Source organism: Antedon mediterranea, chromosome 9, assembly GCF_964355755.1.
Source record: "Antedon mediterranea chromosome 9, ecAntMedi1.1, whole genome shotgun sequence".
NCBI lineage: Eukaryota > Metazoa > Echinodermata > Crinoidea > Comatulida > Antedonidae > Antedon > Antedon mediterranea.
In genome coordinates, this window is record NC_092678.1 from 426,835 (window position 1) to 548,730 (window position 121,896).

A 121,896-nucleotide genomic window follows, 5' to 3' on the forward strand; every position below is an offset into this window, starting at 1 on the left:
AACTATTATGATACTTCAAAATGACCCCCTTTTTTTCAAAATTTAAAAAAAAAATTTTTTTTGAAATTAGTCAAAGGGACAATACATCTTTAATAAATAATATTTCTATAGAAAATTTACTTTTAAAATTAATTTTCCATATGATTTTACAGATTAAATAATTTCTGACGAAAAAGTCTAAATATATAAATTAAATATAAGAAACATTTTTGTACAGCAATTTAATTTTAAAAATATTATCTTTATATGTACTTAAACTTTTCAAAAATGAATATGATTAAAACTATTAAACAACACTTTTATTTCAAATTAAAATAAATCAATATTTGCAATATAGTTAATGTTTAAAAAAATGACATGTAATGACATGACATGTAATGGTAACCTCTCCTAACTTATCTACTACTTACATACCATAACTAATAAAGACAAAACTGATCTACTACTAATAAAGGCGACAAAAAAAAAATCTATTGACAAGCAACGTAAACGCAATACAAAAAATTGAAATCTGTAGGATTTGGATGGCATAAAATAGGAAAATGGCGCCCCCTACATCCAATTCTTTATATAGTCAAAGATCTTATATATATACAAGAACTTTGATATAGTGTACGACCAAAATGCATGCACGTCGCGTGCAATATTCATTGCAATCTCTAGTGGTTTATTAATGCGTGCACGTCGCGTGTCAATATTCATTGCAATCTCTAGTGGTTTATTAATGCGTGCACGTCGCGTGTCAATATTCATTGCAATCTCTAGTGGTTTATTAATGCGTGCACGCCGCGTGCCAATATTCATTGCAATCTCTAGTGGTTTATTAATGCATGCACGCCGCGTGCCAATATTCATTGCAATCTCTAGTGGTTTATTAACGCATGCACGTCGCGTGCCATTATAATCTCTAGTGGTTTATTAATGCGTGCACGTCGCGTGCCAATATTCATTGCAATCTTTAGTGGTTTATTAATGCGTGCACGTCGCGTGCCAATATTCATTGCAATCTCTAGTGGTTTATTAATGCGTGCACATATTCATTGCAATCTCTAGTGGTTTATTAATGCGTGCACGTCGCGTGCCAATATTCATTGCAATCTCTAGTGGTTTATTAATGCATGGACGCCGCGTGCCAATATTCATTGCAATCTCTAGTGGTTTATTAATGCGTGCACGCCGCGTGCCAATATTCATTGCAATCTCTAGTGGTTTATTACAAAATTCGAGGCACCACTGCTGATATACAAAACGATTATGAAGAAAGGTTACAATGTTATTGTAGCGTGTTACAGACATATGAAGTGCAGTGCAAAGTAAAATGTTAGTTTGTGCATAAAAATAAGATATATCATTTCTACTTCTAACCAACCACCTATGGCCTACTTACATACCTTAACTACTAAAGGACATCTAATAAGGAACCAGGGATGCCAAATAAAGAGAGGTAGATACCATTACATGCCAACAAAAAAAGACAAAATGTACAAAGTTGAAAAAATGTATTTATTATTATTTATAAAAAAAAAATGAAATTTAAAAAAAATTAATTGCACTCTCATTTAAATTTTTTGTATTCAATATAAATGTCATAGTTGCATAATGAGCTGACTGACGTCTGGTACGTGAACTCATCTAACCCTGAAGTCGCTTTTGCACTGGTAGCTGTTTGGTCACCTTGCAGGCCTACTGGTCACTTTGCAGGCCTACTGGTGGACATGTCCATGAGTGGTCATATGTTATGGTCACACTCATTCTAGTGGCCATCTCAGACTGTAGACTGTATACTATTTCTCATGCATTGGGTAGACTAAGCATTGCTTGATGGTAGTAATTCTGCATAAGAATATACACAACTGGTAACTGAAAGAATAAAGTACAACATAGAATTATTTTTAATGACGTTTGTTTAAACTGGCCGGCATCATTTAGTTGTTAAAAGTTCAAACTTTCTATCTAAAATGGACCAAAAGCACTACATACACCACTAAATCCAGTGACCATATTCAAACTGCGTCTCATACTTTTTACTTACAAATAGGATCGTGCCATACACGTCTCGGTTTACCATTAGTTCTTCTTTAACTTCTTTATTTATTCTGCTAGCTCATCTCTTGGTTTCGTCATGCGCATTCATACTTCTGAAAAAAACAAAATACAGGCTTAATTATTACACGATTTGTTCACCAACCTGGGTGGGTGCAATCTAAATATTTCTTATTTTGTACCAATTTGTAATTAAACAGCAGCTTCTAATACAACTAATACCTTTTGTATTTTATGTTCCAAGGTATATCGTTCCAAGGTATATCATCCTCAAGGAGCAGTTCATTCACATTAAATCATCAGTGGGAGTCAACATCATTGGTCAACGTAGAGATGTAGTTCATATTAAATGGGTATCAGTGGGAGTCAACATCATTGGTCAACGTATAGATGTAGTTTACATTAAATCGGCATCAGTGAAGTCAACATCATTGGTCAACGTAGAGATGTAGTTCTCGTAGCTCATGGACTCATTGGTTTAGTGTGGTAGCCAATATCAATCATCAAAGCTGACAGGGTAACCTAAATGTGGTGAGTGTGTAGCTCCTTATTTGGTCATCTCGATATAACTAGCTGGCAGAAGTTTTGGTAGCTTAAATGCGTTGAATCCTCTGTAAGTGTGTAGCTCCTTATTTGGTCATCTTGATGTAACTGGCTGGCGGCAGTTCTGGTAGCCTAAATGCGTTGAATCCTCTGTGAGTGTGTAGCTCCTTATTTGGTCATCTTAATGTAACTGGCTGGCGGCAGTTCTGGTAGCCTAAATGTGGTGAATCCTCTGCGAGTGTGTAGCTCCTTATTTGGTCATCTCGATGTAACTGGCTGGCAGCAATTCTGGTAGCCTAACTGCGGTGAATCCTCTGCGAGTGTGTAGCTCCTTATTTGGTCATCTAGATTTAGCTGGCTGCAGTTCTGGTAGCTTGATTGTTCCAACATCTCGAACAGCATCTCGGAAGAAAGTAAAATGTTTTTAAACAAACTTTCTTTTGAAGTTCCTATTCACATTAATACAACAATAACACAAAAAGAAATTTATAAGAACAGCTTAAAACTTACACGCATAATGGTGTGATTTCAGTGTGGTATTATTCATCATCAACGCTCATCTGTCTACAAAAGTAAAAATATATTTTTAATGAGAGCAGGGTACTCTATAACGTTAACAGGCCAACTTTGAAGACAGTGAACTACTAAAGTTATGGCTAATACCTTAAGTGTGCATATCCTTCAGGAGTGGTCCTCGGTGCTGACATCGTCCTCCAGTAGTGGTCCTCGGTGCCGACATCTTCCAGGAGTGGTCCTCAGCGGTGGTCCTCCAGTAGTGGTCCTGAGTAGAAGATAAATTTATCAATAATAGTTTACAAGAATCTTCAACTATAGTATGGTTAACTTTGCGTTTCAATACTCGTGCCTTCAGTCAATGTGTCCATTGTCTTCTTCTAAGAAGTGGTCCAGCGCTGACATCCTCCAGTAGTGGTCCTCAGCGGTGACATCGTCTTCCAGTAGTGGTCCTCAGCGGTGACATCGTTCTCCAGTAGTGGTCCTGAGTAGAAGATAAATTTATCAATAATAATTTACAAGAATCTTCAACTACAAAGGTTAATAACTTTGCGTTTCAATACTCGTACCTTCAATGTGTCCATTGTCTCCTTCCAGTAGTGGTCCAGCGGTGACATCGTCTTCCAGTATTGGTCCTGAGCGGTGACATCGTCCTCTAGGAGTGGTCCAGCGGTGACATCCTCCAGTATTGGTCCTCAGCGGTGACATCATCCTCCAGTAGTGGTCCTCAGCGGTGACATCGTCTTCCAGTAGTGGTCCTCAGCGGTGACATCGTCTTCCAGTAGTGGTCCTCAGCGGTGACATCGCCCTCCAGTAGTGGTCCTAAATAGAAGATAAATTTATCAATAATAATTTACAAGAATCTTCAACTAGTAAGGTTAATAACTTTGCATTTCAATACTCGTACCTTCAATGTGTCCATTGTCTCCTTCCAGTTGTGGTCCCCAGCGGTGACATCGTCTTTCAGTATTGGTCCTGAGCGGTGACATCATCCTCCAGTAGTGGTCCACAGCGGTGACATCGTCCTCTAGGAGTGGTCCTCTAGGAGTGGTCCTCAGCGGTGACATCATCCTCCAGTAGTGGTCCACAGCGGTGACATCCTTCAGTAGTGGTCCAGCGGTGACATCGTCCTCCAGTAGTGATCCTCAGCGGTGACATCGTCCTCCGGTAGTGGTCCTGAGTAGAAGATAAATTTATCAATAATAATTTACAAGAATCTTCAACTACAAAGGTTAAAAACTTTGTGTTTCAATACTCGTACCTTCAATGTGTCCATTGTCTCCTTCCAGTAGTGGTCCCCAGCGGTGACATCCTCCAGTAGTGGTCCAGCGGTGACATCGTCTTCCAGTAGTGGTCCACAGCGGTGACATCGTCCTCTAGGAGTGGTCCAGCGGTGACATCCTTAAGTAGTGGTCCAGCGGTGAAATCCTCCTCCAGTAGTGGTTCAGCGGTGACATCGTCCTCCAGTAGTGGTCCTGAGTAGAAGATAAATTTATCAATAATAATTTACAAGAATCTTCAACTAGTAAGGTTAATAACTTTGCGTTTCAATACTCGTACCTTCAATGTGTCCATTGTCTCCTTCCAGTAGTGGTCCAGCGGTGACATCCTCCAGTAGTTGTCCAGCGGTGACATCCTCCAGTAGTGGTCCTCAGCGGTGACCTCGTCTTCCAGTAGTGGTCCTCAGCGGTGAAATCGTCTTCCAGTAGTGGTCCAGCGGTGACATCATCCTCCAGTAGTGGTCCTCAGCGGTGACATCATCTTCCTGTAGTCGTCCTCCGTGGCAGCTACTGTTGGTCTCCATCTTGAAGCCAGTCTCTTGGATGTAAAATAAAAGAAACCAGTATCACAAGATACTCATTACCCATTTGTTGTTACTGTTAGTACTGTGGATTTAATGGATTCCAGAAAATGGAAGGTATTCTTTGTAGAAAAGCGGCCCGTAATAAAAACACAAAAGACATACCCTGTGTTCCTTGACGCTACATACACTGTCTCGCCCTCAATGATCCAGTACCCAACAGCACCTAAATTAGTTTAAAAATAAATTTATCATATCATTGAATGTCCACTGTTTTGGTTTTATAAGAAAATAGCCTACTGCTGTAAGTCCTTAGTGTAGTGTTATCGAGCAGGCAGATATTCTAACTTACCAGCCTTCGTTATCATCTCAGTTGGAGAAGGAATTACTTAGTCTGTGTGGCAACCAACTTCCACTGGTTCATCTACAGATTACGCCTAGAGATATAATCACATTTAATTTTTGTTCATTATCATATTGTTTTTTACATGTTTCTTACCTTACTTAAATATGTTGCCTGGACCCCACATTTTAAAACTTAGGCTTCCAGTGGGGTACACCTTTTCTCATTTATTATCTATTATTTTAGAAAATATTATCTGTACTTTGATTTTATTTGAGAAATAACTTTATTATTGATTGAATACTGGAGTGAGATTAAACCTATTATAATACCATGGTTGTAGAGTTAGGAGTAATGCAATGTCAGTGAAATATTTTAAACATTAACATTAAGTAAAAATTATCCGTACCTTGCAGTTACCATATGTCAGTGGTATACACAGTTCATAGGTCACAGGTCAACATTCTATCAAAATTTAATATAGAAATGTATATAGAAATTGTGTACGTCTGGTCAAATTTATTCTCAAAACGGTCATTTATTTAATTGATGGTTTCTGTATCCCTTTGAGTTAAAATAAAAGAATGAATAAAAAAAAAAATGAATGAAAAATGGATGAGTGAATGCACGTTGCTACCGGTAGTCTTCCAATTGAATCTGAAACAAAAATTAATGAAATGAAAAAGATGAAATGAACTTGATGACAAATATGATATTTTTTAGAATTAAATGTTAATGAAAAGTTAAGTGAAACTCAAAGGGAACAGAAACAATAAAAAAAAACAAATAAAAAAGTGTGTTAATATTACCAGTACCGTACCGCAATACTGTGTTGAATATTACCAGTACCGTACCGCAATACTGTTATGCATATTTAAAATTCACAAACAAAATGTACATACACAACATATTTAAGTTATCTCACGTTTAAAAAAAAAATCACAACAAATAATTGTATTTATTTTATGGGAGGAGGGTGTATTAAACTAAATTATAGACCGTTTTGAGCAAGGGATGGGGTGGGGAACATTAGCTAAGACAAGTTTTTACATAACAGCATACATAATGCAGTTACATTAATTATACTCCACTACTTTACATCTGGGTAGCTGCAAACAGATCTGGTAGCTGGTACCACCACCAGTACCATTCCAATAACCTGTGAACCAATGTGCTGAGGAAAACAAACAACTTAAGTACAGCTCCAACAAACAACTTAAGTACAGCTTCAACAAACATCTTAAGTACATCTTATCTACTGTTCTTAATTACAAACTTAATTAAGTATGGAGCTGTACAAATCATCCTGTTATTAGTACGTTTTGAACCAGAAAATTAATATATTGATATTATTTTTTTGGTTCCATGTTAGTTCTTACTATGTTTGATGACCACCAGATTATAAATCCAAGGCAAAAATCTTGATATCAAAACAATTTGAAGAAATTATCCAAATGTAAATATTGATCAGCAAGGGTTTGCAGTAGGATGTCAAATTTTGATATTTTTTATATAGATATTTTTAATTTGATATCATTATTTTAAGAATTTATCTCACCAACCCACCAAGACACCTGCAAAAAAAAGTTAATATATTCATTGGTCGTGTCACGTGGGAATGTCTGACCACCACATCAAGTTTCGCCCGTACGTTAATGAAGAGTTTGCAGTTATGACGATGGAGGGACAAATGAGCTAGTTCTCAATGTCCGAAGTTCAAGGTAAGGTAAATTCAAGGTAATAGAACTGGTATAGTATCGCAGGAAAACTACTCATATAGTGGAATGCAAAATGTAAACAGAGTTTTTAAAATGTATTTTGGATGGGACTGAAAACTTAGCAGAAATGCGGTGCCGTTATAACATTAACAACATATTTTAATCTTTTAAACAAACTGGACAAATGCACTCTGTAAACTGCGTATGCAAAGAGGTCACAGTGCATATCGGCCGCCAGTCATTTCGGCCGCCGGTTATGGAACGCCTAAAATCATGAAACGCCAAAAAGGACAAAATATGTATTGTTCATTTCGGCCGCCAATCGTCAATATTGTTAACGTATGGCACGCCTCAATTATAAAAAATGGTGTATACATGTGACTATCGCCTGAATAGACGTGCGTATTCAAACAGCAAGCAGCAATCAACAAAAACGATCATACTTTTTGATTTGTATAGAGTTGCGCTATTTTACTGTCATTCGCCGGCTTCTTCCTGACTGAGCCCTACAACCTCTCAGCCCCTCCCCCCACCCACAACAACCACTGTGAAATAAAGTAAGTCGTAAACTAATGATTTACACGGGTTTTTGATGATATCGGTCGCGTTTGAAATCGGTCGCCCTATTTTGTATGGAGCGGGATGCATGCTAGCGGGATATACATTTTCTTCATTTATATACTAGATTTAATTGATATTTTTTAGGGGCTAGATTATTTATGTGGATATTTTTTATTTGGTTATCAATCATTATTAATTTTAAATGTATTTCACAGGTATCGGAGAAGGACTATGTCTTTCCAAAATAGTCATTTCTAAACACGTTTAAATATTAAATTAGGTAAATATTATATCAGGCATATAATAATTTAGAATATACGTCTGTCCTTTATTATGCAAACAATTACGTAAAAGAGAACAATTTATTTAAAAACAATAATTGTTACAATGTATAGCCCGTAAAGCCAGCGTATCCATTGTTATACTTATGCATACTGTGGCAGATTATATCATGTCGTTAACAACATACTATTCGATCACATAATTTTTATTTTTTTATTTTATTTACATACTTTATGTAGGATAATATTATTAAGTGTATAATAATTATTGTTGAGACAAATCATGTGTATACTTTTATTTCTAATGTTTAAAATAGTTGTTAGTAAAAATGATCATTATATGCGGATGGTTAAAAGGCGAGTTACTGAAATAAACCCCCGAATAAGCCATATTGGGGGAGATGCGCCTTCTATGATCGTGCAGCTGTTTCCTCTAACAATGCGTTATTTTGCTGACGGGGTTTCCCCTTTTTAAAAAGCACGCACTTGTTAGTGTGTCAAATCATGGACAAAACACGTACGATCGTTGTCCATGGCCAGGTAAAGATGACGTCTATTACTAATAACCATACTTTTAAAACGTCTATAGGCCTCCTGCACATGTTTTTGTGAAACGATGTATATAATTTACGTATACTGTACGTCGATACTATAGATTTTAATTTGAAAAATATCTTTTATTTCTTTATTTACAATAATCATTTAATGTAAATAATTAAGTAAGTAGTCTCACATAACATCCATACGACGTTCGTAAATCTAAATGTTTAAATATCAGTACCTCTTTGAGAATCGTGTCCACCTTTATTATCCATACATTATTCTCACATCTATCATTGTACATCATAGACATACTGTAGGGCTGGTAGATTGATTTATAACGGAATATTATCTATATATTTTATTATTATCCTAAACCATGCTCACGTCAGAGTGGCGGATATCGAATGCAAAAATCATCATCATGCATCAAATTCCTTTATTGCATAAACCTCATTGAGCTGGTATCCACTTGCAGGTATAGAACGAGTTTCGTAATTAACTGTGATTAAAAAATACGCAATAGGCGCGTCTACTAACTTGTTTAACTATTAAATTATTATTTATTTTCAAAACCTTAAACAACGGCATGCTAAAAGAACACATTACAATTCATTAAAACCTGTAAGATAAAATGGAAACACAAATTATTTATAAATAATGAGATAAATATTTATATTTACTGTACTTAAGAAATAACGATCGAGGTTTAAAAAAATGTAACAGTATTATTAGAAATTCCAATATTCAAAATTAACTAAAAACATAATGAACGTTTTCATTAAAAATGTAGGCCTATCTAATGCGCCATATACAAATTAGCGCGACCAAAATAAAACGCGACCGATATCAAACGTAACTAATAGGATAAAAAGCGTATCTAGCGGCGCTCCATACAAAATACCGGAATGTTTATTTTATCGCGACCGATTTCAAACGACACCATTTACACATGTCTATTCAGGCGATAGGCACATGTATACACCCTTTTTGACAAGTAAGTAACAATACGTTATTAACAATATTGACGATTCTGGCGGCCGAAATGAACAATACATATTTTGTCTTTTTTGGCGTTTCATGATTTTGGGCGTTCCATAACCGGCGGCCGAAATGACTGGCGGCCGAAATGATCAGACACCTGCAAAGACATGCTTCTCCTACTACTTACTACCCGTTCGTCTTTCGACTCTTTTTACTTGTAGGCTTGTAGACCAACGGTGATAGGGCCTGTCATTCGTTTACTTAGAAAGTCTAGGCCTACTACTCTAAAACATACTGTAGGCCTTCGCTAAATTTAAAAACTTCTACTTACCTCACTGCGAAACCCATCCAGCTCCTCTTCTCCGGCCTTCTCGGTGATGCAGTCTTCCCTCATCGCGACGTTTAAACAGGAATGCCGAACTTACCGCGTCAAATTGCCAACTGCTCGCTGCATGCTGGAAACGAAAATTGTGTCACGCTTGATTGAATTCAAGACCAATACGCAATTTGATTGGACCATTGTTTAATATATTCAAATGATTAACATACATCTGTATGCTCACATTTTTGTTGATATTGTTTTAGCGGAAAACATTTATTCTTGCAAATACACAAAATGTCTCATAGAAAAACTCCCAACCGTCCACAATATTGTAGCCTTAATTTTTTTCCAAGAAATTCATATTCATATTTAGGTGACATGGTTACGTGAATGTCACGCAATTGTCTTACCATAAATTGTACGATGATCGGAAATGACCAGACCCTGATGCAAGGTGTCTTTTACAAATACATAAACAAATTGGTTTAAAATCGGAAATAATTTTCCAATTAATTAAAACTTATTTTATTTGAGAAAAAAAAATCTGAAATTTAAGACAAAAAAAGACTATTAAAACATATGTAAGAAAAATTGAATGAATATATTTCATAATTATGTTTACATGAATCATGATATTTTGTACATTACTTAATATTTTAAATAACTACACAAGACAAGATAGTGTGTATCATTCTGTACTAACAAAAATTTGAATGTAAAATGTAATTTTTATAACAAATATAATAAAGAAAAACATGTGTACATGTCTGGAGAGGGGCATCAGGAAGTGCATTTCTTTTGATAGCCAAAGATAAATTATAAACTTATCTTTGAAAAACTATTAACATCACGACGAGTAACTACATATTGGAATAGTTTGCCAACCAAAGTCGTAATTTCTGAAACCACCAACACATTTAAAAACCGATTGGATTCGTTGTACAAACTCTCTAAACTAAACAATATGTTCATTACATTAAAGAGATTGCAGTGTGTTTACCCTCAAGCCGCTGGATGTAACTTTCGTCTTTTAAAATACAGCTGTATAATCCACCAACACAAAGGTGTAATACCACCAACACAAAGGTGTAATACCATCAATACAAATAAATATAACATGTAAGCATCTGTAGCATTACATTCAACATAATTCATAATCAAGTCCAAAGTTTGACATCTCATGCAATATATTCAACACAGTGCGGTGATTCTATGAGCTCAAAAGTTTTTGTTTATAAGACATTTCATTCAACGCAACAAGTTTATAAGGTCAAAAGTGTTTGTCTGTGAGACATCTCATGCGCTATATTCAATGCATCGGTATGAAGCCTTAAGTTAAACAGTTTTTATATGCGAGACATCTCATGCATTATATTCAACACACCGCGACGGGTCCGTTGGATATTGTCTCTGGCAAAGAGTCATCAACCTTTTCAATCCCTGAAAATAAAAATTTCACTGTAGTGTCATGATGTTTTTGTCTGCATATTATGCCAAAGATTGACAATTATTACCTCATAGACAGTGGTGTAACCGTAACCCCAAATCATTTTTTTAGAAACCCCAAGAGGCCTCGGGGATTGTTAGCCTTTTTTAACATATTTTAAAGCCTGTATTTACTGCTCAGGGGCCCCTGCTTTAGCCAGTGAGCACTCATAGCCGTTACACCACTGCTCATAGACTGACTTTCTTACAAATCATTTTACAAAATCAAAGTACCTGGATGTATTTTCTTTGTGTTTCATCATTTAGCACATCTTAAAAAAAAAAGTTAAGGAATATTTTTTTTTACAGATTGGAAAACTATTTCACGCCTCTAAAGTCTCATTTGAGTAGTAGTATAATATATAAATTTTTTTTTCGCAAATTCAATGCATATAAAAATAACATGGAGTATCAAAATAACATGGAGTATCAAAAATAGTAAAAGATTAATGCAAAATTAACAAACATTGAAGCACTGCAGAATTTACTCAAATTAATTTATTATTATTATAAAAGCATCATTAAAAGGATACGAGCAACGTGTTGTGCGTAGATCTTTTCTCTTCCAGTACGAGCATGAATACCCACCATAGTGACTCCTATTGGCCAAGGGGCATTGCCTATTGCCATTTGGAGATAAGCATCATTTGCCTACAAAGAAAAATTACAAAAATGTTTAAATAATACATCACTTTGTGTCTATATTTAATTAGGTATCATACACATTAATGTTAATCCATACCTTAATTAGGTATAATACACATTAATGTTAATCCATACCTTAATTAGGTATCATACACATTAATGTTAATCCATACCTTCACATAGTTTCTGTCCAATAAAAATCCAACAATCAACTTTAAATGTTCCAAGATATCTGTTGCAACATTCTGTAATATTAAACAAAGTGTATTACTAAGTATGTACTGCATACCTCTTCCATATTTCATCCTTCTAAGTTCCATCCATCCTTCATCCATATTCCATCCATATTTCATCCATCCTTTCATCCATGTTTCATCCTTCCATCCATATTTTATCCTTCCATCCTTCCATCCATCCTTTCATCCATATTCCATCCATCCTTCCATCCATATTTCATCCTTCCATCCATATTTCATCCTTTCATCCATATTTTATCCTTTCATCCATATTTCATCCTTCCATCCATCCTTTCATCCATATTTCATCCTTTTTTAAACATAATGTTAAGACTACTATTGGTATGTACTGTGCAGATATCAAATAATGTGATACTTTACCCTTTTCTTAAGTTTCCTTAAGAGTGGCTTAAGATAAGTTTTGGTTTGCGAATGAGTGGCGCTCAGTAACTTTCCTTTTGTACTTCTTTTTTCTTGTGACGGCCGCTCATTCAAAACTTCTGCCCAAACCTTCAATAAGAACTAGAAAAAGAGTTGGATAAAAAAGTAAAGCTCTGTCTACATTATGAAAATAGTTTGACCAAATATGGTAGTGATATGAAGTTGTCGTGTCCATATATGGGCACAACACATGTTTTTTCAACATAAAAGTAGATAGTGTAGACAGAGCTTAAAGCATGTATCATTTGTGTGAATCAATAAAACTTCTGCCCAAACCTTCAATAAGAACTAAAAAAAGATTGATAAATGAGTCAACAAAAAGTAAAGCTCTGTTTACACTGTCAAACTACATTTACCAAATATGGTAGTGATATGATGTCATCATGTCACATGTTTTTGTCACATAAAGTTTGATAGTGCAGACAGAGCTTAAATCAATTTATGTACTTATGACTTTCTTCATAACTTAGCCAACACATTAAGTACCTTTACGTATTTGAGAATGACTTCATGATCGAGATCTTTATCATCCTTTCCCATGCCTTCTGCTAATTTCATAATATCGTCTAACGTCGTACCATCATCCTCAACCTAAATAATAATAATAACATTCATCAATTATGTTCAGGATTTTATATAAGTAGATTATCTTATTGCTGCATGTGTACAATGCTGCGTATAATAGGCTCCAATCTGCTTTTACACGAAACTTGTCACTTCTTCTGATTTTTCTTTTACAGCGTCATGCGCAATGATCGTTAGAATGGCACTATAAAAATAGAAATTATTGTACAGCCAACTCTCCCAATACCAGACACCTTTAGGCTGGCCTAGAATGTCTGGTTTTCTCGAAAATTCCATTTTTATAGCGCCATCCCAACGATCATTGCGCATGACGCTGTAAAGAAAAATCAGAACAAGTGAGTTTTATTTATACATCATACCTTAATGTCTCCTGCTTTATTTTGTACATTATCACCCTGAGCTTGTACTATTTCATCTAAATACTGTTGATCAAGTTGATCCATGGCTTCTTTGAAATCATTACGGAACCCCTATATAATAATGAACACATAGTTAATGAACACAGAGTTAATGAACACAGAGTTAATGAACACATATAATGAACACAGAGTAAATGAACACAGAGTAAATGAACACAGAGTACATGAACACAGAGTAAATGAACACATAGTTAATGAACACAGAGTAAATGAACACAGAGTAAATGAACACAGAGTAAATGAACACAAATTAATTCAGATTAGATCAATAGATTAATTGCAAATGCACAAGATAATTTGATTGGTGGATCTAAAAGAATCTGTTAAATACTTAGTAGCTACTTAGAAAATTAAACTATACTTTATTTATTTCTGGTTGTAAAATTTCAATTCTCCGTAATCTATGATATGAGTCTGCATCGGTTTCTCCAAACAAACGTATCGGTTCATCTCGCTCTCGAAGCCTACGAACAACCTAAAGAATTGACAAATATTACGACAATAATATCAATTAAAAGGCATGACAATTAAATGTAAATTGGAATTTTTGATGATAAATACTTTACTTTATTGCCAAGAAAAAACAACATAAACATATCATCGACAAAGGGTGATAAGATTTAGTTAAACGAAACAAATCAAAGCTCAACACCAACTTGCATCAGAAAGAGTTTGATTATCACTTATTACTTGTAGATCTTCAATAAGCCTTTTGTTTATTATATTCTTTGTAGTATCATTAAAAGTTAATGTAAGCCCTCTGCCATATTTAAATTATTTTATTAATTATGTACAGCAGGGCTAGCGAGTATTGATAACATTTAATTCCAACCTCATTTCTTGACAGATTGATAACATTTGGGTCTTCATCCTCTGCTTTGCTGGTTGATGGCTTATCTTCAACTTCTGTTACATTTTCTTGCTTCTGAATTACAAATGAAAGAAAATACATATTATTCTTAAGAGATTGCTATGTTTATTATGCTGTTGAACCAAATAATATTTAGTAGCGCACTATGTTGAATTGGTAATACCATTTTCTTTTATTTCATCATACTACTGTACTTCCATGGACCCTCGAAAGTCAATCAATTTTTCGAGCTTAACCCAATTTAAAAACATTCACATTCAGCAATTTCAATTTAGGTGCAAAAGTACAGCAGGGCCATTGCTTTATTTCAGGCCTACATTACGGTACAGTACTTTCCTTTACATAAATTTAAATAAATTTATTATTACGCTTAAAAAATGAACACTGTTGTAAAAGTGGAGTGAGTGGAGTCCCACAAGGATCAGTCCTTGGCCCAATCCTATTCATCCTCTTCATAAACGATCTTCCAGATAAAATTATCAGCGCAGACTTTAACATGTTTGCAGATGATGCAAAGATTATAAAGACCATCAAAGAAAAATCGGATTCAAGAAAACTTCAAATTGATCTTGATAGGGCTCAGGAATGGTCAGAGGACTGGCTGCTAAAATTCAATACCAAGAAATGCGAAGTGCTCCATGTTGGTAGAAAGACAGAGAAATCAGAATATTGTCTAAATGGAGAAACGTTATTGGCAGTAAAGGAAGAAAAAGACCTTGGTGTTATCTTCACTAGCGACTGCAAGCCAAGCCGACAGTGTGCTGCAGCAGCAGCTAGAGCGACGAATAGTATGAGAACTGTCAAAAGAACATTCAAAAATATTGACAAAGAAAGTTTTCAGGTCATGTACAAGGCATACATCCGTCCACATATGGAATACTGTATACAGTCCTGGTCTCCTTACTATAACAAAGACAAAGAAATCTTGGAGAAGGTGCAGAGAAGAGCTACAAAGATGGTCAAGTCAATAAGTGATCTACCATATGAAAAAAGGTTAGAATATCTTGATCTTCAACAATTAGAGACAAGAAGACTACGAGGAGATTTGATTGAAGCTTTCAAAATTTTGAAAGGCTTTGAGGATATTGACCCAAAAGATTTATTTAAATTGTCTCACAACATCAGAACCAGGGGACACAGCTTAAAACTATATCGTCCAAAACTTAGAGGAAATCTTATGTGCAGGGTCAACTTTTTTACCATCAGAGTCATACATCACTGGAATTCTCTGCCTGAATATGTAATACAAGCCTCTTCAGTGAACATCTTTAAGTCTAGACTTGACAACTATTTTCGGCTAGAAATGGAATCTAATAGGCACTAGCCTAAACTATTTCCATCAAACATTAAGTGTAAGTGTAAAAGTATAAATTCGAATTATTTAAACTCACAAACCTTATTCTTTTTCCAATATTCTTCTTCTTGTTTTGCCATCAGATCTCCTCGTTTGAAAAACTTCTTTTCTTTATCCTTTATATTGACAAAAAAGACTGTACATTATTTACCTACTCTATGCTAGGCCTATCTTTTATAAGCAATCCGTGTTCAGTCACCACCAAGTCCACGTGCAAGAAGCGTGGCTCAAGTCGTACGACGATTTATAGCGAGAGCTTAGTCTAGGCCTACATTCTAGTGACAATTCAGAGACCAAAATGATACTATTTTACTACTAAGCTATCAAAAATATACAGCACAATTATACTAGATTACTTACAAGTACATTTGTATTTTCTAATTGCTTTCTCTTCCTTGCAATTTCAGCTTTTATCAGATCCATTTTTTATACGAGGATCGACGATTCGCGACTCGACTTATTATTGTTTTTTTAAGCTCTGCGTTTCATTGATGGAATCCCGTCATAATGTGTGAATACGATCAGTAAACTCGTTCACAAGAGGGGAAGACGCGTTACATAGTTTAACGCACAAATTTAATCGAAACTTCCTTGGACTTTTTTGTATAAAAAAAATCAATTTAATCAATAATTGGTTATTTGTCCATTTATTATATTTAACATTGAGTAATACTGTACAATTAACAAAATTCTATAGAAAGATGAAAATGATTCCTACGATTATATTCAAAATTCTATTCATATTTATGCGATATATTCATGCACATACATATATAAATCTAATTTTTTTTTCTTTTTTGATAAATATAATTTAGCAAATCAGTTTCAACAAAACCCAATTAGACTAAACAGTTCACTAGCTGTATAGAATAAATATAATTATATATATATACATATATTATAATTATATGTGACACAGATTGGAAGTATAAAAATAATAAATAATTTATATATACACTATAACAAAATCCAAATTAAGTGTGCTTGGAGTTCTATTAATGCAGCATTTACTTTATCTACTATGAATGGTTATAACAACCATTAACTATTTAGAACAATTTTGTCCCACTTAGCACCTCATACAAATTCATGCCATGGCAAGTCATTACTGCAGTAATTCTTAAAGTTTGCAGTAATATTCAGGGTTACTATTAATACTGCTTTGGGACAAGGCAAGATTGTTACATTATTATACATTACACAAATTTTGGACAACATAATGGTAATTATAAAAACAGAAAGTTACTTGGTAACCTGGAATGGCATTTTTGAAAGCTCTTATAATTGTAGCGTACTCGACGGACATCAAAAATCTTGTAGGAAAATCCCAGTCACCAGGGGTGACAACAATGATCTTGTGAACCCAAAGCTAGTCACGACAATTTCATTAAATCATAATATATTATGTCCAGGATCTTGGACCGACTAGAACCTTGGTCAGGAAATAATTACTATAAAGTCCAAGATATTGACCTATAACCTTTTCACATCTGCAAAATGTAACAACTTGTAACCAGGTTTGCATAGTGTAAATACAATAACAAGATTTCACAGGTCACCTCTGGAAAATCTTAGGAGAATAAACACACTGTTGAGAGGCCTGTTTTTGTTTCGAAATGTTCCGAGTTCTTACTGTGTGCGTGTATTGCCCTGGTATTAAACTGACCAATCATAGTAATCAAATAGCGTGCAACTACACTTTCTTCCAAGGTTTCTTAGGGTTCGCATATGCATGTATGAAAATCCTGGTTACAAGTTGTTAACATTTATGCAGATGTGAAAAGGGTATTAGTCACATGACCTCAAAGTGTCTGCAGGGAACTAACATTACTAATCTCTGCAGCGGTACTTAAGGAAGAGTCTTTGTACTCCTTCTCTGTACCATTAACTGGCGTCTCACTCTGTGTACGACTAAGCAACAACTCTAGCGAGTTTCCGGAGTCTGCAATCAGCGGCACAACCATACAGCAATCGAAGTCACGGGTTCGAGTCCCATTTATCTATAAAACAAAACGATTTATCAAATAAACATTGTTAAAATACAAAGAGTTGTAGAAAATACTGATTGTTTAAAACCATGTAAAAATCAATTCAACTTTTATTTCAGACAAACTTTATAAGCTTTATTATAAAAAAGCATAGATTGTTTACCTGTAGAATTCTATCAAAGGTTTTGATGTTTCCATTACGTGACGCTGGTCCTCCAGGCCGAATCATGTTTACAAAGACTCCATTCTCATAAACTCCGTCAGAAACACTGAAGCCAAAATCCTCTACGTCTGTGTCTTTATACAAGATTACTTTATGGAGTTCAGCTGATATTGTTTTGTGCATGAGTGGTTCTTGTAAGCTAAATGATGTGCTGCGACTTGAATTTGGCAGCGTGCTGCTACGAGACGTACCAAAGCTGCTCTCTTTTCCATTTCTGTAATGTCCGCTAAAGTCTAAATTACTACTGACCATATTCAAAGACGCTGTGATTTCATTTACAAGATCTGATGTTTGTTTTGAATGCTGGAAGTTGTTTTTGGGAATGCACCGGTCAAAAGAGCTATCGTCTCGATCGGAATGCAACCTTTCGTCACCGTATCTACGATGGACTCTTGAAACATCCCAGTCATCATCACTTATTGGCGATCGGTAATTTTCGTGATATTGATTTGAACGGTTTCTTGATGCTGATCGTGTTCGGCGTTGACCTTTACGGTTTCTCGATGAACCTTTGCCATGGCGGGAACGCCTTGTAGCTGGGGACATCATCCCCTGGTAGTTGCGGGCTTTTCTGTTGCTATGGTAACCTGTATCGATGGATGATACGTTCCAAGTTTCTAAAGCGCTTACACCTTTCGTGACATCCTGGTTAGACTGGTCGCCATTGGTTACGTAAGTAAATTTATCGTCATCAATCTATTAATAAAAATAACCTCATCAAATAAAAAAAAAAGGAAAAACAACAATATAACATAACATCTAATAGGTATAAAATATTACGAGATACTGTTTACAATCAATATCATCATACTCAATGATATACGAATTACGATCCTCGGAGAGGTAGTCATGTGATGCAGTTTCACCAATCACGTTCATGTATTTGCATAGGGATAGGCTATGTAATATTACAGTACAGTGCATGCTAAGATTGCACCAAATCTCTAGTTTTTGATGTTTAATTTTACATTGTTGTATATTTTTACAAATGCCACAATTTGATTTTTGTTTATATCTAGAGTGATTCCAGCTTGATTCCAGTATGACACGCCATGTGTGCAAAAGCTACTTAACTTTGTACAAATATTAAGCTGGATCACCAATTATAAACTAAATCAATTGCATGCCAAAAAAAACATGGGACTTTCGCCGATGAGCTATGCTCGACACGATTATGAGATCATGTCCCAAATATGAGCACTGTTTCTATAATTTGACATTATATTATATATACCAGAGATCCATCGTTGTTATTTTTGTTTTGTTTGCTGATTTTTAAATGTACTCTGTCGCCAGCAGTTTTTAACAAGTGAATGGCGTTGTTGAGTGTTTGTCCGCGTAATGAGATGCCATTGATTGCAAGAATACGATCACCAACATGAATTGCACCGGTCCTATCAAAGAAAAAAAACACTATAAAACCAATGACTTTATGCTAATTATGCTAATAGTTTTTATTGATTGCTGTATAAAGTTTTGTCCACACTATCAAACTTTATATGACACAAAAATGTGATGGACCAATATATATTGATATAATGATGTCGTATCACTAACATATTTGGGCAGATCAATACCATATTTGGGCAGATCACACTTTTTTGATAGTGTAGACAGAGCTTAATTAATTAGGGTAGAGGTGAGTAATGTCACTTCCCTCCAATATTGATACAGTGAATAATAAAGTTTGTCAAAGGGTTACCTTCCGGCTAGGCCACCTTCTGTTAGGCCTGATATGATGATTGGGTCAAAGGGCTCCTCAGTGCCAGAGATGGTAACACCCAGTGGGCCACCATGACGAACCAACTCAACTGAATAATTTACAGCTCCATCAGCTTCATCTGAAAAACAAATTATATTTTATTGTGAAATTTAAAGCTCTGTCTACACTATCAAACTATTTCTGGAGAAAAAAAAATGTGATGTGCCAATATATGGACATGATAATGTCATATATAGACATGATAATGTTCTATCACTACCATATTTGAGTATATCACTACCATATTTGGGCGCATAACACTTTTTTGTCAAACTAGTTTGATAGTGTAGACAGAGCTTAAGTTTAGTGTTTTCTTTTGAGGCATATCAATGAGTGGTATATAAAGACTTTATTCAAACATTTTTAGTAAAGTATTTAAAGCAAAAACAATCAAAGTATTTTGTTCTTCATGAATAACAAAAACGTGTTGCCATAGTACCTGAGAAAGCTTCATCCTTTTTAAGCCTCAGTCTCACAATCTCATCAGCTTCTTTTAAGATCTGTGCAGCGTCCTCTACGGAGCACTGATCTAGCAGAATTCCGTCAATGGCTAGAAGCTTGTCACCTGCTTCAATTCCACCGATCCTGACAACAAATAGAATCGGAAATAGTTTGATGAATATTAAGTAATAAAGCCAATGATTTGATACTTTTTAAAAAACAATTATTCTTTATTTGCAAACTTCATTTAAGCTCTGTTTACACTATCAAAGTTTATGTGACAAAATATGTGATGTGAAAATATATATGAACATGATGATGTCATATCACTACCATATCTGAGCACATCACACTTTTTTTGTCAAACTAGTTTGATAGTGTAGACAGAGCTTTAAAGAAGAAAACAATAAAAAAGGAATGAAATAGAAAGAGGAATGTGTGTTTTAATATTACAACATACCTATGGGCCACACTGCCTTTCTTGATGTGTGATATTAATAATGGATGTGTGTTTTAATATTACAACATACCTATGGGCCACACTGCCTTTCTTGATGTGTGATATTAATAATGGATGTGTGTTTTAATATTACAACATACCTATGGGCCACACTGCCTTTCTTGATGTGTGATATTAATAATGGATGTGTGTTTTAATATTACAACATACCTATGGGCCACACTGCCTTTCTTGATGTGTGATATTAATAATGAATGTGTGTTTTAATATTACAACATACCTATGGGCCACACTGCCTTTCTTGATGTGCGATATTAATAATGGATGTGTGTTTTAATATTACAACATACCTATGGGCCACACTGCCTTTCTTGATGTGTGATATTAATAATGGATGTGTGTTTTAATATTACAACATACCTATGGGCCACACTGCCTTTCTTGATGTGTGATATTAATAATGGATGTGTGTTTTAATATTACAACATACCTATGGGCCACACTGCCTTTCTTGATGTGTGATATTAATAATGGATGTGTGTTTTAATATTACAACATACCTATGGGCCACACTGCCTTTCTTGATGTGTGATATTAATAATGGATGTGTGTTTTAATATTACAACATACCTATGGGCCACACTGCCTTTCTTGATGTGTGATATTAATAATGGATGTGTGTTTTAATATTACAACATACCTATGGGCCACACTGCCTTTCTTGATGTGTGATATCAATAATGGATGTGTGTTTTAATATTACAACATACCTATGGGCCACACTGCCTTTCTTGATGTGTGATATTAATAATGGATGTGTGTTTTAATATTACAACATACCTATGGGCCACACTGCCTTTCTTGATGTGTGATATTAATAATGGATGTGTGTTTTAATATTACAACATACCTATGGGCCACACTGCCTTTCTTGATGTGCGATATTAATAATGGATGTGTGTTTTAATATTACAACATACCTATGGGCCACACTGCCTTTCTTGATGTGCGATATTAATAATGGATGTGTGTTTTAATATTACAACATACCTATGGGCCACACTGCCTTTCTTGATGTGTGATATTAATAATGGATGTGTGTTTTAATATTACAACATACCTATGGGCCACACTGCCTTTCTTGATGTGTGATATCAATAATGGATGTGTGTTTTAATATTACAACATACCTATGGGCCACACTGCCTTTCTTGATGTGTGATATTAATAATGGATGTGTGTTTTAATATTACAACATACCTATGGGCCACACTGCCTTTCTTGATGTGTGATATTAATAATGGATGTGTGTTTTAATATTACAACATACCTATGGGCCACACTGCCTTTCTTGATGTGTGATATTAATAATGGATCACCTCTCTTTCTGTTCTTTGGTGCTAAAAAGAAATAAAATTACATTATGATATTGTTCAACAAGGGTGAATATTATTGGCGTAACGACTATGAGCGTTCACCGGCTTAACCCAATGGCCCAGAGCTTATGGGCCCCAGAGAAGTGTCCTGAGGAAAATACAGGTATTAAAATATGTCGAAAAGGGATAGAAACGCACAAGACCACCAGCGTTGGAGGGCCACTTGCTAAATCAGGGGCCTCGGGCCTCTTCGTTACACCACTGGTGAATATGTGGTAGTTAAAATCAAGTCAACTACAGCAAATATGAATCCTTACCACTGACAGTAATCCCAAGTCCACTGCTTGTCATTGGTAGTTTGATATGAAAGGTACCACTGCTGGGCACAACTGACTCTGACAAAGAAAAATAGAAACAACAAACACTCAATTTAAGTGCTTTAATATGAACAAAATATCTAGGTGAACCATTATAAACTAAAGTCTTAGTTAAATACCAATTAATTAACAACTCGCTGCTCTGACTTAAGTCTCTGCAACATATGAATGTATATAGTTAAGACATTTAATAAATAATCTTATCTTTACCTGCGATATCAAACTCAACTTGTAACATGCATCGTGGGCCGGATTCTCTCAACATCAGGTGTGCGTCGTCAAGGGTGACGTCTTCTGTGTAGACACCATTGATTGCTAGGATCCTGTCACCAATGTTGAGTACACCAGACCTAAAGCACAATATATTTTCAAAAACATTTTTAATAATATTTGTTCTCACAAAACTTCTTTACATTTCAACTAGAAGGGCACTTAGAGAGCGCAAACATCTGCTAACTAACAACTATAGAAAAAAACACACACGATCGACCACTAACCTCTCACCAATCTGGCAGAGGTCATTTTCAATTCATTAAATCAAAACAGATACAAAAGCTAACATGAATTGAATAATTTTGATTCTTACCGTTCAGCTACACCACCAGGTTCTAGAAAGGCAACGATCGCTGGCGTGCCTAAAACATCACTAGCAAAAACACCGCCCTCTAGCATCAAACCATAGTCTCCGTTTGGTGAATTTAATGTCATGTCAAGCGTTTCAGTATGACATACCTGTGTCCCAGATACAAGTCCATTGACCGACGAAGACAAGGATACTAAAAAAAAAATTTTTATTTTATTTTACACTAACCAGCCAATTACAAAGAAAAACCTTACATCTACCGTGTGAAGAATGAATAGTAGAATGGCACAAAAATTGAATGTCATTGAGCAAACTCATCAATTAATTGACATTCAGGAATCTAAAGCTCTGTCTATACTATCAAACTTTGTGAAAAAAAAATGTGATGTGCCCATATATGGAAATGATGATGTCATATCACTTCCATATTTGGCCATATCACTACCATATTTGGGCACATCACACTTTTTTTGTTAAACTAGTTTACAGAGAATGGTTGATTTGTAAAAGATTGATGACAGTGACTTACAGTTTGAGGGGTGTTTCTTGTTTCCACGTCTCGATCCAGGTAGGGTGCTTGCTCTCTGCGCCGCTAAGCTAGCATGAGATGGCAAGGTGTTGTAGTTTGATATTGTGCTATAGCTTACTGGAGTTGATGGCCGGCTTGATGATCTGGCTATTGTCTGAGATACTAAAGAAAAACAGTATACATTTTAAAGAAATTCCTGTCCAAAAAAAGCTATAGTACTAAGATCTGTGATTAACTAACATTAGCATTACTTTAAAAAATTATTAATGTAGAAACAATACTTTATTTTATTATTTACTAAAGGAAGAACATACAAAGACAGGTAAATAGTGGTTGCTAGGAAGATACAAAGACAGGTAAATAGTGGTTCCTAGGAAGATACAAAGACAGGTAAATAGTGGTTCCTAGGAAGATACAAAGACAGGTAAATAGTGGTTCCTAGGAAGATACAAAGACAGGTAAATAGTGGTTCCTAGGAAGATACAAAGACAGGTAAATAGTGGTTCCTAGGAAGATACAAAGACAGGTAAATAGTGGTTCCTAGGAAGATACAAAGACAGGTAAATAGTGGTTCCTAGGAAGATACAAAGACAGGTAAATAGTGGTTGCTAGGAAGATACAAAGACAGGTAAATAGTGGTTGCTAGGAAGATACAAAGACAGGTAAATAGTGGTTCCTAGGAAGATACAAAGACAGGTAAATAGTGGTTCCTAGGAAGATACAAAGACAGGTAAATAGTGGTTGCTAGGAAGATACAAAGACAGGTAAATAGTGGTTCCTAGGAAGATACAAAGACAGGTAAATAGTGGTTCCTAGGAAGATACAAAGACAGGTAAATAGTGGTTCCTAGGAAGATACAAAGACAGGTAAATAGTGGTTCCTAGGAAGATACAAAGACAGGTAAATAGTGGTTGCTAGGAAGATACAAAGACAGGTAAATAGTGGTTGCTAGGAAGATACAAAGACAGGTAAATAGTGGTTCCTAGGAAGATACAAAGACAGGTAAATAGTGGTTCCTAGGAAGATACAAAGACAGGTAAATAGTGGTTCCTAGGAAGATACAAAGACAAGTAAATAGTGGTTCCTAGGAAGATACAAAGACAGGTAAATAGTGGTTGCTAGGAAGATACAAAGACAGGTAAATAGTGGTTCCTAGGAAGATACAAAGACAGGTAAATAGTGGTTCCTAGGAAGATACAAAGACCGGTAAATAGTGGTTCCTAGGAAGATACAAAGACAGGTAAATAGTGGTTGCTAGGAAGATACAAAGACAGGTAAATAGTGGTTGCTAGGAAGATACAAAGACAGGTAAATAGTGGTTGCTAGTGTAGCTCTTCACAAAATAATGACAATAATAACTTAAACCCAGGTTCTCAATTTCAGCTACAAAATCGATAAAACACAGAATTCCAATACAAAATGCTTTTATTAATTATAACACAACTGCTTACTTTTAAAACTCAATACCAACTACCCAGATCTGACTCATCTATCCAATTTCACAGTATTTCTAGATAACACAGGCTATAAAACTTTCTTATTCCCCACCACAAAACCCACAAAATGGACCAGTTGTTATGGAAACCTAGATAAAGGAGGTACAGTCTTAATTAATTCAGAGATTGGAATGTGTAAAATCAAACTAAGGCATGATCATTGAGGATATACAAGCTACTAAGTAAATATGAACTTAAATACAATAAAATGATAATACTGCTTTTGGAGTATCGCTACATCCACCCCTCCTTTCTTACGTCGTCCACGACGTTCGCCTGCTTCAAAACCGAGGGAGACTTGCCGAATAATCTGGTCTTAATTAGGAATTAGACTAAAACTACAAACTCTACAAACTATTAAAAAGGCATAAAATGAGGAAACATCAAAATAAACAAAACTTATCTATGATAATACTGTATAAAACAAACTTATTAGTAGTGCGGTTCATTACCACCTGAAACAGTCACATATTACCAACAATTGCAAACTGTCTATTATTAACTGTCTATTATTAACTGTATCATAACATCATGAATACTATAAAATATAAGATACATTCCATTCTAAAATGAAATTGTACAGCGCAGTACTTGCTGTTCAGACTCAAATTGACCTAGTAAATACTTACTCGGTATGAAACGATGAATAAACATAAGGAATGATTTAAATTACTACCGGTACTACAATACCATCACTATGGGTAACCACTTAACTACAGTATACGGTAATACTACCTTCATTATGCTTTGTTTATACATTTTGTTAAGTTAATTTAATTTAATACGTAAAGTATATCAATTAAGTTCAATAGGCGATTGGAAGGGATGATATCTCACTCACCCCTCCCATCTGAAACGTCGCCCCCGACGTTATCAAGTAGTTCATGAAAATACATAAAAATATACAATATAAGTTCAAACAATTACATGTCATCAAATAGTCATATGAAAGTGTCCAAAAAGTCAGTGAAAAAAAAATTTAAAAAGTGTTCCAGTGTTCACTTTAATCCAAGTCATATTCAAACATAATAGTCGGTGTTTGAGAAGATTGAGGTATGAGTCTATTATCCAATGTATCTATATTATTTACAAATCGTTTATTTGGCGGCGACAACGATACAAACGGAGATACGTATGGGTTTAGCGAAAGACACTGAGATGGTACTATGTTGCTGGTGCTGGCATTTGGTGAGGGTGGAGCGCTTTGGTCTGGGGTCGGAGGTGATAAATCCAATGGCAAAAACATACATGGAGTCAGTAGATTTCTATGTAATGTCCGCTGACGACCATCCGCGTTTTCAACTTTGTACACTGGAATATTTGGATGTTTCAACAACACGACATATGGGGTTTCCTCCCATCTGTCTACGAGTTTTTGCTTCCCGATAATATGTTTCTTTTGCACAAGGACGCGGTCGCCCAATTCCAAAGGAGCTTGAGTTGTCTTTTTGTCATACTCGCGTTTCTGTTTGTCTTTGGCTTTCATGGAAGATTTGGCTGCTTGGTCATAGACCAGCTTTAATCGCTCGCGAAATTGTAAGACCAACTCATCATAATCATCGTCATCACTATTATGATTATCGCTATCAAGTCCAAACATTACATCAATTGGCAGATTGGCATGTCGGCCGAACATTAAGTAAAATGGTGCATAACCCGTGGAATCGTGTTTAGTACAATTATATGCATGTGCCATATCGCTAACATATTCCTTCCAGTCCTGTTTACGATCTAGTGAGAGTGTACCCAGCATGTCGATTAGTGTTCTATTAAATCTCTCCGTAGTTCCGTTACCCATTGGGTGGTAGGGTGTAGTGCGCGACTTTGCTATTCCGGCGACCTTGCACACAGATTTAATTATTGCGCTTTCAAAATTACGCCCTTGATCGGAGTGTATACGTTTTGGGAAACCATAATGTCTAAATACGTTCTGAAATAGTACCTTGGCAACAGTTTCAGCCGTCTGGTTTTTTGTTGGGTACGCTAAGGCATATCGGGTGAAATGATCGGTGATAACTAAAACATTTTCATAACCTCCTTTCGACCGTTCCAGACCAAGGAAGTTGATGCATAGTAGTTCCATTGGTTCGTAAGTGTGAATATTCACGAGGGGCGCACGTTTCACATTTGGTGAAGTTTTTCGAAGACAGCACCGTTGACATGTGTCACACCAGGTCTTAATGTCGGATGCCATCTTAGGCCAATAAAATCTTCGCCGAATCATATCGATGGTACGCTCATAACCCAAATGCCCAATGTTGTCATGCAGGTGTTCAAAAGCAAGTTTGTGTTTAGACGTTGGTAATACAAGCTGATCGCATGCTTCTCCAGTGTTGATATTGGTGGTCCTATATAATATGTTGTTTTTGAACTTTAGGCGATTCCATTGTCTGAGTAAACAGATGACATTCGAATGTTCAAGTCGACGCTCTGCTGCTGATGGCTTTTGATTGCGTCGGAGGAAGAATGTCACACGGTCAAGCACATCGTCCTCCCTCTGGAGACGGGATATGTCCGCTTGCGAAAGATTTGGGACAGGCGCAAAACCATGATTTGTGTTAACATCAGGGGCTTGCACTGGATCCCCAGCGGCATCAGTGTTGTCGATACGAGATTTGCTTCTGGTGTGGGCCTGACACTGTACAATTTGTGGTTGGACATACAGACACGGATTCACAGGGGCAGATCCTGAGAGAACCGCAGTGACCAGTTCACACGGTACGTCTTTCCTGCGAGATAACGCGTCAGCTGCTGCGTTGCTTTTTCCCGGGCGGTACTTTATATCAAAATCGAACTGGCTTAGGGCAGCCACCCAGCGTTGCCCAGTCGCATCTAATTTCGCTGTGGATAGAACGTACAACAACGGATTATTATCAGTCAGTACTGTAAAGTGATTTCCAATGAGGTACTCTCGAAATTTGTTAGTGACTGCCCATTTTAGAGCCAGGAACTCCAATTTGTGCGCCGGATAGCGAGATTCAGATGGGCGAAGGCTACGACTTGCATAAGCAATGACTCTTGGCGTGCCATTTTGTACTTGTGAAATAACGGCTCCCAGACCGATACCAGAAGCATCCGTTTCCAAAAGAAACGGCAAATTGTAGTCAGGGTACGCTAGGATTGGAGTATTTGTCAACAGGTGTTTAAGAAGTGAAAATGCTTTGTCGCATTCTGAAGTCCATACAAATGGTGGTGGTTTGGCATTCATTGCCTTTCTGCCATTCTTTTTCTTTCGTCGTGGGTCGCCGCACGTTAGTGCATATAACGGCGCAGCTATCTCCGAATACTGGCTGATAAACCGTCTGTAATAGCCGGTAAATCCCAAAAATTGAAGAACTTGTTTGCGGTCAACCGGCGTGGGCCAGCTGTCGACTTGCGCTGTTTTAGCAGGGTCGGCATGAATCCCCTCGGCTGATACAATGTGGCCCAAATAATTAACCTCAGATCGAAGGAGGGAGCATTTTGAAGGCTTTAACTTCAACCCATTTTCTCTTAGACGTTTGAAAACAGTTTCCAGTCTTTCTAAATGTTCTTGAAAGTTATTAGAAAAAATAATGATATCGTCCAAGTATATTAACAAAGTAGAAAAGTTTTGGTCACCAAAGCACGACATCATCAAACGTTGAAACGTCGCCGGTGCGTTTTGGAGTCCAAATGGCATTCGGTTACACTCAAATAAACCCATTGGTGTTGTAAATGCTGTTTTTGGTTTATCTTCTTCTGCTACCTCTACCTGCCAATAGCCGCTAGTCAAATCTAATGTAGAGAAGATTTTGGCCTTACCCAGAGCATCCATAGCTTCATCTATCCTGGGTATTGGAAATGCATCTCTTACTGTTTTAGAATTAAGTTTTCTAAAATCGATACATATGCGCATTGACCCATCCTTCTTGCGAACAATCACCATCGGTGAAGCATATGGGCTTTTGCTTGGTCGAATGGCGCCAGCCTCTAACATACCATTGATATGCGAGCGCACTTCTTGATATTGCGACGGTGGGATGCGGCGAAAGGGTAGTCTAAATGGTTGGTTGTCAATAAGTGGTATATGGTGATATATGGCCTTAGTATGGCCAAAATCGTTTGCGTCCTTTGAGAAAACATCCGAGTATTTGTCTAACAGTGATTTTAGTGCTATGTGTTCAGAGTCAGTTTTGATGTCTGATTCTGAAAGATCTGGCAGAACAGTTTGTGATGTGATATTAGGTTGGCTAATACCACCTGTAACATCGTAAGTGTCCAAACTTGCAATTTGAGATAGAGTCGCTACCGTGGTGTTGTGGTGCAAAAAGATTGGTTTGTCAGATACATTGCAGATTCGCACTGTAACTATATTGTTTCGCCGGATGTGGGATATTGAACGACCAACGAGAAAGTTTGTAGTACTTCCAAATGGCTCAACAAGCACAGTTGATATTTTATCTTTAGACCACACTGCAGTACATTGTATATCAATTTGTTGATTTGCGTTTATGCGAGCAGGGTGTCTATTAAAGTATACAGCTCTGCCAACATTTTCTGGTTGTATACTTTTCTCCATTTGCGCAAATGCTGCTTCAAAGGCTGCATCTTTGCATTTTATGTTGCGTTTGTCGTTTCTCTGTGCACGTAGAACATTGGTCCCAATCAGTACGGGGATAGTTTTGCGGTATTTACTGTTCGGGACTACAAACACGGGAACAGCGGAGTATGTTTTATTGAGTATATTGATGTCGCTATAAATAATTCCATAGTACGGGACACTCTGGCCATTTGCCGCTATAACTTCTATGGTTGAGCGTTCCATAACTTGTGATTTTAATTCCGGAATTTTGTTATACAATTCAATAGTTATAGTTGATATCTGTGAGCCTGAATCAATAAGGGCGTTACATTTTACTCCATGAATTGATATTTCTGCTTGATTAGTTGGCCCGACAATATATGTCTGTCCTTTGGGTGTGTGCTTTTCACCACCAACCCACCCTACTGTTGTGGTGACCTGCCGTTTCCCGTCGGCGCATTTGGGCAAAATCGTCGAATGTGTCCAATTTGGCCGCAGCCGTAGCATTCCAGTGCCCTAGGTTGTGACGTGTTGGGCCGTTGATGCGCCGCTTCCTTTGCCTCAAGTTTAGCGGTAAGAAAGCTTATTTTCCTCTCCATCTCCGTAACTAATCTGTGCATCGACGCGTCCTCACCGGAACCTTTGACATTTGTCGGCGTTATGGGAGGGGCTACTAGGTGTGGTGCGCACGGTTGCTGCTTTCGTTCTCGTTCTAGTAGTCTTATCTCTGATAGAACAGAATGAAATGTCATAGACCTCGGTCTCATGGGCGCTATTCGTCCAACTACTTCTTGGTCGTACATTCCCCGCATTAATTGTTGTGTCAACATTCGATCCCTTTCATACATGGGACCTCGCCCAAGTTTCTCCTCCACATCTCGTAATACTGCTTCTAGTTCAATGGCATAAAAACTAGCAGACTTACCCTGTCTTTGTGTTCTCTGGTAGAAATCAGATAAGGGGTCACCAGAGGACACATTTCCGAATTGTTCTTTTAGTTCTTTGAATGCTCTTTCTGGTGTCTGGCATTCTCTCGGTAAGTTCAACACCAGCTTCCGTGCAGTTCCTCCCAGATTTCTAACTATTGTTGAAAACTGTAGGTGACTAGGCATGTTGCTACAGCTTAAGATATGTTGAACATCTCTGGTCCAATCCTCAATCAGGTTGGGCGATTGTCCCGTAAATATTGGTACTCCTTTTAGTTGGTGTGCCGGGGTGTAAATTTGTACTGATTTAGGCACTGGTAATAATGGTTTTACCGCTGTATTATACCCCTGAACTGGTCTTGGTAATCGAGGGTGGCCTGGAGTTTCTAGGCTTTGAGACACATCCGGTCTCATCGGGGTAGTATAGTAACTATTTCTCTCCCATAATGGCGAGTTTTCTGGTTGAACAGTTTCACATCGGGTATCTTCATATCCTGTCATATCCAATACAGTATATTCCATTGTAGATTAAAATTTGTTTAACAAAAAATCCTGGTCACGGCACCAATTGTAGCTCTTCACAAAATAATGACAATAATAACTTAAACCCAGGTTCTCAATTTCAGCTACAAAATCGATAAAACACAGAATTCCAATACAAAATGCTTTTATTAATTATAACACAACTGCTTACTTTTAAAACTCAATACTAACTACCCAGATCTGACTCATCTATCCAATTTCACAGTATTTCTAGATAACACAGGCTATAAAACTTTCTTATTCCCCACCACAAAACCCACAAAATGGACCAGTTGTTATGGAAACCTAGATAAAGGAGGTACAGTCTTAATTAATTCAGAGATTGGAATGTGTAAAAGCAAACTAAGGCATGATCATTGAGGATATACAAGCTACTAAGTAAATATGAACTTAAATACAATAAAATGATAATACTGCTTTTGGAGTATCGCTACACTAGGAAGATACAAAGACAGGTAAATAGTGGTTGCTAGGAAGATACAAAGACAGGTAAATAGTGGTTCCTAGGAAGATACAAAGACAGGTAAATAGTGGTTCCTAGGAAGATACAAAGACAGGTAAATAGTGGTTCCTAGGAAGATACAAAGACAGGTAAATAGTGGTTGCTAGGAAGATACAAAGACAGGTAAATAGTGGTTGCTAGGAAGATACAAAGACAGGTAAATAGTGGTTGCTAGGAAGATACAAAGACAGGTAAATAGTGGTTGCTAGGAAGATACAAAGACAGGTAAATAGTGGTTGCTAGGAAGATACAAAGACAGGTAAATAGTGGTTGCTAGGAAGATACAAAGACAGGTAAATAGTGGTTGCTAGGAAGATACAAAGACAGGTAAATAGTGGTTCCTAGGAAGATACAAAGACAGGTAAATAGTGGTTCCTAGGAAGATACAAAGACAGGTAAATAGTGGTTCCTAGGAAGATACAAAGACAGGTAAATAGTGGTTCCTAGGAAGATACAAAGACAGGTAAATAGTGGTTCCTAGGAAGATACAAAGACAGGTAAATAGTGGTTCCTAGGAAGATACAAAGACAGGTAAATAGTGGTTCCTAGGAAGATACAAAGACAGGTAAATAGTGGTTCCTAGGAAGATACAAAGACAGGTAAATAGTGGTTCCTAGGAAGATACAAAGACAGGTAAATAGTGGTTCCTAGGAAGATACAAAGACAGGTAAATAGTGGTTGCTAGGAAGATACAAAGACAGGTAAATAGTGGTTGCTAGGAAGATACAAAGACAGGTAAATAGTGGTTGCTAGGAAGATACAAAGACAGGTAAATAGTGGTTGCTAGGAAGATACAAAGACAGGTAAATAGTGGTTCCTAGGAAGATACAAAGACAGGTAAATAGTGGTTCCTAGGAAGATACAAAGACAGGTAAATAGTGGTTCCTAGGAAGATACAAAGACAGGTAAATAGTGGTTGCTAGGAAGATACAAAGACAGGTAAATAGTGGTTGCTAGGAAGATACAAAGACAGGTAAATAGTGGTTGCTAGGAAGATACAAAGACAGGTAAATAGTGGTTGCTAGGAAGATACAAAGACAGGTAAATAGTGGTTGCTAGGAAGATACAAAGACAGGTAAATAGTGGTTGCTAGGAAGATACAAAGACAGGTAAATAGTGGTTGCTAGGAAGATACAAAGACAGGTAAATAGTGGTTCCTAGGAAGATACAAAGACAGGTAAATAGTGGTTCCTAGGAAGATACAAAGACAGGTAAATAGTGGTTCCTAGGAAGATACAAAGACAGGTAAATAGTGGTTCCTAGGAAGATACAAAGACAGGTAAATAGTGGTTCCTAGGAAGATACAAAGACAGGTAAATAGTGGTTCCTAGGAAGATACAAAGACAGGTAAATAGTGGTTCCTAGGAAGATACAAAGACAGGTAAATAGTGGTTCCTAGGAAGATACAAAGACAGGTAAATAGTGGTTCCTAGGAAGATACAAAGACAGGTAAATAGTGGTTCCTAGGAAGATACAAAGACAGGTAAATAGTGGTTGCTAGGAAGATACAAAGACAGGTAAATAGTGGTTGCTAGGAAGATACAAAGACAGGTAAATAGTGGTTGCTAGGAAGATACAAAGACAGGTAAATAGTGGTTGCTAGGAAGATACAAAGACAGGTAAATAGTGGTTGCTAGGAAGATACAAAGACAGGTAAATAGTGGTTCCTAGGAAGATACAAAGACAGGTAAATAGTGGTTCCTAGGAAGATACAAAGACAGGTAAATAGTGGTTCCTAGGAAGATACAAAGACAGGTAAATAGTGGTTCCTAGGAAGATACAAAGACAGGTAAATAGTGGTTCCTAGGAAGATACAAAGACAGGTAAATAGTGGTTCCTAGGAAGATACAAAGACAGGTAAATAGTGGTTCCTAGGAAGATACAAAGACAGGTAAATAGTGGTTCCTAGGAAGATACAAAGACAGGTAAATAGTGGTTGCTAGGAAGATACAAAGACAGGTAAATAGTGGTTGCTAGGAAGATACAAAGACAGGTAAATAGTGGTTCCTAGGAAGATACAAAGACAGGTAAATAGTGGTTCCTAGGAAGATACAAAGACAGGTAAATAGTGGTTCCTAGGAAGATACAAAGACAGGTAAATAGTGGTTCCTAGGAAGATACAAAGACAGGTAAATAGTGGTTCCTAGGAAGATACAAAGACAGGTAAATAGTGGTTGCTAGGAAGATACAAAGACAGGTAAATAGTGGTTCCTAGGAAGATACAAAGACAGGTAAATAGTGGTTCCTAGGAAGATACAAAGACAGGTAAATAGTGGTTGCTAGGAAGATACAAAGACAGGTAAATAGTGGTTCCTAGGAAGATACAAAGACAGGTAAATAGTGGTTCCTAGGAAGATACAAAGACAGGTAAATAGTGGTTGCTAGGAAGATACAAAGACAGGTAAATAGTGGTTCCTAGGAAGATACAAAGACAGGTAAATAGTGGTTGCTAGGAAGATACAAAGACAGGTAAATAGTGGTTCCTAGGAAGATACAAAGACAGGTAAATAGTGGTTCCTAGGAAGATACAAAGACAGGTAAATAGTGGTTGCTAGGAAGATACAAAGACAGGTAAATAGTGGTTCCTAGGAAGATACAAAGACAGGTAAATAGTGGTTGCTAGGAAGATACAAAGACAGGTAAATAGTGGTTCCTAGGAAGATACAAAGACAGGTAAATAGTGGTTGCTAGGAAGATACAAAGACAGGTAAATAGTGGTTCCTAGGAAGATACAAAGACAGGTAAATAGTGGTTGCTAGGAAGATACAAAGACAGGTAAATAGTGGTTCCTAGGAAGATACAAAGACAGGTAAATAGTGGTTCCTAGGAAGATACAAAGACAGGTAAATAGTGGTTGCTAGGAAGATACAAAGACAGGTAAATAGTGGTTCCTAGGAAGATACAAAGACAGGTAAATAGTGGTTGCTAGGAAGATACAAAGACAGGTAAATAGTGGTTCCTAGGAAGATACAAAGACAGGTAAATAGTGGTTGCTAGGAAGATACAAAGACAGGTAAATAGTGGTTCCTAGGAAGATACAAAGACAGGTAAATAGTGGTTGCTAGGAAGATACAAAGACAGGTAAATAGTGGTTCCTAGGAAGATACAAAGACAGGTAAATAGTGGTTCCTAGGAAGATACAAAGACAGGTAAATAGTGGTTCCTAGGAAGATACAAAGACAGGTAAATAGTGGTTCCTAGGAAGATACAAAGACAGGTAAATAGTGGTTCCTAGGAAGATACAAAGACAGGTAAATAGTGGTTGCTAGGAAGATACAAAGACAGGTAAATAGTGGTTCCTAGGAAGATACAAAGACAGGTAAATAGTGGTTCCTAGGAAGATACAAAGACAGGTAAATAGTGGTTCCTAGGAAGATACAAAGACAGGTAAATAGTGGTTCCTAGGAAGATACAAAGACAGGTAAATAGTGGTTCCTAGGAAGATACAAAGACAGGTAAATAGTGGTTGCTAGGAAGATACAAGAGCATCAACAATCACATAAATCTACACATGCAATTTTCTAACACAAACTGTATATTTAAATAACACAACACATACCGTAAATCTCCTAATAGTAACTCACACTCCAATAGTAACTCACACTCCAATAGTAACTCACACTCCAATAGTAACTCACACTCCAATAGTAACCCCCTTTCTAATAGTAACCCACCTTATAAATCAATCTATAATAATGACCCACTACTCTAATAGTAACCCACCTTATAAGTCAATCTATAATAATGACCAACTACTCTAATTAATTGTAACCCATGATGATGATGATGCAGCCATATTTTGAAAATAAGGAGATGTTGATCTTGGGAGTGAGGGAGGATTGAGTGTTTTTGAGTTTATAAAATAAAGTTAGAGTTCAAACAAATTTGTTTATTCGTACTGTTTTATTATTTTGCTATGAGTTGCTGACCGAAAAAGTTGGGGGTGGGTTACTATTTTCAGGTGTCTAATTAAAGATTAGTAATAGTAACCCACTACTCTAATAGTAACCCACTACTCTAATAGTAACCCACCCTAAAAAACAATCAAAGAATAATAACTCAGGGTTACAATTAGAAGATTTACGGTAGATCATTTTAAGTTCAGGCTAATACTAATTAATACTTTCTGATATTTTTGGCAGCGCCATGAGCAATGACTGTTGGAATGGCACTATATAAATCAAACGATTGATTGATTGATTAAATACTAGAAAACTATATATATATTGCTTACCACTTTGAACTTTAGTATGTGGGTTGGTGAGTCTGGGTATAAACTGACTGACTGGTAATATATATATTGCTTACCACTTTGAACTTTAGTATGTGGGTAGGTGAGTCTGGGTGTAAACTGACTGACTGGCAGGATTTCCAGTTTTATCTGCTCCAAAGCGGATTGAAGTAGTTGCATCGCCTCGGCAACAGTCATACTATCTGTTGTGCTGCCATCTATAGCTCTTATTTCATCACCAATATGCAGGGCTCCACATCTAAATGAAAGCATGGTTATTAGTACATTTCTTTTAATAGGATAGAAAGTTTGTTGTTTTTAACTGATTGACTTAGGATGTGTCTAGGGCCCTGTTTAGTTATTTACCAAGGTATGATGGTGACCTACACACCAAGATATTGATAATTGCCTCATGAAACGTATTCAATCAAAACTCCCAAGTACCGTACTCTCTGAAAACCGGAAACTTTCCCAAAATCATACCTTTCTTGAGGTCCAACAAGTTCCCAAATACATTTTTACCATTAGAATCACATTGCAAATACCAGAGTTTTCATAAAACCAGACATATTTGGCGAGCCCAAAGGTGTCTGATATTAGGAGAGTCGACTGTAATATTGTGAACAAAAGCTAAGCAAAATAACTGAAAAGTAATAATATTGTAAGTACCCGTACCTATCAGCAATACTGGCAGGTTTGATACTGTCAATCACGACGCAAGGCTTGCCCGCCCTCATCGTTGAATTTAAACTGACACCTAGATGAGCACCTGGTGTTTTAGCGACTTCTATAAGTAACGGGCCGTTGGCATTGGTTACGGCATCTGATAAAATAAGAAAGGATAATTAAAGACAGATATAATAAGGCTTGGTATCAGATGAGAATAAAATAATTTAATACAAAACTTTTACAAAAATACTTTTTCTCACTAATATTTTATAGAAGCAACACTTTCACGTTTCATGCAAATATTTAGGGAATTTACCTTAAGTTTCCATCTATGTATGCATTGGAAAATTGTAAAAATATTCTTAAAAAATGATCTATATTAAAAAGTTGGTTGTGAAATCAACTATTGTGATAAATATATCACAAAGATGATTTACAATGATTATGATGTAGCCACAAGAAATGAAGTTGTTCTTGCAAGAGGGAACAATCTCTGTTTAAGCCACCGTGTTGTCAAAGGCCTCTGTAAAAAAGTGGTCAGGTTGACCCCTTACCAACCATACTGGTGGTTACGGCTCTGATGATATGATAGTGATGTTGGTTAATGATATGTATGACAACCTTACCCATAACTGACACGTCATATTCAAGGACAAAGACAGCCTCTTGTGCAGCCTGGCTAATCACTGTCAATGCTTCCTGATGACCATGTTTGTTGAGTGTTATTCCACCCACACTTACAATATGATCACCTATCTTCATTGTACCTTCCCTAAAAAAACGAAAAAGCAGTTTAAATTTTATCTTGAAAATGGGTATTAAAAATAAGCTTTGAGTTGCCTGTATTTATTCATTCTGTACATACACTTTCAGTACTTGTGTACTGTTTTTAAAAGTTGAATAGTTACATAAAAAAAACAATTTAACAGTACAAAACAATGTAAAAATTGCATGATAAAATTATGAATTAAGAGCCTTTTCAATAACAACTGATTTGAGTTGACTGATTGGGAAAGTCAAATACACACAAAATGCATTCATTTTCTTACCTGTCAGCTGGTCCACCAGTACGTATTTGAGTGACAGTTATTGGGCGTGTCTTAGAGGCATCGCTGTGAACACCTCCTCTGATTGTAAACCCGTAACCCATACCTTCTTTTGGTAGACAAACCTCAATCAGTTTGGTTAGCACCTGTATTCCATTCTCTTCAGCTGAGAAAATCAAGGTAAACAAGTTTAATTTTTGCTGGCAGTGGCGTAACGCAGAGGCCCCTCAAAGGGAACCCTAAGACTCAAGAGGCCCCCGCTTTTAGCCTGTTTTTTTCTCTGGACACTGCTCAGGGGCCCCATAAGCTCCGGGGCCCCTGGGTTTAGCCAGTGAGCACTCATTAGCCATTACGTTACTGGTCGCTGCAATCAGAAATGAGGATGTATTCGTATTTGATTTCTGAGAATACTGACTTTCAAACTTACGCATCATTGGCACCTCATACTCAATCAGCAGGTTTACAACATCACCTGCATTTTTCAAAAGGTTAATGACCTCATCATGACGTAATCCTGTTGTCTTGATGGCATTGACGGCTTTGATTAAGTCGCCTACTTGTAATAGATCACTTCGTTGGGCGATACCACCAGCACGCATCTTAGACACACGTGGGGATCCATCTTTATCTACACCACCTATTTTAAAATAAATTCAATACTGGTTGTTAACATCAGAATTTTCTGTTTGCTGTTGTAGTCTAGCAACTAAAAAGTATGGCTATATCAATAAATATTTATTTGCAAAAATTCACGGGTGTTGTGTTCTTGTACCTGATATAGTTAGTCCAAAAACGAGGAGATCTTATGAAAGTATGGCCATTCAATAAATATTTATTTTTTAAAATCATGTGAATTTGTAGTACCTGATATAGTGAGTCCAAATCCGATACCAGATCTCTTTTCCAATCTCACCTGGGTTGATACCTTTCTTTCTTCTGAAAAATAAAAAAGAAACACAATTACAATTGTAAATCTTGTTAACTTATCATTTAACAACTGATACAAATAATTTTAATTCTTGTTATAAGTAATAACTGACCTGCAATACTACTCCTTCTACTCTTTCCTCCTTCACTTGAATCACTCTCAACATTCCTCTTGTTTCCATCGTTCCTTTCATCTTTTTCTGAAAAAAAAAACAACAAATTGATGAGTTTGTTTAAGTCCAAGTTAAGTCTGAAAACAATAGACCAATTTTCAAGTGAATCAAACACTTGAGATCAAATAACCGTTATTCCGCGTTGCAGCTAAAAGTTGCCCAGCAATAACCGGTTAAGTGGCATTCTAACACAGAATCGATTGGGTGTTTTTAACCGTTATTTTCCGGCTGCCATTTTCTGATCCCAAGAAATTGGGGTTAAATTATTCACATGGTAACTAACTGGTTATTTCTTTGCAACAGAAACAGGACATTTGTAACTTAAAATTTGGCAAACATACTGCGACATGGGTGAAGGTTTTTTTGTCAGTTTTCACTTTCATTACAACCTAATGATATCCACATGTGGTCACAATCAAAATCTGATTTTATTAATGTTTTATCTTTTTTAATTGACATGCTGTACTGTTTTGATATCAATAACAGGAAATGAGAGGCCCATTATGCAGCACACATAGTGAAGCAATAAGCAAGTGCTTAAACTATAGCTTGAGATAAGAAGTAAACTTGGATTTCAACATCCATCATCGAGTGTCAATGGAACGCAAAAGTTTGATAACAATGCATATTTAAATCATAATACAAATAGATCTATACTGTAAACGATCTCATACAAATAATAAAATGGGTAAAAATAACTATATTATTACATTGCATTACATCCCAATAACAACACTGACAATACACTTGTATTTACTGAGGTACTCGCACGTTGCTAATGCACAAATTCTCATGAGCTCCACATGGGTGGGGGGGACATCGGCGCTATACAAGTTTTCATTTATTATTATTATTTATTACTTGCCGCAGCTATACAGTAACATGGATAGTCATTTATTAGCTACAGTATACTAATGCAACACATTACTTGCAGCTATACAGTAACATGGATAGTCATTTATTAGCTACAGTATACCAGAGAAAAATTTCATTTTAAAATTTTGTTTAGCAATATTGCGAATCAAACTGATTTTTTAGTCGAGAATCATAGTTTTCTATCGTATTTTTGTAGAAATGTGTAGCAAGAAGAAGGTTGTTTTGTATAGCTTTTTGCTATGCTACACTGGCGAAATTATTCCCTGGTATACTAATGCAACACATTACTTGCAGGAGCTCTATACAGTACATGGATAGTCATTTATTAGCTACAGTATACTAATGCAACACATTAGCATTATAATAAATAGAACTTATTTTTACAAACCTATATATATATAAATATACTGTATTTTACATCATAAAATGGGTAAAAATACTAACAATACTGACAGTACACTATTAGATTTCCCGAGATAGTTAATCATTAGCTATAATAATACAACAAATTTTAAAGGTAAAGGTCATAGGGTAATGAGCTGTTACATAGGAGCTCATTATAACACAGTAACTGTCATACAAGTTATTTTACCAACCTAGCTGTAGGATTTTAACCCTGTTCATCTTTCCTAACAACAAACCTCTCTGACGGCTATGGTTTTGTTAAGCAGAATTTTTCTCTAGGGAACATCACTGTTAATACTCCATTTATTCATGCGTAAACATTTTATTTGTCAGGCTAACAAAATAGAGTATCTAGAGTTTTGTTTAGTAAACACTAAAAAACAGCTAATTCTATGATTGTGGTCATCTGCCCTACAGTGGGATCAATCCTAATTGACTAAGTAACAAACTTAAGTTAGTACTTAAACTGTACAGTATTAAGTAAGTAAATCAATTAATTACTGTGACTTTTGGTAATGAATTGAAGAAATTCATTCAAATTTAAATAGTTGATACCAAAAGTAAGTCTTACTCAACATGGTATTTGAACTTATGTTAGTACTTAAACTGTACAGCAAGTATTAAAGTACAAATTACTACTGAACATTATATATAGCTAAAAGATTACCAAAGATAAAAGCCCAGTACCCACGAATACCATGGCTCATCGTTTTCCTTCTGTAATCCTTTACACTCTAGAACTCTCCAGCACTAATGTACACTACTATGATATTAACGTTTAGTATTATATCAGCAGCCTATCAAGCACCTGCTTATGCAAAATTAATGAGAGACGAATTCTTTATAAAAGAGATTTATTGCATTGTTGTACACTGAATCATACTTGAAAGAGTACAGATTTGGGATCAGATTTTGTGTGGAAGTACTGTACACTATCATTACACAGTGAGAACTTGGTGAAGCATGTGTATATTGTACTGACATGTAATATCCTAAAATATGTTATAAAACATAAAGAAAAATAAGGACATAGAACCAATCCTGAACTAATTAGTAATATAAAAATACAGAATTCAGTTAATAACGCCTGTACAAAGTATTTATCCTTTTGTCAAAATTAGTCATAAATTATAACATAAAGAAGAAAGGAGAATTCATAACCAATCCTGTACCTCTCTCTCAGATACAGAGTTCAGTTCAAACTTCTGTATACAGTTACCCTTTTGTCAAAACTAGTTTCACAGTCAAATTTATTGAATAAAAAGAGAATACAAAAGAAAGATCTGAAGCATCACAAAGTGACAGAATCAAACTATGACTGAATTGTTCATCACTCTGTCTTTATCTATTCACAAGAGCTTTAAGTGAATTTCTATTCACGCTGCTTTCAATTCATTTAATCAACTACTAAATTTACTGCAGTAACCTTCATTACTAAATACTCTAGGCCTATGTATGAACAAGTGATTGATGCAGTAATTAAAGTAAAAATGACAAAGTTGTTAATCAACAGAGAAATTAGAGACAGTATTCACTTACCCCAGTATTCATTTTTACCAAATCTAACTTTCTTCTTTTTACTTTTCCAAAATTTAAACATTCTCTCAAAAATTGATAATATGCGATGCGATAATATAAAAATAAAATCACCAAATTCACATAAAGGAAATATTCACAATGAGCTGGCAAAACTAGAACAAAAAGATGAACTAAAGCTTGGGAAAATCTGGGTACTACCGCATCTACCGGTAATAAAAAACATGTTCTATGTAAAGAATATAAGCAGACAGAGTTTAATAACCGTGCCAATAGATCCTGATGTAGAGATATGTAGATTACAGGAAACTATTAACAGGCAAAATATAATGAGTTATTGAACCACTGGCAGCAACACTCACTGATAACAATCTAATTGTCAAAACCTATATAAATCCTAAACACTTGAGTGGGTACGTTATCCAGCCACGATGAATGAAGGGAAACACAAAAATACTGAACAATGTGGATCAACAAACAAAATAAAGTTAGCAATATTAGACTATACGTATGATAAAGTAGTTAAGTTAGTGAAACAATCACTAATTAACTATACAATAACAGGGGCCTAAATACAGTATATAGGGTGAGGGGGATATGCAGACTACCAAGGCCGGTAACGGGACGATTCGGCCCTGAGACGATTCGGCCCGGGACGATTCGGCCCTAGGACTATTCGGCCCTGAGACGATTCGGCCCGGGACGATTCGGCCCTAGGACTATTCGGCCCTGAGACGATTCGGCCCGGGACGATTCGGCCCTAGGACTATTCGGCCCGGGACTATTCGGCCTGGGACGATTCGGCCCTGAGACGATTCGGCCCTAGGACTATTCGGCCCGGGACGATTCGGCCCTGAGACGAATCGGCACACTTAAATTTATCGGCTTTGATATGAATTTTATAAGCATAAAATAAGCTTTTTTCCCTAAACTTTATTTTCAGAGAGACGATAGGGTACAGTAGTAATAAAGATGCAACAAAGCAAACCTTTTGAAACTATCATTTTTTAAGGTCGAATAGTCCCGGGCTGAATAGTCCTAGGGTCGAATAGTCCCGGGCTGAATAGTCCTAGGGTCGAATAGTCCCGGGCTGAATAGTCCTAGGGTCGAATAGTCCCGGGCTGAATAGTCCTAGGGTCGAATAGTCCCGGGCTGAATAGTCCTAGGGTCGAATAGTCCCGGGCTGAATAGTCCTAGGGTCGAATAGTCCCGGGCTGAATAGTCCTAGGGTCGAATAGTCCCGGGCTGAATAGTCCTAGGGTCGAATAGTCCCGGGCTGAATAGTCCTAGGGTCGAATAGTCCCGGGCTGAATAGTCCTAGGGCTGAATAGTCCTAGGGTCGAATAGTCCCGGGCTGAATAGTCCTAGGGTCGAATAGTCCCGGGCTGAATAGTCCTAGGGTCGAATAGTCCCGGGCTGAATAGTCCTAGGGTCGAATAGTCCCGGGCTGAATAGTCCTAGGGTCGAATAGTCCCGGGCTGAATAGTCCTAGCGTCGAATAGTCCCGGCCTGAATCGTCCTAGGGTCGAATTGTCCTGGAACCACCCATGCCCACCTAAAAAATGTCGAAAAAAATTGCAGTGCAGAAGGATAGGAAATTAGATTAAGTTCACACTTAAAAATGTTTAGGCCCCTATTTTAAAATCTCGGATCTGCACTGAATTCTGTTGATTATTTGCAATAAACTTCAGACAGTACTGCAGTAGTATGGGTTGATGCAGCAGAATAATTTTCGTACTGTAAGGTTTCAAAACCTGTCATTAAGTTATCATTACTTTACCAATTTGTCTATTAGTTTGTCTTGCTCAAAACATTTAAACACTAATGCATTTTCAATTAATAGAGTAGATTGACAGACAGTGTCACTAAAGTTATCTTATCGTTATTTACAAACTTGTGCCTGCTAATGTCATCCAGAATTAACTCTTTCAAGAATGGGGTCAAAGTGGGATCAAAATAAACACAGTTACTACTCAGTCGTCTTGCACTATTTTTGAACAAGTTTTTAATTAAAAAAATTACAGTTTAAAATAAACCATACACAGTGTGGCATGAATCAAAAGACATTCATTTTATCTGATAAAAAAAACAACGGCTTAAATTGAATTTATGTAATGTAAATATAAACTTAAAAACAAATAGCATATGAAAAACAATTCAAATTTATCAATTTATTCCTAAAAAATGTATGGAATTTAGACAATGTTGGATACATTTTTATGATCTCTAATGAAGTATCCTTCTAAACATGTAGAATTTTAGTAACATATCATTTTACATAATTAGGTAGCTTTGCACAAGAACTCCAAATACTAATAAGAAATTAGCACTCACAAGAGGCTGGCTAATTGGCCATCAAAGAAACGTTTGTTGTACTTAAGGTTCAAAGAATGTACTTAATTTAAAGATATCCACTTGCTTAAATTAATGTATTGTACAGTATAACACTGTACACATGGTACTTTTAAACAGTAACTATATTTATTTGAGAAAATGAGATATATATTTTACTTAACTGTTGAATTTAACTGAATGATATAATACTTATAATTACACCTTTTGTATCTGTCGTCTACAATGGGTCTAGCGATAAATGCACTTTTCATTACCAAACTATTTTTTCAAGTTAGCCTGTCTCTTAATTAAATTATTATTTAATTAACACATTCACAAACAACAATCATTATTATACATCATCATCATAAATTAAATGATTCAATTTGTTTACTTTTATTTTATACTTTTTAGATCATCATGAAATGTAGTCTGGCAGGTGTACATATAGTAAGGCCTAGGCCCACAAGAGTAGTCAGCGCCACATTGATAATAGGTCTGCCTGCTGGGCGGGCTGGCATGGACCACAAGGTAATTTGTAATTTAGTAATGGTTAGCCTAGGCCTAACAAAACAAGTAAGAATGATGGCTTACCTGGTGAAGGTTTTAGACATGAAGGCAGCCAAACCGGCATTATAAACTGTAAAGACACTGGAAATACTACACATCCAGTTAACGCCCCTTACAAATGATCATAATACACCGATTTCTTTTAACAATTAAAAGTCGTAATTCCTTTTTGTAGGCCTACCGCATATGATCAATGACAAACCGACCTTGTAAAAACAAACTTCATGGCGTGTGACTTTGGAATAACCTTTGACCTGTAAATACCTGCAACTGATTGGTCGAATGTTGGCCTTTAATTATTGAAAGTTATAAAACATAAAAACAACTTTTAAGTGTTGGTTTATGTATATTATTTCATTGTTTTGCCTGTGCTTGTTGAAATACATATTTTAAAGTATAATATACACAGTAATTGAAGGAATATTTACTTCACTGAGCGCATTGACACAACATTGATTGTGGAACATGCTTCGGCTTATTAACATTACAGTAGTCCCAGTTTGTTAGTTTTTGTCCAAAAGTCGGACGCAATACAAAAAATACACAACGTATGATTTCTGTTACTTTCATTTTTATTTTCGAATCATGAAAAAGTACCGATCTTGCATAAAGAACAAGACAGAATTTGCATAGCTAGATGATAATTCAATCTTAAATTCTCCCAATGAACAACTATCAGGGCACATGTATATTATCTGCAAAGCCCCCTGTAAACAACTCCTGAACACCCACCCACCAACCAATGCACATGCTGACCTAACAATGACCTCATAAACAAACAAACAAATCAGCATCAGTATCTTATTTTCATTTGCACTAAAAGTTCTTTTTTATATTTACAATATTTACAAATTATTCATTTTCAATATTTTATGCAAAACAATACAGGCATTCTATACAATGCAAATGTTCAGTCAACTCTCGCAAAACCAGACTTTTGAAATACCAACATTTTTGGAAAACCAGACATAGTCAGCCTAAGAGTGTCCCGTATTGGAAGAGTTGACTTTTATTATTTTAAAAAAAAAGGAGGGAAGAAATTTGGTCTTGTTTGTTTACTCAAATAAATACACTAATCTTCATTCAAATCCACACCAAGTCAAGCTTAATGGTTTAATTATATGTAGTCATTCATTTTGGCATATATGGCATGTCATTTTTACTTACATAATTACTTGAGACAAATGTAGTAAATATGGCACAACTGTTGCCTTTAGGGGTGGATATAGAAGAATCAACGCATGTTATCATGGACGCAATGTTAGCCTCAAAAGCAAGAGTATAAATAATTAATACATAGTGTTTCCATAAATATTCTAATTCTACTACCTTGTCTACACTATCAAACTTTATGTGACAAAAAAATGGGATGTGCTCATATATGGTAATGATAATGTCATATCACTACCATATTAGGGCACATCACGCTTTTTTGACAAACTAGTTTAATAGTGTAGACAGAACTTAAGGCACGTTTAAGTTAATCTGGTGTACATTATGTATTTCTACAAGTTTGTTGAGGAAAGACAAACTTCATCTTATAACGACATGTTATAGCACCCTCTATAGTTGGCTTTCTGGACCAATTATCGCTAACTTTGGTGGGCTTTGGTCGCTAACTCACCCGGGTAAATGACTAAGCCCCATGCGCGCTATGGCAGAATGGCAAGCAGTTTATTCAATAGGTGTTTTTTAACCTCTTATTTTCCTCTCTCAGTCTCTCAATTTCACTCAACAATCCTTCATTTACTGAATAGTGTTCAAGCATCTCCTTCATTTCCATCTGAAAGACAAAATAACAAAATGATGTTAATTCAAATAAAAATACATTTTACTTGGCCTTGTTTGTTAATATATATTTCAACTGGGCGACCTCTTTAGTCAGAGACTTGTCTCCCAGAGGGCCAAGTATGATCAGTGGCTGTGTACACCATCTTTGAAGATGTACTAGGTTCTTTAAAGTGCACATGAGCCAGATGTATACACTAGACATACGGTTTATAGTCCTTATCCAAGAAGACTCGTTCTACCACCAGAACCATGGAGAGTGGGCCTGGAATCCTTGCCAATGTTATGGCTACATAATTACGGTTTCACTGTCTTAACAGCTCGCCAACTCTCTCACTTTACAAGTTCATAAAATGAATGTTAATAGTAACAGTGAGAAAACAATATTTATAATTAGATGCTACAAATAAACTATTTGTTACTATAGAATTAGCAATGAAAAAATAATATAAATATACCTTGTGAATCTGAAACTGTCGGAGCATTTCCAATTGCAGGTTACGGACGTCTCGATGAATTGAATCCCTACAAAGAAAATGCCATATAAACTAAGAACAAAAAAAAATGAAATTATATAACAACACATTAGATAAATTGTTTCTGGTAAGATGATTTCTCACTATTGATCTTCACATATGTATATTCTTATCATAATCTTCTATATTGCAAGATTCTACTCATCCCATGCATAATGTATTTGAGGTGTTATGTAGCAGTAGACAAATAGGTTTCTTTCAGCAATTATCCATCTGCCATTCGGGCACTGAATGCTTGTCAGTATACCGTACAAGAGTCATGTGACACTTCACATTTTTTTTTTATATACTGTAATTATATCTGTTTTTGTTTATCTCGGAGCAAACATAATTTCTATGTATATTTTATGCAAGTGACAATAAATGGCAGTAATTTTCCACTGATGAATGAATGAATAATAATAATAAATTATATTCAAGTCAATATTTGAAAAAACCTATAAAATTCACCTAAATTCTTCTAATGAATCATCAATCATGTTTTTAATGAAGTCCACTTGAAATGTGTTCAAGCCAGCTGGAGGTTGGTTTGTAGAAAGTGCTGCTATAGAGCGTTCAGGTGCTACATCACCAGTGGGTCCACTAGAATGAGCAGAGGAAGAGGTGTAAGTTGAACTTATGGCGGGCGGAACTTGTGGATCGGCAGGTAACCTTGTTGAAATACCATCTGCAAGAAAACGTTATCAATTTTAAATTGAGGAGAAAAGTGTGTTAAAAATTACAGATTTAAATTACAGATGTGAAATACCAAGTGTGACTACACTATCAACATTATGTAAAAAAAAAATATATGGACATGATGTCATATCACTACAATATTTGGGTACATCACTACCATATTTGGGCACATCACTACCATATTTGGGTACATCACTACCATATTTGGGTACATCACATTTGTTTGATAGTATAGAAAGAGCTTAAGAATGTGACTAAAGAATGTGATTACTTGGTAAAACAAACTGGTCCTCAAACTTACTTTTTGAATCAATGTTATTAACTTTATTTGTAATTCCAGGAGGCCTACGACTTGAATCTTCCAGTCTTCCAGTGTTTTCCATCTTATTAGAGCCACTTATAACACCAGGCCTGGTAGAAGACTCTTCCGGCTTAGAGATCTCCACCCTACTTGAAGCAGCTGTCGTGCTAGGCCTATCAGATGTCTTCTCCATATGCGAGTTCTCAGCAGTACTGGGAGGATTCACCCTGAACTGTGTGGTGTCTAGATCTAATGAGCCTACAGAAGACCGGCCTGGACTTTTCCTGGCACTCCTTGGTGATAACCCTGTATTCCTACTTCTAGGACTTAACCCTGTAGGCTTTAAAGGAAAAGATTTCAATTGTTATTGACTCTTATTAGATTTAAATCATCATCTAACGAGGGCGTGTGGCACAGTGTGTTGGACGATGGACTACCGTGAGATTGTGCGTTCGAATCCAACTCTCGTCGCATTGCTTGTATCCTTAGGCAAGATACTTTACTTACGTTTGCCTCTCTCCACCCAGGTGTATAAATGGGTACCTGGTTAGATCAAGACACAACTTTGCGCTGATTACCAGCTGCATTATGGGAGTATGTTTCCATGTGACTGAGGTAATAATGTGCATTGTGCAATAAATGCTATAAAAATAATATTATTAACTTCAACATTGATTAATAGGTAACTTACAGTAGAAGGTCCAGATGCACCTCCACTTAATATAACATCATTTATGATTGGTTGTTTTGCCAGATATGAGGTGGGACTAAGGCTGACAGAACCAACCGGATTGCCTCTTGTATATGGGACAGTGTCACCAAGTGGGGAAAACACACCTAGAAAAATAAAAAGTTGAATTTCATTTATTTTTTTCAGTATTAATAAAAAATACTTCTGCCCGCAACTCAAGTTATCAATTATAGGTAGACACTTAATGTGAACAAATTAAATAATAATAATGGTAGTGTTATATAGCGCCTAATACAATGTTTCTAATCGCTTTACACACAAAAATGATCCATAAAATATCTTAAGATACTAAAAAAAGAAGAAAAGCATTCCCACCGCTTGTCTATTGAACAAAACTAATTGGTTATATTCATTCAGTGGGATAGTTGTTGTACACTTACCTCCTAAGCTATCTGTTCTAGGTGCAGAAGCCTTTCCCAGCACTTCTGGCCTGGTGGAGAACCCATTGGATAGTGTATCCTTGCTTGGCATTGCTGTAGCTAAAGAAACAAATATGTAATAATAATAATAATGTACTACTACTTATCAATCACCTTATAATAATATTTGTCTATTGCATAAAATAATCAATTGTCAGTATTCAACAAAATTACAGTTGGTTTGTCTGTCTGTCCTTACCTTCTCGAACTGGTGAGAATAAAACATCTGTACTTTGGTCCTTATTAGTGGTGTCTGGTGGCGCTTGTCGTGTTGCTGATCCATTAAGCAAGGCTTCTTTGTTTATTTGTTTACCAGGTTTCATGCCGTTTTTTAACACACTTGTCACTTGAGGCTCACCGGCTATCAGCTTGCTTCTTGTTGAAGCAGTTGAGGGTGCTTTCACATCAGAACTATCGCTCTTTGTATGAAAAAGAAATTTTACAAAATTAGATTAGGTTAGATCGGAGAGAAAACAAGGATTTCAAATGAGTATAAATTCATCGTTTGGATCATACGCTAAATTAGTTCACATCGTGGAAAAACAAGAATGAGCCTATCAACTCATCTATAGAAACCCCAGACACAAATAAAGAAGAATATTAACTCATCCTTTAGATCATTTGCTAAAGTAGAACACAACTGTGGGAAGATGGGTGTGTTAAAGTGGTCAAGTAGTGGTATAGAAATCCCAAACACAAATAAACAGAATGCCACTATATAAATGTAAAACAAATTCTAAACATAAGTGCTGGAGTACCTTATTGTTTGTAGCTTTTGAAAATGCTACGGTTTGTACGGAGGTCTTGTGCGCACTGAGAACCTTAATTGGTAGCGCCCCCATGCGTAGGTCATACACAAGTACTTTCCCACGTGTCGTGCCTGCTGCTAGAGTCGCTCCATCTGTGGCAAACGCCATGGACGTGAGCGGTGCATCTGCTGTAAACGTCTTGATGGTACTACAGAAATTAAACAATAAAATAGTGCTACCACCTGTGTTGTCATGCAAATAACCAAGTGTGCAAAAGTAATCTGACTATTTATATGGCAATCTTAAGCTCTGTCTACACTATCAACCTTTATGTAATGTGCCCATATATGGACATGATGATGTCATATCACTACCATATTTGGGCACACCACATTTTGTTGTCAAACTAGTTTGATAGTGTAAACAGAGCTTAAGAATCCTGCTCACCTTTTAGCCTGTACACTGTAACATACGATTCTCTTATCAAGGCCTGCGCTTGCAAGCAGCATGTCATTCACAGGTGAAAAACTGAGGGCAGTAGCAGGTGCTCTGTGGGAATCGGTAAAAGTAGCCACACACTTGCTGGCATTGGTATCCCACATGTTCAATGCACCATCATCCGATACCGATGCCAATAACGATTTCTTGAAGTACGAATAGCCAACTTGTTGTATAGACTAAAGAAAAGAACATTAAACTATGAAACAATAAAATAAAATGTTGTGAGAAAATTCATTCATTAGTAAATAGTACAGAGCAACACAAACACCAAAAAAACCCTGCTGTAAAGAAAATATAATATGTGTGTTAAGCTCTGTCTACATTATCAAACTAGTTTGACAACAAAAGTACCCAAATATGGTAGTGATATGCCCAAAAATGATATGATATGACATCATCATGTCCATATATGGCACATCACATTTTTTGATAGTGTAGACAGAGCTATAGGCAGCTTTGGGTTAATTAATTCGGATTTCTTCAAAGAAAACAGTAAAACATACCTGTGTACCTGGTGAAACGAGAGGTTTAATGGCCACACCTGACACAACACTATGCAGGTATATCTCACCATTGGCTGATCCAGAGGCTAGGTAAGTGTCGTTCCAGTTGAAACGAACGCAGTTGACAGTGTCTTGATGACCCTTGAAAGAAAACAACATTAAAATGTCATCAACAAAATATATTAACTGATTGTTAAAAAATAATAAATGTTTTGTCCACCTGCTGGAGCTCTTCAAAAGAATTAATGCTTTATTTTTGATCCATTAAATTACTTTAGCAAAAGATTTAGTTTTTTTGAGATTCTTGTGTACTTTATTCAATCATTCAGAGTAATTTTGTTTAGTCATAATAATGACAACCATAATAACGTTTAGTACAGTGATTTTTACAAAAATAAAAATTAAATAAAACATATATACAGTTATTATTTACAATAATGATAATATAATAGTGGTTAAATTATTTTAATAAGTAACGTAGCTCTTATTCTCAATATTATAAAATCAAAAAATTAAAATAAAGGTGCATAGCATGGTATAAATGAAGATCTTGAGTACACCATGTATAAGTATCCGCCAATGACAGCCATGTGACTTCAGAAGATGACGGCTACAAGAACAGTAGCAGTGATTATTTGAATACATCAACCTTACCCTGTATGTTTTAATACATGAATCTTACCCTGTATGTTTTCTTCAATTTGCATGACTTTGTGTCCCATACTTGAACAAGTTGGTTCTTGCCAGCACTGGCTAGGTATCGTGAGTTACTGTTTAATGTTACACACGTTGGTTTGGACTGAAAACAAACAAACAATGGATAGATAGATACCAAATAAGACACATTTACACTTTGAGGGCCTCATGCATGTCATCCTTGGCTGTTATTAGTCACCCTCCCCTTGGCTGTTATTAGTCACATCCTTGGCTGTTATTAGTCACCCTCCTTAAACAAAGTTTAATAAAAACGAGTTTAAACACACTATCCTACTATTATCCTACTCTAGACTAGGTTTCAGGCTGGTTTCCAGTACTGTGTTATTTTTAGAGCGGTTAACAGATAAAACCACCTTCAGACGCAAAATATAAATACATCCTATATAGCTACACTGAGCCCGGATTCCAGTCCGGTGGCCGGAGAAAAAAATCGTAGAAAACAGGTTTAATGTTAAAGAATAGAAGCGTTCACACCGGATTTTGTACGGATTTGATCAGGTGCACAGATTTCTGTGCAATGGATCTGAGAATCCGGTTTGAGTGTGAACATAGCTTAAAAAAGCATGAATAAAAAACTTACATTTTCTGCTACTTGGATGACAGGACTCGCTTTGGTTTTAACAAAACTTAAAACCACTTTATCAGTACATGTTGAAGCACTGGCAATGAGCTGATGTAAGATAGAGTTAAGGATACAAACAATTACACATGTGCAAGTAAAATATCAATTAATATCTAGGACACAACCTTACAACACATGCAAGAAACTAACATTATTTCCAAAAAAAAAATGAACTAAATCCTTTTCTTTTGTTAAGGCCAACTCAGACAGCAACATAAGACCAGGCTCGACGAGTCGTCTCATCAGGAGAAAATAAACATGTTTGACGTTCTCCCGAGATTCAGCAGCCATAATGCCCGCAATGCCTAAATATGTTAGTTGATGGTAATAATAATAATAACAGGATTTTTATAGGATAAAGAATCATATCTGAAAGCTAAATTTATATAATAACTTAGGATATTATTATGACTCCAGCAGATGTCGGAGATACCACTGCTGTGAGGGTTGTACTGGTCAGTAACTGAGAAACTCTTCAAGTCCCATATCTTGATGTCATCTCCAGCAGTAGCTAGCTTGAAATCTTCAGCCATGTGAACTTTAAGATTTGTTTGGCAGATGCATCAATATAAATTATTCTAATGAATAAAGAAGAGTTATATAATTAAATGAAACATTGAAAGACACTGTTATTAGCCTTTAGGAAAAAAAAAAAGGAAACAAAATTGTCATCGCAATGATGATAATAACTTAAACAATTGCACGAAGTTGCATGAATTGTTATTAATATTATTAATAATGAAACTAGGCCTTGCCCTTTAGTTAGTTAGCCTGGCCTAGTTAGTTAGCCTGGCCTATAGTTAGGCCTAGGTCAGAATCAATTTAAAAAAAATGTCTTATTATTTTCAAAAATTAAACTTCTTCTGCACTGTACTATTTATGGCTGAGGCCTAGCATAAACAGAAAGCAAACTAGTATCCCTCTTGTCCCAGCCTTTGACGTACGATATGTGTGAGAATTCTAGGCCTACTTACTACTAGGCCTAGTACGGCACTGGCCCGCGTACACTAGCCTACCTCCTGTCAAGAATTTTAAGAAATCTAGAAGGTAGCTAGGCCTAAAGGGCCTAAGACTATAATCGGCTGCTAAAAACTACAAAATGTGTAAATATCTCGGCCTAAAATACATGGTCAACACTAATAGTACAATACCTGTCAATTAATGAACTACAATTCGCTGATAAATGATTATTTTCTATCAATTTCTGATAATGTTTTGGTCACTTGTTGTTCAAACCGCCATTTTCATTTCACAAATTGAAGGCAAACCGCCAAACAAATTCATGAACGTCGTTTTGAAAACAGCGCACAATGTGTGGCGTTTTTTTTCCAATCAATTTTCAATACAAAAATAATGAAACATATAATTTTCAGACGAAGCTCACTTTATTTTATTAAAAAACAGAAACAAAGTACATTTTTTACAATATGAGTTAAAAACCAAAATACAGTTGTGTGTATTTGCATAGAGATATTATAATATCTCTATGGTATTATGCAATTAATACTGTTGCATAGAATATTTCCTGTTGTGAAAAATTAAATACAATTGGTGATTGTTGGAGTATCATGGTATCAGAATTTAACGCAATTCAGCACTGATCCAAAACCACAGACTCGAAGCTCAATGTATTCAAATGCCAAACTTCTGATATTAAGGTACGCCAAACAAATTTAGTATTGTGAAGGGGTATGTAAAATAATAACGTCATTATGCAGAACACAGATAATTTCTTAAGATAATAATAAACCAATTTAGTGTCAAGACACAAGAATACATGTATGTTAGTATGTTTATACATTTTAAATACTTACTAAAAATAATTGGGTCATAAAATATATAGTATTGTATTTACATTTTAAACATAATAATAAATATGGTTATAATTGAAAGATAATTAAATAAACACAGCATGCATCTAAACTGTGAATTACTAAATTGTCTGAAAAATAAACATCTAAATTGAAACAAATGTTTACTCTTCTTATTCAGGTGTACAGTAAGCACTGCAGCACATCAGAATATAGTCAGCCACATTGTATGTTCATTCAGGGACTTCTACTTCATTTTAATCTCTAGAAAGTTCAGTTGTACCAGTACATTTAACATAAATTAACTACAAATTAATGTGACTCAAATAACATAAATAGTTACATTAACTTAACATTAATGTAATACAGTAATACACAATTTTAAGATTACTAAATATATTGTGCCAATATCGACAAACTACTTAATATCATATCAAATAAATAACAGATTTGTAGCATAAAAATAAACCTCACCATTATGTTTTTAAAAATACTTTTTCTTATACACTTTAGAATAATATACAAAATTGATAACACAGTATGTGATCGATTAAAAAGTGAAGAAAATATCTCTTAGTAATAGTATTGATAAATATATACTTAAGCTTGGTTCCCACTACAGTAGGTAAATATATATTAATTGTCCTAAAGATAACTTTTATAATTCTTTATTCCCTCTACCTTTTTAAAACAATACTGTAACTATTTACTTAACACACTATATTGTACATGGTGTGATGTCATCAATAGGTCAGGAGAGGTCAGGAGATGGCAGGTAAGTTAAAACATATTGCGCAATATAAGCAGCACACTGTACACACACAAATAAACTCATGTTTAAAATTAATATTAAGAAATGACATTAATCCAAATAAGAATATAAACATTCTGAAACCGACACTGTTGATTGGCTGAAAAAAGACAGCTGTCTTAATAATTGAATTCAATAGTACCATATGTAATAGTACCATATGCAATAGTACCACACAACCTACAAACATGCTATTGTATTAAAAATGTTTATAAAATTGTTGGCGAATTACTCTCACCAGTAATAATGTGTTATTATTCTTGTATTTTTACACAAAATACAACACTTCTGTAAAATGATGTCAAAGTATACACTACATACACCAGGAATGATTTTACTGTACAAACTTAAGCACTATAATCCCTCAGACGTTAGTAGATACTTAAAATAGCCAAGAGTTGAAGTCGAATGGAAATTCTGTCTTCAGCAGTATTCTCTATTCTATCCATTTGTACATGAAACGTAGGAATGGCAATGTTAGTAGGCCTACTCTACACCATACCATCATCTTAGCTCATCCAGGCTTCAGCCTACTGTACGTTACTTAAGACTGTCTGCTACTTAAGCACATTCTGTCAGTGGTTTTTAAGTACAGTCTGAAGGTCCTCTGGTAGTGAATGTATAATGTTGTCAATTTGTCTTTTTAATTGGTTCAGTAATTCTGGCTTTACATGAATGTCATGATGCAATACATTGTCCTACAAAATAAAAAAATCATATTTCAGTGGAGAAAACGAAAGAAAGTTACTGGTTATCAAAAAGGTGCGTCAAAGCGTCGCCTCAAAGATGAAAACAGAAGTCTATGCCAGCACCCCAACTGTCGTATGGGGATACATTCACGTTCAATAACTAACAAAAGTGCTTACATTTGATTCTGAGAGCACAGCACATTCTGTATAAAGCTCTGTCTACACTATCAAACTAGTTTGAAAAATAAAGTGTGCCCAAATATGGTAGTGACATGCCTAAATATGGTAGTAATATGACATCACCAGCACATTTTGTATCAAACTTACCACTCGTTCTCTTAACTTAAGTATAAGATCAACAATCTCAACTTCTCGTTTGTCTTTTATCCAATCAACAAGGTTCGCTGAGCACACCGCTTCAAGATGGATCAGCGACAACTTCTGGTTCACTTCTTTCTGACGATGATGTAACCAACCTTCAAAATTACCCGATATGAAGAATTTCCTAAAAAAGATTGAAGAAAATAAAGCGTTTAAATCATTACACCAAATCAACTTTTCTTTAGAATCCAGAAAAGAATCAAACTTACTTGTACAATCCTTCCCAGTCACCTTTTAATCCAGACGTCAGTTGCGGCCCAGAATGTTCTAGGGTTTTTAAAAACGCTTCAATCTCAAATTCTTTTAAACGAGGAGGACCCTAAAAAACACACATCATTATTAATATTTAAAAATTAAATTGAAGCGATACAGAATTTACACCGCCCTCTGTAATATTTTAGGCGCATGGATGGTAAATCTTCTGAGAATAACACATATACTCCTATTTGAAACTACATATAAAACAAAATGGTATTTTCTTTTTTTAATTTGTTATTTATTTATACTGGTTAACCTCTTCAGCCCAGTTATGATCAGTGGCTGTGTGTAACAGTGACTGTGTGTGTATACTACTAGTGTAACCCCCTACTCATCTTGAAAGATAATAATAATAATAATAAACAATATTTATATAGCACCTATTGGATCACTGACCCCTCTAGGTGCTTTACATTAGACCCTAACTAATGGTAATAAACTATCCCCCGCCGGACACCATTGCGGTATTTCTTAGTCGAGGTTTCGGGGATGTACAGGTTCTTTAAAGTGCACATGAGCTAGATGTGTTGATGACTTGTTTTACCACCAGAACCATGGAGCGAGTGAGCCTCAAACCCTTGCCGATGTTCTGGCTACGTAATTACAGTTACTAGAGATACTGCTTTGTACCTGGCAGACAACATATAAAACAAAATGCTAAGTTACAGATACAGCTTACCTTCCATGGTGATACATTTCGCTGTAGGGGCATCAGACTTGCTAAGTACCGCTCAAGTGGTATCATGAAGCTCTGCGTAAGTTCTAGTAGGTGGCGTCTTAGAATCGCATCTTGTACTTCAGACGGCCTCTTGGTTTGGATACCCTGAAAAAGAAACAAATGCTATAGATTTAAGCTCTGTCTTCACTATCAAATTAGCTTGACAAAAAAGGTTTCATGTGCCCAAATATGGTATGGATATGACATCCTCATATCCATGCTGACTCTTGTAGTTACAGTAATCAGTCCCTGACCAATTCATGTCTTTTACATTATGGTTTGTTCGTCAAATAAATTAATTGAAATATAAGGCAAATGGGACTAGACAATGTAATACTTAGTATTTTATTTATGTTAGTTAATATAACTTGCGATTGTCTGATGAGAAATTCAATTCAATTTATTCTGGCTTTTAAAATACAAACAATAACACATACATCACACATGATAGACCCAATTAAATTACAAATAACAAATAACCTACCTTAGCTAACTTCTTAGTAATAGTTTTGTCCTTTTGGAGGTATGGCTTGTACTGTGTGTACACACCTGAGAAAAAGACAAAATAAGGTATGGTTTACACTGCGTGTACACACCTGAGAAAAAGACAAAATAAGGTATGGTTTACACTGTGTGTACACACCTGAGAAAAAGACAAAATAAGGTATGGTTTACACTGTGTGTACACACCTGAGAAAAAGACAAAATAAGCTATGGTTTACACTGTGTGTACACACCTGAGAAAAAGACAAAATAAGGTATGGTTTACACTGTGTATACACACCTGAGAAAAAGACAAAATAAGGTATGGTTTACACTGTGTGTACACACCTGAGAAAAAGACAAAATAAGGTATGGTTTACACTGTGTGTACACACCTGAGAAAAAGACAAAATAAGCTATGGTTTACACTGTGTGTACACACCTGAGAAAAAGACAAAATAAGGTATGGTTTACACTGTGTATACACACCTGAGAAAAAGACAAAATAAGGTATACTAAAAACAAATTCAATTTTGAGGTATATGTTACTGAACCATATTAGTACTGTATTATGACAGCAATGGTTGTGTGAGGTATATGTTATTGAACCATATTAATACTGTATTATGAGGTCTATGTTATTGAACCATATTAGTACTGTATTATGAGGTATATGTTATTGAACCATATTAGTACTGTATTATGACAGCAATGGTTGTGCCAGACTGTGATAAATTTACCAAATAAGGCCACCTGTTACTGTATGTTAAATAAGGCCACCTGGTCCTGTATGTTAAATAAGGCCACCTGTGAAATAGTACTGAAATGGAATACAAATAATATTGACATACCTGGTTTAGACTCTAATGTCTTCATACTACTGGTCTTCTTAGGTTTTAATACTTTAGGATTACTTTTGTCTAAAATGAAGTAAATGTTTATTTCATTCACACATACTAACAATAGTTGCAAGCAGAATACCGTAAAATACCGCTCTAACTAAAATCAGGAAAAAGATTAAGTCAGATTCTTACTTTAAGTTCTGTCTAAACTAGTTTGACTAAAAAGTGTGATATACCCAAATATGGTAGGGATATGCTTAAATATGGTAGTGATATGACATCATCATGTCCATATGTATGGGCACATCACATTTTGTTTGTCACATAAAGTTTGATAGTGTAGACAAGACTTAACTCTCTACAACAACAATACAATCTTACTTAATGTTAGTACAGAGTTGACCCCTGTGTGAATACACTTTAAGCAAGATACTCATTCCTCAACTTTTAAAACTGTACTGTTTCCATAGGCATAGTGAATTTATTATTATATTAAGTATTAGTTTTTCCCATCAATATACTATAGTTGAATGACATTACATTATTAAAGCAAGCGTATATGAGATATTAGAGTGCAAATAGGATATACAGGTTAATCACCCATGAAATTAAATTTCCTGAACGGAGATGAAGATATTTTTATTCACTAAGTATTACATTGTTATTAAGTGTCATGATGATACTAACATAAAAATGGCTTTATTTATAAAGCGAGATATCTTGATCAAAATTGGGAATTAATAAAAGCTAACAAATTAGACAAAATATTTTAATTTAACTTCATATTAACTATCTGTAAAAGGTACATGAACCATTGTGTATGTTACCTGAGCCTGCAGTGTCTCCTATCCTGATCACATGCGGCCAATGCTGAAGGGTTTTGGCGAAGAATGGGTTAGTCACACCAAGCACAACACATGGTCTGATGATGAAATACAAAAATAACACATTTTACAGCAGTTCTTGTAAGATATGACACAGTAGAATGCCACCTTTTTGGACACCCACTATTCAGGAGACACTACTATAAAGGGAACACGTTCCAATGAAACAAACAAGGGAAAATATGCATTCACACTACGGGCAACAAACCCAATTCAGGGGGCACTATTATTATACTATTTGTTGCATCCCAATGGTGTCCTCTTATTTCTTAATAGGGTTTGTACTATATTTGTACTATGTTTGTACTATATTTGTACTATGTTTGTACTATATTTGTACTATATTTGTACTATGTTTGTACTATATTTGTACTATATTTGTACTATATTTGTACTATATTTGTACTATATTTGTACTATGTTTGTACTATATTTGTACTATATTTGTACTATATTTGTACTATATTTGTACTATATTTGTACTATGTTTGTACTATATTTGTACTATATTTGAAAGAAAGGTCAAATGTAAACTTACGGAGCTTGTGTTCTTGTGGTATACTCTTTAAACTCGCTGTCATGTATGGTGAAGTACGGTCGATAGTCTTGCATAAATCGCAAAGGGTGAATCATACTGACTAACGCTTGCACCGTGTTTGAGCATTCCGTTGGTGAGGGTGCCATCACAACAAGAGGCTGTGGAAAATATCACACAAAATATTATCAAGGAGGTAAAATAATACCAAAATTCAACATTCTAAACAATGTACTCTTCTAATTTGTAGTGTTTTTTCTTCTCGCATCAAATCAATACAAATGACATTATTAGCAAATTAGTTGAAGTAGGATTAGTAGGATTAAGATGGATTAACTATGATTTACCTCTCCTAGTAGTATAAGCTCCCATAATAATTGTATATGCGGCAGGACAGGCTGAAGATAACGAAACAAATCCACCTCATTGATTGATGGTAAGATGGTCAAAGGTGAACCAGAAAACTATGAGAAAAAACAACAATCAATTAATAACTTTGAAAAATGTTTTCTTTTAGACTAGGTTCTAGGCCGAAATTAGTAGAAAGATAAATATTTTTGTACATATGGCATTTCATACATATAATACATGAGCTCGTATTTTCAGACAAAAATCGCCGACTGGTATACAGTGATACAGACTTGGGGCAAGTCTAGTTTTCTTTATGAACAACAATAATGTAACAGTTTAATCAATTTTATTACATATAAACAGAATATAATATATATAAACAACAGGCAAAGAACATTAATTCTAAACCGTGATATACTGAAAATGTATTAATTAATTTGAAATGATAAGATAAGGAAATCTGTGAGAATGAGAAAAAGTGGGCCCAACCTAGATTCGAACCCAGAACATGCAGAAGTCCTAAACATTACACAACTGGGGCAGAATATATATCATATATTAAGCAATAAAAACAACCAACTGTATAATAGTTTGAAAGAATAATAGGAATAGAGTCCGGCTCAATCCACTAGTATGAACCTATATTGATCAATTTTATTTTCAAAAAAATAATAGTACAATTAATCTTTATACATAATACACTGACACTAATAAAATATTTCCAAGACAAAATTAAACGACATAGTACAATAACAAATTATTTCTATATTTCGTGATATCATCAATGTCTGAGTGGGTTGCCTGACATTTGGCAATGTAATTACGCTGCTGCCGATCGCTGTGAGTGATTAACGAAGGCTGACTATAGCCATGTATCTCTCATGACAATACCAGATTAGCCATTCTGCATATGAGTTAATTGATGCATGCAGCAGGCATATAATAAACATATTTTAAACTTTTTTGAAAAAGATATTATGATACATTGTGTGGATTTGAAATATTTTTTAATAGCAGGCTTATTTAATCTTGATTTTAGGCAAACCAGATTTTAGGATTTCCTATTTTCTGAAAAAAGTTTAGAGTCAAATATTTTGAAAAAAAGTATTGCGTATTGACAATGACAAAGAGATCAGATAAAATGTTAAGTTAATTTATTTTGACAAGTGTATCCTCACTAGCGACATTTGATATCAAGACGCGTCACATTATTATGCAGCTATTGAGTCTAACAGTCATTCTGCACATGTGTTAATGTGTTTCTGAGTGTGTGTAGAATAACTTTTTGACTCAACAGCTGCATTGCCTAGTGACGAATTGACAAAAAGACCAATGTTATTACATACCTCAGTTGGTTTCTTTAAACTTGATGCTGTCAGTTTATCTTGTACAGAAGGCATTCGTATATGTAAGACATTGCCTATGATTGGAAGGTGAAGAGTTTCTCCTGGTATAGGGGTTGGCCACTGGTCTATATCGTGACATGCTGGTGGTAAAAACATAAAAGACAGTATATTAACATATGGCCATTGGTCTATATCGTGACATGCTGGTGGTAAAAACATAAAAGAGTATATTAACATATGGCCATTGGTCTATATCGTGACATGCTGGTGGTAAAAACATAAAAGACAGTATATTAACATATTTTCAATAATAAATAGTTAGCTGTACTAAACTGGAAGTCTATCCTAGTGTATGGTACTCATAAAAGACGTGTGCATCTTTTTTATTTATTTAATTAAACCTCATCATTTAAAGAGGGTAACCCTAAACAAACAAAAATGAAACATAAAAGAACTATATATGAAGAAAGAGAAGGGTTAGCTCAGTGTTCTAGTCTGTTGTTATTCACTGCATCGGGCTAACGACCAATGGGACGAAAGAGTTTTACATACAGTAACATTCCAAATGGATCAAATAAATATTTAAGAACATACCTGCTTCTAATGAAGGCTCTCCATGTTCAAAATATTCTGGTGAGATTGTGTTGACCAAGTGTGAAAACAACATCACATACGGAAGCTTACTTAAAACTACTACCGACTAAAAAAACAGAAACAAAAATTAAATAATGGTTATAAATTTATTCCTTGTTTAACTGGGTTAAAAACTCAGTTGAAAATTGTTTATCCTTTTGTGGCCAGGATGGTCACATAATCACATGGTCACATGGTCACATGGTCACATGGTCCCATGGTCACAGGGTCATATAAACATTTACGTTACATTTGATTTAGTTTTTAATTTTAAGAAATTTATTAAATAAATTCTTACTAACTTTTTGAAAATAGCCTCTCCTTGATGTGTTGTCTTTAACTTGTCTAAAATAAACATAGCCATACAGATGGGCAGAATCACTCTAGGAAAATAAAAAAACAAAATTATTATGAAGTATAATGATGTAAAAGGCAATGATGAAGACAATGTTAAAATTTCTGTGCGTGCGAGTGACTGAGCAGTTAAGACAGTGGAACCGTATTTAGGTAATTATAAGGGTTCAAGGCTCACTCGCTCCATGGTTCTGGTGGTAGAACAAGTCTTCTCGGATAAGGACTATAATAAACCATAGGTCCAATATAAACATATAACTCATGTGCACTTTAAAGAACATATTACATCTTTCGAGATGAATAGGGGGTTACCTCGGTGTACTAGTACACACACAGCCACTGATCATAGGTTACCCATAAATAACAAATTCAAAACCCATTACATTACCTGTAAATGGAAAGGTCCTTTGGTATCGTACTTAGCTCTACTATGGGTAGACAACGGCCGACTCATACATCTTCTAATTCTAAAAAGAAACCTTGTATCTCCCATACAACCTATGCACATATTGAAATGTTTGATAAATGTATATAATAAAAAAACAACAAAAAAGAGTAAAGAAATTAAGTAACTAACTCATTTAAGTTCCCCTCCTCTAAGCGGTGAACCTTAATTTCACTGTTGGTTGGAAAATAAAAATAAAGCAAAAAAATAAAACCGAAATTAATTTCTGAGAATACATTTGCTTTCACTGTAATAATTGTGCACAATTAGTTTAGATATAATTTGTAGCACTTTAGTATACCTAGTACGGCATACATTATCAAATCTTCTATAATAGAACCATTTGTTAAAGGTTAAAGGTTAAAGGTTATACTGTCATACACTTAAAATTACAAACATAATAATAGACACATTAAACAGCATGGACAACAACATTAATAGGTCATAGGTCATTGCAAACTAATGTACTCAACTATTAAGTAACATTTCCATTACATTCTAATAATAGCAGACATCAAAGTAGATGTTAGTAACTTGATATGTTTGTATATAAACTTTGAAGAATAGATATACAATAAATATTAACAACTTAGCCTATAATAATGGTATGTTTTTGACTAATTTGATAATAAATATTTTTATTTATTAAGCTCATTTTACCGTCCACATTTTTTTTTTTTTTTTTACCTGAATTTGAATCTGGAAACGACAGATAACAAATGTTCATTCGCTGAAAATAAGAAAGTTAAAATAAAATTCAAGTACATATGAATTAAGGCAAATCTAAAAAATGTTTCATTTTAAGAAATCAAAACGCTGTGTTGATTATGATTGTTGTGCGATTGCCTATGAGAAATACTATTATATTTATCTATATGCCTACTAGTGTTATTAGTTCACAAAACTAAGTTCTTACTTCTTTCTCTGTTAGCTTGACATGACTGGGATAAACAAACTAAAAAATACAAAACAAACAAAAGAAAAAAATATGTTTATTTATTATAAATTATATTATTATAGTAATAACATTACTAATAATTAATTAAATATTTTTTGTATGCTTTTTTTCATTAACACTGGATGGAGACAGATAAATCAACAAAAACAAAGTTCACAAAAACGGTATTTTAAAACGATTGTCTGCCTAGGCCTAGTCCAATTCTAAGCATGCCATCAAATTTCAACAGCGGGGGAAACTGACTTTGCCATGTGGAATGATTACAATCGACAGCCTACCTCAAGAGCCTGGCCGAGCTCCAAATCGAATGTGACAACACATACACAATAAAGCCAATTTGAAAAATTATCCCATGGTAAAACAGCAGACGATTTAAATGTTATTTCACTTGAATTCGTCGAGATCACACGATCTCTGTCCATTGTAGCCATAGTTGAAGTTAAATATGTTTTTACATCATCAAAAAATGGGTTTTGACAACAGAAATCACAATCTCTTCTCTTTCCGCAGGTGACCGTTTTGGAGCTTTAAAATGTTCTACTTTTTTTAGCTATGGAACGCGGAAAGACGTTTCAAGTAGAAACATGTCAGATATGCGCTTTTTAACTGGTACCAATATGTTATTTGTGTTTACAAAAAAATAGCGGTTTTTTTTTAATAATAGTAAAATATCGCAAAGGCAACCTACTTATTTAATAATAAGCTTAGGATAGATCACAAAATGCGAAATTTTACTAATGCCAATTATACAACTTATGTACCAATCGAACACGATGTATTTATAAATTTATAAATTTCAAAATTATTCCAATCGAATACGTAATGACAGGTTGACCCAGGTTGACCTCTATAAAGTCACACATACATCAGTGTGTCTTTGCTGGAGCTAGGCCTAGGAATTGTCATCTAAATTCATTTATAATGGCGTTGATATGTCGTGTACGAAACAAAGCGATTTCTATATACCGGGGGAGTACAAATCTAGCTGTAAACTGTTTAAATATCAATGAGGGATGTACAATAGCCCAACAGCAGCAGCGTTGTATGAGCAGCCAACAAGTAAGTCTACTAGACTACCTAATGCTAGGATTTGTTTATTTCATTTTTTGACAAGCACTAAACACCTCCGGACACCCCAGGCGCGCCTGTATCATTACCCAGGCTATTCCAAGTTTCTCTATACAAACCTACTTTTTGTGACGTATACCAACAGATCTGGATATCGTGAACTGTTCAAGACAACTTCAAGTAGATAAAACATTTTTTTTAAATTCTTTCCAGGTACTAAAAAAAACAGCACTGCACGACTTTCATGTGGAACACGGTGCCAAAATGGTTGACTTTGCGGGTTGGTCGATGCCAGTACAGTACAAAGATGGCCTGATAGCGGAACATCATCAATGCCGTAACCACGCAACGCTGTTTGATGTATCACACATGCTGCAAAGCAGAGTTGTAGGAAAAGACGGAATAAAGTTTATAGAGAGTTTAATAGTTGGTAACGTATTGACACAGAACATTTGGTTGAGGATATTTATGATGACTCATATAGAATGATGAGGTTACTAAACTACCATTTTTTGTTGTTTCAGGTGACGTAGCTGGTCTGGCCGACGACAGCGGTACACTTAGTTTGTTAATGAATGATAATGGAGGTATTATAGATGATTTGATCGTGAGCAAACTGGGAGATGGAACATTGTATGTTGTACTTAACGCCGGGTGTGCGGATAAAGACAAAGCTCACATTGAGGTTTGTTTCAGCTGTCATCCATCACACAGCTTCACAGTTAACAACATTCATAAGAACATATGCAAAATAAGTTTTCGAATTAACAGCATAGTCTATTCGTAGGTGGCTAATGGCGTCCTAGTTATAAATTAAATAAATTAACCATGAATTTAAATTTCTTGCAGGAAAAATTAAATAATTTCAAATCAACTGGAGGTGATGTAGAATTTCAAACTATTCCAAATAGATCATTATTGGCATTACAAGGTAAATACAGGAATCAAAATTTCGATGCCAAGTAAATGTTATGTGTATTTTTAAAAAAAAACATTTGCATAAATTAAAAAGAAATTTACATGTTCTGTTTTATGAAGGACCCAGTATGGCAAAGGTTTTACAGGCTGGTGTACAGTTTGACCTTTCAACTTTGACATTCATGAAGACTGCGGTAATGGATGTTTTTGGTATCCCAGAATGCCGAGTCACTAGGTGTGGTTATACAGGTGAAGATGGAGTTGAAGCAAGTGAACAATTTTATTTTTAAAACAATTTTTAATCATATTTCTATAATTTTTTATGTACTTTTATCAAACTTTTATTTATATAATTTAGATATCCGTTCCAGATGACAAAGCTGTACATCTGGCTGAGTGCCTCTTGTCGACTACAGAGGGCGACGTTAAGTTAGCAGGCTTGGGAGCGAGGGATAGCCTAAGGTTGGAGGCAGGTCTTTGTCTCTATGGCAACGATATTGATATGACAACAACGCCGATAGAAGCCACATTAGCTTGGACAATAGGTAATGATTCTTTATCTACGATAAAGTTTTGTTTGGATGCTTTCAATATTTCAAGCTCTAATAACTATTTGCTTTTTTATTATGCAGCAAAAAGACGAAGGCAAGAAGCAAACTTTCCAGGTGCTGAGATCGTGCTTAAGCAGTTAAAGGAAAAACCAAGTCGTAAGAGAGTTGGTGTGATGTCTAATGGAGCGCCAGCTAGAGGTAATGAGAAAAAAGAAAGATGGATGAAAAACTATAAAATGAAATGAAAAAGAACAAAAAAAACTAAACTGATAAAGATTAAACTATCATATTGTAACTAATAATACTATAAATTGTTTTCATTTACTTTTTCAGCTGGAACGCCAATTTTGAATGAGGGCGGTGTGCAAATTGGTCAGTTAACGAGTGGGTGTCCATCGCCAACCCTCAAGTGCAATGTTGCCATGGGTTACATAGATACAAAATATGCAAAAATTGGAACCGAAGTAAAGTTACAAGTTCGTAAGAAACAACAAAATGCTAAGATTAGCAAAATGCCGTTTGTAGCTGCTAAGTACTATACTAAGTACTAAGTACTATACTAAGTACTATACTGGAAAATAACAAAGTATTCGGTGTGAAATTATCAAGTGATTCTATAATAAACTATACAATACACACACGGCTTTGTCAATCAATTGCCTGTTATATTGTATGTATAATTAATATGTTAACATTATTGTGTGATCCCACATTTACTTAGCTTTGTTTGAAATTAAAAGCAAATATATTCTTACTTCCATTTGAATTCCAATCAAGTTATATTTATACTGAAATACAAATTTGTTATACATTTATATTTATAAGTTTATTAGGCTGTCTGACAGTGGCTACTAAATTCAAGAAAACAAACCAAAGTTTAGATGATAAATAATAAATTCTGTAATTTCCAAGTAAAGTAACAACATAACAATACAGAATATAATGTCACTGGTTTGTATATGTTCTATGGTTTATAAATATTTATATGAATTGAAATAAATGAAACATAATGTATCTTTTTAGTGTTTTCTGTGATTTTTATAAATCTGAACAGGAAGACCCAAACAACTATAGCAAACTGTTTCAGGCCTAACAGGTACGACAGACCACAAACTGCTATGAAAGGTCTCTGAACAGCTGACAGTCCTTCAACAACTGTGAGCCCAAACAGACCCTAAACAGAATTGCAGAGCCCGAACGACTACGGCAAACAAACTACGGCAGAGCACGAAGAGCTACAGCAGAGCCCGAACAACTATGGCAGAGCCCGAGCAAATATGGCAGAGCCCGAGCACCACACCATTTAAACAAGACTTGATCCTTCTTTCCTAATTCATGGCTTCTCATATAAAAGTTTGTTCCCGTATCATTGGTCGATAGCGCTTGCTTTCCAAATGTGTGAGTTGGCCTAAAAATGAAAGTAAATCACATTTTAAATAATCACTCCTTTTATTCATATTTAGCTGTCACTTCAAATAAACTCTTAAAAAATGTAAAATGCAGTGATTCTGGATATAAAAGAGCAAACAGTTCATAGCAATAAAACAGTAATAGTAGTAATACTATTAGTTATTAGGATGAAGTCTCTTACAACAAACTATCAGTTTCTGCTGCAGTTACTGGTCAAAGATTCTTAAGCTAAAAACCAAGTTCAAGCTTAATTATACCATGGAGGTTAATCAACAACTCCTGATTATACCAACAGTTATACTGAATATCGTTTTATTAAAGAATAAGAAAAATACATGAAATGAAGAAAGATGGAAGATATATTCTCAATGACAATTTTTTTCAAACACTTTTTTCTAATATCACACATTGACCCCAGTGAGGTCATGTTAGGAAGGCTGGTGAAGTTGGATTCTAAATTCAATATTTTTGTATAAAAATGAATAATGGTGTTTCTTTGGTGTTGCTTCAGCCAAGAAATTGAAACTGTACACAAAAGAAAAAAAAGAACCTTTAAAATGGCTGCAGTTCATTTAAAAACAAATAGTAGTTATGATAAATTTCTACCATTTGAATACGGTCTTTGTTTTTGTCAAATTAACTGGGAGCCAAAAACTGCACATAATTTCTAGAAATAATAAATCAACAAATATTATATTTACAAATAGCTATTTAAAACAAAAAATAAAATCATATATTTAACATTTAATTTTAAGCAAAATCATTATTGTACTTTTCAAAAGAAATAAACACATCAAGCCAAAATAAATAGCTATATATAAAAGAATAATTCAATATATTACACTCTTTAAATTACAATATATACAATCTATATAAGCATGGCATTAAATCAAACAAGCCCACCCTGGGACAGTAAATGAGCTTGCCTAACCGTGGAGCTTTAAGGTACGTTTGTTTTTGTTTTTGTTTTCTACAAATTACTTTCTGAATGCAATGAATAATAAATATAATGTTGAATACAATGTTAATTTCTTAATGTAATTAATAAATAATTAAGTATACAATATTAATGTTAATTTCCTTATCTTAATGTAATAAATGTAAAAAACTCAAGATGAAATGTACAATAATTGGAATGAAGTATTGGTCCATTATACGAGGAAAAGAAATATACAACATTATGATATTTAAATTATCTAACTAAACATGATTGGACAATTACGATTTTAAAATGTTAAATGTGAATTTTCTTATTACTACAGTCAATCGCTTGACTATTTTTAAATAGTATTGTAAACTATTATATTTAATAGCATTATAGAATTATAACTGGAATGGATATACTGTACAGTTTTGGAAATTTTTTAATACAAATAATATTTTAAAATTCTTGTCTCCATGTAAGGTCAGAGGTTACAAAATCGGTCAACGGTGGTCAATAGCGCTACAAACATTTTTAACTCATAAAAGCAAGCACCTACAGATTAAAAACAACTTTAAGGCCAATTAATTGGAACTTATGGTGGATACTAATAAATAGATATTGCATAGCAGAGGCTACTTTGATGAACAAATATTGTGACCTAATATCTCCTCTAAAGGTGTCCAAATATGTTTAAATGAATCTGTCATGTATGAATGTGCACATTGTAATTGTTAAGTACATTAAATGATTACATTATACACTGCATGTATAAATAAATGAATGCGTTGCAACTGACTTGTAAGTTGGTTATTATCTTTTAAGTATTTCTAATTCAATTTATAATTGCTTCATAAAATAGTAATAAACATTTTCATGAAATAATGCACTTCTTCTTACGAGAAGCTTTACGACTCGGCAACGACCTCGATTGAAGAGACTTTGACCTGTGTCTAGACGATGATTCCACGTACGTGATGCGTGGCTGACGACTACGATTAGCAAAGTAATCCTCTTCGTCCTCGGAGGACGATGAACTCATGTAGTCTCCCTTGATGTAATCTTTGAGTTGTTTTTCAAACGTGTTATCTGAATACGTCTTTTTAAGTTTACGAGATGTACGTTCAGAACGGTATTGTGGCTGCTCTCTCTCGAACGGCGCACGATGTCGTGGGGGCGGTGTTTTTCCTTTCCACGAACCTCGATACTTTCCGTTTTCTGATTGTCTTCCTTTTCTTGCACTTCCATTACTCCTTTCAATTGGCCAGTTCTCTTCTAACCGCAAATCTTCTGGTCTGGAATCTTCTACCCATGTGTCTTTCCGTCTGCCATCCATTCTTTCTGGTCTGGAATCTTCTACCCATGTGTCTTTCCGTCTGCCATCCATTCTATGATCTTGTCTTTGAGGCGCCGTCTGTCTGTCCTCTGATCTTCTCTTATCGTACAACCTCTCATCTGGTCTTCTACCATTCCTCATATACACATCCTCTTGTCTCCTTCTGTCCATCTTTCGATCACCATCAGTCGATGATGGTGGCATCGGCATATCTCCAGGATGGCCTGATGGATGCCAACCACCGTTCTGATCATGTGGTGAGGTGATCCTCTGTTCTTGTGAGCTAGGATATCCCGGTGGTCTATCATCTCTTTTCCATTCCTTTAGCGGTGGTCTGGCACCACCTACAGTATTCGTTGCGGTCCTCATTTCATTATTGTTCCTTCTTAGTTCGTAATTCTTTGGTTGACTAAATCTTGCGGACCATGGGTCAGGTTTTGTGGAAGGTTTGCCTCCAAGACTTTGCGACGAACCACTGCGTCTTCGATCGGATGCCGACAAATGTCTGTTATCATCCTCTCTCCTTCTGTCTGCAGGACCAAAACTACTTCTCCGTCGCTCGTCTTCTTTGGAAGATTTTCTGAGATCTGGTAAAGACGTTCTGGAAAGTCTACTAGAGTTTTGAATAGTTCTTTTTGTCATTTCGTCATCAGTTGCCGGAATTATCTGATCTAAAATCACGTCATTAACATTAATGGGTTTGCGACTACGACTAGTTTGTAAATCTTGTGTCTTACTCTCGTGATCTGACTGAGTCCCGCTCTTTTTTAAAATCTCTCCACGACTACAAGAACTGCTACAATAAATTAGTCCATGTTTTGGCAGAAAAGGACGTCCAAGTAAAGTCACACCACACGTGTAACATTTAAAACATTTCTCCGTCGCATGCCAATGTTGACCTTCGTGTGACATTTGACCCTGGTCAACACCGACAGGTTCTCCACACGTGTCGCAATATTCAGAGAACATTGATTCAAAACAATCGCAGCAATACGGCCGTCCTTCACGCATGATGTATCGTTCTCCGCCAAGTTTCTTGTCGCATTCAAAGCAACAGAAGTGCTTCATATGCCAACTTCTCCCCTCTGCTTCAGTACATTCCTCAGCAAAAATTATCTATTGATAAAAAATAAAGACATTTTTTTTCAAATATTTGCATATTATTGTTCTGCTTAGACAATGCAATATACTACTGTATATGGCAGAGTATAACCCCAGTATAGTCTATTGATAAAAATAAAGATATTAAATGGTTACATGTATTCTTGGCAGGCAATGTAATCTTTATTATAAGAGAGAGAGAGGGGAAGAGGTTTTTACGTTTGTTTGTTATACAAATTTTCCTACTGCGCACATCCTTACACATAGTTGGGGGTAATAAGGAATAAAATTACCAAAATTGTACTGGAGATCCTTGCTGTTATACAGTACAATATTATTGTTTTACCAGTTGTTCAGATAAACTAAATAAACAATTAAGCTGCAAGGAAGTTCATAAATAAACTTTACACCTCTAGATGACCCCATCCAGTCAAGATGACCCCATCCAGTCTAGATGATTCCATCCATCTTACCCCAGTTGTAATATAAATATACAAGTGTATACTTACTTCATCACAAGCACAGCACCTTGGTTTGAGTGATTCTGAGTGATGCCTACCACAGTACAGCTTACCATCCCGGTAGAAATAGATCAGATCCACTAGCAGTTCAGTACACACACAGCATATGAAACATGCCGGATGCCAACATGCGTTGTGCCCGGCACGGGACGCAAACACCGCGATCTCACCACCATGAATACCGCCACCACACTGTGAAAACAAAAAGATTGGCATTCAAGAAGTTGTCTGGTTGTGTTTTCGCTTTTATTTATGATTGGATTATGATGAAATGAGAAAACCATTTAATATTGTTTTGCATAGAATTAAATAAAATTAATGTTGACATTTTATTGAAAGTTATTAATAAAATGGCATATTATTTTTATTATATCTATTTTATTTTATTTTATTCAATCAAAACCAACAGCGATAAATACCGCCACTATTTAATTAATTAATTAATATATTTTTTTTCATTTATTGAAAGTTAATAGGAAAATGGCATACATTATTATTGGTAAAATCATTGTAAGAATCAAAATTATAATCAACATCATCATAATCATGACATCATCATCATCATTATACAGTAGTATTATTCTAGTTCATGATTGATCATATCATCATATGATATCTAATACTGTTATTTTCACTACATTACTTATAGCTCACTATAAACGAATATGAAATTTGAATTTGATACTGAAATTATAGAGCATGGTTGTAAGATGATATCGTTCAAGTAAGTATCTTAAGAATAAGAGCCGAGCGGTTCTGTTAAAATTAGCATACAGGTGTCAAAACTAATTCATGAGATTGTATTTTATTTATATCGGTCAATTTAGTGCTGGAAAAAAAGATTAACAATATTGTGACTGTACGGTATAAAAAATAAGTTTATTAAGCAATGATTGAATGAATTCTAGAATTTATAACAGTTTTATAATGGTAAAATTACTTTATTTGGACACAAATTAGTTACTAATGTATTTTAAGCATGCATTGAAAGATTATCAAAGATAAGTGGGATTTAGTTGAGGGCGATATAAAACCTATAATGAGATAGATAGATTACCGATATAAATAACATGAGGTAACTGAGGGAAACAGACAAATAAATAAAAATACAAATATGAAAACAAATTTTTTAAGTAGTTTATATGAGCCTCTGGTTTTACGGATTACGGATCAGAGGCTGATATATAAACTACTTAAACAATTGTAAAACATTCGTTGTATTTCCAAAATGTATAAAAACAAATATTAAAAAGAATGAAAAGATTACTAATTTTGTTCTTTTTTGGAGCAATAAAATGATATTACAAATCATGAATATTCATGAGAAAGATAATGAGGTCGTTGAGGTCAAAGCAACTTTGGGGATTTCATCATAGAGGCCTATAGAGAGTAATAACGTTTCTGAATCCATTATGCAATCTAGTTTGTGGCTCACAGGCGTAGATTCTATGAATAAAATTATTATGACTTTTATATAATATTATTCACATTTAATGCATCCTCGGAAAATATACATAATTATACTGCTCACATTTAGCAATATTTTTAACATTTTGAACGGAAAGAAATAATTGTAAAAGTATTGAGAATGTAAACTTTTCTGTTCATAAAGTTGCTGTTTATATTCAAAAATTGTTAGGTTGTCATCAAGTGTGTCTTGTTTTTAATAGTGAAACAATTACTTTATTAATTTATTAATATTAATACATGTTGTACACAACAAATATTTTTAAATAGTCAAATATAATTTACCTGGTAGCAGACACAACCTGCTAAAGTAAGTGGTAGAGGGCGTGCTGTTCCCCTACCGAGAGCCTCTCGTTTTCGTTGCGCACTAAACAGACGCAACTCCTTCTTTTCCTCTTCACTTAAGCCGTTGCAATAACGCATCTCATTATCGTGAGGGGGTAGTTGCTGTAGAAGCGAGCGGATGCGGTATTTCTCACCGGGACTGTTGACGTACGGCCGCTTCTCTTCGGGTAGCGAACACATGTACTGATGAACCTTCGAAGACGAAGAGAAGATGAAGAAAAGATAAAAATAAGGTCAGAGGTCATTGACAGCCTAAGAAATCACATTATGATCAAAGAGCTTTTGCTGTGAAAGCTCCAATATTGTGGAACTCTACTCATTTTTAGCTTTTAAGACATCTTTTGCATCAAGTTTTTTCATTTATTTAACCATTTTTCCATTCATCATCTTCCTTTACTGTGTACTTAGTTGTCAAATAAGAATTCAAAAAAAAAAGTGTTATTGTTATGTAGGTTGGGCACATTAAGAATGTGCTTAAATATTTGTTATTATTATTATTTTACTGTACAGTTAAGACATTACATTATTATTACAATGATATTGGTAAATGTTTTTTCAAAAATTAACATACAAATATAACATGGCACTGCCCATTATATTAGCCTAAATATTTTGATGGATACACTCAATATTTATGGAATGTACTCTATAAACTTGAACCATAAAAGACCCTGTTGAATCAGATAAGCCGGTGTTAATTAGACTTAAGTACATATAGCCAAAGGGCCACAAAATTCCAATATCATTTTGATTTGAAAAATTAGTATAATTATATAGTGGAGTGAGTCATTCCTCCATGGCATTTGGTATTATGATTATTAAACCAAAAATAACCAACATTAAAAATCAAAATATTCAACATTAAGCAAACTCTTAAAAATCGTTGTTAAGTAATAAGTAACAATATTAGTGTTAGTTATGTGGCATTTAGATCTAAGTGATGACTTGAAATCCTTGTAGGCTGTGAGTCATGGTGATTAGTCCATGCTTTCTTCCATGAGCAATGATAAATAATTGGCGAGATGAACTTAAATGGACGATGGTATTTGATAGCACAAAGCAATGAAATATAAATTGATGAAAATCAGTTGGATGGTCTTGAGTTCACAAAGGCAATGTGCACAAAACAAAGTGTACTGTACATAAGTAAAGTCATTTTAAATCAGTGTACATTTAAGTAACAGTGCATCAGGGTTTTAAGTCACTTATATTGTATTGTATATTTTTATTTATTTATTTTTTTCACCTAATATTTATAGAGGGTGACCCTAAACATGGTACTGTATGCTGACAATCAAGAAGCCCTCATGATGAGTTATGATAAGTGTCTGTGTGTGACACTGACAGTGGCTATACTAGTACACCGAGATAACACCCTCCACCCCCACCCCCTACTCGTCTTAAAAGATGTACTAGGTTCTTTAAAGTGCACATGAGCCAGATGTATACACTGGACCTACGGTTTATAGATTTGTTCTACCACCATGGAGCGATTAAGGCTTGAACCCTTGCCGATGTTAATATGGCAAGGTATTACATTTCCACTGTCTGAACAACTCACTTAGTGTTTATAGTAAGTCACTTACTGTGTACCACCAGTACGGTACTGTACATCATTTGTTTTTAAAGTCAGTAGGCCTAACAGGTAAACCAGTGTTTTAAGTTAGTACGCTTGACTGGTCATGTGCAGCCAAGCGTTCAAAAGAAGTTCAAAACAAATTAGGACAGGAGTATGTTTGCATTCGAGACAGAATGCTTAATTTGCATAATTTTCATTAAAGAAGTGATTCACTTTAAACATTAAAGTAACATAAAATGAGAAACAGACTTAATTCTGACCCACAATTCAACAAACTGAACTACTTAAGATTGTAACTTCACCACTTTTTGTTAAAGGACAACTTGAGCGAGGACCATATTGTAACAACGTACAGTATTAGGAATGTTGTGAAATCATCCCTAAGTAATACGTTGTTAAAATATGGTCCTTGCTCAAGTTGTCCTTTAAATTGTTATAGTTAAAAGTGAGCGTCTCTTTCCAAAATAAAAGCACTGCCCATTACTAGTCTGCAACTTAGTAAATGAAGAATGTACAGATAGAATTATTGATTCGCTCTAGTGTACTGTATTACTGTATAATGTTATCATAATAGATGTATTCCGTACTTTCTTTCAAACTTTGAGCTTTACAGATCAAAATGATTTGAAATTAAGTTTAACCAAAGCCACGGCTGATAACATATCATTTGATAACCCTAAACATGGCTGGTATAAAGCACCACACAAACTATCTTGCTTGGAAAATAAATCAATATTTGGGTTGGAAATCGTGACAGATATAGATCCCCAATTTGTTCGTTTGAAGTACCGGTACTCTGTTATTGAAAACAAATATTTAACGATCTGGATGGAATAAAAGGTAATTCTGTTAGCGTTACTCTAGTTGTTTGCACTAGTTTGTTTAAATTCTTTAGTTGTGGTTGTTTTTATCTCAAATTAATAAAATGTTAGCTGTGTCTGAATTTCAGACAGTACTGTAATGATAATACATTTATAATCTCAAAACACTATATTATACTATAGATAGTAGTCATTAAAAAGAACATGAAAATATTTGACCATTCCTTGTGGGCCTGATGTAGTACCAGGGATTATATTCAGCTGGACTATTGGTCAGATTTTACATAGCGGTCATAGCCTGCAGACCTGTACTAATTGAACATTATATTATTTATTTGTATTTATTTTGGAGACAAGTCTCCCGGAGAGGCTAGTAGCAACATAGCTGTTAAGGCTAGTAGGTAATTTTGCGGCCTCTCCCTTAACTAATCGTAATTTACAACAAAAAAGTTGGAAAAAAAAGGTTGCTTTTAAATGATGCAAATGTTTGTGAATCAACAACAGATTGAGGCAACTGTTACTGTCCCTTTAAGATGTTCACCTTATGGGTATACATCCTTTGTACACTCTATGAAAACAATGTTCTTAATTACATCCCATACTGTGAGGAGACTCCAACTAAATTAGTTAAAGTGTGACTCCTGGCTCTATCAAAAACAATATCCATTGGTTGTTCACCCTTCTGTGTCATGTGACTCCTGGCTCTATCAAAAACAATATCCATTGGTTGTTCACCCTTCTGTGTCTTGTAAATTATTATAAGTAGAACAATTTATACTCAATATTATTGCAAGCAGTGGCGGATCAAGGATTTTGAAATGAGGGAGCGAGGGTCTAAAACTGGTGAAATAAAGAGCTGAACTTAATCTAATGTCCTATTTTTTGCATCTTTTCAATTTAGTGGGTGCCCAGGCTGCAAGGATATACTGTAATTATTCTGGGTAGACTCCACCAACTCTACAGCTTATTTATATTTCCGCATTCTGTACTGGCAGCACCCACATATAGAAAGGTACTGTACAGTACATGACGTTTTATTTTGTTCCCATCCATTCTTAATTTGATTATAACGTCATGAGGAAATTTCCCAAATGATCGAAATCAAAAACGGTACTGGGGACTCAACCAACTATATTTAAGGTATTGTATATTTCCACATACAGTACCTGTATAGTACTGTACTGGCAGTGGCACCCACCTAAAGGAAGGTACAGTACCTGAAGTACTGTTTCATTTTTGTCCCATCCATCCCACATCAAGACTATTTTAGCGACATTACTGAGCATGAAACCATGTCAAAGTAAATCAATTATTCATTTTATTCACGTTTTAAGAACAAAATGCCAATCTCATCTATCACAATATTGGCTTTAAAAACCTGATTAAAGATGATATGTAATAACGAGTTAAGGAACAGTTTGAATCCTATAATAATTACTTTATTAGAAAGTGAGACAGTTTGGCGGGAGGAAGTGTAAACATGCTAGTATTCTAATAGGATTGTATATGATTGAATAATCTATGAATAAACACTGATGAAAAACCTCTAAACTATATAAGGTACTGTAGTAGTCACTGACTTGACAGAATGGAACATAAATGGGAAGGGGGTTGTAATGAAGGAAGGCTTATGATCTGGTATTGCATTGCGAGTGGCCAAGTGGTTAAGACAGTGGAACCGTCCAGTGTACACACTGCTCGTGTGCACTTTCAGTATGTCTGCTTGTTGAAGACAATGAGAATTCAAACAGAATATTAGCCCCATGTTCTATCGTCCTCCTCCCTCCCTAAAATCCTTAGTGATGTTCTTATACAATACAATATACATGAAATGGAAATTGAAAAATTGATTGATTGGTTCCAGGGGTAATAAATAATAAATATACATTAAAATATACAAAATTGACCATTCATACTTTGATCACACATTACTGGTCATTGAGTGACCATTCATACTTTGATCACACATTACTGGTCATTGAGTGACCATTCATACTTTGATCACACATTACTGGTGGTCATTGAGTGCCACCATTCATACTTTGATCACACATTACTGGTCATTGAGTGCCCATTCATACTTTGATCACACATTACTGGTCATTGAGTGACCATTCATACTTTGATCACACATTACTGGTCATTGAGTGACCATTCATACTTTGATCACACATTACTGGTCATTGAGTGCCCATTCATACTTTGATCACACATTACTGGTCATTGAGTGCCCATTCATACTTTGATCACACATTACTGGTCATTGAGTGACCATTCATACTTTGATCACACATTACTGGTCATTGAGTGCCACCATTCATACTTTGATCACACATTACTGGTCATTGAGTGCCCATTCATACTTTGATCACACATTACTGGTCATTGAGTGCCACCATTCATACTTTGATCACACATTACTGGTCATTGAGTGCCCATTCATACTTTGATCACACATTACTGGTCATTGAGTGCCCATTCATACTTTGATCACACATTACTGGTCATTGAGTGACCATTCATACTTTGATCACACATTACTGGTCATTGAGTGCCCATTCATACTTTGATCACACATTACTGGTCATTGAGTGCCCATTCATACTTTGATCACACATTACTGGTCATTGAGTGACCATTCATACTTTGATCACACATTACTGGTCATTGAGTGACCATTCATACTTTGATCACACATTACTGGTCATTGAGTGCCCATTCATACTTTGATCACACATTACTGGTCATTGAGTGCCACCATTCATACTTTGATCACACATTACTGGTCATTAAGTGCCACCATTCATACTTTGATCACACATTACTGGTCATTGAGTGACCATTCATACTTTGATCACACATTACTGGTCATTGAGTGACCATTCATACTTTGATCACACATTACTGGTCATTGAGTGACCATTCATACTTTGATCACACATTACTGGTCATTGAGTGCCCATTCATACTTTGATCAAACATTACTGGTCATTGAGTGCCACCATTCATATTTTGATCACACATTACTGGTCATTGAGTGCCACCATTCATACTTTGATCACACATTACTGGTCATTAAGTGCCACCATTCATACTTTGATCACACATTACTGGTCATTGAGTGCCACCATTCATACTTTGATCACACATTACTGGTCATTGAGTGCCACCATTCATACTTTGATCACACATTACTGGTCATTGAGTGCCACCATTCATACTTTGATCACACATTACTGGTCATTGAGTGCCACCATTCATACTTTGATCACACATTACTGGTCATTGAGTGCCCATTCATACTTTGATCACACATTACTGGTCATTGAGTGACCATTCATACTTTGATCACACATTACTGGTCATTGAGTGCCCTAATGGCTGACACATTACTGGTGGTCATTGAGTGCCACCATTCATACTTTGATCACACATTACTGGTCATTGAGTGCCCATTCATACTTTGATCACACATTACTGGTCATTGAGTGCCACCATTCATACTTTGATCACACATTACTGGTCATTGAGTGCCACCATTCATATTTTGATCACACATTACTGGTCATTGAGTGCCACCATTCATACTTTGATCACACATTACTGGTCATTGAGTGCCCATTCATACTTTGATCACACATTACTGGTCATTAAGTGCCCATTCATACTTTGATCACACATTACTGGTCATTGAGTGCCACCATTCATATTTTGATCACACATTACTGGTCATTGAGTGCCACCATTCATACTTTGATCACACATTACTGGTCATTAAGTGCCACCATTCATACTTTGATCACACATTACTGGTCATTGAGTGCCACCATTCATACTTTGATCACACATTACTGGTCATTGAGTGCCACCATTCATACTTTGATCACACATTACTGGTCATTGAGTGCCACCATTCATACTTTGATCACACATTACTGGTCATTGAGTGCCACCATTCATACTTTGATCACACATTACTGGTCATTGAGTGCCCATTCATACTTTGATCACACATTACTGGTCATTGAGTGCCACCATTCATACTTTGATCACACATTACTGGTCATTGAGTGCCCATTCATACTTTGATCACACATTACTGGTCATTGAGTGCCACCATTCATACTTTGATCACACATTACTGGTCATTAAGTGCCACCATTCATACTTTGATCACACATTACTGGTCATTGAGTGCCACCATTCATACTTTGATCACACATTACTGGTCATTGAGTGCCACCATTCATACTTTGATCACACATTACTGGTCATTGAGTGCCACCATTCATACTTTGATCACACATTACTGGTCATTGAGTGCCACCATTCATACTTTGATCACACATTACTGGTCATTGAGTGCCACCATTCATACTTTGATCACACATTACTGGTCATTGAGTGCCCTAATGGCTGACACATTACTGGTCATTGAGTGCCCTAATGGCTGACACATTACTGGTCATTGAGTGCCCTAATGGCTGACAGGGAAAAACTGTCTAATGACCTATTTTTTTTGGTAGATATAGATTTATAGTGTTTATTTTATTACTTGTTAATATACCAGATTTACCAATAACTGTAACTTAAGGATGAACTTACCTGCTCAGCTTTGAGTCCAGGTGGCAGCCAGGTGTACTCCTCCAGGACACAGCCACTGTCATCATCAGATGCTGACCCTCGTTGAAAGTCCTGAATCATCCGACTGACCGTTCTCTCTTGGTCATTAGCCATCACACGGTGATCTTCTCGTGGACATTTACAATGAAGGCATATTTTCCTGGAAAGACACAAACAAAATACACTGTATGAAACCAATTGTTTGGTGTATAGTACATATATTTACTGTGTACACTAAAGTACAATAGTTAACACTAAGTGCTTCACAAAATATTTTCCTCACTGTATGGTAGGTTAATTCCAGTGATTCACAAGTAAAAACTGGAGCTAAATTTACAGTATATTTTAAAAAGCATAAAGAATAAAATGCATTCCCTTGTATACTAACAATTAAAATAATGCTGAAATCTATAAATAAGCTACCATGTCACCAAGAAGTAAAGTCAACCATGTCACCAAGAGGTAAAGTCAACCATGTCACCAAGAGGTAAAGTCAACCATGTCACCAAGAGGTAAAGTCAACCATGTCACCAAGAGGTAAAGTCAACCATGTCACCAAGAGGTAAAGTCAACCATGTCACCAAGAGGTAAAGTCAACCATGTCACCAAGAGGTAAAGTCAACCATGTCACCAAGAGGTAAAGTCAACCATGTCACCAAGAGGTAAAGTCAACCATGTCACCAAGAGGTAAAGTCAACCATGTCACCAAGAGGTAAAGTCAACCATGTCACCAAGAGGTAAAGTCAACCATGTCACCAAGAGGTAAAGTCAACCATGTCACCAAGAGGTAAAGTCAACCATGTCACCAAGAGGTAAAGTCAACCATGTCACCAAGAGGTAAAGTCAACCATGTCACCAAGAGGTAAAGTCAACCATGTCACCAAGAGGTAAAGTCAACCATGTCACCAAGAGGTAAAGTCAACCATGTCACCAAGAGGTAAAGTCAACCATGTCACCAAGAGGTAAAGTCAACCATGTCACCAAGAGGTAAAGTCAACCATGTCACCAAGAGGTAAAGTCAACCATGTCACCAAGAGGTAAAGTCAACCATGTCACCAAGAGGTAAAGTCAACCATGTCACCAAGAGGTAAAGTCAACCATGTCACCAAGAGGTAAAGTCAACCATGTCACCAAGAGGTGAAAACTAAGCAACATACTTAAACTACCAGTAGCTGTGTTAAGCGCAATACAAACTTACTGTTAATGTCTAATGTGATTCAATCTAATAATACATTTCCATGATAAACTAGAATTACTGCATGTAAATACTTTAGTATTTTTATAGCATTTCGCGCACTTTGGTCTTAAGTAGCGGCTTCTCTTCAGACTGCTAAGTTATGTTTATCCTATTATTACATCAGAACACAGCACTTAAACTACACTTGATTGCAGCTTAACACCAATCTCTTTGTTCTTAACTTCAACCAATACTTGAGTTGAGTACAGTATATCAAGCAAAATAAGAAAATACACAAAACCAAATAAAACAATGGAATGAGGTTTGTTTACACCCGCAAAGAAAAAAGACGATTTCTACCGTGAGAATTAAAAGAAATCAACTTTGTCTGAGCTCAATTTGAACTAATGAATTGGGAACAATAAATTTTAAGCCGAGTAGAGATATACAATATGATACAATTATAAAGTAAAGTACTAAGTTGCTGTTATTATATATACTTGACTTGTTTTTATAAAAGGTAAGCAAATGACACAAACCAATAGTGGTGTTATTGTAGTAGTCTATTAGTGCCGCTTACGTGGCTAAACCGACAATAGCCCGTCAGAGGGAGGGCTTACTAGATACGAAAAGTTCCTAGAAAACTCATGAACCATAATGGACTAGTCCGCAACTATGGCCTCGTGTGGGAATGTTCTAACTTTCTTTTCGTAACGTTACGACGTGAAAAGAATAGTAAACAAATAATGCGAAACAATGTTCGCATTACAGTATTTATTATTTGTGTACACTTTTACTGACAGTTTGGACACCTAGTCTATGAACACCAGCAGAAGACAAGGGAAACGATGGAGAGACGACAGTTTGGACACTTAGTCTATGAACACCAGCAGAAGACAAGGGAAACGATGGAGAGACGACAGTTTGGACACCTAGTCTATGAACACCAGCAGAAGACAAGGGAAATGATGGAGAGACGACAGTTTGGACACCTAGTCTATGAACACCAGCAGAAGACAAGGGAAATGATGGAGAGACGACAGTTTGGACACTTAGTCTATGAACACCAGCAGAAGACAAGGGAAACGATGGAGAGACGACAGTTTGGACACCTAGTCTATGAACACCAGCAGAAGACAAGGGAAACGATGGAGAGACGACAGTTTGGACACCTAGTCTATGAACACCAGCAGAAGACAAGGGAAACGATGGAGAGACGACAGTTTGGACACCTAGTCTATGAACACCAGCAGAAGACAAGGGAAACGATGGAGAGACGACAGTTTGGACACTTAGTCTATGAACACCAGCAGAAGACAAGGGAAACGATGGAGAGACGACAGTTTGGACACCTAGTCTATGAACACCAGCAGAAGACAAGGGAAACGATGGAGAGACGACAGTTTGGACACCTAGTCTATGAACACCAGCAGAAGACAAGGGAAACGATGGAGAGACGACAGTTTGGACACTTAGTCTATGAACACCAGCAGAAGACAAGGGAAACGATGGAGAGACAACAGTTTGGACACCTAGTCTATGAACACCAGCAGAAGACAAGGGAAACGATGGAGAGACGACAGTTTGGACACCTAGTCTATGAACACCAGCAGAAGACAAGGGAAACGATGGAGAGACGACAGTTTGGACACTTAGTCTATGAACACCAGCAGAAGACAAGGGAAACGATGGAGAGACGACAGTTTGGACACCTAGTCTATGAACACCAGCAGAAGACAAGGGAAACGATGGAGAGACGACAGTTTGGACACCTACAGTAGTCTATGAAAACCAGCAGAAGACAAGGGAAACGATGGAGAGACGACAGTTTGGACCCCTAGTCTATGAACACCAGCAGAAGACAAGGGAAACGATGGAGAGACGACAGTTTGGACACCTAGTGTATGAAAACCAGCAGAAGACAAGGGAAACGATGGAGAGACGACAGTTTGGACACCTAGTCTATGAACACCAGCAGAAGACAAGGGAAACGATGGAGAGACGACAGTTTGGACACCTACTCTATGAACACCAGCAGAAGACAAGGAAACGATGGAGAGACGACAGTTTGGACACCTATGAAAACCAGCAGAAGACAAAGAAAACGATGGAGAGACGACAGTTTGGACACCTATGAAAACCAGCAGAAGACAAGGGAAACGATGGAGAGACGAAATCCAATAAGAACAATGGCTGATTATAATGATGTTAATGATTGGATTGTTTCGAATCAATATTACTGATAACTAATTAGTAATAATAAGATGCTATAAAATTATCGAATAAATGTTGTAAGTGCACTAGTTACTGCATTATATCGTACATGGAGTAAACATTCTTAATTGTTGTAATTGTTCAATTGTTTGATATTTTTACATTGTGTTACAAATTTTAAGCCTTTAAATAAACAGGTGGATAATGTATCCTGTAGCTCTCTATAATTTATCACCTTTACAAAAAAGTAGTTCCTTGAAACTATGTCATAATACACTTTGGAATGTGGCCAACTACTGGGTAGTTACCATAACAACATAAAGCAATAAAAGTTACTGTATACTGTAAAGGCCTACAGGTGTTGTGTCATGTTGCGGAATATGATTGAAGGTCAATGACCTTTGACGTGGCTTAAATTGCTAGCACTTTACAATAAGCAATAAGGTCCATTTAATTTCGCTGTAGTATAAATCATACTCGAAATTATTATCAATTTGGTATATTTTTTTAAAGTTCTCATTTTTTAGGCAAATTGCCATGGATAGCCACAATTGTTGGTATCTACTTTATTAGGCCTACATTTAAAAGAAGAACAATTTATAATTGTATAACTTTACATAACTGTAACACTGTTTGCGTAGTTTATTAACAATTCACCAAAAAAAAGGAAGGAATTTCTATAGAACTGACAGAATGTGGGAACTACTTGAACCAAATCCTACAAAAACTGTCAACCAAACTATCATGTGACATCTAACTTGTTTTGTTACAAAGTCACTCACTGTAGGTTGAAAATATTTTTATAATAAATACAGTATGTAAGTTCCACACCACAGATTCATAATCCTATTATTATGCAATATCACTGACTTAGTGCTTAACAATGGGTGATGATATTGGACTAAAATAGATAATCAATGGTACTGGTATCTGACTAAGTACGTTATAATGCCATTGGTATTTGACAGTGATAATGGTGCAGGTGTAAAAAGGGCAGATAGATTTGAACCCCCCCCCCCCCCCCCGATAAAATACACAACTTACTAATGTATTGTTAGAAGAGATTACAATCTATGGTACTGTACAGAGTACACTAATATGTTTATACAATTATACCGGTTTTACAGTAGCCTGTACTTAGCTAACTGTATGCCAACAAGGTTTACTAAGTGAGAGCTTGTATGGCTATTGAGAATTGCACTAATTACATTCAATGTAGAATGAAATATTAATCGGTTTAATTGAAGACAAAATCTGAATAAAATCAACAAATTATTAATATAAATTTTCCTAAAATTAGATTACATTTATGGTTTGAATTACCTTGACTTTCTGTTTATAAGGTAATGCCATTTTCACTTTAATTTGCTAATAAAGTTTAAACTACTGTAGCAAGTAGATAAAACTTGGCTTTAAGTTCAAAATTGTCATAGTAGCATGTTGACCTTGGATGCTACCTTTTGCAAACATGTCTATTGTGTTGCTAATTAATCTTATTGTTGTGTTTTACACTGTTCAACATTAAGCACAATAGATAGATAGATGCTTGCTTTAACAAGTTTGTTTGAACAAAGTGTGAACTTGAGTACAGACAGTACATATGATGCAAGGCTAACTGTTCATTATGATAATTCAAGGTTTATCGGTCTCAACATGGATGGAAATATTATTTCTCCATGGTCTCAATAACCATACTATACTATAGTTTACATTATGTTTTAAATTCCATTTACAAAACCCGAAAATAGGGTCACTTTTACAGTTTGTTTTTCAGATTGTAATTTAAACAAACTAGTATAAAATTACCTACATGGGAAGAATAAAGAATTTGAATTTATACTAACATTTAAAAATAATTATTAAAAAAAAACTCTAGGTAGAGTATGAAATATATTCAGTTTAGAGTGTTGGCTGTACAATGATATACACTACAATGGTGATGCTCAAGTATTACCACAGCAATTCAAGACATGTTCAAGTTTACCAGTTAGATAGTGATTACATAAAACTGAAGGTCACAAGTAGCCTGTCTAGCCACTTGGCAATAAATCACAAAGTTGAAAGGAAGTGATCACAGTGCCTTGTTCATGTGTTATTACAGTTGATAGGCTAACATGATTAATGTTTGCTGTCAAAATACATTAATGTTTACATATTGGTTTACACCATTAACACCTTTGAAAGGGTGATCAAGGTTGACCACCTGAGTGGACATCCATAAACATTGAACAATACATTACAGCTGATAGTGGACATCTATAAACATACAGTACATCCGATAGTGGACATATATTAACACTGCAGCCGATAGTGAACATCCATACATTAAACATTACAGTACGGCCGATGTTGGACATCTACACTATGCAGATTTTGATAACTGCTGTACTGTACTGTATACTGTACTGTACTGTATACTGTACTGTACTGTATACTGTACTGTACGTGTATACTGTACTGTATACTGTAAAGTATACTGTACTGTACTGTATACTGTACTGTACACTGTACTGTATACTGTACTGTACTGTATACTGTACTGTACTGACTGTATACTGTACTGTATACTGTACTGTACTGTATACTGTACTGTATACTGTACTGTATACTGTACTGTATACTGTACTGTATACTGTACTGTATACTGTACTGTATACTGTACTGTACCGTATACTGTACTGTATACTGTACTGTACTGTATACTGTACTGTACTGTATACTGTACTGTAAATTGGCCCTACTGTAAGTCTCCACTACTTTAACAAATAAGTTTAATATCATTACAGTAAGTACATGTTATTACCAAACCCCAAAAAATCTAATGAAGTCTGTGTTTACACCCTAGAATGAATCAGTACAAAAGTAAACACTACAAAAAAACTCCTTTCTGATGAATATTATGAGTGACATCAATTGAATTATTCTTTTGTTCATATGAAACCACAGACGTAACATGCATACAAAACTGAACAATCCACAAAATGTGCGCACCATAATGGGAAGAAAAACGTGGTTGTGTAATTTGACAAAGTTCAGACTTAAGTCAAGGATAATAATACCAGCTAATAATGACATGCTTAATTGTGAACTTAGTGCTTACAATGATAGTGGATAACAAAGCAAAGTTTTCATTTTCAAAATTGGGTTGAACAACAATTTATAAAATGTGTCATGTCAAACAAATAAACAATAACGGACCAGGATACGGATTGTACAAATAAATAAATAAAAAATCATTGGTTTACTTTAGGTTAAGTGTATAGAAAGCAATGCATTTTAGTTTATATCTTCATTTTGTTCAATTCAAACTAATTCCTCTCTGGTTCAATGCAGCAACCAAGCACAGAGTGATGACACAATATTTTACAACGCAAACATTGTAAAATACCTAGTAGTACTAACTAATACTACTGTATAACAGGTAGGTTCTCAAATACCTAGTAGTACTAACTAATACTACTGTATAACAGGTAGGTTCTCAAATACCTAGTAGTACTAACTAATACTACTGTGTAACAGGTAGGTTCTCAAATACCTAGTAGTACTAACTAATACTACTGTGTAACAGGTAGGTTCTCAAATACCTAGTAGTACTAACTAATACTACTGTGTAACAGGTAGGTTCTCAAATACCTAGTAGTACTAACTAATACTACTGTGTAACAGGTAGGTTCTCAAATACCTAGTAGTACTAACTAATACTACTGTATAACAGGTAGGTTCTCAATTCACTGAAATATGATTCTACTAGAGTAGAGTAGAGTAGAGTAGAGTAGAGTAGAGTAGAGTAGAGTAGAGTAGAGTAGAGTAGAGTAGAGTAGGCTGGACTAAAACAAGGAGTACTTTAAGCAAACAATATTAGAAACTAATAATTAAAATTGTAAACATAATTCAGTAACTAGTCTCTCATATTGTTTATAGTACAGTTAGGTACTCAGTTTTTTTTTTAGGAACAAGTCTCTCAATGTTAATAGTATAGGTACTTTTACTCTCTACAGAATCTAGCTTTATTAGATTTTGAAAATATAAAACACAATGTAAAGGTCTATGGTACAGCCTGGCCCAATAACATTAACATAGTAGTTCAATGTCTAAAGCTGTTAAACTGACACAGGCCAAGTTTTATTACCGATCTCACAGGGTTCCTGGGGTAGCACTAACATTTCATTTTGTTTAGCCATTTGGCGAAAGTCAATATATTTTTTTTAGTCAAATCAGTTTATCTATAGCCAAAATGGCTAAAGTCAAATTTTTTTATTTAGCCAAATGAATCGGTTTATAGCCAAAATTAAAAATTTTTGAAATATAGTGGTAAAAACATTTTAGTCAACTTATCTATGTCAACAGGTCTATACACTGTTCCCTGAACATTTTTGTAAGGCATTGAGATAAAGAACCATGCCTAATTAATCACTGTTTAAAAAAAAATATTTTCTTTGGTATTTTTTTTACATGATCAAAACAATTGTTCAAATTGTTTTTAATCATACAGCATTTATACAGTTATCAATTTAATAAGAAACATTTTACAGTTTTCTGAAATCCCCTGAACGATATGTTACTTTTGTTTTTTACGCTTGGCTGGTCATGTTTGCATGTGACGGCTTCCATGGCGTACCAGGCGAAAATCGTGTCCTAGAATCACCGCCGCGCAGCGGGTTAATGTTTTTAAATTGGGTATGCTCAAGAGGTGCGAAAGTGCAGAACCGCCGGCCTAGGCCTACAAAAAAATTATGTACAACAACGCAACGGTATATCGTATGCTAAAAATATTGAGGAAAATTCCTAGCAAACGAACACTCGTATCGTTGTTAAACGTAAGATAATATAGGCCAAAGCACAGAATACTTCTTTCCATCCCTCTCAAGGCTGCGCCGAAGCGTTTCTGTCAGGTCGAGAAATTTATCCGATTATTATTTATTTACACAACACAGAAGCAAAGAATATATATAACAAGAATGAGTAATCCGCGATTTTCCCTGTAACAGTAATATTGTCCATGTGGTAGGGCGCCGCCATAAGTGTGGATGTATCTGGGATGTATACAACTTTTTGTGACGGTTTCAATAATCAAAGGCTAGACCACCGGTAGTATTTTCATGATAAAAAATGTTATCAACTACATGCCAACATCATGTTAAATGCTATTTGGATATTTAATTGTTCGTTTTATGCAATTTATTTAGTAAAAACTGCCGTATAAACAGATCGCTTTATCAACCGGGCGCTACGATAGCGTGACCGGGCGTGTTGGTGTTACGCGTTTTCATGAAGGATAGTTAAATAATATTCCTATATTTAAATTGTTTCTGGTAAAACAAATAAATATTAATGATATTTAACATTTTATCCTATTAATAACATGTATTTTATACTAATTTATATCATAAAAACAATACTTAATTTACCGGGCGTAGAGTAGTACGCGGCAATGGTAAAGAATAGGCCGTGCTGAGTAAGGATTCGTTGATTTTTGGTGTTGCTGTGTTAGGCCTTTTTGGTGAACTAATTTAGCATGTTAGTAAATAATTGTCTGTAAAAGTGAATGTACACTAGTTTGTTAATAAGTATGTATTATAAAATAGTTTAAAATTGCAAAATATTTTATCATTTTTTTATTTAATGTGACATGTATAATATCTATTAAATCAAGTCTTATTTAGTATGTATACATCCGCCCTTATGAGGGCGGGCATCACTCTCTGGAGCTCTCTGTTACAAATTTCTCATGCAAAAATCGCGGAATACTCATTCTTGTGATATATATTCTTTGACAGAAGCCAGCGGCCGGCCCCGCTCAGATGCACGTGTGTGTTTAGCTAAATCCCCGTTAGACTCTACCATTTCCCGCATGTTGTTTTGTTTACACTGACGCACGAGGGAAGTTTATTAAGGCTAAAATATGAAACTACATTAAATTGGAAGACTCTAAAATGCATAACGCATACATTTTTGATTTCGATAAGATTAAGTCGTCATTCATCGAAGATACTATAATGTTTCTTTTTAATCTGAAAAGTACACCCCTATCGAAAAATAGACAATCCCGGTATTTAGCCGACCGTCGGCTACGTAGTCGATCGTTTGTTCAGCGCACAACACGTGATAGTTTAGGTAGACTTCATCATCCATGTGTCGTGTAATGTCTGTCTCTCTGTGCAGTCTACCTCTGCTATCTCCATCTTTTTGAAAAAACAAAGAGACGCCTGGTACAACGAAACAAGTTGACGAAAAATGGAGCTTGAAGTAAACAACGTGATGACGAACAAAATAAATGCTTGGAGATCGACAAATGGACCTTTTAGTTGGACTTTATGCTTTCGCCAAAATGATTATTTAATTATCTATTTTATCATATGTCATCGTCAAAATGGCTAAAGTAGCCGTTTTATTTTTCGCCAATCTAGAAACGTTTTCGCCCATGGCGACTTGGCGATCGGCCAGTGCGAGCCTAGGGTTCACAAATGTTTTCAATAATGTTAACAATGTGTAAGACATTGACATGCTAAGTTCAACATTGTAATCATCATAAAATCAAAAGGCATATTTGTAAATTATCTAAAAAGTGTTAAAATCTGTTGAATTCTTACCTCCAGTAATGAAGGGCAAAGCCTGGGCATTTATCTCCACATTTATTGCATAAGGATCCTTTATCTTGGTCTTGGAGGGAAATGTTCTGGAAACAAAAATAATAATAAGTTTATTGTTAAATGTTTTCTTTTGTAATTGTTCCATATTTTTATATGTTAGTAAAACGAGCAATGAATTTCCGAAAAGATTAATAAAAGATAATTTGAATTTGATAACATAATCATGGATAAAGAGTTTGTTGTTGTTTAGAAAATAGAATTCAAGTTAACAATCAATTCGTTTACACTATGGTTTATTTTTCTTGAGGTTCTGCTTATGGAAAATAATTCAGTAACGTGTCTCATATTCTTATTTACAGTTAAATAGAGTATAATTAATAATAATCGCATCTTTTTAACATGTAATGCTAGTGCCTTTGATTTTTTACTTCAGTTTAGTTGATACTGGCGCTATACAAATACCTAAATTATTATTATTATTATTATAGTTTAAATTCAACCAATTTCTTTTATTATTATATTATATATTATTGTTTTTGACAGACCTTTCAATATTTTTTTTGGATGGATCACATTAAAAAAAAAGAATATAAAATATTATTTGCTTGGGATCCAAATTAATTTATTTACACATATTATATATTTGTATGCATTTACCTATTTTTATGACATTTTATTGTTAATTTGCATAATGACCATAAAGAATATGATCTAAGAAATACTATAAAACATCAAGTTTATAATTTAAGTTTCAAAATAGATTACCGGTATCAATGATGTCGTACAAAAACCATTGTAAAAATTCAAGGAAAATTAGTTAGTCTGTACTAAAATGTAACAAAGGAATAATACACTGGGACCTTGTTCTTCTTAAACCTCCAGTATCTAATGAACTCATTTGCATAACAATGAATAAATTACAACCAAGCTTATCAGAATTAAAATATATTGAGAAATGTTTAATTAGATGGCTGAATTTATTGTACAAAGAGTTTACAATCTATATATTTATTAGAGTAAAACCAAACAGAAACCGTATGGCCCCACAACCCCAAACACCCTTCCTAATTAAGAATATCAACTTCACATGCGTTTAATATTAATAAACATGATGACAATACAATTTATCACATCATCAGAAATGTGTTTTATATTTTTACATAAATAAAACCAAAATTAATCGGTCTGATTACACTTATAATATAATATAACAACACACATTCTAATTATAAAACATCTATTTAATCCTAGGCTGCACCCGGCTAGCTAGGCTACGTCTAGTTAGGGCATCCTACCTAGCCCCCCACAACGTCCTTCTACACGAAAACAGACAGACGAGGAGCAGGCGATTAGCCACCTGCTACCGACAAAAACAAAGATGACTTACCCCATCTTTCCGGTCCTTTCTTTTGCTGTTTGGCGTACCACGGAAAGACATTTTTAATATCAAAGTAACACAATATGTTTACAAGAAATAAATATATCAAATTTTACTTTCAGCCCATTATTTATAGTAATAATCCAAAGAGAAATTTAACAACAGAATTAATATCGGCACCTTCGCTCGCTTCGTGTGTTATTCACCATGATTCACTTTGCAACAAACGATCGGCGCGGATGAATTTTGACAATGAGCCTTATTACTTAGGTAATGCGTGCTTAACCAATCCGAGTTCTGAAATTTCAGAAATTAGTGTAAGAAATAAAACACTCTTTTAAAAAACTTTTTTGAAATTATTTTATTTTTACATTAAGACATAATGTATTTAAACAAATAGAGAGAATACATTAGCCAGGCATCGGCATCTTTACACATATATTTCTATTTATTTGTTTCTAATTTTCTGACATAACTCAGGTGTTCTTAAAATTGAGGGCGCCAAACATAAAATTTACGAGATCGAAAGGAGGCCACAAGCCAAAAAAAAAAATAAAAAAATTATGTTGTGCTCCCTTGCCTCTAGCACGGTAAGGCTCTCTCACAGCCTTGGGGGTACCACAGCATCAGATGCTTTGATGTTATTGCCTCATGATGTGTGGTGGAAAGGGGGACGTTTAAATCTGTGAACCCCAAACACAGAAGCTCGCATAGCTTTAACTCTTTTCCACCGACCGGCATGGGTTTGAACCCACGTAATCGTGTTCCACGACGCTCTACCGACTGAGCTATCCGGCCCTCTGGTTCATAGCACGGTTAAAACTAGATTCGTTTCCTCAAAATGACGTCATAATTATGAACATTTATAACGTAACGATTAGAATGACGTATAATGAAGCTCGTATAAGAATATACTATTGTCAGTCTTCATTACTCGTGTACATTGTGGCAGAACGGGTAGTGCTAGTACTTATCGCTTGAATTCTCTCAGCGCTACTAGCTGGGGTTCGAATCTCAAGTTTATGAACTTTTTTTTTTTTTTGGAAAATAAATAGGAAATAATTTTCTTTAATTGTTTAGAGATATTTAGAGAGTCAAGTTAATTTAGGATGGGCAGGTGTTGGTCCTGGAGACTTAAATTCTTTTCATATTTCGAAGTCCACTTTTCCTGGCACATATAATTTTATTCTTCCGCTCCACCCAAACATAGTGGTTGGACTTATAATTTCGTTTCATATATCAATGTATTATCAATGTATTCGTGCAATTTCCGGGGACCTAGCAGCTCTATTTTTTCAATTTCTCAGCTCAGCCCCAACCATGGTGGAGATGATGAGGTGGTCCTGATTAGTCAATTACTTCATCATATTTCAACAAATCATGTCGTAACATCATTAAGAAACAAAGATAATCTTTTGTAAATGTGAGGACGCAACGTTGTTTCTTGCGTGTCGCAGTCACAAATTTACGTAGACGTTGTATTGATCACGTGGTTGGACTTTCTATCATATCAAATAACGCAAACGTCAAGTAGCGGTTTACCACCAGTAGCGTTTTAAACAAGAATAAGAACTGAACCTATCAAGGTTTAATCTAAACAGATCATCACTTTAAATTTGATGGCACAACAAACAATCTAAAATCTGTATTCAGTTTAATTACTCGAGCAAATAATTATCAATGTCAGAGTTGTAAAAGAGTACAGAGCGGAAGGAAAGTAGTACCAATGGAAGCGACACTGCGTTTGTTTGGTGTAATAATCAGCATGGCAATTGTTAAAATGTTTGTTTTTGTTTTTCGTGACTAAATGCGAAATAAATTGTTTACTTCAAACAAAATGAAACCCAATGCCAGTTGAGTATACAACTGAATAGTTTAAGCATGGGCTCGTTTCTCTGGTTACTACGCATTTGGGATTAATTCTGAATTTGAAACGTACGAGTTTGTTAGGCACACTGCCTTCTGGGAGTCATTATAAATATGGTTACATTACATATATTATTTCCGTCTAAAAAATATAATAATTTATACGTGTGTCTAGAAATGCATAATACATACACAAAGAAAAAAAGCATTTTTAAAACTTTTGAAATGGTACTTCTTTAACAAAGTTATTGAAATACAAAGGGGACAGGCTAGGCGAGAAGCGCGGGGAGGCGAGACGAGCAGGAGAGGAAGAGCACGGGAGAGGATACGCGCGGCCGTGGGGGTGCAGCGACTATAAATCGGGGCGGCGGAGGAGGGACAGAAGTCACAAAATATAAGGAAACAAACAAAAGAAGATTTAGAAGAATTACTTTATTTGTCTATCATCTACTGATTACATAACACGACATGATATAATATATTTTAAAAACTTTGGTTAAACAATGTTATGAGCACATTAATAATAATAATAATAATAAATAACATTTATAAAGCGCAAGAGACAAAGGTTTCAAAGCGCTGTGTTTTCCAAGATCGTTAATTTTTTTAAAAATGTAAAATTCGTACGTCTCCTCTACATTACAGTGATCACATTATGGTACGTGTGAGCAATTATAAGCAAAGATACTATAGCGCCACGAAGTGGCGCATACGATCTTTGATTATAAGTGCGTCGCGATGAAACGCTCGCCCGGCAATGCGTCGCGCGCGATGTAAAACCTGCCGGCCTGATAAAAATGTGACAATGCAACATTTACAACAAATGTCATTTTTTGTGATCAGAACTGGAACTTTTATGTCATATAACATTTTAAAAGATGAATTAAAAACATTTGTTTCTGTCTTGTAATCTGAAGAAAAAAAATGGAATGTTAATATACTATTATACCATGAACTGCTCCATGGTATAAACAAAACAGTTGTATATTATGCTATGGGGATTTCAAAATGTGAAATAGGGTTGCTACATAGCAAAGGGTAGCGTTACAAAAATGCATATAGGCCTAAAAGCTGCTGTAACAACTGAGAAAGAATGAAATCATGTTTACAAGGTGAAATATAAATTCATATATAAATACATAAACTATTGATAGAAGCTTTACAAAAAACAAATAAAACATTAAATAGGCCTACTTAGGGCGGCATGAAATGTATCTACTTAGCCCAACTAAACATGCCCAAATAAAGCCTAATATTTATCTTTAATATAAAAATCACATTTGTTATACAGTATATACATCAGTCGTTTCTGAATATCATTACAACTATTACTGCAATTTAAAAGATAAACCTAAAACTAACGTTTTATCTCGGAGAACTACTTTTCCTTGGTGGTGTAATAACAGTGCATTGTGAAAATGCAGCAATATTTTCAAAAAGCAGAGGGCGCTATAACCATTTTTAGTAATATCATAGATACATTTCTCAACACTAATTATATATTTTTATAAAACCTCTTGTTGCCATTTTCAGTTACATTTTACAAGTATCAGTTTTAAGGCCTGTTTACACTAGGACAATAACAAATGACACATTTAATGCCTGTTTACACTAGGACAATAACAAATGACACATTTAATGCCTGTACACACTAGGACAATAAATTGAAAATAAATCATACTAGGCCTACATGTTATTATTGTCATTTGATTGGATTTGTGAAAATATTTTTTTCATCAAAGATAGTGTAAATGCTTATCCTAGTTCTAATATATATGAATACCTTGGTTGTTTTCTCTCGGAAAATTTTATAAATACTTATTTATCGTCGTTTGTTAAAGTTCTAGTATAAACAGGCCTTTAGAATTCGAAATCTCTATTTATAAGGTCAACTTAAAACTTTTCTTTTTAATTAATAATACTTGCATTGTTAGACGCTCTGTTCTTTGTAGGGCGCCACATAAAAACATACACAGAATAGAAATAAAATACTTATGTGGTCCATAAACAATGAGGATGTTCTTTAAGGCCAACGCAGTCAGCGTCGTGCGACAAGGCCCGACGAAACATCTTGACCCACCGGTACGTCGGGCCTCGTCGCACGACACTCTCTGAGTTGACCTTAATTGAATGTGAAACAAACTGGAAATATTAAATCAAAAGATATAAAACAGAAAAAGAACAGAAGTTAAGAAATGAAATTGATCTTAGGTTAACGAAACATTTACAAAACACGTTGATTTAATTTCAAGGCACGTCATCAGAAAGTAAAGTAGGCCTGAAATGACTAAAACAAAACATACATTGTAACTATTAAAAGAGCTTCACTTATAAAATGTACACAAAAGGCAGAATTACTTCGTTCTAGATCAGCACCAAATTTTATAAAACTTTATACAAGTTTAAAAATCAACAACTGTAACAATGTAACATTTGCGAGCTTTCATTTTGGGACTAAGGACCAAGTACGAACTTAAAATTGTCAAAATACCGTCGTCCTAATAATGAACTTGAATGCAATGGTATATACTAAGCATTCGAAGTGCGCTCTACAAATCTTTATTATTATTTTTATGCACTGATTAATATTTTATATAAAATCTTCCTGTCCCGAAGCGAAAAGCTCGCAAACACCAAGAACTGTACAAAACTCTTTCAAATGCAGATAAGGGCATCAAGCATGATAAAGAAAAGATTTTGAAGATAGAAATTTATAAAATAGGACTTAAGAATTTTAAAATACATTGATCAGGACGTGATCTTTGGCTTAATATTATTAATAGTCTGTGACATATACCCACCATTAAAATGTTAAAATTTACCACAATTTTCTTGTAAGATATATTTTCTCCATTTTATATTTTGATATCTAAATATATGCTGCAATATTCTACAGTTACTTTCATTATTGTAATACAAATTTAGAATAGTGACGGTTGTCATAGTGACGGTTGTCATGGTGTGTGTGTATGTATATACTAACAACTTCTACAGGATCTGAATACAAAATGTGTAAACAATACTTGGTATATTAAGTACATTGGCTTAATCATTTGCAATCATTTGTTTGTGAATAAATCTTTAGTTTTAATTGCTTTCTCCTTTCTTAATACCCTTAATTCAAAGTCACTACACTTCCTAATTCACCCCGTCCATCCTAAACTAAAAATAGACTACTACTCTGTTCTTAAGTCTGAACTTAAGTTTGTACATAAATCAATACTTAAGTTTGTACTTAAGTCAATACTTAAGTTGTTATTTAAGTCTGTACTTAAGTGTGTACTGAAACTTTATGGAAGCACCTTCCTCTTGCATGTAACTGAACAAAATATATAACCAGACTTAGGTAAGAACTGTTTGCCGATTAGTGACTGCTGACAACCACTACATTTAAAGCACTCGTTGGTGGCGTGCCAGTGACCGTCTCCATGGCTTAAGCGTTGACCATCGGCTTGGATCTTCTTGCTACAAGAGCTACAGGTCTACAAAAAGAAAAAGACATTAAACAAAATATAAAACTACCATATAGTCCCAGGGTGTCTGAATGGGGGAGTAAAAGGTGTGTAGGATTATACTCGTTGACAATGGCATTTACTAAGAGTTTTCTAGTTTGAATCTAGCCTAATTTTAGGGATTGGAACTATACTTGAGACGTATAAGATACCTAGATACCTACTTTATTTTTATCTACTGGCCTTCGTTCATTCCACAAGAGAGTCTGGTGTACTCCTTGTCTCAAAGGATGTAAGTTTCAAGTTAACTTTATTGTCAAATTTACTACCAGTAACAGAAGCGGATCCAGCATTATAGAGGGGGTGCTAAATATTTCATATATGAAAAAACAATCATTCTGGTTGCATTTTTGTCTTATTTAAAGACTTGACTGTTAAAATTTAGTGTGTGTGGGGGGGGGGGGGGGGGCTGAAGGGATAGTCTAAAGCCTATTTAGCCCTGCCTAAATTCGTGCATGAGTTCTACTGTGCTTTCCTTTGGTACGTATAATTAGGACAACTACTTTTTTAATACAAACCTTAGCAAAAGTATTTTGGTAACAATCAAGACAGTACGGATGAGCGTCCCTAGCAACGTAGCGTTTACCCCCAAGGGGCGTGTCACATTCCCAGCAACAGAAGTGCTTTAAATGCCAGTTTTGGTCCTCAGCTTGCGTGTACTCTTTTGCAAAAATTAACTGGAAAGAAAATTAAAACATTATTAAATGGATTGTGTTTTCAAGTTAATGAGCAACAAGCTTTTAACTTTAATTACGTCGTAATTATGTCAAAGTTGGCAATAAAACCTTCTAGAACAAAACAGGAAGCTTGACACATGCTTAAATGGTTTTGAACAACCTCTCCAGCTTAAAACTCTGTCTACACTATCAAACTTTATGTGACAAAAAATGTGATGTGCCCATATGTGAACATGATGATGTCATATCATTACCATATTTGGGCACACCACACTTTATTTGTCAAACTAGTTTGATAGAGATTAACATTAGATATTTGAAAGTAGCATTTAGGGTAGTGACAACAGGGCATTTTAAAACATATTCTATGTTATTTGTAAAATGTTGTACATCTAAAATAACTTGTCTTTATAACACGTATTCTATCTATTTACAATATGTACTGTATATATTGTCAAGGATAGCAATTGAGTTCATTAAAACAAACCCCCTACAAATGAGATGCTCTACACAACCCAAATCATGTGATTGTTTTGGCAGTTTCATTTAGGTTTGTGCATTAGTTTCCATTGGTTTTTCTACAAGTGCATTAAGCGTTTTTATTTTTTAAGTCTTTGATAAAGGAGTTTGATAGATTAAGTAGAAAAACCAACCTCATCACAAGCAGCACATCTAGGCCTGATCTGATCAGCATAATGGCGCCCACAAAACACGTTATCATCCTTCCAGAAATAGATCAGATCCACTAGGAGTTCATCACATGTATGACATCTGAAGCAAGCTGGATGCCAACACTTGTTAGTTCCTGCTCTCTCGGCGAACACTGCCACATCCCCACCCTTCATACCTTCACCACACTTGGAACATGCCTAAAACAAATCACAATAAAATCTACAATCATTACTAAATAATAAACATTTCCACATGAGGGCATGGTTGTTGTGGACTAGTCCAATATGGTCCAGGAGTATCCTAGGAACTTTAGCCTTTCGTATCTAAGCCCTCTCCCTGGAGAGCATGGGCTATTGTCGGTTTATCCAAGTAACCTAGGCATGATGATGTTAATAATTGAATGCAAAAAAAAAACACAACTAAATGCAACCATTTTTTTAAACTAGGAAATAGTAAAAAAAATTGATATGGTAGTGGTACTGTAGATGACTTGAAATTATTTTAAGAATATTTTTTTTACCATACATCACGTCAAATGAATGTTACAAAATTAACCCAAATTAATCGTTCCATTCTATTAAGTATTACTTAAAACATAAAAACAAGCAATTACAAAATGTTGAAGAATGTTTACATTAACTTAGCAACAACCATAATTAAGCTCTCACATTTCACGCTATTAACAAGTTTCTGAGATGGACCCTAACTACCAGTTAAAGAAGACCCCTTACTGTCATCAACACTGTTAGTCACTTTTTGTGTACTCTTGTTGGACTGACACCAGAGTTCATTATAATTCACTGTTGCTTATTCGTATTCACCATCTTTAATATGTGTTTGTTCACAATGCGTCATCTTAATCAATTCATAATCTTTAATTATAATGTTCTTATTGTTTAATAAAATTAGGTATGTTAAGACCACGCCCTTTAATGGACAAAAGACTAGGAAAACATGAAGCTGGTATTATCTTTTATCTAGTAGTAAATATGAAGAGCAAAAAATAAGAATATAGAAGTGATGATTATGATGGTAAATATCATGATGACTATGATCTGATTTTGATAATGAAGTTACTAATGACAATGTTACTGATAATGACAATGGTGGTGGTGGTGATGACGGTGGTGGTGGTGGTGATGACAATGGTGGTGGTGGTGATGACAACGATGATGATGATGATGTTAATATAAATGAAAATGTTACTGATAATGAAAATTATCAGTAACAAATATTCCAATGAAGAAAACAATCAACAATACAAAACTGAAAATAAAATTAAACTTTATATTAGAATATTATTAACTTTTCCTGTTTAAAATTTGGTAAATATCTGATCATTATGCAATGCAGCTATAACATGCCACTTTATTCATCTCTAGAAATGAAAATATTTCAAAAAGGTGTCGAGGAAATTCTTTAAATACAAATAGTTTTTTCTTGTTATTTGCGCCGTCTTTTACGACTTCCATTAACAGCATGTGCATGTGCACTAATCATTTAAGCTGTGTCTAAGTCAGCACTGCTGCAAGTCTCTAACATTTCACAATCTTAGTTACAAAACAAAAATTGGTTTCCATTTCAGACTTAACTTATCCATAATTCATAACATTCTGATATTAATACAATTGGTTTTTAAAAACTAGATAAAAACATGGATACTATTAGTATTAGACCCAATTTGAATAATCGGTGAGATTTTTAAAAGCTAGATTAAAATATGATATGAATATACCAAAAATCTAAATAACTGATCAGCCTTTTAAAAATAAAAGCTACAGTCAGCATACAAGAATTAAAACATGATACTATTAGACCCAATTTAAGTAACTGGTGAGAGTTTTTAAAAGCTAGATTAAAACATAATACGATTAGACCAAAAATCTAACTAAAATGAAAAACTGGACAGTGCTTAAGAATTAAAACATGACTAGATGGTACGCTCGCTTCGCTCGCGTACCATCTAGTTCGTGCCCACAGATGGTTCTCGAATACATAATAATTTCAGCGTTAAAAAAACTGGCGATTTCAAATGTACGTACCGCAGGACAATAATACATGTCGTTTACAGGAATGAATAAATAGACACTGTGATTTATGTACTGTAAAATTAGTACCCTGGGAATTACTTCCGAAAGAGAAACTTGTCACAAAATGAGACCAATTGTTTAAGTCAAATTTAAACAAACTTAAATTGTGTTTTGTATGTAACATTTGGGTTGAGGGATGGGGAAGAGGATGGGTGCAAAGAGGAACAATTTTTAAATATATTCTTTACCCATTTATTAACGAAATATTAATTGTTTTCATGTTTTACAATTAATATACCACTAAACACAGTAAAATATTGCGATTTAATACTTTGTTGAAACTATCACCGTCCTAGTCGATTGAAATAGTACAGTACATGTAACGATACATCACTACGACGTGTATGTTTATATAATGTAAAACAATTTGTGAAAACCACCTCTATTCGGGGAAAATCATAAATTTGATTTAATCAAGCAAATTCATACTTAAGTTGGTTCCTACCCTATCCACCCCCTACCCACCAAAGTTGTTCTGCGTTTAGGGCATGTGATGTACCGTAGGCCTATCCTCTACTGGTTTTACAACGCTACTCATGCCAGTGAGGGAAGGGTGATGATATGTGTACATAATATACGGCGAGTGAAAACGCTAGCTCATTATCCGTTTAAAAAAAAAATTTATATCCAACCTCTGCAGCACAGATTGAAAAAAAAAATGGATCGAATTTCTATTATGAGTATACAGTACCTGTACTTGCCTTTACGACGCCTGAGGGAATAGACACTTGTGGAACAGAGATTGGAATGTTCCATTCATCGCAAATCAATACATTTGTATAATCGTATATTAAATCAAAATAGTATTTTTTAAAGAAAATCGGCCTGTCTTCAACATTATGATGCTACTGTATACTCGAGCTGTTCAACCGGTTTTCAGCCATTAAAAACAATTATCGTAGGAGGAGATAGGAAAATGCGAAGCATCCTCGTATTATTGTCTGCGGGTATTTTTCAAGACGGACATCCATTAGACAGTGTATACCACGATCGAAAAACACCCCTATTTGGGGCAAATCGTTGAACCTAAATTCGTTTTAATTGTCAATAACTAATTATCTAACTCAATTTAATTAGTAAACATGGTTACATCAGATGGTTAAAATCAGTACCGAAAGTACGAACCAACTTTATATACCATCGAGTAAACATTCTAGAAATAACGCGCGATTTACCGAATTTTGCCCTTACGTAAATTTATATATACAGTAGATACTATTAGACCCAATTTAAGTACGGTAACTGGTGAGAGTTTTTAAATGTAGATTAAAACATAACACAATTAGACCAAAAATCTAACTGGTCAGTGCTTGTTGCAAAAGCTAGTCAGCATAAGGGATTACTTAGACTCAATTTAAATAATTGACAGTATGCCTATGGGATATGACCAAATAAAGGCTACCATCATCCAAATAAAACACAATTACAAACCTATAATCCTCTATTAATAATTTAACCTTGACAAGAAATTAGTTTAAAAAACACAACTAAAATCAATGATCTAGTTGTCAGCAATCTATATTGGTGGGGCTTGATTAGTAATGTGTAGGTCACCGTGGAAACAACAGTTAATGGTGGTAAAATGATGCTCTATAAATGACAGTTACCTCAGAACAGACATGCTGTTAAGATTACTCAAGTAGATAATATTACTGTATTAGTAAGTGGTGTTAGGAAGAGATGTCTACTACATCATGATTTTGCTAAATGTCAAAAACTGGTCAGAAAAAAAAATATTTTAATAATAATAAACTAATTTAACTAACTAATTTATTAAATATGAGATTGTATTTAAGTTATATACTACTAAATCCTAAAATATTTTAAACTTATTTTAGGACTCATTTTAAACCTTAAAAACGTCATCTAGGACTCTATATTATTTTAAAACTATGATTAAGACCCGAGATTTCACTGTCAATTCTCTGAACTATATAACAACCCTTGAGAGAGGTGTTAGGAAGGGACGTCCTATAACTTACAAGTTACAACTCAGAATTAATCACTTCCAGTTATAAATTATTTACAGTATTTATTTAGTTAAATTAAACTCTGATCTTCAGAGGAAAAATATAATAAGTGTCTTAAAACTAGGCCAACTCAAACTTAGGAAAAGATAAACATTTTATTTTGACACAAGTCTGAATGTTGGAATCATATTCGGTTGTGGTAGTTACTGAATTTTAAAATTCATAGGAGAAAATATTACAATATTCAAATTTAATATTAATAATGGTAATTACGTATCTACTTAGTACTGCACCGCCTAGTAGTCCCAGCGGGAGGATGTTGCGCACTGAAGTGGAGACCAAACAAAATAGTGTTTTATCCTCAAATGAATAGCGTAATTAAAGGCAATAATTATGGGCTAGAAAATCAGTATTTTTTGCCTTGGGTTATACCATCTACGCCTTGGGTTGTACCATTTATGCACCATTAATTCTCAATCAATATCTGTATGACTTTACAATCGGAAATTAGAAATTGTTGAATTCAAATTGCTCTATTAAAATTAGTATTCATGTATTGTACAATCATGAAGTTAAAACAACAAATGTTTTTTTCAGTTCTACATGATGGAAAAGTTTCATTACTTTATTCAGATTTTTCATATTTAGTTTGTTTTCATTTTTGCTTTCTAAATAATTTATGTTGGGTGTGAGACATGGTGTCATTGTTGGTGCCACAGTGTTAATATGATCAACAAACACAATAATTGGACTGTGAATGTTGACAAGAAATGCTATAAATCAAAGAATCTCAGTTACACAGTATCTATAGTAAATTATCATTGTCTGCGATACAGAACAAATTTCACATGTGAAAAACATACAATACAGCAGCGTATGTGATATATATGTGACATTGTATTACAGAATTTGCTGCTGAACAAATAGTGCCATGTGGAGGCTTGTATCGTGCAAGTTGTTGTTATACAACAAATATACTACATTATAAACTACATCAAGATGTAGTGAAGTTGTAAGGGAACTGTGCTTGGTGGTTAACATGCTTAACTACCTTCCAATTCCAAGGTCCAGGGTTCAAGACTTAGTTTATAAGCATGATAAATTATGAATAATCATAAAAATAGATTATCCATCCTACAATTAGTTACTCGATGCATATGAAATAGAAAAAAAAAAACGTGCCATATGCAAAGTGTACAGACATTAGACACTCAACATTATGTAGGAATGAGACATTTTTTAAATGCTCTCTTTAAAATTCTTGGATTATGTATAAACACACGGTATAATTACCTACAGTAACAGACACTCAGACTAGTATTGTGAAAAATATTCAGTGATACATTAACATGACATTTATGGAGATGATCGACCGGAATCAAGTAAAAATGTTGAATAAAATTTCATTTCTTGAAAGGTGAAATATCATTCTACTAAATTATTTAAAAAACTTATCAGTATCAAGCGACAGAGAATGTACAGAGATGACTGGTTTCACAAATATCATAAAAAAAACAAGTTATGATATCTAATTTTACATCTTCTCCTTAATAGAAGTTGAATCATTGTTGAGACGTATGCAACATAGAAAACGATGATTGTATGTACAGTTAGGTTCTTAAGCTCTGTCTACACTATCAAAATAGTTTGACAAAAAAATGTGATGTGCTTAATACACGGTAGTGATATGACATCATTGTGTCCATATATATATGGGCACATCACATTATTTTGTCACATAAAGTTTGATAGTGTAGACAGAGCTTTACCGCACTTTGCGTTGATATGTTGCATCTACGTCCTTGCGTCCTAGTGGGAACCAAGCTTAAAATAAAAAGCCAACTAACAACTAGACAAACTAGCCACCAAACTACTCATTTCTCTGACCATATAAACTACCTATTCCAGTACATTTGCAATCACATATGTTTGCTTATATAAATCTGAATACTATTCACAATGCGACTTTATTTAACAAGTCATCAGGGACTCTTAACAACTATGCTAAACCAAGACACACATTCTTATCACTCTAAGTAAATATACTTCAATGTTATTCTACCAGGTGAACTACTAAAACTTACACACTACTGTGATAAAACAAACCAATGAAAAATAAACCCAGACTAAATCTACGAGCCCAAATCTTTATGTAAAACATCGAGTAATAAGCTAAAAACAAACTGCAGACCCAAATAATGTATTAATGTAAAGAAACTGTAAACCTAAATGTTTATTATGCAAAAATTAAGTCAGTAAAATAAACAAGAAACAAGTGTTATTTAAATCACAAAATGCAAACATTACAAAAAATTCTATAAAAACCACATACAAAAGATTCAAAAGCATGAAAATGCATTGAGAAACCTTTAAAGAAACGCTAAGGTACAAACAGTACTAAGTAAATCAACAAACTTATGAGAGAGTAAAATGAATACAGAAATATATTAAGCTCTGTCTACACTATCAAACTAGTTTGACAACAAAATATGGTAGTGATATGACCATATATGGGCACATTACATTTTGTTAGTGTAGACAGAGCTTAAGAGATCATTTGAGAACTAACTATCATTAAGTAAAAAGTCTAAAGAACAGCTTCTGATTTTGAAAAGAAAAAAGCAGAAAAAAATGATGTGGTAACGTAGTAGTAGAGAAACATAGTTAGTAAAGAATCCTACAGTGGAAACCAGCAGCTAAGAAGATGTTTATTTAAGAACAATAGGAAAGAACATTAACACGATGCACAAACTCAATTGAACGCAATAAGAACTGTGAACACATTTAGAATTGTGAACGCAGAAGAATTGTGAATACAGTACAAATTTGAACACATTTAGCAGAAATGTGAACGCAGTCGAAAATTTGAATCACTTTAAAAATTGAACATCAAAATGCAAAAACCCATCAAAATGCTTTTATCAAATCCCAAACTGACATAATAAACATTAATAAACATTAATTGCAATATGCTGGCTTTATTCTAACATTAAGTCACTTACATAACCCGTCTCTTCATAGTTTCCGGTCTGTAGGCAAAAACGAAAAACATTTTTGGCTTCATGCGTAATAAATATTTATCTCTGGTATTAATTAGGTATCTTTGAAAAATGTTTGCATCTGGTTTTTATATTAACTATCTGTTTATAATTCTTTACGTTAAACCATTCATGAATACATACATGTGGGGCAAATCGCAGACTAAGGTTAATAATAGGGGGCGCAGGTCTACAACTAGCAAAGCTACAGCCCTAACTTTTAGTCATTGTCAGATGAAGATTTGTTGAAAACAAGTTGAAACATTGCACACAAACATATTCATGAATGGTTTAACGTAAAGAATTATATACAGATAGTCATTGGGTATACGGTAGTTTAATATCCCCAATATATTGTGTATGGCTAGAATTATATATTAAGTTTTATTCCTTGTAAGTTTGTGTTTATTTTATGAGAAGTTGTGTTAGGATCATTTAGTACATATTACATTAATTATGAGATGAATAAGTTGTGTTAGGATCATTTAGTACATATTATTACATTAATTCAATTTGTCTAAAACTGAACAAGTAAACTTTGTCATTGTCTGTAACTGCATTTTGTTAAAGAATCAATCTTTTGTTGTCAGTTTAACAAGAAACATACAACGTTATGAATTCAAATAAATCATATTAGCAATTACACCATCGGACATGAAACCATTCAAGCGTGACTAATCTTGTCGCGATGCTCTCTTTACTTGTAATGACATCACTAACATCTTGTGGAAGTGTTATTGGCTTCACCGTCATCATAATTAATTACAGATATCTAACTAATTAGCTTAATTCTCAACATACTGTATTGTTTGTTTGTTTGTAGTTCTACAGTCACATTATGGATACAAGAAATGTACACATTAATTATGTGCCACATTCGATTAGTTTAGCGAGGTCTTAGTTCCTGACTTAGAATTTAATTTATTTAATAGAATATATACCATACTTGAATTTATTTGTGCATACTTTTCATATGTAGGAGAGTATGTCAGTGCTAGTCGGTTGTTAAGTAACAAATTAAATATACAAGTAATGTACACATTATGTGGTATGCTTTGCTATTAGTTTAGGAGGTCTTAAAAGCTTCTTAATTTAAATAGGCCTACTTAAAGTAAGACTGTACATCATGGTATAGTGCATACTTAAAGTAAGACTGTACATCATGGTATAGTGCATACTTAAAGTTACTAGCACATTCTGTACATGCATATTTTTAGAATATGTTTTAAATTTGTTAGGTAAAAATACTGTAGGTTACCAGAATGTATATTTATTCACAGCCACAAAATATCTATAGTTACATTTCCTTTGAAGATAATCCAACAATGTATTTAAGCACCTTCTTAGTTCTTACAAGCTTGTTGTTTTAAGGATCAAGTTGCATATTTCACTAAATATTTGTGTTCAAATATGAAACCAATGCAGGAAACAGACCACACAACAGAATTGTTACTTGCGCAATTCAAAGCTTGTATTGGTTCCCACTCCAGGATGCAACACAAATAATTTGACCGATCTTTATCCCAACTGTCATTGGTCAACTCGCTTGCGTTGCGCTTACATCCTTGCGTCCTAGTGTGAACCAAGCTTAAGGAATGAGGAAATTTGGTATTTCTTTCTGTGTTACTGAATCACTTTTGTTTATGATATTCTGGTGTATTTTTTCCGTTAAATATCAGTTTATGCTGACTTTCTCCTGTAAACCTCTTTCTGGATGCATCGCATTCAATTTGTAAACCATCTGTTGTTTTATATCAAAATTTAAATATTTACTTCGGTATTGGAATTTAATTTGAAAGTTGTTGATCCCAGAAGTAGTCATTTAATGAACCCCTTAATCACCTCCATTTAACCTACATTTTTATCCAATCACAAGGGAGTAAAACAAAGTATTAACTTTTATTGCAAAAACCATCAGATGGGGTTTAAAAGCATAATTTAATGGTTATATGTAAATCTGGTACAATGTCGTGTTTCGTAATCATCACACTAAATCTACATAATCACTTGAAACTCCCGCAAGCGAGCAACTGAGAAACACCGATTTCAAACGTTAAATCCATTTGATAAACCCGCGTAAACGCAGGATAATATTGGGCAATAAACAATTTACTTGGTTTGTGTGTTGTAAATTCAAACAATACTACCTCTGAAATAAACGTTAGAACTGCTAAATTATCACAAGTAGTTTAAAACTAATGCGGTATTATTTGGGTGTAATAAGTAGTACACTTTGAAAGTGTGGGTAATAACGCTGCGTAAAATTTGTGGTACAATATGCTCACTGTGTCAAGTTGCTATGTCCTTTTTGTAACAATGTCAAACCACACAATAATCACGTAACCACGTACGTACGAGATGTTTGCCTCATGATTGTTAGACTAGATACTTAAATGTCAAAGGTCATTGTAAAGTATGCACTTCTATGTAGTTTTCTATTGAGCAAGTGCTAACCTTTTAAGTATCCAACAAAATGCATTTGCGAATTTAAAGAAATGTCTTCGTTCTGAAAATGCCAACTCCTAATGCCAACTCCTAATGTTAATATTTCTAAATAGTGTTTGATACAAAATTATCTACTGCATTATTGCATGACTCTGCAGGTATATTCCCTTTGCATAAACTGAAAACAATATTGTAATTTTATCTCCTACACAGTAGGCCTAATTGAAGACTATACCGGTATATTTGACAATGTTAATTGTTAGGAGGTGGTATAGATTAAAAATCAACACAAGTTTGGTTGTACGTACCCACTTTGGCGCCGGCGATCCAAGCTCAATGGCATCAGACTCATTTTGATCGTTAACTGGAAGACTTGATGGTACCGGTGTGGACACACCACTGGTGCCATTATCAGTTATATGCAGCTTTGGTGCCGGAGGATTGACCTGGATTGACCCCTCTACTTTGTCTGGTGCTCCTGGATGTTCCGCAGACAACCCTTGTTCTTCTGTCGGCGGTTCTATCATCAGGTCCGTCATCTGGTCCGTAACCTGTTGTACCAATATCGGTGCCTCGTTTGGCCGTACCTCTTGAATTTGACCGACACCGAGGGCGTTGTCTTTGTACTCTTGGACAAAGTTCTTGAGTTTATCAGCCTCGATTTGTGAGAGGTTGTCGCAGAATTCTGGGGCTTGGTCGTGGGACGGTAACTGCTCATGAAGCTGTTTGTTACGGATGTGAGCGCCATGGGTTCCGGAGATTGGTTGCGCTTCTTTGGGTATCATTTCCATGTATCTGGACACCTGCAAAAACATGAAGTATAAATCATTAATGTCAACAGTTAAAACATGTAAAAAAGAAAATACCAACTACGCACACTTTCACCCTTTAATAACAACAAATTAAAAAGTCCCAAATAAATGAAATAAATGTCAAAGCCAAACTGCACATTTGTTGATTAAATTACACAAACAGAATTGTTCCAAGTCCAAATATCGGTTAATTCCCAGATACAAATTGCCGCCAACTTCCATTAAAAAAATGTATCGAAATAATCCAGGTCTTAGAAGTTTAATAGACAAACTTATTTTCACTCCAAACAATTATTGAAGCTACCTTTCCCTCCAGACACCACTTAAATATTGACAAGACATAGCAGTCAGGCTGTAGGCCTACTGTAAGGAGGACTGTATATTAAAGGGTCATTCATACCAATATGATATCTCTCATCACACTTTATCATCTTTCTACCGCATTGCGTTATCTAAACCCTTAAAGACATTCCTTCAGCGTTTCAATCAAGGTATTAAGTTCATAGATTTGGTTCACTCATACCATGTACATATTTACTTTTGATTGACACAACCATCTTAAGTTCTGTCTACACTATCAAACTAGTTTGACAAAATAAGTGATATACCCAAATATGGTAGTGATATGTCTAAATATGGTAGTGATATTACATCATCATGCCCATATAGGGCCAAAACTCGATAAGCGAAAGCTTTTTTTTTTGGTCTTTTGTCTTTAGTTTTGATTTTATGTATGTGAAAAAGTACAAACAAGAAAGAAAGACAATAAAGATTATTATATATGGGAACATCCCATAGTTTGATAGTGTACACAGGGGTTTAGAAATGTTCAACAGAATGTTTACTGATGTGTCAACATTTTTTTCTTTACTTTTTTTAAATGTCTAGTTATCAACCAACAGAGCATCAAAGATAAACAGTATTTGTAATTGAAATAAAATAGACAATTAGTAAAATATTCAACCCGAATTTCACATTTAGATGACTTTTTATATTGGTATGTTTACGATGATTCACAATTCTTTAGATTTTTTATTGTATAGCAAGAAAGTTTGTCGTACTGTTCATATAGTGTACATCTTTAAATTCTTAAGCCTTTTGGCGACGACGATAACTCCCTCAGCTAAGTTCAACCTCCTGGCCTTAGAATGCTGAATGCTCAAGTAATGTTGTCTGTCATTTAATGTTGAGTATGATTTAATGTTGAATGTGATTTAATGTTGTGCTGACATAGATTTACATCTTATTTCCTACATAAAACAATCTGATATTTCTAAATAACATTTTACAATTTATCATCTTATTCAACAATATAATCTTCTCTTTTAGTGAGTTATTATATTATATAAATATTTATATTATTATTTTAGTATCCTAAACAACTAGTGATATTTGGAAACTATCCAAATTCTGTATTTGCAAATAGTATAAAAAAAAGGTTTGTTTTTGATGCTACGTTTGTTGACAACTAGACATTTCAAAACTAAATAAAAAAAGACACATAAACATATACTGTACTTATTCAATAAAGTATTATTTTAAAATAATTTTCTCACAAAATCTAAAGTTAGAATTTAGTCATAGAAGCAACTCTGGTCTTCATTTTAAACAATAGACTGATTTAGTGTCTTACAACGGTCTTTATTTATATGCACACAATGAGTGAACATTCTTCAAATTATATTTTAAGCGAGTACTTAAAGATGGAAATATGTTTTCACCTCCAGGCACTTTATGAAATATTTCCCAGCAATATTTAGCATAATTACCAGTTTTGTTTATACCTTTACCTTTGCTCGGAGGTCAGCCAGAGGTTAATGACATCTGTGAGGGCGCTTTGAGTATTGGATTAAAGTCTCATAAGGAGCTAGTGGTAATCACTTGATGCGTGTCAATGAACTGTGCGGATAGCCTCTATTTAAAGACCGCTTCTTGGAAACACGAGTTGGATAGTTTTTGCAACAATTATGTTTAATAAGATTATTAGTGTAATGTGTTGTTCATGTATATTAAGTCTGTGTTCCTTGTGTTTACTGGCTGAGAAAAATATTAAAGTAAATCATTTTTTTTAATGTGAGTTGTTTGTGTTCCCCTCCATTTTAAAATGAATTTTTGTGAACTTCTAAGTAATAATTTCTGTTTTTGGGGTTATTTTTGGCTTTTAAAAATGTTAATTTATCAATCAAAAAATACAAAAACTAAGCAAATGCTTGGTATATGATTTTATTCTGGAAATTAATTTAATAAAATCTGTAAACATTGTAATCAATCCAATTACATTGCAATATTTTTAATTAGTAATCAAACACGCATGAGATGAAAGCTATTGATAATTTTATTGACAAAAATTATCACAAAAGTTAATCATTAACAGCTCAGAAGTACTGTATGATCAGAATATAATTAGCATACAAACCAAACCAAATATTTAAACAATTTATTTCTTTTCTAATAGTAAAATCTAAAATAAACGCCCGTGTTAATCTCGTACAAAATGATTGAAGTGGTTACAGTATTACAATGAAATATTGTAAATAAGGACATTACAGTATTAAAGAAGCCAACAATAGAAAAACACTCACGTCGCCGCCGACGCATTACATAATCAGATTGCTGACTCAGCGCTCTAACTACAATGCAGATTACATTTCATAACCTAAGTGTCCAGATTGTAATAAATACTCCATTATTTTTCCTTTTATTTCTTTTGTGTTCTACATCATTTTGTCTGGCTGTTACTTCTAATATTGCATCTAATAATTTTATTTATTTTTTGCTATAAAGATGCTAATAAATAACAAATAGTAATTATATCATTGCCTTTTGCAATTTGATGTATTTTTCTTTTTTTAATTGTCTTTGCAAAAATAAATTTCCATTTTAAAGTGGACCAATAAAATTTCTTGAATCTTGAATAAAATTGTGTTTAATTTGAAAATTACTAATTTTTTGTGTGCATGTTTAAATCAATGTTTTAAAGCACGCTGCATCAGGCGAGGAAAGTATGGTTGCTATACACCATGTGATTCTAAAAAACGAAACAATATAAGTTGAGAACATCTTAATGTTTTGGTTGCTATGCTACAAAGACATCTTCAGAAGTATCAATCAATCAACGTTTTACTCACATATTGTTTCTTTCTCTATAATGTTAATTATTACGGTGAGTCAACAATGGTTTTTTGTAGGGCTTCAACTAATGGTAACATTCACTTCTGATAACATTAATGTAATCAATGTTATTGTATTGATAATGAAAACATCTGCTGTGTAAATGAAAGAGGCTCGCTGATCTTGATTAGTCTTAACGAATCTCAAAGCTTGTTGTTGTGAAACTCTTCAATACATCTGGTTTGATTCAAGATAATATTAATTAAGGACAAGATGCAATACGGTCAAATTTCAACAATAGAGAACAACTCATCCTACAGACTGATATATTACAGTATTGCATTATTATTGTACAATATTATTACTGTTCTTATTTTATCCAGGATTGCTTAATTTTCCTCTAGCATTCTGCTTAATTTTCCTCTAGCATTCTTATTAATTTAATACCTGCAAAAAAAATAAGAAAAAAAATTAACAATTAAATTAATTAATTATGTAAATTATATTGCGATATGTTACAAATAATACAATTTTTATGTATTGTAAAACGAATAAAATATTAACATTTTAATAACAATTATGTAAAATTATATTGCGATACGTTACAATAATACGTCTTTTTATCTGTGGTAAAGCATAAAATATTAAACCGTTTTGACAAATTGATTACAAATAGGGTACTTACTCAATGAACAACACAATCACAATTTGAAAGTAGTAAACCAAATTTTAGTTCAATTACAATAACAAGTGATTGACAAGTTGGTGGTTTTGGGCGATGTGTGCCATTCATGTTATCAATTCCTTACTTCCATGAAATATAATAAACAATAAAGAGAATAAGCTACTGTATGGAATACAGTGTTCACCATTATTTGTTATACTGTAGATGTATCTCAATACAATGTAATATACCAGCCTACCTGTATATGATTTACATGTGTTATACAGTGATATAAAGCTTGCTGTCCACACTATCACTAGTGCCCAAATATGGTAGTGACATGACATCATCATGTCCATATTTGGGCACATCACACTTTTTGTGTCAAACTAGTTTGATAGTGTGAACAGAGCTTAATGATAATAATTGGAATAAAAATGTGTGTGTGTACAAAACACAAATTTTAGGTCTATTGTGAAATGATAACATTACATTTGAATTTTAAGCCAGTAATATAAACAATTGCACTATACTAAAATATAATGTATGCTAACTAGTCACTAAATAGTCACTAACTAGTAACTAACCAGTCACTAACCAGTCACTAACCAGTCACCAGCTAGTCACTAACTAGTCACTAACCAGTCACTAACCAGCCACTAACTAGCCACTAACCAGCCACTAACCAGCCACTAACCAGTCACTAACCAGTCACTAACCAGTCACTAACTAGTCACTAACTAGTCACTAACTAGTCACTAACTAGTCACTAACTAGTCCCTAACTAGTCACTAACTAGTCACTAAATAGTAATGTATGAATAATTTACAATTTTAATACTTGACTATAAATATAATTAAGCCTACATAAACCACTTTGTAACAGCAATAAAAGCCATTAAATTAATTTATTAAAATACACCTAGCCTACAGTTAACAGCTTAATTGTCTAAATTTGAAAGATAGATAAAGAAACACTTACTCTTTAAGTTCATTATCACAAAGGTATTGAAATGTTAAACTGAAAAAAATAACTTGATTTTGGATTGCGATAACCTAATCGTCGTCTAGATTCTCCGGTGAATAAAAACATAATTTGTGTAAAAGTAAGGACATCAACGTAGAAAAGCTGTAGATCCAAAGAACCGACACTTGATTCCAATCTCATTGACTTCAACAAGTCTCCAATTTTTTTCTTAGCGACGTTTCATTTCTAGTTTTACACAGCGTCAGCAGTATATCCGATATTAATTTTTAATTATAAATCCATTTAGAAAGTGAGTATTATTATTGGAAATCAATTGGTTTTGTACAAGAATTATTGAAAGTAAAATTTTACTAATGTAAGAATAATATTGATGAAAATGTAGACCTGTTGTTATTAAAATGTAAAGTGAATGTAAAACCCAATTTTATTTTTAGGTCCGAGTATAAAGACAGATAACATCAATGGCGTCATGGTTTGTTTTGAAATAAGACGCAGTCATCACATTCAAACTCATTCAACAACACTGTGTAAACATGTACATAATTGATTTGTATATTAAAAGTTGATAAGGCATTGTAAGAATAAACAATTAAGGCAGAACAGGTGAGCATTTCAGAGACTCTTATTTTCTATGTTGTTTTATGCGTGAATTTCATATCAATATATTGAAAATCAGTCCTTATCTTCCATTAATGCTATTTAACATTTTTAAATTTCCTAGGACCTACGACTTGCAGCCTACTGGGCAAAATTGTGGACGACACATTACCACTTTCTTCTCCCCATACTGTACAAGTGTCGTATAGCTGCCATCTTAGTTAGAATTTGGGCATGCTGATTATATTGTGAGTGAGATTTTGTCAACAATTGTTTCATTAGCCCCCTGAAGTATCCAATCAAACGATGACAAGATTGTCAGCTAAGCAAGATTGTATACTTACAATTGTTTCAGTAGCACCCTGAGGTATCCAATCAAATGTTGTATTTGTTGTTTCTCCACCACCACCATTTTCTAGCGTTGTTGCGCTTGGATCCGTCACCGATGGTTGCGTAGCAATTGTAACTTTCTTGCGGTTGTATCGTGCAGCTCGGTCATCGTCAAATAATCGTCCGATCTTTCGTATGGTTTCATGGTTCGTGGGGTCACTGATCTTGTGGTCAGCTGGTCCGCATTTACAATTTTTACATATTTTCCTAAAAATGATAGAAAACATAGAATGAGACAAATAGTGGAAAATAAACTAGTAATAAGAAGGTAAAGGCAAGTCCTATATTCATTTCTCATCGTAGGGGAATGAGCTGTTAGCAGCTCATTTTACTAAGCTTCAGTATCACTGTATGTGGTAGGGTGGCCAGTTCCTTTTCACACCGCCTTATCCTCCCTAGTATTTTCAACCAGGTACTCATTTACAGCTGAGTAGACTGGAAGTTGTCGTGAATTGACAGTCAAGTGTCCTAACCACGTGGCTACCGAACTAAGTAAAAGTTTTCTTTGAATATTTGACCAGAATGTGCAAAATAATTACCTCCAAAAGTGAAGATCAAATCCAGGACAAGCATCACCACACTTGACACAGGCCGCACCAGCTCCTATCTCATGGCCTAGCACAACCTGAACAACAAATCAAAATTAGTCAATTATAAACGGAACAAAAAGAAGTCTGTAGTTTATTCATTTAGTAGTACATGGTGGTATTAAGCTTTGTCTAAACTATCAAACTTTATTTAACAAAAAATGTGATGTGCGCATACAGTGTGGACATGATGTCATATCACTACCATATTTGAACATATCAATACCATATTTGAACATATCACTACCATATTTGGTAGTTTGATAGTGATTGTAGACAGAGCCTTATAATACAATCAAAACATTTCAAAATTCAAGAAAAAATAATACTTAATGTATACAGTAGCTCCATGAAGCTTCTACGTAAAAAATTGGTTAAAAAATAATTACAAGGATTGTATTCTTATTGTTAAAACATAATAAAGTAAGTTGACACAGTGCAAGGCCATTATACTTTAGTTCTGTACTTAAAGTTTGTGCTTAAAAGGTATGACACCATGATAACCAAGTCACAATATGCAATATCAATTATTGATGAATTATCAATAATTAATCACATTCACCTGAGTGCTTTTTTATTTAACAGAGAAAAAATAAGATAATATTGTACATCAATTTACTGCAGTACTGTAAATGGTAATGTTGATACACTATTAAACATCAAACGACACATCTTAAAACTGTGTGTGTCAAACCCTTTCCCTTTCGTTTAAATAAAATTCAGTATTTTTCTAGTATTTTCTAAGAGGTGGTACAATTTAAAAGGGAGGAGGTTAGCATTTAGCATTATCAATATATAATTATTCATGCTCCAAAAGTAAAAGTTTATCGATATTTTAATCTATGTAGTACACCCTCAACAAGTGTATTTAAAGTTTTGTTTCGTGCTTCAACTTTTTAAGTGTTATTGGGATGGCAAACAAACGAAAGTTGACCCCAAACTAAGGGTCAAGGGATCACTTTTGAAGTGGATTATTAAACATGACCACAACAACTGATGTCTGTGACTGTGTCAATTTGTACAACACATACAAATGACATTGTCATGACAGGTCAGCTATAGTAAACATTGCAACAAATAAAATATAAAACAAATTATTAATATTTTTTAAACCTATATACAAATTACAAAATATCAAAATTATACAATGATAGATAATAATTATAATGTTTAATCTATAATAGCCTGTACTAAAATGAATGTACTGTATATAAGAATTTAAATTGTTTTTAACAAGTAGATAGATCAGGCCCACAACACATGTATTGTCAGCAAATTTAACGTGATTGTGAAAAGAATATTTCTTGTCTAAAAAATATAAATAAATATAATTTGACACAAATAATTTCTAATAGTACAGTAATAATAAAGATTAAATGATTTCATTCAAATACAACAGACAGTTATTTAGTGAAGTGTGAAAATGTGCCATTATTAATAATGCGTCATTAAAACTCTACAGTACAGGGAATTAAACAACAAACAGGTACTGTTCTTCTCTGCCAGTCTGTGCATTTTACATCACTCAGATATAGCCTACATAGTCATATATTTATAACTTGCCAGCTAAATTATGTTTTTTTTTCTTTTTTTTTGACGTTTTGTTTACTTACATCTCTTCGTGTTGTGTTTATAGCACGAATTGATTCATAAGCTTCCTCTTCTGTCCCTTGATAAACATCTTTATCAGTTTTTATGGTGACTTTAGCCATGTTTTTTCACTACAAAATCCCCAAAATTATAAAATATATCCCGAGCACAATTGAAGGCCAATCGACCACCAAAACACCACAGGCGACACACTAACCACTCGTGTGTGATACACAGGTAACACAAGGTAGGTAGGTAGGTGGTAGGTAGCTCTCCAGGGACCCTCCTACCCACACAGTTTTTTTTTACCAGTCCTCAAATTCCTACTAAAACTCTAAAATCGTACAATGTTTTGGCAAGAAAAACGCCTATCTTTACTATTATGAATCCAAGTTTGATAACTTTACTTAATTTCTGGCAGACTCTGACTGACAGCGAAAAGCAGACTTCGCAGTGGGCGTAACGTGTTTACCACACACAAACTTCTTCAAAAAATGAAAAATGTTGTTGCTAAAATTTTATATAGAGGGCGCTAGGTATGATTGAATTAAAATCACAAATAATTATTTTTTTAATATATTAAAATTATTTTGTGTTGTTTGTTTAGAGATTAACAATCGTCGATTATAATAAATTGAAGTTCTGTTTTGTAAATACGAAACTCAGTATAAAAGGCCTGCTGCTACCTAATATATATAACCAGTATAAATATATCTATAAACATTGATGATAAAATAATATAACACATTCTAATTTGACCTATTGTAACTGAATTTTGTAGACCATAAACTTTACAAAGTTACTTTACTAAAAGTTTACACTTCTAAACTTGTATTAAAGCTGTTTACTTTAAATAAGTAGGGCCCTGCACACCATACTTAAATTCTAAATTACAAAACGAACTATAGAGGGCAGCATTGTACTTTTTATGTACATCAGAGAATATTTAACTTACTATCTGTACTAAAATGATGGTATATCAGAGTTTGAATCGGTTTTAACATGACAATGTAAATAGATCAGTTATCACATTAAAGACATCAATAATTTATATATTTAACATGACCGAATCTTACATTAACATTTAAAATAATATATATGGTACTTCGTCAACACGGAAAACACAATTTCATTCGCAATTTTCATTTCCTTTTAATTGTAAAGGTGAGTCCCAAACTTGAGTGTGAACACGTTAATACTTTTACTATAGGACTACCCAATTATTCTACGACTTGCACTTCCAAGTTATGAACGGGTTAGTGTGTGCACTTCCAAGCCTATTAACGGGTTAGTGTGTCCATTTACTGTTCGTAAGCTAATCTATCAACTACTGTAAGCAACCCCTTACACAACACTTACGACGCAACAAATTAATAAATAGACACAATTCTTAAGAACGTTTGTAAACGATTACCTGTCGCTTTTCCTTGGCAATATCCGTCTCATCTGCCATAGTTTATTCTGTTATTACAACACTATACCTGTCTGCCCACTAAACGCCCACAACAAATTGCAGCTAACAACGTAATAATAGGCCTGAGTGTAAATGGGTACACCACCACAGGTATAGTAGGTCGGACTTTGGTTTAATTAACAACACTCAGCTAGCCTTGTACAGTGTTGTTTGAACGCCCTTGCCTTATCGCTTCATCTTATACAATGTTCTCAATTAATGATTGTTCGTTATGTGCCTCATTGAGTTTCGAAATATCGATTCAAACAATAGCACATTGTGCACGGATTATAATTACTCAAAGAGCATGGCGAGGGGAATAGGGCCTATTCGTGGATGACTAATTCGACGCGTACAATTCAGCTAAAGTTAGTTCTAACATGGAGGTCCTCCATGGTTCTAACAAATTGAATTATTGAGTTGATCCATAATTTATCCTATTGCTAATCCTTTGAGTACATTGCAGTTGGCTTAATAATCAATTACAACAACAGGATCGAACTCGTCCGATCCGATAAAGTTAAATTAATCCTTTTTTTTTCGTGACGAATGCACCACCGATTGTTTGTTTGGACATATATTTTTAAAATAGGCATATATTTATTGTATTACATTCTTCTTATTTTTGGCCATGCCATCAATTCCCGACTAAGAAAATTAAATTTAACTAATGTGGTAACCATGACAACTAAAACACCAACTGTGATGTGATTGGTTAGTGGTCTAGACATTGCAAAATGAAAATAATTATTCTCCAACTAAAAACTTCCTCGTGTCCAGACAGATAAATTTGTTTCCGGTATGATCAACACAAACCGTAACCGGAAGTACTTACCTCCTACCGTATGGGGAGCTTCCTTCCCGAATGACACAAACACATTTTATGGTTTCTCAGTTTTAGTTTTTATGATCAAAGTTCACATGGTTGTAAAACAACAACTAAGTTAAAAATGTTAAATTCTTCGACGGCGCACAGAAACATTGGACTAAACAAAGTTGTGAGTGGGGGAGTGGGTTGTTGTGGCACAGGACATCGGATAAGCGATATACGTACACCGCACACCGATTAATAAATTACGCTAATAAAAACGTTTTAACAATAATAGTACGCTAACGTTACCGTATTACGCGTATAGGAACCTCGGGCCCCACAAGGGGATCTGGTTTGTATTTTATGACCGTCTTGAGGTCGGGCTTGAGGTCCTCCACACGCTAGATGATGACGTCACGTTGCATTACCAATATACCGATCGATCAAAGCACACCGATTATCAATTAATATAAAAGACAATTCCCACGGGAGTAAGATGATATTGATTTTCTTGATTTCAATACTACAAACGAATGATGGTTATTAATTACACATCGATTACGAAGGTCGCTTTCACACGGGTGTGAATATCATTATTCATGCGGAGTCGTTTTCTATAAACTGAATAGTAAGAATGTTGTTAGCAATGACTATCATTTCGAGAGTGAACATTATGCGACAGTAGTAAAACATAGTTTTCTCCGAACATTTCTGATGTGAACCACGGTCAGTTTGTTTCTAGAGATCCAGTTAACCAGTTTATCGATCCTGATAGAGACGACTTTGACATTTTAGTCTCTAATTTGATAGAAAAAAAGATGATTGAATCAGGGAGATGTCTCCCTCTGATTGAATGTAGTGCAACATATTGAGGTAATTGAATGGATGGAGATAGTTGCAATTTCTAATAGTACGGTTGTAAAATATCAACTTTTCAACGCGCTCATTCCTGCCTCTCATCGGGGAGCAGGGCTTCGAATTTTAAACCGCCCCTCCTATCATTTTGCAGGCTATCTGTTTCAACAGCCAGGGATGTTAACTCGATTTGCTTCCGAATTTGGTAAAGACAGGATACGGGTACTTAATCAATTACTCACATTGATCAATCAACGCCGCCATTGCGGAAATACACGATCCACGCTGTCATATTTTGTGCAAACATTAAAAAATATTATAAAAATTCGAGGAAAAATAAACGTGTGTCGTGCGCGACGACTTCGTTGCGTCGCGCGCGCTTTCGTTGCGTTGCGCACAAGTGGTAACGAAAAGTATAAAAGGTCCATGGCTCAAATAAACATTCAAAAACCCTTTAACGAAATAATTTTTTTTTGTTGATAGATAATAATTTAAATTACAGATGTATGTGGGTTTGGTGTGGTTTTCTATAACTTTGATATGTCCGGTCCAATCGCAATAACTTCCCAATGTTCTTAGTAAAAACCAGGAAGGTGTGAATGTACCTATAAAACAACCTACAAGGTGGTTGACACGGAAAACGGAATATGAGCCTAGAGAAGTGTGACGTATTCGTGTAAAATAGCCTACGTAATAAGACATACAAGACGAATACATATACATCGTATATATAATGTATATTGCTTGAACATTAAGAAACTTGTTTGATGAAAACATACTATTTGTTTATTTTTTTGAAAAATGAAATACGGGTGATCGCCTCCTAAACTACTCTAATTAATAGATCTATACAACAAAATATGAAACTATATTAATTACATGTTCATGAAACATATCATCTTAATGAAACCGGAAGTTCATGCTTACAAAATATAGCATTTTGCAATTGAATGTTTAGCATCTAAACATGATTAAAGCACCGTTAAGCTCACCTTTCTGTCTTCAGAGATGACACGGGCCATTCTAGCCTAGATGTGAAATAATAAGGCGTTTGGTGAGATATATCAGGACAAGATAGAATCAATGAATGATGCCAACCACACACACCTCTCCAACAGCTGATGCTAATACGTTAAGCTTGTACTTAGTAAGCAGCAAGTAGACTATCTCTGCTTTATAATTTGCATTCAGTTCAATTCTTCCGGATAGTGAGCTCACGGAAGCGTAGAGTAACTTGATAAACCAAGCTCTCCGATTGGTTGAAACACTTTATGGATATAAATTGCTTATGATGTATTAAAAATGTGCTAACGGGAATTTAAAATCAAGATTTATAACAATTTAAAACAAATATTAATCAAATTTGGTTCACAAATATGCTTGGCAACGACGTGACGCAGCGCAGGCGAGTTGACCAATCAGAAGCGACGCTTCGATAATCCATCGCTTGTGATAGGTCAAATCACTCGTGTTGCGCTTACGTCGTTAATGGGAACCAATCATAAGGACGTACGCGCGCGCGCCGCAATTAAGATGAGGTGATGGATATATGGACTAACTCGGCTCGGCGGGACTTGCGTTTCGCCATGTCGTTGATTTAATTTGTGTCCTAGTAGGAGGACCACGCTTAACCCCTCCTTTGGAGAAACCCATCCAGGGGGGACAGCCTTATTAAGGGGACAATTTCCCTTCAAACGATCAAATGGCAATATAGATGCCAGCACATATAATGGCAATATAGATGCCAGCACATATAATGGCAATATAGATGCCAGCACATATAATGGCAATATATATGCCAGCACATCAGGCCCGTAGCCAGGGGGGTTTTTTGGGGTTCGGGCGAACCCCCCCCTTTTGCGCGAACCCCCTTTTACCAGCGAACCCCCCTTGAAAAACAAAGCTCCCACTTCCAAAATCGTGCAATTAATTATCAATTATAGCAGATTTTTTGGTCATTTTACTTCTATTGACTATGTTTAAATCGATCGAATATACAGATTGTCCGATGTCAAAGTCACTGCTGAGCGTGAGATCGAGAGATTGTTGAGAGATGATGGTTATAAATATGACAGAAAAATGGACTGACCAATCGCGTGCTTCGGCCGGGCTTCGGAACGCACAAGATCACGTTCAGTTCAGTTCAATCTTTTTGGGGATTTTTATTTTTTTCCTGGAAATATTTTTCATTAAACCAAAGAATTTCACTGTTTAAACTTGAATAAAAATGGTGCTGAGTTAAATTGGTACGTGTACGTAGGCCTACCGTATATTTCGGTGTATAAGACGCACTTTTGACACGCAAATTTGACCTCTAAATGTAACCCTAATTAATTTAATTACCTACTAATACTTAAATTAATTAAAAATAGTGTAGGCCTACTACTCTGCAATGTAGGCCTAGCTAGTTACTCACTCCTGTCTAACCACAGTGTGGTAACAAGTTTATTGAATTTTTAGTTAAGGTAAATTGTCATCCTCGA

At 34.8% G+C, this 121,896-nt stretch overlaps 7 protein-coding genes across 10 annotated transcripts; 1 reads left to right on the forward strand and 6 right to left on the reverse strand.

Annotated features, from left to right (window-relative positions):
- Window positions 1-10,256: 10,256 nt before the first annotated feature.
- On the reverse strand, window positions 10,257-16,148 carry LOC140058970 (pre-mRNA-splicing factor 18-like). Its single transcript, XM_072104763.1, has 11 exons — window positions 16,046-16,148; window positions 15,727-15,801; window positions 14,293-14,385; window positions 13,822-13,935; window positions 13,401-13,511; window positions 12,943-13,047; window positions 12,397-12,537; window positions 11,953-12,024; window positions 11,668-11,785; window positions 11,369-11,406; window positions 10,257-11,089 (listed from the first exon to the last, which is right to left on the reverse strand). The coding sequence occupies exons 1-11, from the start codon at window positions 16,106-16,108 to the stop codon at window positions 11,012-11,014; spliced, it is 1,008 nt and encodes a 335-aa protein (XP_071960864.1). The 5' UTR covers window positions 16,109-16,148; the 3' UTR covers window positions 10,257-11,011.
- A 336-nt stretch (window positions 16,149-16,484) lies between these two features.
- On the reverse strand, window positions 16,485-44,373 carry LOC140058462 (glutamate receptor-interacting protein 2-like). Its single transcript, XM_072104083.1, has 18 exons — window positions 44,226-44,373; window positions 38,421-38,507; window positions 38,245-38,316; window positions 37,808-38,017; window positions 37,384-37,546; window positions 36,961-37,106; window positions 36,341-36,488; window positions 35,743-35,924; window positions 23,425-23,586; window positions 22,899-23,088; window positions 22,523-22,662; window positions 22,253-22,330; window positions 21,890-21,959; window positions 20,098-20,243; window positions 19,599-19,737; window positions 19,131-19,290; window positions 17,837-18,592; window positions 16,485-17,685 (listed from the first exon to the last, which is right to left on the reverse strand). The coding sequence occupies exons 1-18, from the start codon at window positions 44,263-44,265 to the stop codon at window positions 17,488-17,490; spliced, it is 3,087 nt and encodes a 1,028-aa protein (XP_071960184.1). The 5' UTR covers window positions 44,266-44,373; the 3' UTR covers window positions 16,485-17,487.
- A 389-nt stretch (window positions 44,374-44,762) lies between these two features.
- LOC140059171 (protein NEDD1-like) lies at window positions 44,763-53,012 on the reverse strand. The gene is made up of 14 exons (XM_072105026.1): window positions 52,918-53,012; window positions 52,168-52,344; window positions 51,725-51,817; window positions 51,110-51,226; window positions 50,428-50,568; window positions 49,871-50,100; window positions 49,433-49,631; window positions 48,874-49,093; window positions 48,636-48,734; window positions 48,196-48,341; window positions 47,505-47,844; window positions 46,976-47,192; window positions 46,448-46,514; window positions 44,763-45,984 (listed from the first exon to the last, which is right to left on the reverse strand). The coding sequence occupies exons 2-14, from the start codon at window positions 52,297-52,299 to the stop codon at window positions 45,880-45,882; spliced, it is 2,106 nt and encodes a 701-aa protein (XP_071961127.1). The 5' UTR covers window positions 52,300-52,344; window positions 52,918-53,012; the 3' UTR covers window positions 44,763-45,879.
- Window positions 53,013-53,143: 131 nt separating this feature from the next.
- LOC140058382 (protein DENND6A-like) lies at window positions 53,144-63,876 on the reverse strand. The gene is made up of 16 exons (XM_072103956.1): window positions 63,544-63,876; window positions 63,224-63,262; window positions 62,995-63,037; window positions 62,251-62,360; window positions 61,811-61,891; window positions 61,470-61,575; window positions 60,876-61,015; window positions 59,526-59,642; window positions 59,182-59,339; window positions 58,587-58,681; window positions 57,769-57,837; window positions 56,919-56,983; window positions 56,396-56,539; window positions 55,668-55,777; window positions 55,405-55,582; window positions 53,144-55,086 (listed from the first exon to the last, which is right to left on the reverse strand). Exons 1-16 carry the CDS (start codon window positions 63,694-63,696, stop codon window positions 54,964-54,966), a joined length of 1,731 nt encoding a protein of 576 aa, XP_071960057.1. The 5' UTR covers window positions 63,697-63,876; the 3' UTR covers window positions 53,144-54,963.
- Window positions 63,877-64,116: 240 nt separating this feature from the next.
- Window positions 64,117-66,778, forward strand: LOC140058520 (aminomethyltransferase, mitochondrial-like). Its single transcript, XM_072104162.1, has 9 exons — window positions 64,117-64,324; window positions 64,547-64,763; window positions 64,858-65,018; window positions 65,183-65,264; window positions 65,372-65,517; window positions 65,610-65,796; window positions 65,884-66,000; window positions 66,136-66,330; window positions 66,362-66,778. The coding sequence occupies exons 1-9, from the start codon at window positions 64,187-64,189 to the stop codon at window positions 66,382-66,384; spliced, it is 1,266 nt and encodes a 421-aa protein (XP_071960263.1). The 5' UTR covers window positions 64,117-64,186; the 3' UTR covers window positions 66,385-66,778.
- Window positions 66,779-66,847: 69 nt separating this feature from the next.
- On the reverse strand, window positions 66,848-91,579 carry LOC140058519 (uncharacterized). Its single transcript, XM_072104161.1, has 6 exons — window positions 91,296-91,579; window positions 89,909-89,994; window positions 79,910-80,087; window positions 72,845-73,096; window positions 71,081-71,284; window positions 66,848-70,586 (listed from the first exon to the last, which is right to left on the reverse strand). Exons 1-6 carry the CDS (start codon window positions 91,344-91,346, stop codon window positions 69,009-69,011), a joined length of 2,349 nt encoding a protein of 782 aa, XP_071960262.1. The 5' UTR covers window positions 91,347-91,579; the 3' UTR covers window positions 66,848-69,008.
- A 1,990-nt stretch (window positions 91,580-93,569) lies between these two features.
- On the reverse strand, window positions 93,570-120,556 carry LOC140059629 (testin-like). Of its 4 annotated transcripts, XR_011847239.1 has the most exons (8): window positions 116,318-116,785; window positions 114,657-114,742; window positions 114,072-114,324; window positions 107,865-108,359; window positions 97,995-98,210; window positions 97,183-97,341; window positions 94,755-96,634; window positions 93,570-94,714 (listed from the first exon to the last, which is right to left on the reverse strand). XR_011847239.1 is itself a non-coding variant. In XM_072105625.1 (7 exons), exons 1-7 carry the CDS (start codon window positions 120,433-120,435, stop codon window positions 96,443-96,445), a joined length of 1,431 nt encoding a protein of 476 aa, XP_071961726.1. In that variant the 5' UTR covers window positions 120,436-120,556; the 3' UTR covers window positions 93,570-96,442. The 4 variants fall into 4 exon arrangements, 3 of the variants coding, with proteins under 3 accessions (XP_071961726.1, XP_071961725.1, XP_071961724.1); XM_072105625.1 differs by lacking the exon at window positions 116,318-116,785 and adding an exon at window positions 120,406-120,556 and having other exon boundaries at window positions 93,570-96,634; XM_072105624.1 differs by lacking the exon at window positions 116,318-116,785 and adding an exon at window positions 117,709-118,040 and having other exon boundaries at window positions 93,570-96,634.
- Window positions 120,557-121,896: the final 1,340 nt, after the last annotated feature.

Excerpts from the sequence above, each read along its gene's own strand:
- LOC140058970 (XM_072104763.1), bottom strand. The coding sequence starts at position 16,108 with ATGGATCTGATAAAAGCTGAAATTGCAAGGAAGAGAAAGCAATTAGAA. Across the intron at positions 12,538-12,942 it reads TCATTCTCAAATACGTAAAG|TTCTTATTGAAGGTTTGGGC; the intron begins GTACTTAATGTG and ends CTCTTTTTCTAG. Across the intron at positions 11,090-11,368 it reads CACAAAGAAAATACATCCAG|GGATTGAAAAGGTTGATGAC; the intron begins GTACTTTGATTT and ends TTTTATTTTCAG.
- LOC140058462 (XM_072104083.1), bottom strand. The coding sequence starts at position 44,265 with ATGCCGGTTTGGCTGCCTTCATGTCTAAAACCTTCACCAG. Across the intron at positions 22,331-22,522 it reads AGTTGAGTTTGATATCGCAG|AGTCAGTTGTGCCCAGCAGT; the intron begins GTAAAGATAAGA and ends TTTCTTTGTCAG. Across the intron at positions 20,244-21,889 it reads AAAGGCAGTGTGGCCCATAG|GATCGGTGGAATTGAAGCAG; the intron begins GTATGTTGTAAT and ends ATTTGTTGTCAG.
- LOC140059171 (XM_072105026.1), bottom strand. The coding sequence starts at position 52,299 with ATGGCTGAAGATTTCAAGCTAGCTACTGCTGGAGATGACATCAAGATA. Across the intron at positions 48,735-48,873 it reads ATTCTCACCAGTTCGAGAAG|CTACAGCAATGCCAAGCAAG; the intron begins GTAAGGACAGAC and ends TTGTTTCTTTAG. Across the intron at positions 46,515-46,975 it reads GATTCATTAGAAGAATTTAG|GGATTCAATTCATCGAGACG; the intron begins GTGAATTTTATA and ends TTTTCTTTGTAG.
- LOC140058382 (XM_072103956.1), bottom strand. The coding sequence starts at position 63,696 with ATGGCTACAATGGACAGAGATCGTGTGATCTCGACGAATTCAAGTGAA. Across the intron at positions 61,016-61,469 it reads AGAGCCTTCATTAGAAGCAG|CATGTCACGATATAGACCAG; the intron begins GTATGTTCTTAA and ends TTTTACCACCAG. Across the intron at positions 58,682-59,181 it reads ACCACAAGAACACAAGCTCC|ACCATGTGTTGTGCTTGGTG; the intron begins GTAAGTTTACAT and ends TTTCATCATCAG.
- LOC140058520 (XM_072104162.1), top strand. The coding sequence starts at position 64,187 with ATGGCGTTGATATGTCGTGTACGAAACAAAGCGATTTCTATATACCGG. Across the intron at positions 65,265-65,371 it reads ATCATTATTGGCATTACAAG|GACCCAGTATGGCAAAGGTT; the intron begins GTAAATACAGGA and ends TGTTTTATGAAG. Across the intron at positions 65,518-65,609 it reads CAGGTGAAGATGGAGTTGAA|ATATCCGTTCCAGATGACAA; the intron begins GCAAGTGAACAA and ends TATATAATTTAG.
- LOC140058519 (XM_072104161.1), bottom strand. The coding sequence starts at position 91,346 with ATGTCTTTCCGTGGTACGCCAAACAGCAAAAGAAAGGACCGGAAAGAT. Across the intron at positions 80,088-89,908 it reads TTTGCCCTTCATTACTGGAG|GAAAATATGCCTTCATTGTA; the intron begins GTAAGAATTCAA and ends GTGTCTTTCCAG. Across the intron at positions 70,587-71,080 it reads GGTGCTGTGCTTGTGATGAA|ATAATTTTTGCTGAGGAATG; the intron begins GTAAGTATACAC and ends TTTTATCAATAG.
- LOC140059629 (XM_072105623.1), bottom strand. The coding sequence starts at position 116,416 with ATGGCTAAAGTCACCATAAAAACTGATAAAGATGTTTATCAAGGGACA. Across the intron at positions 114,325-114,656 it reads TTTGATCTTCACTTTTGGAG|GAAAATATGTAAAAATTGTA; the intron begins GTAATTATTTTG and ends TATCATTTTTAG. Across the intron at positions 98,211-107,864 it reads GATCGCCGGCGCCAAAGTGG|GCATGTTCCAAGTGTGGTGA; the intron begins GTACGTACAACC and ends GATTTGTTTTAG.